The sequence below is a fragment of the Zonotrichia leucophrys genome, chromosome 1 (assembly GCF_028769735.1).
Source record: "Zonotrichia leucophrys gambelii isolate GWCS_2022_RI chromosome 1, RI_Zleu_2.0, whole genome shotgun sequence".
NCBI lineage: Eukaryota > Metazoa > Chordata > Aves > Passeriformes > Passerellidae > Zonotrichia > Zonotrichia leucophrys.
The window spans coordinates 59,759,287-59,903,465 of record NC_088169.1 but is presented as its reverse complement, the minus strand read 5'-3'; the positions used below and the strand labels follow the sequence as shown (position 1 = coordinate 59,903,465).

At 41.3% G+C, this 144,179-nt stretch overlaps 1 protein-coding gene and 1 long non-coding RNA gene across 16 annotated transcripts in view; both read left to right on the top strand.

Annotated features, from left to right (window-relative positions):
* Positions 1–41,124: 41,124 nt before the first annotated feature.
* OLFM4 (olfactomedin 4) lies at positions 41,125–91,951 on the top strand. Of its 15 annotated transcripts, none has more exons than XM_064713832.1 (10): positions 41,125–41,245; positions 52,435–52,587; positions 53,408–53,512; positions 54,146–55,586; positions 68,737–68,826; positions 71,034–71,111; positions 74,725–74,877; positions 80,864–81,076; positions 81,978–82,131; positions 89,796–91,951. In XM_064713832.1, exons 4-10 carry the CDS (start codon positions 55,314–55,316, stop codon positions 90,587–90,589), a joined length of 1,755 nt encoding a protein of 584 aa, XP_064569902.1. In that variant the 5' UTR covers positions 41,125–41,245; positions 52,435–52,587; positions 53,408–53,512; positions 54,146–55,313; the 3' UTR covers positions 90,590–91,951. The 15 variants fall into 15 exon arrangements, 14 of the variants coding, with proteins under 14 accessions (XP_064569902.1, XP_064569956.1, XP_064569893.1 ...); XM_064713823.1 differs by lacking the exon at positions 41,125–41,245 and adding an exon at positions 44,603–44,668; XM_064713851.1 differs by lacking the exon at positions 41,125–41,245 and adding an exon at positions 44,618–44,668 and having other exon boundaries at positions 52,435–52,469.
* A 49,318-nt stretch (positions 91,952–141,269) lies between these two features.
* Positions 141,270–144,179, top strand: part of LOC135453246 (uncharacterized) — a 10,918-nt gene continuing 8,008 nt past the window's right edge. Inside the window, exon 1 of the long non-coding RNA XR_010441820.1 lies at positions 141,270–141,377. This is a non-coding gene — a long non-coding RNA (uncharacterized LOC135453246). The remainder of the gene's footprint in view (positions 141,378–144,179) is intronic.

The window sequence follows — 144,179 nt, the reverse complement described above, 5'->3', positions numbered from 1 at the left end:
CCAGTGGACTGCTCTGATCCTTATGTAAATATTGGCAGTGCATCAGAGAGACTCAATACACACAACACTTTTGCAACCTAACATCAGCTACAACACCAGGCTTCCAAAGGTCCAAGTTACCTTCAGCAGATTCTGTCTATCCCCATTCCTGTTATCTCTCATTAAAAAGTACAGCTGATGGTAAGCAAGCTTGTTAAATAAATGCAAACAACCCAAGCAAATGAAAATGTGGGCAGTTGAGGCCAGCACCTTGAAATCCTCTGTGGTGTCACCAAGCTGGTAAGTGACAAAGCACAGAAGGATGAGGACAGCAAGGGGCTAAGGCAGAAAAGTGCCTGCAGTGGGAGGTGAGCTGCCCCAGCAGTGTGGGTGTGGTGATCAGCCCAGCGATACCAGCTTGTTGCCAATGTGGAACTATTTTCTTCAGGTACAGGAGCAGGGATGGAAACAATTATTTTCTGATGTGGCTGTATTCAGCTGAGATTTTCTGTTAACACAGCTCTGGACCACATGCCTCTGTGGGCACCACTGTAGCAGCACAGTGAGCATCCCCTGAGTTACTGGGCAGCTTCTGTAGCATCATCTGAGAGACAGCTCAGAGCAGCCTGGAGCATCAGCTGGTGTCTGGTGGTTTTGTCTTGTGGTAAACTGGTAAGCAAGCAGTTTAGAAGATAATATACTGGAATATCACTCTTGATTCTGGTGTTGAGAATTTTACACATGACCCATATACCACGACATTTTGTATTTCAACTACAATGAAAGACTTAAGGAAAATGAAGAGTGGTGTTTTGGCGTTAGATATTTTTTTGTCCCTTTTGAGGCTGTTTGGACAGAAGTGAGTTCTTGTTTTCAAATGACCTCCTAAGAATTTAGTGTACCTTTTGACCTTTATCAGTAAAATAGACAGAAAGATTTGCAGAGGAAGCAAACAAGACCTTAAAAGTGAGTAATGGAGTTGGAAGTCCCAATAGCAGACTGTTGAGGTGCATTAACTCCATTTGTTATAGGAAGATTCATCAGGAGAGAAGACTAAATGGGAAAACCTGGGAAAATGTATTAAAATAAATAATTAAAAAGATAACTTTTAACTTACTGTATCTACAGACTTAGTCTTTCATGAAATAGAACAAAAAAAAACCCAAAAGATTTTCCCAAAAAGTATGCTCCCAAAACAGTGCTGTGTGTGTATCTGTTATGATTTTATTTTTTTCCCCAGCCTTTGAATTAATTAGCTACCATGTTGAATTCTAAGTGCAATAATTAAGCAAATTAATGCTGCAGTGAAGTTATTAATGAGGCAAAATATGCTAATATGCTTTCGATAAAGAACTCTCTTTTTCTCTCTTACCAAGAAACTGGAAAAACTCTTTCATTTCAGGCCAAACACCTTATCTAGAGTTCTTAGAGAGAGGGTTCTCAGTCATATGCTGGTGAGCAATTACTTAAAGCAGGGGTTAATATCTGCATTTTTAGACACCTGTAAAATATTTCAGAAATGTTGCAGTGACAATGAAGTTATCAACCTGGTTTCTAGCAGCATCAATAATGAGGAAAGGAAGATGTTCTATGACCTGTACTTCCATTATGGAAGAGGATAATACCTATTGAAGGATTGCTATTTTTATGAGGATATTTTAAATATTCAATTCATATGAAGCAGTAAAGGCAATTATTACCAAGACATAATCAAAAATACGCTTCTCTATTCAGTGTGTCTGGTGCCATTATGTTTTGAGATTGCAAAAAAATATTCTGCATGGAAACATGATGGTAATTATTTAGTTGCTTAGAAATATGTGCATGCAACAAACACAATAATAACTTATAACTGGTTTCTGTAAACTTTGCCCAAGTCTTTGGAGATGGGCATGTAATCTGTAAAGCCATTTAAAATATGACAGTAAAAGGCTGTTCCTTGAAATGCTGAAAGTAACCATCTATGAAGAAAAACAGTCATGTTATAGCGTAGAGATCCCTTGTATGGCTCCTGCTTTCTCTGTCTCTGCCTAACAATCACTTCTTGTAATCCCTAGCAATCCAACAGACACTGCGTTTTCCTCCACTGAGTTCTTGTTTATAAGCAGCTTCTGTGAATTGTAGGTACAGCTTCTCTGGGAAAACCTTTCAGCCTCTTTCTTTCACTCCTTACCTCTCCCCTGCTGTACTTTATCCTTCTTGTTATTGGCATCAGTTTGGTCAGATTTCCAAGTGCTGAAGGGCTCCTAACTGGTTCAAAGAGGCCCTCGAGCCAAGCCAGGCAGCTGTGTTCATTAGTTTCTTGTTTTTGTGTTTCATCCTTTTTAAAAAAAAAATATTTTTATGTTCATTTTTATGTTCAGCAATATACATGCCTTGGAGATTTTCTTATCAATCTCATGAAAAGATGTATTCTTGCTACCTCCTAGGATTTGATTTCCTTCCTTTAAACCTTCAGGATATTTTCCTGTTCATTTGCTGACATGTTTTTTGTTTTCAAATATGCTGTTAGCAGGTCCTTTTTTGGTACCAAACTAACCCCTTGGACATGTTTTAGTTATTTTGCAGCCAGTAAAAGTGGTTCAGGTAACATTATCTACTGTGTTTTAACTCTATGCCAAGAATAATCTGTCCTCCTGACACGCTTATTTCCTGGAAATGCTAATTTTAGAGCATTAAAGTAGTGAGAAATCATTTCTCTAAATTTTCCCCCTGCAGGCAGTTTGACCGGTTTACCGGACAGTGGTTGAAGTTCTCTGTTTAAAAAAATAATGTCAGGAGTTTTCTGCTGCTTTGATCTGTAACTGCAGCATCTACTTCCCTTTAACTTGTTCCAAGGCTAGCAGTTCATCCATATATTTATATCCTTACGGGCTGGATCCGTATCCAATGGGCTCTGCTGTTTAGATCTCATCACTCAACACTTTTGCATCACTGGGGGTGCAGGTTTCATTTGATTACAGCACAACTCATCCATGTGTTTACCCTCACCAGCTTTTTTGGTGCATCCTGACTCTGTCATTATGGATTTTCACTCTTCCTCTTGCCATTTCTGCAGTGCCCTCTTCTGCAGCTCTAAAACTTCTACCCAAGAAGTCCCCATGCTAACTGGTGGGACTCCTCCTGCACGCCAGAGTTACAGACTGAGTGGCCTTGTACTCTGGAGGATCAAAAACTGGTCAGCACTGAAGGCTGGCATCAGGGAATTAAGACTGAGCACCAGTTTGTACCGCCCTATATTTGGGTGTCTAAATGTCAGTTGTTGGTCCAAAAGCCACAGTATGTGAGCAGTGGGTAATTTTAGTAAATTATCTTTCAGTGGGGTTTAAAAATATGATCAGGTAGTTGTTGAAATCTAAGTTAGAGGACAGGGGAGGATGTAAAGAAGCAGGGCGAAGTATTTGATGACATCTAGCAGGTAAATTGACAGGACACTTGTCCTTTACGGTCCGACACTGAAAATACTGCTTGTTTGTGCTTTTTTCTGGTCTTGTGCATGTGACTTGAGGTGAAGACATCCAGAAGAGAGTCTGGTGGAGGTTCTCAGCACATACAGCCACTGCAGTTACAGGGAAAGATGTAGTTCCTAAAAGCCATGTAGAAATGCAGGCACTTCCCATAGAGATTCACTTCAGGAAGAGCATCCAGCTACAGCATTTGGTGTTAGTTTCAGCATGGTCATACCCTGGTTAAATTTGGACTGTTGCTATTTGTTTGTGTTCCTGACTGCCTTGGAATCTTTGGGATGGATGTGGACCTTGCTGTGCTCACACTGCACAACAGCAAAATGAAAAGGTTACTCTGCAGTAAAGAGCTCCTGCTGCATGGAGCTGAAGTCTGCACATATCACCCTCTTCCCCCTGAAGACTGTCCTCTTGGTTAAACATGAGAGCTCCGATCTCAAAGGCTGAAGGTCTTTCAAATCAAAGGCCAGGATATTTTTCTGTAAGGTGAATAGTGGCAGTGCCTAAAGAGGGTCCAAATGACTTTGGAGGAGATATGCCAAGAATGACTGCAGCCCTATGTATATTAGTTTGAGCTTCTGTGTGATTTTCTTTGATCCAAAATGTGTTGCTGCTTCACTTATTGTGGAGGTTCTCACATGATTTCCTTAGTCAACAGCAGAACTCCATCAGGAATTCATTAGACAGTGTTTGTACAGATGTAAAGCTCCCTCTAAGTGATCATATTATTATTTATATTGGGCCTGATCCTGACCCTTAGTCACATAAACATTTCCCAAGAAGGCAGTCAACCTATGTGACAGAGAGGACTGCAGCGGTGAATTTAAATTTATGCTGCCAAGGCAGCATATGTTTTTCCCTGGTACATATGAGTTTTGGTATTAATCCTATTTTTGGTTTTTTTTTATCCTATCTTTTAAATTGATTATAATGAACTACACTTCTATATTGTGCACAGTGCACACTTCTTTAAAAATAAGGAAAGTGGGAACACCTTACTTTTCATGATCCAGGAACCATTTTAAACCTTTACTTGTACTTTGTTAGGTGTTCTATCTAGATTTCTGCAAAGTTTTTGACATGATCTCCCACAACATCCTTCTCTCCAAATTGGAGTTATATGAATTTGATGGATGCACTGGTGAGTGGACAAGGAATTGCTTGAATGTTCTCATCCATAGGATAGAGGTTACCAGTTCAGTGTCCAGATGGACATTGGTGACAAATGGTGTCCCCCAGGGTTTGTGGTGGGACCAGGGCTGTTAATATCTTTATCAGTGGCACAGGCAGTGGGATGGGGTGCACCCTCAGCAGGCTTGCAGATGACACCAAACTGAGTGGTGCAGCTAACATGCCTGAGGGATGGAATGCCATCCAGAGGGACCTGGACAGGCTGGAGAAGTGGGACCATGGAAACCTCACAAATTTTAACAAGACCAAGTGCAAGGTGCTGCACCTGGGTCAGGGCAACCCCTGGTAGGAGCACAGGCTGGGGGATGAATGGATTGAGGTCAGCCCTGCCAACAAGGACTTGGAGATGCTGATGAGGAAAAACTGGACACAACCTGGCAATGTGAGCTTGCAGCCCAGAAAGCCAAACCTGTCCTGCAGGGCTGCACCAAAAGCTCTGTAGCCAAGAGGGCAAGGGAGGGGAATCTGCTTCTCTGCTCTGCTCTGGTGAGACCCCAGCTGCAGTGCTGCATCCAGTTCTGGGATCCTCCATACAGGAAGGACAGGGACCTGCTGGAGTGGGCCTGGAGGAGGGTCACAGAAATGACCAGAGGGATGGACTACCTCTGCTGTGACGACAGGCTGGGAGAATGGAGGCTGTTCATCCCAGAGAAGAGAAAGATCTGGGGAAACTTTATTGTGGCCTTTCAGTATCTAAAGGGAGCTTATAAGGATGACAGGGACAAACTTTTTAGCAGTGACTGTTGCAATAGGACAAGGGGTAATGGCTTTAAATTATAAGAGGGTCAATTTAGATGAAATATAAGGAAGAAATTTTGTTTTGGTGAAACACTGGCACAGGCTGTCCAGAGAAATGGTAGATGTTCCATCACTGGAAACATAAAAGGTCAGGTTGGATATGGCTCTAAGCAAATGGTTCTAGTTGAAGATGTCTCTGATAATTGCAGGGGAGTTGGACTAGATGAACTTTAGAGATCCCTTCAAACCTAAACCAATCCATGACTCTCTGGTCACTGATGGACCAATACAGATGTCAACTGTCTGTGATATTGTTGAATTTTGAGTTATGAGTGTAGAACATCTCTGAGGTCATACAACCCACTTACTGGGCTGACAATGCAAAGAGAGAAAAGGTATGTCCTACAAATAGGATAAGAAAAGAAGAACAAAGAGCTTCTTTTTCTCTTCAGCGAGCATAGCTGTAAACATTTGGAGGTTTTGGAGTCAGAACATACCCTCCCAGCTGGATTTAGTGGCTTGTCATCTCAATGCCAGGGGAAACAGCCTGGTTGCAGTGGAGGTTGAAGCTGGTGATTGTTTTAAGCATTAAGCTCTGGAATGTTGGTTGGATGAGGTGACCCCAGAGGTTTCTTCCAGCTTAAGCCTATGATTCCGTGGGGATTTATTGCTAAATCAAGGTTGGAAATGGCATTAGATGTTTCTTTGGCTTGAAAAAGTACTGCCTGAGTAGTATGTCTGAATGTGTGTGTGCATGTAAATATGGGAATACTCCTCCTGCTGCAACTAGTGAATGTTTTGGCTCTCTTTACAAAAGGGACCATGACACTTGTGATGGATAAAACTTGCTCCAGGATGCATAGCAAATCTTTGCTGGAGGCAAAGGCTTTCCAGTGAGGGGGGTATGGTATCACCAATGAAGACTACTTCTTCTTCTTCAGAGCACGCAGTTCATCTTACAATATTCAGTTCGAGACAGGTGGCATAGCAGATTCACCATGCTGCTGCTTCCCTGCAGTGCTGAGTTGAAAGCTTTGTCAAGCACTGGAGAATTACCACTTTGGAGGCAGAAAGCTAATGTGCAATAGTTAGGACAGAAGAAGTCTCATCAGGGATATAGAGGGACCTGGCTTCCATATGTCTTCATAAAACCACTTGGAAATGGTCCTCTTGATTCTGAGCTCCTGCTAAACCATATTCCTCACATGAATGTAATGAAAATAAATCATCCGTCAATCTGGGGACACTGAGCAGCTCAGAGAAGAAATAAAGCATTAGATCTTAGAAGTGCACATCTTTCTTAAGCACCCCTGGGAAGCTTAGTCCGTGTATCAATGTTGAGTACAGTTGGCATATGATGGCAGAGCAGTGATTTTCCTTCCCCAACACCACACATCTTTAGCCCATCTGGAGCCCAGCATGGTTAGACTTATGGTGACTGAAGGCTCTATGAATGAATCTAAATTAATGTACTGAAGGTTCCTCCATAGCCAGCTGTTTGCACTCCCTGTCAGGACCCCTCATGTTAGTGACTGATGGCGTGCTGGAGATGACAAACCCTTGCACTGATGAAGCTGAACTGTGTACCTGGGCTCTGTCTGGCTCTGTCCTCTTTAATCAAATGATTTTATACAGCACAGATACTTCCAGGCTGGTGCTTTTATTTCAGCACAAGCTGGTCTGCACTGGGCCAGCATCTTGTTGCCTGTCTCCAGCCCAGTTCAGGGCACCTTAGAAGGAATATCTGTTTGCTTTCCAACTGGCTGAGACATAGACTTCAATTTTGTGTGCTCCTTTGCATCCAGGCAATAAATCTTGTAATAGCTTAACTTTTTATATGAATGCTGCCTCAGGCAAGGACTGTGTGGCCTAGAAAACAGGAGGTTTAATATTTTATAAAATCTCCAAATGCTGTTTTGCTGCTACCTCTCCTTGAGTGAATGGAGGCCACAGTGGTTTGATAGACCTCCAGACTCAGAACAGCATCAGAGAACAGAAGTAATCATGGACCATCTTGGTTAACTGACATTACACAGAAATCAAACACTGGGGAAAAATGGTTTGAGTGAAAACACTTGAGGAAATCGCAATCCATTTGGGGAATAAGCAAAATCTAAAAAAAAACCAACCTGTGCCCCGCAGGTAAGTAATTTGAGGGAAATTGGTCACTTGTCTCTAATAGTAGCTGGGCTGGGTTGTGTTTTGAGCTAGGCAAACAGTTCACATGAAGGTAGACATGAGACTAAACAGTGAAGCCAACAGCCTGGCTCTGTTCTTCAGTAGTGCTAGAACTTTGAATTGTTGAGGGCACATTACTGTGGCCACTTTTTACATCTATTGGGCACAACTTGCAGCAAGAAACTGGGGACAGTTGGATTTGTTATGCTTGGAGGAGTACCTTGAGTCCCCCAAAACAGAAATAGTTCCCTTCTTGTGTGTGGGTTAGGACTGATCAGTGTGACAGTGGCACTTACAGATTCATCCATGAGATTCTTCAATACTGACTTAGGGCTACCTTTAGATTTTGATGCAGCTGGGGCCCTTTTGTCTTCTTCAACTGTCTCTCTGGTCTCAGGACAGAACTTTGAAAAGCCAAGTGAAAAACAAACCATGCAGAATGAACAGAAGTCAAGAGACTCCACGATGAAGCTTAAGATTGTAGCAACTTGCATTTTTCCAGGCATAAGATACACTTTATAAAAGTAAAAAAAAATGTTTCCTGTAGCTCTTGGTATCTTATGCAACCTCTTCTCAACAGTGCAACACAAAACGTAGCAACTTGTGATGTAGTCCAATTATAACACCTTGGCTATGGGCTTATTATTGGTAGGAATTGGATCAGGAGAGCACTTACAAATGTTTCTCCATGGAATTCCATAGAGTTCAATGAAAGAGAGGGAAGAGGTAGGGCATTGTGCCTTCCTCCTTCTCTTTTTTTGATGTAATGGACTATGACATGTCACACGCTGTGGCTGTATCCACTCCTCAATTTTCCCCCTCAAAGTGACTGAAGCCAGACAGGAAAGGCAATAGGTTTCACTTAAATACTTGGAATGAAACATGGGATTAAATGGTTAGCAGAACTGTATTTGTACAGTCCCTCTGGAGACTGGAATGAATTGGTTTGAGTCAGGAGCTCACACTGCCATTTGCAAGCCCTGCTCAGGATCTCTAATTTTAAGCATAAGCTTAAAATGGCTGGGGAGGAATCCAGTGTTGCAGAACCTGAATGCATTTCAGTATTAGCTTCTTTTATTCCCCCCCCCCCTTTTTTTTAAAAAACAGTTGCTGTTCTGACCACATTTTCAATGAGAGAACCAGAGCCATCTGATGGTGAGTAAAAATGAACACATTCACTTGGTATTTGTCATCCCCAGGTGGTATTACTACCAGTCAAGAAAGATATCAGATGGGACAATTCATACTAGTTTGTCTCAAAAAGAGATGAGGAAGAGATAAATGAGGTCTCTTGAACATGGTTTACTTATCCATCCATAACAACAGAATGGGTTAAAACTTAAAATATGTTGAGAAAGGGTAACTGGCACTAAGATCTTCTACAAAGGTTGTGACAAATTACCTTTGGAAAGCCCCTTTGCCCTTCACATGGGTGGCAGATGAGGAGTCACTGGGAAGCTGAGCTGGCAGTTCAGGGTGCTAGGGCTTCAGGCTGCTTTTTTTCTGTACTTCCTTCCAACCCTCTGTTCCCATTTTGTATTTTCATACCGGTGCAGCTGCTCAGCTTGGTTCAGCATTGCCTCTGCTTTTTGCATTCCTGCCTTTCATTCCTGCACAGATCCCTCACTCCCATCTGTTTCTCTTCCCTCTGACATCAACCCCTTGCAACATGCACCTTGGGATACCCATCCTGCATGACATCCTCCATGGAGCTTGTTGCCTCTGAGCAGAGAGCAGTGGTGGGGGGATGCAAACAGCACCAGAGAGAAAACCCAGACAATTAACAATGCAAAAAACAGGCAACCTGGGCTCTGTCTAGTCTCTCTCTCTTCCCTTCCCCCTCCTTCTCCCTCCCTGTTTCTTTCTTGGGGACTTTGTCCTTTTTTCTGGAGCTGTGCTTGGCATGTTGATGCAGGTCCAGTGTGTGAAAAAACAGGCTGGGTCTGGTTCTGCATTTAAGGGGGATTTCTTTAGAGCCATCTGCCATCTCGAAAATTAAAGCAGGGAAAGGTCATTGGGATAAACCGATTTGCTAAACAAAACGGTTAACAACTCATGAATAAAACTTAAAAAAAAAAGAATATCCTGAGGGGAGGGGCAAACTTTATAACAAGAAAGAAACAAACCCCAAAAACCCACAGTCTGCCCATGCTGATCTCCACTCACCCCTTTCCAGTTCATTTCCATCCTTTTGGGAAAGGGACTGGTCCCCTTCTTTCCTTCCTGAGTCCCCTCCCTCCTCCAACTGAGCTTCCATGCCTTGTGTCTGCCTTGGGAGAGGAGGACTTGCAACCTGAGTGGGGGATGTGAGCCCTGAGCTTCCTAATGACTTTCCAGTGGTAATGTCCAGGGGGTTTTGTGCCTCCCTTTAGCATGTCTGCAGCAGCAGCAGCAACCAAGTCACTTTTGTCCCTTGCTTGCTTTAGCAATGCCTCCTTCTGCCTTTTGCTGGGTTTCTTGCAGGTCACACACAGGAGCAGTGAGCCTGCCCCTGTGCAGACAAGAGAGAACTCACAGCCCTGCACAGGCACAAAAAGCAGCAAAATCCTTCTCCTTCCCCTCCCCCATTTCAGCAGTAAGGAATAATAAGGATTATAGGAAAAGCTGGCTGCTGGAATATGGCTCACTGGCCATGCTGGCCACAGCTACTGCACTGCTTATCTGGGCTGAGCCTGACAAGGGAGCAAGCTACCTGAGATGGAAAAGAGGGGATGAGGGAAGCTCACAAGCCACCCATCACCTGCTTTTGTTTCTCTACCCAGCAATCAGGTCTCTATATTCCTTGATGAGACCTTAGCACAAAAACAAGTAGATAGTTTCCATGTTTCCACTCTGCAGGGCCTGCCCTAAGCACCAATTCTCAGGGCTCCCCTAAAGGAAGAAATCCTTAAAATGGTTGCTGTCTGCAAGACCTGCTAGAGGATATAGGGGTTCTTCTTGGAAACGGCTGAGGAGAGCCCCTAAAGATCTGAAAACAAAGATCTGCTCTTGCAAGGAGCACCGTGAGACTGTCCAGAGGGATGGTCTTTGAGGGTGTCACATCTACCCACACAGCAGTGCTCTGGATCCACATCCTTGCTCTGCCCTCTAAACCATCAAGGTCATGTTACAGCCTTCACTATCTTCCCTTTAGGTCTGCAGGAATGATGAGAGCTGCCCATAACCTTAAGGAGGGAAGCTGAAAACATCCAGTGCCAAAAGGATACATGTCTGCCTCTTTATGGGTGATGAGGGCGCAAAGGGGCTGTGTTTGGTTTTCTCCCCTCATGTTGTTCTTCTCACCCACAGGTTCCTGATGTGGGAAAATTTCACCCATGCTCTGGCAATTGCCCCATTTCATCCAGTCAGCAGGGTTTTGTCCATGTGCAGCCAGAAAAGCTGTGAGTGTTTTAGTGTGGGATCTCTGGAGTCAGCTTCTTTCTTAGACTCACCAAGCCACGCTGGCAAGCAGCTAGACAAACTGGTTTCTCCCCCAGCCACGTGTGGACAATGCCATTTGCCACCAAGGCTATGGGAAGAGGGTCTGAGAACTGCCAAGGTATGGAAATGAGAAGCCAAGGTGTTTGGAGAAGGGATGTAATCAAACCTGAATCCCATGTGAATCCATTTTGTCACAGATCAGAACCACTGGCTCTGCTCCCTTGGTCCACTCATGGCTTACCAAACAGCAGCTTGAGGCGGGGAGTGCTGCCTTGCCTGAGCTGCTGAAGGAAAGCTACATGGGCTATTATGTAAGCCCTTTCTAAAGCTACTTTTTGTTGGTATTTTGGGAAAAGTAAGAACATGTTAATGAAATTTAGCATTTATTTATCTGAAGTCTGATGACATCAATTGAAAGACATCCATTCAGCCAGTTCTTTTATAGTGGCTTCTAGTGTGTGCTCTTTTCTCATGCCTTTCTCCATTTTATTTAGTTTTAGAATGGCTAAAATGAACAATATTAGGGGAAAATGGAAGTACTTGAATGAAAAGAATTAATGAATATTGTTATAGCTATTGCTACAGCACAGTTCAGCTTTTCTATTGGTCTTGCAAGTGAAAGCATTAAACTGCCAGAGCAGACAAGGAAGGTCCCTCTGACCATGCAGCTTGCTTTATCATCAAACTCAAGTGGGCAGAAAGGCATTTTCCGTGCTTTTGTTTAACTTCCCAGTGTAAATGAAGTTGGCCTACATCGCTGATATGCACCTATATCAAACTCATTCTTGACTTTATAAATTGTTTATGGAATTCACACCATGAATTTTGCATAAAATAGTTGCAGAAGAATTGTGCCTGGACTATATTTGCTTTTGCATGAGTAAAGTGGTGAGTACTTAATGTTTAATTGATTAACAAGCAGGACTGTCCAATATATTTTCTTTCTAAAATGCACAGTATAAAACAAGAATCTGTAACAAGTAAGGTCAAAACACCCCCAGAAGAAAAATCTCAGGAGGCTTGAGCTGCAGCAACATTTATAAATGGGAAACTTCAAAATGGGTGATAGAATAAAAAATGTTGTCCATGGATTAATTTTTACTCTCATTATGCCTTATTTTCCCTTATCTCATTCTACATAAGAACATCTGGCTCCTGACTGCTGTTTACATATCCAGGTGATTTTTCCTTTTGTTTTGGGAAGTAGAATATGCATTTAATATGTTGCTTACCTGCTTTGATCTTTGACAGTCATTAATACAATTTTAATTTTAATTTTTGGACTTCCATGCTGATATTTAAAGTATTAACTCTGAAACATCATTCTTCTCCAGGGAAATGATTGCTCCTGACTTGATCTATTTAGAGTTAGAAAGAATCAAAGAGCCCTACAGGGTTGTGGCGAAGCACTCGAGATAAGTGTTTTTCCCCCCATGTATTACTTATTTATTAAAGCTGGTGGAGCATAACTAAAGTGGAGAAAAAAGACCAAAGAAATGCAGAATACAATGGCCTTCAGATTTTAATGGGCGATATGGCTGGAAGCAATTTCTAAATTATTAAATAAATCGATTTTATTCTTGCAGTCACCCTCCAAGGTGTATTTGTCAGACTTATTATATTCATCTTCAGAGCTATTCAAAACCACTTACAGAGAAACATGTTTTTCCTGGCCACAATTCTTCAGCCCTCCTAATTAAACATGAGATTTACATTATAGGTACAGCATTCTTTCCTTTTCTTTCTCTTTTTCAACCTTTTTTTAAATTTTCCTCAGTAAGTTCTCCCCATGAATGGTTTCTAGGCCCAAAGACAAGGAGATGTCGGGCTAACAAACCTGTAGGCAGCCCTGTTCCCATTTAAAATTCAAGATCTATTGGCTGCAAACATTTTTTAAGATAATGTGTGCAGCACAGTCCTGCTTCTGCTGTTCACCAGAGGATGACAGGGCACAAAGCGTTAAACAGCTTATTTGTGACAGCAGGGTTGTAATAAAAGGTTATTGCACAAAAGAAAATACTTTAAAAAAAAATTTTGATTTATCATTTAAGTGGTTCTGTGCTCTCTCACTCTCTCTCCATGCAGACGCACACTACATAAAATCCATTTGCTCAGCTTTTCCCATGAGTAATCCAACCACAGTGGTTTGGAGCAAAAACCTGAAGAAGCAATTGAGAAAATTCCGGTATCGAAAGTTATTATTAAATGCCCATCGATAAACCAAATGTGCTGGCGTGCTGAGAGGGGGAGAGGAAAGTAGTAAAGTATTTATTTCCCGAAGATCAACGTTACAGTCTCCAGCAATTAAAAATGGATAAAGGCAGTGGATTCCTCCCCCTTCCCCCAATTGTCAGTGGTGCTGGTACTCAGCACGCTGAAGCATGGAAGGAAATTGGGAGCAATTTTTGCTCCTCCCTTTATGGAGGAGAGGGATGATGCTCTGCTGAGAATCAACACTTGAGAGCAGTGGCGTGGGGTGTACCTTCTGTGACCATTCCCTCCACCAGCATCTTTGCTGGAATACAGATGGGGAGAGGTCTGTGAAAAGACAAGTGCATGGAACTCAGAGGTGAGGTGCTTTACAGCACATGCCTAGAGGTTGTGCTTTTAAACAGGGTTTCTTTGTACATGCAAAAACATCGCTAGTGTTCTGCTGCTTTCTGTGCGGGTTTGCCACAGAGAAACAGAGCACAATGGTACTTAAAATAGATGACTACCTCTCTAGAAAATATACGCCCGCTGTGTAGTGTTCTTCCAGCTGACTCTCTGCTCATTGTTTTTTCCAAGAGATGTAATTTTTATTATTACACATTGTACCCATAAATAATATGCAACTTGAGAAAGAATGAAAACATTCCTCAGCTCAATTAAAAATCAGGTTATCTCAAGGCTAGAGCTGTTGCCAAGTACATAATGGCTGTTTCACTTTACTGCCACAATCGCTTTATTGCCAGAGCCAGGCTCATTACTTTGGGCTACTATGCATCTCAAGGCTTTGCTCTGAGCAATGCAGAAGCTGGGTAGCTGCCTCGTCTCAGGAACTGCTCTGGGAAACGCTGTGCCTCTTGCACACCTCCCTGCCTCAGCTTTGCTGCAGGGGACAATAATTCACTGTTAATCTGTGGGCAGCATATTACATCAAGCCTTGTGCTGAGCAAGGTGTTTGGGAGCAGAGCCCATTCCCCACTTCTCTTTATTCCCTCACTGCTGCTTCCCCCTCCCTGCAGCCCCCAGCTCTGTGAGCTGACAGATGGGCCCATGCCCACCGGTTTTCATCCTTCTGGATGCATGGTGAAATGAGCCCGGGCAAGACACAACCTGGAAGTTCCTCTTTTCTTGTGCAGCTCCTCACCTTTAGTCACAGTCAAATCCTCTGAATGAGGGCATGGCTGGGATGGCCACAGAACAGACCCACATCACTCGGTGATGCACCATCTAAAACTTCATTTACTTTGCAAGGTGAGTTTAGTGGGTGGAAAGTGATGTTTCTATTCCAAGAATTCCGTTCTATAACATACAGATGTACAACACACATGAATCAGACCCCCAGCCTCACTCCAGTCTAGAGCAGCACCTCAGAACCCAGGGGGCAGATGTTTGCTCTGGCAGGGGGATGTCAGCTCCTCGCTGGCAGCTCGGCCCCTACTCGGGGTGGTTCCACCTGGGGCAATAGCTGCTTTACTGTGTCAGCTGTCTTAGTGCATACGTTCTCCTGCCCCCAGGAGACTGCTGTTTTTAACTATTTATTACTTTCTAAATTAGACTGTTGGCATAAGCTGCCAATGACTTTGCTAATTACATTGCCCCAGGCCAATCTCTCTGACTTACTAAGGCCAATTAGCAGTTGCCAGAGTGGTTTCTGTCACCCGCTGGCCTGCCGCCCCAAATGTGAATTCAGCGACAGTTATATAACAAAGTTCACCTAACTCTCGGTTTTCTGGATTATTGTTTCCATCAGATAGAGGTGGGCAGATGCAGATAAGGTCTCACAGGGGGTCTTTTGAGGAGGCTAGTGCCTACCTCATGACCCAGGACCGTCTCAATAGAGATCTCACCAATGGTTTTGAAAGAAATTTCTACCTGGTCCTCAGCCTTCCCAGGACTTCATTTGAATACTTTGAAACTAATTTGAAAGCAGGCACAGGAAAAGCTCCATCTGCCCTGTGAATGAATGCATGGGGATGCGGCCACTTTTCTGCGATGCATGAGGTCATATAACACACATTGCTTTTAGTGTTTTAAACAGGGAAACTGCTGGTTTTCCTGCCTCCATGTAAATGTGTAGGGCATGCATGAAGACAAGGCAGTGACATGGAGCAGGAGAATGTGTGTTTCCATCCTCTTCTTGCAGTCCCTTAATGATGCGGTGCCCCTGCTCAGAGGTGTAGTGGTTGGTGATGCTGACAGTGAACACAACGCTCAGTCTCACTTTTCAGTGGGGCACTCCACCAAAAACCTTGGGAGACTTTGTGGGGTTCCTGCAGAGGGAAGCAAGCCTTTTGTAACACAAACTCAGTGCAGCCCTGTTAGTAGGTGATTGGTGCTGTTTTTTTAACCTTGTTCTGTTTTTAAGCTTATTCAAATTATGCCAATGCAGGGGCCTTGGTGGGCCAATTAGTCAAACATTGCTGTTGATTTTAATCATGGAAATTACACAAGGCTGAAGCTTTTCTCCTTTGGTTTTTCTCATCTGCACTCCACTGTGGAATGTGATTGCACTGCTTATGTTTATGATATCAGTGCCAGAGATAGATATAAACCAGTCCATCTGGGTTCTGCTAGAGAGGTAGCAACAGCAGCAAAAACTTCACCCAGAGCTTGCATGACCCTCACTGTAACACTTCAGAGAGAGGATTTAGTTCCACTTTTAATTACCAGCCAGCTGGGGTGAGAAAGGAGGCATGGTCATGACCAGGGAAGAAGGCAGTTGGCAAGGATGCCCCTTTTACTCAGAATATGGGGAAAAAGGACTAAGAAGGAGCGCTTATCTAGAACAACATGGCTTTTGCCTACAAGGGTGGTGATCCTGAAATGGAGATAGCTCACTGAGGTTTTCCGGTGGAGGGGAGCTAGGCATGATTTTGACAACATGCTCAACAGAACCGGCGGGGACAGCTCCATAGCACTGGTGCCTTTGGGCTGCACTCTGCACACCAGCACACAATTAGTTCTGAGGATATACAGCCTCATGTCAGCAGACCTTTCCCAACAATGCGCAACACTGTGGCTACTTAGGACATGCAGTAAATTCCACTCCTTCAGGACTGCAGTTCTGGCAGCTCATCCCCAGAGATTCACTCCACTGAATTACTTCATGCAGTTGTTTGTGCAGGCACCAATAAAGTCTTTGCACATGCCTTTGAAAGTAATTTACAGTGAGCACTGTAGAGTTTGCTAAATATTCCCGGTGCTAAATCCTTTACAGGGAATCATTTGAACATGATGATATCCTTATCCACTTTCAAAGGCAGAATTGGAGAGGTTTTAATGATAGCCACTGTCTATGCATTTTATGCATTTTGGCTGAGTTTTTCAAAGCATGTAGGTAATGAGGACATCCAATTCCCATTAATTTTAGAGGTACCTTAAAAGGCTTTATAAATCTCAGCCTTTATGCTCTAGCCAAGAAGGGAAGATTGATTTCCATACTGAGAAAAATTTTAGCAAAGTACAGATAGCTACTATAATAATGTCCATGATAACTCACAGAAAAATTAACCTCATTATCTGCACCATGTATGAGTTTCTCTTCTTAGTGGCTTACCTTGCATATCAAGGTAGTTGAAGGCTATGATTGCTGATGTGGTTGATGCTACATTAAGGCTGAAATTGCTAAGTACTTATCTTTTTTTCTGCTATCCTCCTGGACTCATGAAGTTGCTTAGATTGCTTTACACAGCAATGTCACTTAGATTGGACTAAAATTTGTCTAGGAAACAGTTTCCTATTCCTAGAGCTTCTAGACATGTCTTGTTTGGAGCTGAGGTTTTTGGCAAGATTTTTTCAGTTCAGATCAGTTCAGCTTTGATCACTTTTGACCGCTCTTTTTATGGTATTTTCTTCTTCCCTTAGGTTTTTCTTTGCTCTCCTTTTGATTGAGTAGAATTTGTGCTTTCTTCTGTAAATCTGTGATCTTTAAGCAGACTGGAGACTTTATACAAATTTCTGTGAACTAAAAGCTTATATATAAGCTAATATATGTCAGCTCTTGGATTGCTCAGTGGCTGTTTTCCAACAAATTTTACTTTAGGTTCATAATTTTGAATTTGTGCTGCTGTGGTTGTATATAAGGGGTAAAATATCTGTATTTAAGGGGTAGCAAATCACTGTCTTTGCTAAAGACAGTGATGTGGGAGAGTGCCCCTAGTTCACATGCATGTGTTTGTGGATAATGTGGGAATTTGTTCTTAATTCAGAAATTGCATGCATGTAAATTGCAATTGATACACAGAACTATAGCTGTAGAAACACATGGATATCTGTCAGAGCAGCTCTCACCACTGCTGTCTCAGCACCTTCAGCTTCACCTTCCAAAACTCCCAGTGCTTCTCATGTGGGCAAACTGAGGCCCAGGCCGCCAGATGGAGTGAGTGACACTTTTTGCACACATCGTGTAACTCAGCAGGTGAGGGTGCAAAGACTCCTCTCTTGGTGTACAGTGCTTATATCCAAGCACTGGTGGCACCTAATTCCCCCTGGCTGCTGGTTCTGGTTACAGAGCATGGCTGTGTTCTGCCTGTTGAGGTGGTGGGATGAACACTTGATGTTGAGCAGCCCCTTCTGTGTCCCAATTTCTGTATAGTGGCAGCCTGCCCCTTCTTCCTACACCTGCCTCTTCACTGACCGCCATCTTATTGAATGGATCTTGATATAGAAAGAGCTACCATGGTACATATAATGTATTTAATACCTACATTCTCAGCTGGGTGGGGTTCAGCTGGCCCAGCTCCAGTATCACAGCAGGTTTGAGCTGTTATTCCAGATGTAGGCACAACAGCTGTCCAGACTCCACTGACCAGGGCACGACAGGGGACAATACCAGATCACAAGGCAAAACTCCAACACATAATCATAGCACATGGAATTAGTTCATACCTGTGTCATCAATACCTCATGGTGGAGAAAAACTAAACGCCCCTGGACACCTGTCTGGCTCATTGCTGTGCACACATATTGAATGACCTTTCTTACAGTTTGGGAGGCAAGTTGTATAAACTCAGGAACTCTGTATGGAGAAGTTTTACTGGGAGATGTGGGGCTGCACTGTGTACTCTTCAAAGCAGAGCTATGCATCTAGTTCCTTCTAGTGGAAGTTTGCATGGGAATGAAAATGTGAATTATTTGGCTCAGGTCAGTCCCTATTATGTGGCTTGCTGAAAAATGTATTGGTTTCTTACAGGCAAAGCTATTCCCATGAATGCACAACACTAAATTCATCCTTGTTATATGCCCAGCGAGTTACACTTGGGGTGAGTTTCATCCAGAATTTTTATGGGTATCAGAATTATAGAAAGCCAAAATTATTAAATGCTTCCTTTTTTTAGAGCTGCAATATGTAATTGTCATGTAGGTTGTGGTAGTTTATGCCTTTAGTTACATTGCCAAAGTACTTAATGTTTAATAAAATCCTTTCATAACCCTTTGTCATTAATACATAACTTGAAAGAGCTGGAACAACAGTCGTGGAATCTAAATGAAGCAGTAAGCTTGTCACTTTTTAGTCTTCCTCATTATCTATCTTTGAAAGTAGGCTAGTCCTAAAACAAACAGACTTCCTGGAAGGTATTATTAAGACATACAAGACCAGTGCTATAGGAAGGAGTCTTGTGAAACAATTGTATATAGGGTAATTTTGTTGATAATGTTTATTTCTTCAGAAGAAAACCTGAAAACAGTATCTTGTTAGAACAAAATGTTAGTTGAAGTGTTTTTCCTTTTTTTTTTTTTTAAATAAAGTTACTCTGCATTCTTAATAAAGTTCCTTTAGTAAGCAATTATGGCATTTTGTTCATTATGCATTACACCTTGTCACATGTGATGAAGGAAACAGCAAACCCTTTCTCTGCCCTTGAAAACTAAAAATGTAAATAGTGGCATTAGTCCCGAGGGAAGAGCTCTGTTAACTGTGGAGCACTGCGTTAGAAATCCTGGATATTGTGTGTCCCCATTGTTTAGTTAGTGCGGGGTGGTTACTCTGGGATTTAAACCATATGTCGCTTGAATTCCAAAATTGGCCTTTTCAGTCAGCTGTGCTTTATCATTCAGTATTGATCACAGATAATATGCTTTGCAAATTAGGGGTGGTTACAGTGCCTTTGTCCATAATAGATGTTGTCATTCATGCAGAATAGCCTGAAAGTGAAGAACATTTTAAACAGGGTTAAAGCTTCTATAGTCATCATTAATGAATTTTCTAATGCTGTCTGGATTCCATAATCGTGTGAAGATCAATAGCTATTACAGTATAATGTAAACAAACAGAGAATCCATTAGGAATGGAGGGATTGTGCAGAATCATTTTACTTCTCTCCTACAATGGTACATTACTTATTATCAGGACAAAGCTGAATAATCGAGTGTATAAAACACAGCCTGAACGAGACGGTGATTAATGAAAGTGAGGCTATGGCTGAACGAAGACAGTCTTAGTACCTTTTTTAAGTGAAATGAATTTCAACAAATTTAACTGCAGTAACAGGATCCCTTTTAGGTATTGCTGCGATACTGGAATACTTATGAGCTGGATGTTTGAAAACAGTGAAATAACAAGACAGTTTTGTTGTCTCACACCAACACTTACATTGTGGCAGTGCATAGATGCTCCGCTGGGGTGGGACCTGCATTACCACAGACACAGGAGAAATGCAGAGGAAATTGAAGCGCTTGTCCCTGAAGGGCATGGTCTGACATATAAAGCATAAGAAAAAGAAACAAACAAGGAGGTGAAGGGATGACAGGAAGAGTGGCTGGTGTTGAGCTGCTCTCAGCATATTTTAGCATAGTCTGGATAGCTGTGAATCTCTCATCCAGCTGGCGATAGCAGCCTCCCCCTAAGTCCGTGGCTGAGTTGTGGCATTGTGAGCATTTACTGTTGCAGAATGACTGAAAGTTGAACTCAGATGACAGAGCAGCCAAATCCACCACAATGGAGCCTGATAAATTGCATTTCTTTTGTACAGCCTGTGATACTGGGTCACATGTGTGGTTTCTTTAGAGCTTCATTAGCTTGATTGCAATGACAAACACGAAGGTATCTCTTGTCCTTAATAGCAACAAATGTTGTATTTCTTCTCATTGTTGTGTTCCATTAAGCTCTCCTTAGCAGATAATGGGAGAAGCTCAGACCTGGACACTTCTCTGGGCTCTGGGGGCTGAGCCTGTGGGGGCCTGCTTGTGCCCCCATACAGCACCTGGGCAAGGCTGACGGTGTATTTACATGGACAGAGGACAACTGCCCAAGACTGAAACGTGTGCCACACTCTGCCTGCCAGCCTTCAGTAGGGAATGTCACCTGCAATATCTGTCATGATGCAGAAAACTGCTCCAGTCTATTTCCCCGTCTGCTTACCTTCATTACAAAAGAAACAAGAGATGAGTGAGCCCAGGATGCAGCACAGCCCCAGTTTGTGATTTGTTCTGTACTGCTTTGTGGTTGGGTGACTTTTTAAAGGGAACTGTGGTGTGGCACCAGAGGACCCACCTGCCTTGACTGTGACAGGATTTCTCAAGGATTCCCTTGAAAACCCCAAGGGTTTTTTTCTGTTGTAGTGCAAACCTTATTGTGACTTTGTGATTAAGACATTCATAAACACACATGTCCCACATATCTAGAGTCTAATAAGAGTTTCATATGTGGTACCATTAATGTCTCTACTAGAGCCCCTATTTTCAGGAAATTTACAGGAACTTCGAGTCGGCTGTACCTCTGTGATATTTGAAACAGCTTGAAGACAGGCCATATGGAACTAACAAACAGAGGGACTGCATCTCCATAAGAAGCTGAGGAAACAGAAAAGGGACAAGAGACTTCTCTCTCAAAGACGTTTCCACACCATAACACACCACAACTGAAATACAACACAGCATGCCACTCCCACGGATATAAAGTTACTGCTTTCCACTTACCAGCACTGACACCCTCTGAGGAGCCCAATCACTTATGAACATACACTGGGGAGCCTTCTCTGTCCTGTCTGTGATGCTGAGATCCCCAGTCATGTCGCTGCTTCCATTTCTGCATCAAGGCACAGAAGAGCATTTGGCTTAATCTTTCCTGAGCTGACAGTTTGCTATTTGTGGCATTTTCTCAGATTACATACTCTGTGTATCTGACAGTAGCTTGTGATTTTCAGCAAGTGGAATGACATGCATCCCTGGAAGTCTGGTAACACATCCACAGTGGGCTATTCTCAGAACCCTGAAACAGTGAGCCTGTGTGAACAAAGGACCTGGAGAGGCGGGATCCACTGGTGCCTCCAGCCAGGCCCAGTTGTCCCCATTTTTGTTATCCAGCTTCCAAAGTATTACTAGATTTTTGTCCGAGTGCAGATTTGCAGGACTGAACCCAAAGAGTTGTTCTTATTTCAAACCTGGATTTTCTTTTTTCTTGTGCCCAAGAAATAAGCCTGCTGTAACTACCCTGGTCTGAAACTTGGATGAGAAGAAAAATTGGCAAATGCATTGAGTAATTTCCTGCTATTTCTGATTCCTGAGATCTTTTCGGAACCTTCAAATTTTGTGCAGCTATCGTGTCCCTCGGAACATTTTTCTGTCATTCTAAATTGTCTTGCATTTGTTGTAAGCCCTTGAGGCTAATTGCTGCAGAGCTGTACACTTATCCCTCAGTGCTTCACGTCTGCAGCCTGAGGACTGCTCATGTGTGGGTGCAGATCCACCATGGCTGACTCTGAGCATAACTAGTTTGGCTCGTGTGGTTTATTCTTTCAGACACAGCAGTGGCAGAGCAAGGCTATACCCTTTCCTTGCCCAACAGGGGTGGGGAAGCATTTTAGTCACTTTTTGGCACTGCAGGCAGTCCAGGCCTGTGGGAACTGTGTGCGCATGCCCTGGGAATGGTGGGAGCCTGTGTGTGGCTCTGCATGGAGCTAAGCCCCACACGAAATGGTCATCCCAGCTCTGCTATTAAATGAGACAGAACCCAAGGACAGGCTCCGAGGAGAAGTGACACAACGTGGCTTGTGTCCACGGACCTCTTCTCACCAAAACAAAGCAGCCTAGTGCAAGCTGTATATTTAGGAAAATCCAAGGTCTGTGCTAGTCTCTTGAAGGTGCCTAGGCATTGTGTGGGAGACAATAAAGGCATTGTGTGGGAGACAATAAATTGTTATGAGGCAAAACATTACCAGGGAATGTGCTAAGAATTACCTTGAATAGATAACTGTGGAGCAGGGCACAAGCCCTCACTCTGGCCCTGGTTTATTTTCCTGTACAGTCTGCTGGAACCACGGTGGCTCCTGAAAGGCTCCAGATTTGCTTGTACTCTGCAGGTGTGAGCTCACACTTGGCAGTGCTTTGCAATGAGGTGAGCTTGCTCTGCCTGCATTTTGAGTGGGCTCGGTGTCTTTCTGCCCGCACTCAGAGCTGAAAGCAAGCCCTGTGACCATGCTAGAGTGCTGCTTTGACTGCATAAACTCTGCGCAGTTCCAGGGTTTATTCCTTTTGGCTAAGGGCTGGGCAAAGGTGTTACCAAAACTTCATTTTGTCCATGAGTAACTCAGTGCTAATAACATCTGATACCTGGGGTCAAAGTGCCAAGAAAATACATCCCGTGTCACCCAGTGCGTCAGCTTGCTGGGACAGTGACACTTATCCAAGTTAACAAATTGTACAGAAATTCTGCATCTTGGGGAAGGGTGTAGGGAGATACTCCAGGAACAATGAGGCTCTGGGTCAGTGCCAGGTCCTGGTTTTCCCAGGGAATCACACAGGGTTTCTCCATGCTTTCTTCCCCAGCACGTATATTTTCCAAACTTTCTCCATGGTTTTTGATATTTTAAATTCCCATTTTTCTGAAAATAGAGAAAGAATTTTTTGTCTGATAATATGTAACAAGTAGCCAAATTGTTCATGTTCAGGATTTGAAATTCCTCAGTGTCTTGATCCTGATTTGAAAATAACTGTTTCATTTAAAAGAAAAGTTTCAGAGTAAGTGCTGCTGAACACACTTATTTTTGGTAACTTTTATATGGAATGTACTTTAGGCTTATGTCAGGTGACAATGGGAGTCCAAAATCCTGTCGGTTACTGCATTTGGCTTTAGATTTCTTTGCACTGACTTTACATTTAATTTTCTAGGTTTTCTTTTTTTATTTGTTTGGGGACTTTTACATTGTATAACAGTGGTTTTGGTTGTGATCTTAAAAAGCTAAGGAAGGGTAAGGTCTGAAACTGGTATGATACAGGTATCAAATGGTGTCTATACTGTGAGTTTGGGTTTGCCTGGAAGGGCAGCACATGGAACCAGGATTACATGAATATCTACTGAAGTGTAAACGAGCAGATTGTTCACATGACACTCTGGACTCAGACTTGCTTGGGAATGCAAATCTCTTTTGTCTAAAAAAGAACATCCTGCTTTAAGGAAAATATTTAATTGAAACAGCTGATCTACAACAAAGAAAGACAAAATTTTTCAAAAGTGGTTTTGGAAAAAAAAAGGGAAAGAAAAGGATATCCTTTAATTTCTGGGATGTGAAGATTTCAGACGTGTGAGATTGAATGAGGGAAGTTGTAGCTGCTGTGCTGCTGGGTGTAATTAGTTTCCAGATTATATCACTTTTGATAATTAGATCTACATGAAACCTCCAGTCAAAGACTTCACAAGCATTTCTTGTATGTCAGCCTGGATATGTGCTAGTTGGAGTGATAGATCTACTGGATAGATCTGGGCTAGTAGATGCTTTGGGAAACACCTTCATCTTTCTTTTAAGCTGGCAGATGGTTTGAGTCCGGGCTGGACTGCCTGCTGCTGTTTTCAATGAAGGAGTGTTACCTTTTTGGATTAATGAAAGACTCTCAATCAAAGCTAAAATGGCAGGCCAGTGCAGTGAATCAATAAAATCTCTACTTTCAGCTGGAGTGTCGGATAGTAATTCTTCTCGTGTCACTGCCTGGTTAAACAGTCATACTCCCGCTAAAAGCCCTATAAGACATAATAGATTCATGTGGCGTTAGTCTATTGTACTGCATTTACCCAGAAAAAGGGAGAGAGGTTACTGTTTCACTAAAACAAACCAGACACTGATGCATTGTGTATCAAAATGTATTCACCCATTTCGCTCTGCCTCATTAGAGCAGGGGGAGCTTGTTTTCTATACCGCTTGTGGAGCAGTGTGAAGACATCTGACATATTCATTGCAAGTCCTAGTTTAATGATGACTTAGACATCAAATCCCAAATGATTTTATATACTGGCTGTCTGATTTGCCATTACAGCACATATTGTGCGCTTTCTGTTTATTAAACGACAATAAAGATGTACAAACTGGATGTATTAGAACATTTTCCAAGAGGCTTTAGAATAAATCATTTGGCCCTGTGGAGCAATTACCCAACTGTATAATTTCTAATTGCAGGAAATTAACTTGCTGCATCTGATTTGATATATTAAATTTTCTAGTGTATCATGTTTTAGTAGAAAATGTTTATGGGACAAAGAGTTTTCATTCAAAATGAATCTGAAAGTCCTTAAATGTTAGTATCAAGGTTCAGGGCATGCAAGAAGGAATGGCTGCTTTATGCCCTGCAGCTCGAAGCTGGTGGCCCTGAACCAGCTCTATTCAGATGCAGGCAACTTTCCGAGCCCTTGGAGATTCCCCAATTGCATATATCAGCCATAGATACCCTTCCCCTATTCACTCCTAGAGAATGACCTTGTATCAGAGAACTGAATTAACAAAACATATGCAGGGATCTGAGTTAAAACTCTGCTCGGAGGCCCCTCATGTACATCACACTCTCCTGAGACAGCCAGAAGATAGATCCGAAGTTAGACCCAAAGGCAAAACAGTCAGTGCCTTAGAGGGAAAAAGTTCATGTTTCAAATTCTATCTGTCTTCCTTGTGAAAGAAAGCTGTTCAAGAGTGGAAGTTTTGCTTCCTACGACCCACATGATACTCACACATCTGCCATGTCTACTCACCTACCTACTTATCCAGCTACTTACTTATCTTCATGCATATTACAAATGGGAATCATTGATTATTTTGAAGAAAACCATTAAGGGAGTATTTTCATTCCTTATTTTGCAGAGAGTCAGATTACCCTTGCTAGTACACATAGCAGTGCAGTTTGCTAACATTGTAATTCAGAGGTGATGTGCAGGATTTTTATACTTAATGAGACTCACATACCACATTATCTCACCATCTGCGTGGATCTGGGAACTGTAGAAAGTTCCCATTAGTCATATTAACATCCATCATTCTTTCAGCTCACTGTGAGGATACAACCATGAAAATGTTTCTTTCACATTCTTCCTTTGAAAATCCACTGAACTTTTGCATCTTGGACAACTTAAAAATCTCTCTGCTGCTACGTCAGGTATGACCCTGGCTAAACAAGGGCAGACTGCAAAATATCAAGGGTCCCCTCCTCCACCTCTCTGAAGCAAACCTCAGCAGATGTAGACAAGATTTTAATAGCTACAAAAAGAGAAATGCATGACAACCTCATTAAGGGAATATAATAGGCTGTCAGAATATCTCCAAGAGGACAATATATCAATGTCTAGTTTGTTGCAGCATTGCTAACTATGGTAGTTTGCCCCTCTCATAATCTTTCATTCATCCTCTATTGGTCTGATTTCCAATAATACTTCACCACCACATGCATCCACTCTCCTTTTCAGCTACCTCACAATTGCTGACATAACTCTTTAAGTACAGAAGAATTGGGACTGGTAAGTGACAGTAATAAAAAAGCAGTTAGTGGTCCACCCCACTGATAGCCCTGATACGGTACATTAGAAGGGTTTTCATTTTCTTTCCCTTTCTACCATCCTGAGGACCATTTTGTCCCATCCCAACATCTGCAGGAGGTCAAGGTCCAAAGGGCCCAGGGATTTTACACCATCTGCCACCAAAAAAAAAAAAAAAAAAAAGAGAAAAAAGAGGGAAAGGAAGGCCCTAAACATTGCTCTAAAGAGCTACTTAAAGTTATTTATCACTGTAATGGCAAACTAATCATTATTAATTGTACACGCCCATTGTCTTTCATGTATACCGCAAGGCAGAGACATTATTAAAATAGATTTAAGCCTCTGCAGTTGGAGTTCTTCACCCCTCCCCTTTCACCTTCCTGACCCTTTGGGAAAATGGAGTCCAGTGATTTTCTTTCTATTCTTTCACAGTGATCCTGTTCTGTTGGGGATCCAGCCTTCCTCTGAGCTAGGAATGCTCTGTAAGGGTTGTGAGGCATCTCACCCTAGTTTGTGCCAACTGCTGAAACTGCTTCTGAAGCTGGGCTGGAAACACACACACCAGAGACCGCATAACATTGCATCCTCCTGTATATTTAAAGATTTTTTTCCCCACCTGTCTAGAAAACATCATTCCTAGTCAAAAGGCAAGAAGACAGCAATGGACTTGGAGGCTTTTCTGTTCATGTGTCAGTAAACAGCACTTTTGGTGAACCTGGCTTTGTATATGTTAGGCAGCTGTGGTTACAATAATGTGTCTTGAATGAAATGTGCCAATTGGAGGAAATTGTCAACTCATTATTGTGGCTAACAACTGAGATACAAATGTTTCAGTCAGAGCAGGAGGCGATTTTGTAAACAAGGAGCATTCCTGAGGGGATTTTTTTGCTAAAATTCATATGAAGTAGACCTGAAATAATTGTAGTGACAATGTAGGGTACAACTCTGCTGCAGCTGGAGTTGATGACAAACCTCCATCTGATTTCCACAGGGCCAGGATCATGCCCTTTGGCAAGCACACCTAGCACTGCTTTGTGCTCTGCAGGGTTGCTGACGTGTGCCCAGCTATAACCCGGAGTTGAGCTCAGCCAATTTAAACTAGCTGGTCAGATGGCCCAGTGCCCACATGGATGCTGCATTTCCTCTGCTGGTCCAAACACACTTCCAGCAGCAGCCTCCCACTGCTTGCTGGCTGTGACAGCTCGGGGCACAGACCTGAACTCTGCTGCCCAGTCACCGCAGTGCCCAGATGCTGCCTGACCTACTTTCAGACTCCACAGTGCTGTTTTGGAGATGCCTCTTCTCTCGGCTTCCATTATATTGGTGAGCACATGTGCATGCCTCCCCAGATATCTACTCTGACACTGGTGTCCTTGTGCAGGCACAGGAGACTGGGGTGTGTTTGCATGGGAGGGTGAGAAGGAGAACAGGAGGAATGGGACCATGAAAACTTTAAGTCACCAAGAGACTAAAGTTGCCTCTGGGGAGAAGCCAAGAAGGGCCAGGCTGGAGGAAGGAGATGTGGCAGCCCTGAGCATAGAGAAGACAAACTGAGAGTTTAATGTTGTCTGCATGCTGTTTGACACAATGAAAGAGACATTAATCCTTATTTTCTGAAGGTTTATATTCTCCTGGGTCTCTCGTACTGCTGAAAAACCTTGGTTCAAAACTGGGGCAAAGGGTGGAATGGGATTAGTCAGGCGCAGGGACTTCACCGTTGTCCTGGAAAATGGTAGAAGGACTTCTCAAAGCACAAACCAACAAAAAACTTGCTGAAGCCAGAGAGTAAGAGGGAACAAAAATGAAATTGAGGCCTGTAATCTCTTTGCAGTTCAACTGGCATAAAAAAATATTATAGAATTGTAGAATCACAGGATGGTTTGGATTGGAAGTGACCTTAAAGATAATCTAGTTTCCAAACCTCTGTCATGGACAGGGACACCTTCCACTAAACCAGGTTGCTGGCTGTTAGACCTGGCCTTGAACATTTCCAGGCATGGGGCAGCAACAGCTTCTCTAGGTAACCTGTGCAAGTGCTTCAGCAGAAAAAAAATAAAAAATAAACTCTTGTTTGTTCTCTCAGAGCCCTTCTCCCTCTGGCCTTTCTTAAGGGAGCGACTGCATGTGTAATGATGCAGTAAAGAAGATAAAAGGTACCTGGTTTATGATGAAATAATGTACCTTTTATCATTATTTAAAACAAAAAAGGCTTGAATGAGCAACCCTAAATTTCCATTAAGAACAGGTTTTCAAATAAGGCAAGTAAAAAAAATTAATTTCTAGTTGCAAATCTCCTTGTATAACATTCATTCTAGTTGCAAATCTCCATGTATAACATAGTGCTTTGCATAAATACTGTTGCTTCAGAATTCATCCATAGCCTATGAAATATTTAAAGTAATCTTGGTCAGCAACCCAGTAACTGGTCATTAGTATTCTATGAGTTGCAGAACAACCCAAATAAAAATCAGGTAAATTCCAGATACTTTGTTTTTACTTGTCCAAGGCCAAAATAGATTATTTGCACATTGGAAAGTTTGAAGTTGGTACTTATCACAAAGTGAACGCTGTTCCAGTGTTTGAACACACAGGTTCCTCCACCCAACCTGTGCTGCAGCTCAGGGAATGCACACACAGCACTGGGACTCTCAGGCACCCCTGCACTGAAGGGTCTGTTTTTCACTTCATCATAACTGGCAGATAACTTCAGCAGCAGATGCTGAAGCTCCTCAAAGGCAGGAGAAACGTCACCAGGGACAGTGCACTATCACATATGGCATCCAAGTCTCTGCTAAGAGAGAGCTGGCAGAGGCACTGAATCTTGGCAGCTGGACAAGCAGATTGCGGGATGTGCCTTGGTGGAAGGATAGTGATTGAGGGATGTGACTGTGGAAAGTTGTCTCAGTGGTCTCACAGTTCCCAGAGAACAAGGCTGATCTCCCACAAAGCAGACATTACTGTCCCACTAAGCAACAGACATGCCAGGGAGTGACTTGGCAGAGATCAATGAATCTCTTTCTGTAAGAACTCAAACTGAGACCACAAGCTCTGATAAGGACCACGTGTGCCTTTTCTAGTGAAACAGCAATTTCAAGCAGTCTGCATCAGCAGAATCTGCCCTCTGAGGCAGGAGTGAAAGCACAATATTTCCAGTGGCATGCCTAAGGGAAGACAGGTTTGGGATTACAGCCATCATATTAACAAAAAATTTATGTCCTTCCCTCCACTGCCTTTTCCTTACCAGTGCAGATGACTCTGTTCTTCTCCTCACCTGCTGCACCCCCTTCTCTTTTAGTGACACACTTGCCCCAGAATATCCTGTCCATGTGATGAGATATTTCCAGGATGTGTACAAAGAAACTGAGGCTGTGGTATCATGTAACATACAATATTCTCATGCAGCAACTTGCTGTTGCCAAATGGTGAGGTTTCTGTAGCTCCTCTGCTCTCATGCCTGGTTTTCTCGTGTCTACTCCTGTTTGCCAGACCCTTCCCATAGCCAGTCTATATCTCTGAAATTATCAAAACCTCTTATTATCAAAAATTATCAAAACCAATATTCATTTGAATTTCTTTTCTGCCATTTTTATAGGCTAGTTCAGCTTCCACAGGGACCCTTTCAGTAACAAACTGGATGAGTGAGAAGGGACTTTTTGTACAAGGCTGAACAGTCATATTGACTTTCAAGCCTTCTAAAAACTTATTTTGAAACAAAATGAATGTAAAAAACTGACTTGTCAGATGCTGAGCAATTGTCATTCTTTGCTGAAGCCACTTTGTTCTGGTGCTGGTTCTGTGGGAGACGCTTCATGCAGTGAGTTTCCAGACCTTGGCACTGAGGGCAGGCAGTTGCATGCACACCATTTACAGAGAATCACAAAATGAAAAGCATCAGCAGACCTGACTTTTCCTTTATAGAGGCATACACACACCTGGATACACAATGACTTGGTGAATGGCTCATAACAGGTGCTCTGAAATAAAATGGAGATGAGTGTTTTCAGCTCAGGCACCTGGCAAAAATAATGTGTGTGATGTGGGAAATAAACAGTAGCCCTCAAATCATGTGCAGTAGAGGTGGCTGTGAGCTCATCATTTGTTTTCATCCACAAAAGGACCAAGAGCTACATCTGGGCAGAGTGAAAAAAAATTGTGATGAAAAGCTTGACATCTAGCCAGTTGAAAAAAGCTGGTTTAACTTTTCAGGACAGGATTTATCTCTACCATGTGAATGTATACGGGCAAATACAGCGGTTCTCTTTCTGTAGTATGAACATGAAAATAGCAGAAAATGACTGCTTGTTTTGTACTTGTTTTTCCCCACCTAAATTACAACCTATCTTCTTTTGGGCAGTTTGGTGCTCGTGAATTCCTTCATGTGCACTTCTAGTTCAAAGGAAGACAAAGTCGGTGCAGCCATAAGCAGGCACATGTGTCTGGGATGGGACTGTACCTTGTTGTTCCTGGAGGGCTCAAGCAGGTGGTTCCTTACAGAGTAGCCTGAGGAGGCTGCTCTGACCAAGGTAGGGCTCTCTGCATTGTGCTGTGGCTCTCTCCAATGAAGAGCTTCAAAAAGCCACAGATGTGGCTTACAGCCCTATCCTGCTCCATATTGCTTGCCTCATTTATTTAAGACAAAGCACAAACCCTTATTTTTTAGATATGACAAAATGTTGTATTTAAAAAAAATATTTCATTCTATTTGATCTGTCATTTTAAAGATGAAACTGAATTTTTCCAGTTCAGGAGCATTTTGTTCTTCTTTAAAGCTCAGTATTACACTAAAACTATTTGAGAAGACACACCAAAGAGAGAACTGCAGACCTTGAGAGTAGATTCTTTGTGTGAAAATATTGATTTTTATCTGACACACCTGCAGTGAGCGAACAAAATTGTTCCACTTGTATAAATGTAATTCCTATTGAAATCAGTCTTCTGGACTGAACTGAACAATTACAAAATATGAAACTAAATGACTTCCATTAATTTTGATGGTTTTGCTGGTCAGCTTAGTTACTTTGTTTTTTGCAACTATCACTCTTCTATCAGGCCTCCCTTATTTGAGGCATGAAGGGTGTTAAATATTTTCAACTTAAAGACTGTCAGTATTAGAAGAGATTTTGTTTAATATGAGCATTTATTGCTCTTCACTAAAGATATAGGGTAATAAAGAAACCTATTTTCTTCAGATACTAATTACACAGGTGCATAATTAAACACCTTAAATAATGAAATAGATGCTCTGTTAAAGGCTAAAAATATGTGGCCATAAATTAGTCATTTAGACTATATTAATAAATAAATCCTGGATGTCAGCTTACAAAGATTTCCTTTCTGTAATTTGACCACTGGTACGCTCATGGCAAGCACATCAGACTCCCCATCCAGACACTGCTCAGTTGCATTTCTTTGTGTTCCTGGATCACTGTGCCTCACAGAGCTGCAGGGCTTTGTGTACATTTTGAGTCTGATGTGATTCTTGTACGGACAATGGTTTTGTGCAGCGGGCTAGGGTGGCTGTGTCTGTGGAGGATGCATATGAGGCTGTGCAGCAAACCCTTCTGAGTGCTGACCTGCCTGGTGTCAGTGAGGCTGGGGTTTCATCCCCAAAGCTGTCTGGGAAATCTCTGGGCTTGTCTGCCACAGATGCATTGCATTTTTGGGTGGTTAATTCCCTTAGCTTCTTCATTCACCTTTGCAGAGTGAAGATTATATGTAGATAAACTATCCAAATGAATTGCTCTGTGGACTCAATAAATGATACTCATATAGCACCAGGAAGAGTTCATGCTCCAAAGAAATGCTAGTGGTTATTCTTAGTTAGACTTCCTAAGGAAATGATACTCCCATGATCCCACATCTTTGGGATCTTTACCTTTACTGTTGTATTCTCTTCAACAAAGAACTGAAATGCTCATTTTAAGCAAATTCAACATAGCAGTAAAGGCTCAAGGACATTGTGGTCCTGCAACCTCTGTGAAAACAGGCAGGTAAGTGGAGGAAAGACAAGCAGATTAGTGCTGCCACCAAAGGAAAATCTGCAGTGAGAGCAGAGCCAAGCAGCAGGCGCTAGAGAATCCACTTAGAAAAGAGAGAATGGCCACTGGAAAAGCTATGGACAAGGATCACAGTTTACAAAACAAAGAAGTCACTCAAACTGTAAGCACCCTTGCACAAGAAGGTACTTGTTTAATTTGGTTAACTGAAATGATAGGGAAAGGGCAAATTGTTTTTGGAAGAAAAAACCCACCCCACTTCTCCACTGGCCTTTTGCCCTTTTCTAAAGCCTTGCTCAAATTGATTCTTTGTGATGGTTCTGAAATATTTAGTTACTGCCTATCCTTATTTTTCACATTTTTTTCTTGTGCATTTCTGGACTGTGGCCAGAATGGAAACAGATTGCTGAATACAGCAGAAAAAGCTGTTCTCAAGGTACTCCCATGCCATCTGAAAGCTAGAAGTGCCGTAAATCTTGAGCTAACCTGCACTCGAAACCTTGAAACTTGCTGACAGTGCACTTCATCTGTGCTGCCAGGTATAACCACTGACTGTTCTTGTATTAGCAGGTCTCATCTTACCAGGGCTGGCCTGCAGGTATTAAGGTAATACTGCTGTTCTGTGTGGTACCAGACAGCTGTAACATCATTCAGTGCTGCTACTTTGCAATGCTCACTCCTAGCGTCAGCCAGGCTCTCAGCTGCATTGCCTATGCTCTGCTCTTGTCTCTGTCCATTTTATCCTCTGCTGGCTTACAGCTGAAATGGCACTTGCCTACAGGCTCCTATAAAATCCACTTTGAGAACAGGAGATGAACTTTTTCTCCTACTTCTCTGTATCCCATCTCAGAGCAAATAGGTGCAGAAGAGCAGAGCTGCTCTGCATGTGAAACCAGGGCAGGACTATGCCTGTGTTCAGGACATGCTTAGAAGAGGTCTTATTAACCCTTACAGAGGCATGGAAGTTCCTGTGATGATACTCTGCATTGCAAACTAGTGTCCTGGAGACTGGTCTTTGCTTCTGTTGTCCAGCAGGATCAGATGAGCTAAGGTGGAAAGAATTGCTCTGTTTTTGATGCCTGTCCCCTCAAACTCTCCTCATCTTCCCAGTGCTAGCAATGTGTCATGGTTGTAATTGCATTACAGTACTTGGTGTATCTTTTCATTGCCTTTTCATCAGTGTTATGAAACTTCCAATCAATACTGCCTAAAGTCTTCTTTTCCTTCTTCTTGTTTGGTACAGCTTTGTCTTACTTTGATTTAAACATTCAAGATACGGGCTGTGCCTTTGCTAGGTTATCCATCCTCAGAATAACATATCCCTGATGAGTCTCAGGATCTCAAGCAACTTCTGTTAAGAGAGACAAGGAACAATGTCTTTATTAAAATTTCAGTATTTCTAGCCAGCTTTTAAGATCATGTAAATAAAAATACCTTAGATAAGTCTCAGAAAGTGCCAGTTTCATCATACCCCAAATGGGCATATTTTCCATGATTATTTGACTTGGTTTTTTTAGCAAGCTCAACCAACTCTAGTAAAGGGAAATGATGAATGTTTTTGCATATATTTACTGAAAGACAGTGAATTACTACTGAGTGCAAATGGATTCCAAACGTTTGCTATGAAAAGTTCTTAGCAAGTTCCAAGAAAGTACTTTTGTTCTGGATTTTATTCTCCAGGACAGTCAGCCTCATAAGGGATAGTTTTTACTTGCACAGATAAGCCTCTATTCACATGAGAACTCCATTACTTTCCTGGAAAACAGCGTAGGGAAGTAAGTCCTGCCACTTCTGCTGAGCACTCAGCAGATTTGTAAATGGCAATAAACATAAGTAAGGTATGCATCACTCAGGTCTGTATCATCATTCAGAATGCCACTTACCCATGTGAGTGGCAGCAGATCTCAGAGCAGAATGCGAAAACATGCCACAGAAAATTGTAAAGAGATCTTTTTCCTCTTTGATTGTGAAGGATGCGCAAACCACTTTGATGGTTGGCAGAGACAGAGAGAGAAGAAAGAGATGTTCAGACACTTTGAGAAAGCCACTCATGAAGAGTTTGGGTTTAGTTATTCTGTCTTAGGTCGATTGGTATTTGTACCTTTGCTGAGCCCAGTGTACCTTCCTTATGGCCACAGGTTCTTTGTAGGCTGACCAAGCATTTGATAATGTCATATTCTATCATCTCTGCAACTATAATTCTGAAGATTAATGCCCTGCTGATAAAGCACCCTGCACATGAACACTTTCTGTCCCAAGTAATCATCTATCTAGAGAAGCACACAAAGGATAGGTTTGGGTCACTTTATTTTTCCCTGATGTGAGGAATAAGAGGATAACTGCTTTCAAAGGTAAGAAAGGAAGTCTGTGTCCGAGCCAGGATCTGGTTTTGTGTTCCTTGAATCCCAAACTGCAGTTTTAAGTACCCCTTCCTCTTGAGTAAATGGAAACATTTATGAATTAGTCATGCTGGTGAGGTTATATATGATGGGACACAGGCCAGTGAGTGAGTGAGTGGGGATTTATAAGGAAGGGAACAAACATAAACTATACATATGACTGAATAATCTTTATCCATAAATCAAAATTGTGCTCTTCCTGCCAAGGAAAGATGTATGCCTGGTTTTTTTCTTCACAGTCTTCTAGGAAATACGGTTTGAAAGTTTGCTTCTCACCTTTAAGGTATATGTGTTAATATCGACAATCCAATCCTGTATCCTTCGGGGTGAAATCATGTTGGGAGAATTATATGAATTCAAGTGAAACCTCAAGCTCATGAGAGTAAAATTTGTTACCCCTGTTGCCTGTCCCTGAACTTTGAGAGAAGAAAGGTTCCAAAGGAGCGAGAACACAGTGGAGATGTTCTCAGTACAGAATTTTTAGAGGCTGGATGAAAAAAGAAAAAAGGAAAAGATATCACTCGTGCCAAACATACTGCAAGTTTTCACGTGATTTCTACAAATGAGTTGCATTAGAAGACTCAGCCATTTAAATTATGCAAAATCAATATGCTGTGAATATGAACATTTCTCAAGGACAATTTCATTTCCATAGAGGAGGTTGATGGTAGCTGGGAAGTGCATGTTGAGGGTTGGAATTAACCCAGAAGAGCCTCTTACCTATGAAGAGCACTGAAGTCCAGTGGGTGAAAGATTTACATAGGGCTAATCTAGGAGAACTAGAGGTTTACCTCCATATCCATGAATTTTCACATAGCCTTTTTTGTTTTAACAAAATAGCATCAAATTAATCTGAGGAGTCTCACAAAGATTTAATTATCTTCATATTTCATGGCCAATATGGTGTCAAGTGCTGTAATGCATTCCATGTGGTAAGGTCATCCTGATTTGGTGGTTGTGTTTCAAAGCTGCAAGGTATTCAGAGGAGCTGAATTCTCACAGGCATGGCATGACTGGAAATCAGGGCTGGCTCACCCTCTGTTGTAAATGTGTGTGACTGTCCCTTATTGCTCACAGGGCAATACAAGTTCTTACCAACAACAAGGCTGGAATACATGGTGCATGCTCACGGTTTGCATTTCCACCCGGTGGAAAAACACATTTTTGAATCTCAAAATCAAACCAGTCTGCATTTTAACACATCAGTATCCTCTTATTTGTACAAAGCATTTTTTCTTTCTCCTGGAAAAAAGCCCACCCAAAACCCACCCCAACAATCCTTGCTTGAAAATATCTTAAGTAACATTGGATTTACTTACTGAAGTGTTAAGTAGGAGCATAGAGATTTATTTAAATTTCATTCATTGTCATTTTTTAAAGGAAAATGAGCATCACAGAAAACATAACATTGGAGAGTATGAGGTTCTGGCAGTTTGGCATCTCTTTCATACTCTTATGGAAAGTAACTATCATGACAAACATTTTCTGCTTTTTCTGAGCCACTTCTAAAGCAGAAACAAAACCTGATATTGGATGGGGATAGTAAAGCTGAGTTATGATGGAAAGAAATTTGGTAGATTCATAAGTTTGAGTATTGTTTGAATAAAGGAACCTGGAATGTCAGGAATTTGGTAGGAAGTAGCAAAGAAAATGACAATGTTCTTGATCATCTCACCACACCCAATAACAGTGTTTTTCAAGGAAAATGAGGAGCCATCATATGCAAGTAAATCTTTGATCTCAGGGAATAATTGCCAGCTTTGTGAAAATGGGGGTGACAGCATTCTGCATGACGATGTTGCTGCTCCACATTCCCTTACTGCTGTGTATATTTTTATGGCTTCTTCATGAAAGTGAAATTGATGGGGGAAATCACCCTTGTCCCACAAAAACTGCCATGTTAAACTATGACTCTGGTAGTCAGTGGATGGACTTTTCCTTCCATTTTAAGTAAATCCTATTAGGTTGCCCCTTAATATGAAATATATTTTTTGTTTATGTAAGTTTGTCACTGTTTAGAACAGCAGTCCTGTGAGTAGCTTACAGAAGCATCACAACACTTTCAAATCAGAATACCAGGAAGAAATTTCCAACTCAAGTCAGCAGTGCAGTTATATCCACAGTCCTTTTTGGTCATTGTCTAGTTCCACCATGGTGTTCTTAGTGCTGGGAGGGTCTGCTAAACAAAATGTGCTCACAAAAATTCCTTCCTATTTGTATCCCTGTTGGTAGATTTCTAGCCTATATCATGAACAAATGGTGAGAAAATAATCAGTGATTTTTGGCCTCTTCCCTAATTCTATCTAGTGTAATTGCAGGAGTTGGTACTATTTGGACAAGTCTATGTTCTTTTAAAAATCAGCCAGCTCCTGTCTTCTGTGATATTTTTGACAGTTGCCTTATGATATGCAGTGGCTGTCTTAGTTATGGTGGACGATTAATTCACAATTTATATTTCCCTATATCCTTTGCTGTTTTATATTTTTATATGGTCATTTCTTATTAATTTCTTCTCAGAATTAAACTTCCCTCACAATTTTTACTGGGTTTATACAGCTTTTTCTCTACTTTAAACAGTCTTAGTGATATAGCAAAGCAATGACAAAGCTGTACAAGACTCCTGTGAGACCTCATCTGGAGTACCCTGTGTAACTTCTGATTGGGAACTGACAAACCTGTGCACAAGTGGTTGGGGAAAGGGAGGAGATTATCATATAAGAGAAAAATAGAAAAAAAAATAGAAAATCCTGGCTTGTTTTCCCTCAAAAACTGAATACTGAGGAAGGACATAACTGCTCTATGTGGAGCAGGGGTTAAACACCAGCAATGAAAAAATTATTTCTTATGCAAAGATTGAGGTTGGCACAAGAACCACATGGGGATAGACTTGCTATGGATGTATAAAGCCTTGGAGCTATGAGAATGTTCCTAATGGTTGACACAGTGAGGTTCTGCAGTGGTGTTTCCATCAGAGGGCGAAGGGCTAACTGCTTCCAGGATGGTTATGAAGGAATAAAGCACAATGCCTGAGGTGGTAAAGGACCAAAGTCAGTGAATTCACAGATTAGTTCCAGTTTCTCTGTCTGGGAGTCCCAGGTCCAGACTGTAGGTTTAGATTTCTAGAAGAGTCTTAAGTGTTTTGTATCCCATTTTACTCCACAGAGAACGGAGAACAATCCAGCTCTGCCAAATGTAAATATGAGCATTTTATCAGTCTTCACTTACTGTAATGAAGAGACACCTACTTTTAGACACTTCAATTTAGATGTTAGCATTGGAATCTCACTGTACTCTGAATTAATTGATTGCATAGCCCATGGGGGTTTGACTCAGATGGCTCAGAGATGTGTCTTGTCCCATCGGAGAGGCCAGAGGGAAATCTGAAGACGCGGGCAGATATGGCATAAGACCTGTTCTCTTCTGAAGGAGCAGCTGGGTTTCAGCAGACATGAGGGTAACTTAGAAAGCACAAACTGCCTATATTTTGATAACTGGATTGGGTCTCAGACAGAGGGAGCATCCAACGTAAGAGTGAATCCAAAGTCATAACCTTGATAACTTTCTCTCCTTTCCTTTCCTTATCCCTTCTTGTCTTTGATTTTCTGTTGTATTCGCTTAATTTGGTTACATTTGCAGTTACATACTTCAGAACAGACTGCAGAATCTTGAAAAGCAAAAAGAATTATGCATATTTAAACTGAAAAGAAATAAATGAAGATTGGACCTTTCCTTCCCAAGTAAAGGCTTCACTGTGCAGTGGGCATGTGGATTCCCTCTGTTTAGCCCCAAACCTTCTGCTGATTTTTCACTAATGTTTTCAGCACGGTAAACTGAGCATTTTAACATTTACTACCAGGTTTCTCAATGACACCAGTGAGTTTCTTCTTAGCCAGCAGAAGTCTTTTCATAATGTAGGGCAAGAAAGAACTTTAAGGAAGGGCAAACAGCACCAAAAGGTAAAGCAATGGTTCCCTGCAGGATCCTGGTTGCCAACCATTATTAATATGCTCATTTTTGGATTTGTCTTTGGGGCTTTCCTTGCACTGTGACATTAAAAGTCTTGGCAGATGTTAAAAGTAAACAAAATCTGCAGTGTTTTTTGCCTCTCTGAATGGAAGGTAGGTGTGACTGATCACTGCCTTGCAACCCCTTGATAAGAACAATCGGTGTTACTAAGGCACGTGGCAGGAAAGAAATCCAAGCCAGACTGTTGTGAGGGCTTCTTGAGGGAGCGAGAAGAGAAGGAGAATAAAACAGAAGATTTAAGAGGAGACAAGAGATTATGCAAATATGAGCTGTGAATAACATCCTGGCAGTACAGCCCCTCCAGAGATAACTTGCCACCTGCATTTCTCTAACAGGCACCTCCAAGTCAGTGAGAAAAACAGAGTAGCTTTTGAACAAAAAGAGAAGGGCTAGAAATCAAAATCAGACTAAGCACTCTTTAATTCTAGCCACGTTAAACTCTAAATGCTGCCAAAAAGCCAGCAATAAAATTTAATTCTTTCTGAGGACATGACGATCAGTCATCCGACCAAAAATCAAAGTCTCCTGGGAGTGTTTCTTCCATTGCAGGGCTTGAGTAGACTTGACCCTCTCAGCATTTCATATTTCATAATTGAACTCAATGTCCCTCACACTTTTAACATCTACCTAGATTAAAAAAGAGCATTAATCAGTCTTGCCTTGGAACAGCTCTGAAGAGGGAAGTAGGACGTCAGGTGCAGTTAAGAGAGGCCTGGGGGATTAAGATGATCAGTGTCTCTGTGCACGTGTTAGTGTGTGCCCATGTCTGTGTCACAAACAACAACAAACTCTCCAGTAATTGCTACAATATATATGATCTACCACCACCTCAATAGTTTCACAAAATTGAGCACCAAGCTTTTGTGGCTTATCTGTGGAGAAGTAAAAAAAAAAAAAAATTAAAAAAAAATTAACAGGCGCTTTTTAACTGGGTGCTTTGTTATGATTTATACATTTCTTTTTTGAATAGCCGGGGTTTATCTCTTTCAGCTGCAGGAACTTAGAGTAAATGATAAACGAAAACATCAAGCCAGAGCCTGCGCTAATGTCTGACACAAACATGTCATTTGATATTTAAGTATTTATTTATTCATTTATGTTTTTGTAGTCTCTTTTTAGGCGCAGAACCTTTGTATTTATTGTAATAATGGTGACAAAATGTGGGAATGGGGCGGGGGTGCGGGGGGAAAGAATGAACGTAAACGCAAGGGAAAAGAAAGCAGCGACTCCAGAGCCGGAGGACCGGTCCCCGCGTGGGGTGGGGCCGTCGCTCCCCCTCTTTGCTTTTGGTTTAAGCGAGGAAAACCCATCTGGGCAGCGGGCTGCACCCGAGGGGAGCAAGGCCGAGAGCGCCTTTGGGCCCGGGCCCCGAGGGGAGGCTGCGGCAGCGGGGCAGCCCCAGGGCCCTGCGGCAGCGGGGGCGGCCCGAGGGGCGAGACCGTGTCCCACGGCCCCGGCGGGGCCCGGGCCCCACGGCGGGGTGGTCCTGCCACCAGCACGGCTACAAATTGCCGTGGCTGCGGGCCCGGGAGAGGGACAGCGCGGGGCCCGGGGAGGGTCCCTCCCACCCGGACGGGCTGCGCGGAAGCCACGGGGCCAGGGGAGCAGCGGAGCGAGCAGGGGACAAAGGGGGAGGCTGGGGCTGGCTGCCGGAGAGCAGTGCCCGGCTGAAATCCTTCACAGCTTCGCCACACAAAACCTCCTAAATCTTCATCAGAAAGTCATTAGAAATCTGTTGGCGGGGCCGGGCGCAGATTGCCGGGGGAAGGGAGTGCAAAGCCCCTCCGGGCTCCACAATACCTGAAATGAACTGGAAGGGATGGGGTGGGGCTGGGAAGCAGATTTCCTGCCATAACTAAAGACCCCTTTCAGCCTGCTCTGCAACAGTTTTACGATGTGTTAGAATTTACATTCACGTGTTGTTAACCATTCTTTGGTGCAATGAAACGTTTTATCTGTCTGACCTCAACCTTTGCCATATGCTGGTGCAAACTGTTCAACTTAAGCCTGGACGAGTTTAAGAAAAGGAAGAGAAAAAAAAAAAAAAGAGGGGGAGAAAAAGGAGGGTCCAAAAAGCACATTGCTGGGTAGCCTCTGTTGTTGCTTGTGATAGCTGCCTTCCTCTCCGTTTTCCATGGAAACGTTTTGAAAGCCAATTCCAAAAAAGAAAAAAAAAAAGAAAAAAAGAAAAAGATCCATGCCAAATAATGAATAGGGTTTCAGAACATGCCAGCTCTTCACTAATTGTCCTCTTTACTTATGCTACTTCATGATGGGTGATTCTTTTTATATTTTGGAGAGATGGCAATGAAACTTCTTGCTGGATTAAGGAGAGGTGAATGGAATACATTTGAAAATGATCAGGTTTTTATTTATTTTATTCTAATTTCCTGATTTCTTTCTCAGCCCAGTTGAAAGAATAAGAGATATAGACTGTGGAAGGAGAGTGATAGTTGTGTGAGATAGCCTGGTAATTCTGTAATGAAGGATCCCATTTTATGCTTTTAAAGATATGCCTGTTTAACTTGTGAATTCAACCTCATTTTTCTCAGAGACTGGCATTGTGGCAATGCCTCAGGCTTGCTATTCTTTCTTTCTGAAACTGTGGTTATGGATTTGTCTCTACATCCTGCCTGCAGTATTTAGATGTAGTTAGGTATCTCTCACCTTATGTTTTGGGTGTACTTAACAACCCAGAGTGCACTTCCTAATACTGTTGTGATGGATTTTCATGGTCATTTCTGTTCTGAAACATCAGTTTTCCTTCATCTCACAGATGCCTCTGGAATCTAGCAGGAGTGGTCTTGGATAGGTCCCTCAGGAGGATGTCCACAAAGATGTTGTAATGTTGTCACGTTCAGCAGCAGGGGGACTTCGGGATCAGAAGACCTTGAGTTCAGCCATTTAGCTGTGAAGGTTTGTTTGCACACATATGGAGTTGTTTATGACAAAGCTTTGAATGCTTGAGGATACTAGGTTATTTGGGAGTTAGGCAAGTCCTTAGTGACTCAACTGGTAGCACTTGTGTTTCTGGAAGGCCTCCATTGTCTTGTGAGTCTCCCTCTGTAAAGCTGTGCTGACCCTGGGGGGCATCCAGGTGAGAGAGCTCTTGTGGTTAGATAAGGCTCATATACTCACCATCATAATGAATCCCCAAATTCATTAAATTCAACCTAATTAGATATACTAGCATTGATAGAGCCCATCAGTTATCCCTGTCCTGGCCCAATCATTGCTGCAGTCTCTTGTAGTATGTATTTTTGCATTTCTTGGTATGAGGCATGATTCTCTGGGAAATAAAAATCATTGTTGTTTTCTGTGAAACCCTGTCGCATTTTTATAAGTAATTTCCATTCTGTTATGGTCTATTACACATGATGTTTTGAAAGAGTGAGAAAGAGTTAAGCAAAATGAAGACCATTATCAATATTTCATTTGTCACAGCTGAAAAACTACATTTATAGGTCAGTCCTTTTCAATCCGTTCATTGATTTCAGTACTCAAAGCCCTTCAGGGAGTGTCTAAAATCCACTGATGTTTCAGAGTGCTAAGTTTTGTGTTTGGATGTCTGATAAAACTGAAAGATGTGTCAAAACCATGTAACAAGCTCTGGATCTGATTTACCACTGTACACTTTCAGTCTCTACTGGTGTTAACTCCAGTGATTTCATTGGAGTGGAGCTGGTATTGATTTAATTCTTGTGTTGACGTGACCCTCCAGAGACACACTTCCCTGCTCTTATTCCCACCGACTTCAGTTCAGAATATAATCAGGATCATAATTAGAAATGATGACCTGATTCAGTCAGGCATAAAAATACAAGTCAGTCTTCAAGTTTCTCAGTAATGCTACTGACTGCAGTGGCACTACTTCCTTACTTGAAGTCAAGTGTGTACTTACATCTCTTGCAGATGGTAACCTATGTATTTAGGTTCTCTCTTGAATTCTCTGAAAGTGGAGGCCTTTTTACTGGCTTTTGACAAGCTTTGGAACAAGTCTGTAAATAGAAGAAACTTGGTAAGAGGAGGGAGCAAAAAAGAGACTTGGGAGCAAAACTGCGGTTTGCTCCTCAATCCCCATCTATGCAATTCCATTTGCTTCAATTAACTTTAATGTTTGCAATTGGAATGCTTGAAATTTGATCAAAGTCCCTTTCAGAACATATTCATGGTATTGTCTACAAACTTATTATGCTAAGAAAGCAAAGTAGGATAATGCATTTCTTCCTGCAGATTGTGCTGTCTATTCGAGGTGCCATTTAAATATCTGGTGCCTCAAGAAGCATACCCAGCAGGATTCAAATGCCTTTGTTTATCTGTATTTTTCAGTCAAAAACTTGCCAAACTGCAGTTGCAGGCTTCTGGGGAGAGAACTTGGCTTGGAATTAAATACTCTGGAAATTGACTGGATCCAAAAATAAACAAAATCATAATTGAGGTGGAAACACCTAATTACAACCATTGTCCAAAAATTCAATGTAAAAATAAGGAAAATATTACTCATCATATGAAAAGGTGAATTTTTCTAGTTCCATTAGGAGATTTTAAAATCGGCCAAAATATCAAAAGCTAAATGATCTAAGTATCCATGATGAATATTTATATTCAAATGAAGGCGAGAACGACTGAGGCAATGAAATTTAGAAATGCATGCATTGTATTTGATTTGAACAGTCAACATTGGTAAAAAGCCTAACTGTTTACTAGAAGATTACTTTCTGATTCAGCATTACCACACAGAGCTACATCTGTTACTCTTCATTTGAATACTAAAATTACCTCTAATCTAATTAAAAATAGAAAGCAAGAAGGAGCTTGCTGTCCTTTAAAAGTCTTCAAACTTGTAAAAGCTAAAAGTTATTCAACAATTTTAAGGAATTTATTTGATTAATTAATCAGGGGCTAAATTCTAGTTGGTGAGCTTCAGCTGGAGAGGTAACTGTGAGGAATAAGATTTTTAATGCAACCCCAAAAATATACTTATTGCTTGTTGACATCAAATTTAGTACCTGTGATATACCTAAGTTACCTTTGAAGCAGCTAAATTGACCTATGTTGCCTTTGAAATGGCTGATTTGTGTTGGCCTAGTGGCAGCAGCACCAGGCTCAGTGTGGCTTGGTTCATCTCCTACTGCAGGAGTCCAGCTGCTGCACTTAGGCTGGCTCAGATCATCTCTCTAAGGAGTAAGAGGTTGGGTGATCAGAGCAGAATGCAAATTCAGGTAGGTTGGGTTGTGTCTTGCCTGGTGCTACTTTTCTTTTCTTGCAGATCTTTAAACTGTGACCTAAAAAGAACTTGCATCACAATTTCCCCTCTAACATTATAAAAGCATTATAAAATACATTAAGTACATTAGATTGCCTCTAAAAATTTAATATAGCATCCTAGCAATAACCATTTTTTTCTTGTAGTAATTGTTTGCGTGGAAAAGCCTCCTGTTCCTGAAAAGAACAGGAAACAAACGCAGGCATATGCAGGGAACAGAGTGAGAATTTCTGAGTATTACATCCTATGATAAGTGATTAGGTAAAATGGGCAGAAACATGGTAGTCTTAAGTATTCGTGTAACATTTTATATTCCTATTTAAGGTCTCCACTTTCTGTAATTATGAGAGGACATTGGTTTGTCTTTTTTTAATGTGGAGATGAGTGAACACACTATAATAAATGTCATATTTGTTCCTGGTATTCTAGTAAGTCTTGCTGAATTGCTTTGCAAATTTCAGATGAAATTCATTTCACCCAACTTTAGCTGTTCACAAAACCCAGTGACCTTTGGTGAGCACCGAGAAATAAATCTTCACAGTGACTCTGGAGGAGGAAGCCCAGGGAGCAACTGGCTTACATCAGATGCTTCATTCTTTGGCAGCTAGAGTTAGCTGACATAAAGCTGTCCCATTATGGTGCTGTTGTATGTCTGGGAAAGGGAAAACTACTGCAGTTGGTGGTTTTAGTAGACCAGATGTAGATTGTCAGATGTAGATTTAGTAAGGTGAATGTTTTCGCTGGCATTCCTGGAAGAAGACCTTAATTTCTTATTGTCCTTTTAGGAAATGGTCATGATGTGTAGGCGCACAGTTTGTGGTAACTGGGAGTGGGGCTATGGCCAAGCTCATCCCCAGTGGGCCACAGCTGTGCAGGGCAGGTGAGCAGCACTGGAGGCAGTGAGCCAGGGGCTGTACTGACCAATCAGGGGCGGGAACAGAGGGCACACAGGTGCAATGCATGAACCGTCAGGGGTATAAAAGGCTAAAGGCCAAGAGGGGCAGATGCTTGCAGCCTTCTGAGGGGGTGAGCTGTTACTCTGTATGGGCAGATACCAGAAGCCTTCTGATGAGGTATGGTGTTTCTCTGAGAGAGGCTTTTTGTGTAGGGCTGAGGTGGGGCTTACTGTGTAGGTGGATGTGGCTGTTCTGCAAATCTCTAATTTCGATAGAGCACCTTGACCTAATTCCTCAGGTAAATTATTTACTGTTAATATTGGCTTGTCCTTTTGGAAAGTGTCAAAACAGAGAGGTTTAATACTACAGGAGTAACTTTCAAAGAATTTAGGCCCAGTTATTTAAAAATATGGCATAGGGTTCATCTCACCTGCCTCTAGAAGTCTGCAGTTTAAATGCTGTCTATTTGTGAGCTAGCACTACTAAAGGGCATGTCTTCAACACCTGCTCCATGAGAAATGACTTGCCCAACTGCATGTGCTTAACTCTTCCCACTGGCTAGGCTAGCCTGGAGCGGTGAGCTCAGATGAGACACCTTGGGTGTAGACATTCAGTACTAAGAGGGACAAATCCTGTTCTTATTCTGTAGGTACTGCGATTTTAAAATTACAGCTAAAATTAATGGAAATGTTTCTGCTGATTTGTGTGGGGGAAAAGTGACCCTCTAGCCCCATGGGACCTAGTCATATGACTAAAATCCATATTTCAGAGGTTCTAAGCTGGGTTTACTACTGTTTAAATGAAAATATGTCTCTGTTGTCTTTAACTGGTATCATGTTACAGTCCCAGTATAGATTCTTCCTCAGTATAACCCGTTGTGTACCAGGATGAGTTTTCTAGTTTGACATTGGTACTTCCCAGAGCACTTACAGGAAGATTCCAAACTCTCCATTGCGGCCATGGACTGCAGCTGGAGACAGCAGGTAGCCTTGCAGTCCTGTGTGGCATCCTCTGGCAGGTGCTGTTTGTGCACCTGGGAGTTGCCCTGCCATGGGCTGCTGTGGCTGAATTTTGAGATCTGCTTCAGCCCACACACGTATGGGATGTGCTGCTGCTGTTCTATTCTGCCTGCTCTCCAGCAGTCCCTCTGGCTGCTGCTGCTGTGCAGGCATTAGGCCAGGATGTCAGAGGTGGCTTCAGGTGCTGAGGATTGTGGTGTGTGTATGATGAAGAAATGGTGCAGTCTGTCCCTAACAGCCTTGCCCTCATCTCTGATATTCCCCCTTGGAGTTACTTCTACTGCTGCCTGCTGTTGAGCTGCCACCAGTGGTTGCTCTGAGTGGCCAGAGGAACTGCAAGAAGCTGAACAGTGAAAAAATACAGAGAGATGGCAGTATCAGAAGGGTGGGAGTTTTGTTACCCACACATGGCATGTCTCCTGCTTACACACCTGGTCTGAATATCTCTTTCTGTCCTTCATGTGCTGCTCAGTGCAGAAGTTTATTTGCAGCAGTGGTCATACTATTCTTGTCATCTCTTTCATGAAGAGTGGCGGAATACAATTAAGATAGGGAATTGTTTTGCCATTTTGGGATTTCAGGGCATATGTCTCCCTTCATTTCACCTCCTGATGTCCTTCAGGGAGTGTAGGGAAATTAACCCCATTCACGATATGAGTGCTTGTAATTAGAATTCTCATTCACTCTTAATAGTCACTGATATCCATCAAAGGCTTGATTTCCAGGTCTGTTGCATAGTGCAGTGAAGAGGAAAAGAGCTGAAAGTACTAAGCTTGTTGTAAGAATGAGGGGAGCTGCTCTTTTGGTTCTGAGAGCAGTGCTGAGAGGACCCAGCTATGCTTGACATACCCCAGGGTGCTGTGTGGTCTGGAAAAGCCAGTCAGAGGAAGGAGAGTGGGGCTTTTAACAGCATTTTATTAGACACTAGGGGCAGGCCAGGAATGGGTTTATAATCTGTTGTCATGGTTCAGCTGACAGATGGTAGCTGGTGAGCAGGGCAGTCTTAAATGTTTCACGGGACTGATGCCTGGGCTAGCTACTCTAACATGATGGTAAACTGATGAAAGTGCCCCTGTGCTAAGAAACTGTGCTGGCTCTAGGCTGAGTCAATCTGAAAACCAGTTTTAATTGCACCAGTGCAAGTCTTGTGAGCAAGAACACAGTCACCTTGGCAGTAAGCAGGGAGATGTTGTTAGTGGGGTGTAACTCTGCTCTGTGCTGTCTAGACCATGCTAGCACATCCTGGAAAGAATATCAGGCCCAAGGTAATCACCATATTATAAAGGTTAAAGGTTCCCCTATATTATGATGGTACATGTTAATCTGTCCCTTCTTAACAGCATCTAACTATTGAAAAAGCTGTAATTCAGGAACCAGGAAATAATGTAATTCAAAACCAGGAAAAACTCACTAAATAGGGCTCTGTAAGGTATAGGAACAGTGGATTACCAGGGTACAAGGAAGCCTGCCATATTTGTGTTGTATCCTAAGCTCCCCCATCCTGTTTGGCAATTTTGTCTTTACAGCTCAACAAGTGTCACGAGCTGGCTGCGCGCTGACACATCGGATCTGTGACCTCTCTTTTCAGCCCCGTGCAGCTGAGCTGACCCCTGCAGCCAGGGATCAGATGGGAAGCCATTAGGGCTGATTCCTCACCAGCACCATGTCCAGACTCATGTCACTCCTGCTTCGAGTCATCCTGGGAGCAATCATCCGTGCATTGATTTTATGGCAGTGCTGACACTTGCTTTCATTCTTTCGGAGCCGGGGAGAATTGCTCTTAACCATGCCCCCTGCTGCCTCGGGGTATAATCTCAGGAGCATAGTTTAGGGGCACAGCCAGCTTCAAGGAGCATTACTTTGCTTCAGTGCATTTTTATATGTTTTCTTTTCCCTGCAGGCCCTTTTCTGCTAAGGGGGATGTTTGAACCAGCAAATGCACTTTTTTTCTTCTTCTCCGTAGTAAAGTGACAGTCAAAAAGTCTAAGTCTGTGTGCTGTTGTCAGAAAGTACAAACATTTGCCCCATTTGCTCCTGGGTAGTGTCATGGGCTTGTGTCTTAGCATTTAGCTTGGTAAAAATACCTCCCTTAAAAAAGGACTTTGCAAGCAAATCAGTTCGTCAATACAGCAGCAATTTGAAGCCTGCATTTGCCAGATGCACATCCTGGGAATAAGTTTTCAAAGATTATGCTTCAGTAAGAGTATTTATGCAAAAACTTTTTTTTTAACATCAGGACCAAAATAAGATTTTTTTTTTTATAGGTTAGAAATCGTTTGAAGTAGGTGTTTGTTTTTTTTTACCTCTGTAATTCTCATTAGCTAAATTAATTGTTGCTCTCTTTTGAAATTAAGGAGAACAAATTTTCTTGTACTGAAAGGCACAAGCAAATAGTTTTCAACAGTCTGTTTGTACTTGATTTTTTATTATATTTCTCTTGAATGAAATCTCAGAAAAAAGGGAGGAAAACTGTTCACAGGAAGAAAACAAACCCAGTATATTGAAGAAAGAAATACATTTGTGTGATGATTTCTTATGGATGCATACGGCATTGCAGTGTTTTGATAATGGAAACAATTAGTCTTAGAAACAGTATAAAGCTTGCTAATTTCCAAATAATGGAAAATGGTCTGCCTGACAGGCTTTTCTTTTTTGTATTTATACAGCTTATATAGTAGCAGAATAGCAGGAGCCGAGGCAGAGCGGGGCAGGCTCTCCAACAGCTGCATCAGACCCCTGCTGTGTCTCTGCCAAAGCCCGTGCAGTGGAACAGCAACGAGGAGACAGGCTTTGGGGCTCTCCTTATGTGATTAGTCCTCTCCTTTTGGCCTGAAAAGGGAGAAAAATGTCAGGGTTTTTTAAGAGGAAAATGAAGGCCACACCCATGTGGGCAGATGGGGTGTTTTCCATATTTTTTCCATTGCATGAACAAATGTCTCTGGAAAACAAACATGATTTGGAAAGGTAACCTCGCTAAGGATCTTGCAGAGCTACATTTTTGCTAAACCATTTTTCATTTTCCTATTTAATTTCCTGCATCTGAAACAAGGGGAGGGAATTGTGACTCTTAGCTGTTGTATAAAACAAATGGGGTTGGAGGTCTGTGGATTAATAGAACAGGAGGCAGCTTCCTGCCTTCTGTCAGTGGAAGATAAAGGTGCCTTCTCACTTCATGGGTCTTTCTGAAAGAATCCATGAAGTTTGGTGTTAGTAAGAGTGGGTGGAGAGAGGGGCTTTCCTGGTGTAGAGTGCATACTTTACACTGACCAATGATCTCTTGAGCTTGTCATATTGCTCTGGCAGTATTTGGGATGAAGGGCTATAGTGGACTATTTAGGCAGCTAGAGGTGATTTTCGGGAAGAGCAGTTAGTTAGCCTGGCTCCTATTTAGCTGAAGAAACACCTGAGATGGGACAGCATGAGCAAAACCATTCATGCATACCCTCTTTACATGATGTGAAGGTTGAAGAAGGGCTGTTATATATACTGCCTTTTGCTGCTCATTTCTTCCCCTGTCTACATGAGAGAGTGCTCAGGGGACAAAGAAAGATTGGTTCCCCGTTGGTATTGGGAGTGAAAATATGTGGTGGCGCTGTAAGTCACTGAAAAGCATCACAGATTTTGTGAACCATCTGCTCTGTTATGTAGAGGTAAGGTCAGGTGCTCAGTCTTTTCAGTTTCCTACTGAGTTCCTTACAGTGACATCTTTTGGGAACCTTTTAGAAAGGTTAACTTTTCTTGAAGAATCCTATCAACTTCTAGACTCATAGCAATAGAAGATCTTCAAATTTACTGTGTTTTGGGATTTTATACCCCCTAAATCTTAGAAAGCTTTACATGTGACCTAAACTGCAAATATATAGCAAGTAAAGTATGGGATGCACAGGCCCAAAGAGTGTTGGTAGCAGGAAGATGCAAGGCTTCCCCTTGAGGGCTAGTTGAATACCATCTGCTCAAGAAGGGCTAGAAAGCTCCCTGGTCAAGGAAGGCTTAAAAGGATGAAAGAACAATTAAAAAGAAGTTAAAGGAGTGTTATGAAATGCCTATGAGACGAGGAGGAGAAAAGAAGAATTGTACACTTATGGGTCTTTAAGGCTCTGTGGAGCAAGGGCCAGTCATCTTGCACACTGTTCAGGAGGCACAATATACAGCCTTGTACATGGAAATGCACATAACAAATCTTAAAATTTCTGATATAATTACTTTGATTATTCAGTGTATCATGGATGAGGAGGAGCAATTAAAATAAAATCTAAATGTAGATTTTATTTGCACAGATACTGAAAAGTATCTCTTTAGCAAAGCCTTTTGCTATTGCTCTTTGCACCCTAGGGAGTCTTCAGATGCCTGATCATTTCCCTTGGCTCCTTGTCTCTGGGGAAATCATATCTTTTTGTTGGTTCCCTTGGCTTCCCAGGCAATGTGAGGAGCTGGCTCAATGTGGGACATGAATGACAATTCATTGCCAGAAGGGAAGTAATTTTCAGGCCTCCTCCCCTTCTTTTCTTGCAGTGAATGTAATAATACATTTTGGAAACGTTACTGTGGTAATCTGAAAACAGCAATGCTGTCAGAATTCAGAAAATGCCTGATAGAACTGATCATTCACATAGCTTAGCTATGATGTTTAGAACTGCTGTACATCATATTTCATTCTTCACTAACATCCTGATGGATTTTTCCCCAGTGAGTTTTCTTTGCACTAAAGCAGTGTAAGAGCACTATAGGTTGGATGTTATTTTTCTTCTCCTTCCTTCCTGTCTACCTCTTCTTTTTTTTTTTTTTCCCTTTTTTCTCTTTTCCAAAAAGCTACTTCATGTTGCAAAGATCATCAGATGAAATGAATGCAGCCCAGCTGGGATTTGCTGGAAATGTGTTCAGCTTGGCAACACCTCTCACAGAGTAGCTGGGTCCCTAAAAGCTTTGTTTAAAACGATGAAATGAAAACAAAGGAGACATAATTAGCTGCTGTGTAATAATAGAAAAGGCTTGTATCCAGTTACTGTAAAAGTCATTTAATGAAGGGTAATCTGGACATAAGCCTGCACACTAGAGGTGTAAAATATTTAAGCTTTTTAATGAGAGGGAAAATGGAGAGAAGGGTTTGCTAACGTGATTAGGAAAAATGCCTTTCATAACCGTTTTTACAGGGGCTTGCAATTTCTAAACTGAGGTTTGAAGCTTTCTTCAAGCCAAAGCAGCAATAAAACTTTTATGCTGCACCAACACTTAAAAGCTACATACATCACATTGGTTTTATATGTCTGAGTGGGAACATCAGTGTACTGCTTTTTATGTCTGCAAAGGGCTACACTAGCTATTGAGTAGCAGCTCCAGTTTCTTCCACTTACTTCAGACTGTAGAGTGCCTGTGGATGAGCAGTCATTAATCTTAAACTGCAGTAAAAGTTGCTTTCAGTGATGCTCTTTCTCATTTCCCCCTCCTTGTTCTGTTTTTGCTCTGTTCCCTGTCTGTCCCTTCTTGCTCCTTCCTGCAAAGCTCCCTTTTCTCATACTCTCTCCACTACTGAAACCAAAACAGATGCTCCTTGGTCTGAGGTGGACCAGCTGCTCTGATGTGATTAATACATAGCATTATTTTTAGTCCATTGGCAGGTTACTAGGCAAAATGCAGGAATCAGCTAGGGGTTTTCTGTGATGTGACAATCATAAATGATGTAATAAAACATTATTGCATCCCTGTGTAGTATTTAGAGGTGGGATTTGCTATTACAATGGTATTTACCTAACCTAAATACAAATATGCCTATGTTTTTGCTACTTGTACCTGGGAGGAAGGGATAATCTTGTCCCCTTGCAGGGGACACCTTCTCTTTAATCAATGGAGAAAAGTGGGCACATCTGCAAATCCCCTGGATTACAGATCTTCCTCTTAGTTCAAGAAAATGGAGTCTCATGGTGGTACACCAGATCTCCCAGTCTTTTTTAAGATACAGGAATGGCTGGGAAGGGCCACATGATATTGAGACAGTGTGAAGAGTTATCCATGGCTATCTGACATCTAGGAGGGAGATAATGGAGACAGGATGGTTTCCACCCTGAACCTTTCCATGGAAAGTCTGATGGTTGTTGAAAGCAGGATGGACAGTGGTAGAGCTTTCCCTGTGGTCCTCAGGGCAGTGACTGGCAAGGGGAAGGGAGGGCTTGGCAATGAGGAGGAGCTGCTGGGCAGTGGTTGGAAGTTTTGCCACTGAAAATTTGAAGGATGAAAAGGAGAAAGGATTGGGAGTTCATGTGCCCTCACTGTGCCAAAATATTGTCTGGCTTATGTGCACTCAGCTGCCTTCAGCTGTGCTCTTCCTCTGGTTTCTAGCTGCCTATTTTCAAGGGCTCCATGAATTCTACTCATTGTCAGTACAGCCAATTAGAGTAATTGTTGCCATTATTTCAGTGATATCTCACAGAAATAACATGCTCACAGACACAGCTTTTTCACTCTTCAAAGTCATTACTGTACCATCAGAATTTTAGCTCAAAGGTTTTGCTTCAACATAGAAATAATATTTGTAGGTCTGCCCCTCATATTCTTGCAAATTCTTCATTTAATCTTCCATGTAGAAATGGAGATAATAAATATTCATGCATTTCTTCCTACCTTGATATGCTAATTCTGGTATGAATGGTAATCTAGAAGCAGCTGAAAAAGATGGCTTGATTCTGGTATTATTTATGAATCCTGCACTGAAGTATTTGGCTGGGAGTGTGACAATGCTAGTTAGGAGTGATTTAACAAGAATTCTTCTCTGGAGATACTGTCTTTGCTTTATCCATTGCATAAAATCACTAAATATTATTGAATTCTCTATTTAAAAGATTATTGAATTCTCTATTTATTACCTTATTACATCAGTGAATTGTCTCAAATTAAGTGAAATTGATTATTTTTTCCTCATCTCTTTCACAGCCTTCAAATAAGGTGCTGAACCCAAGTGCTTTGAGGTGTGCACCTAATAGCCCCTTTGACTTCAATGAGGTAGATAATGAAATCCAAGTATTTATAGGAGATGGATCTTCTATAGTGACCAGCTATGTAGTATAAAATGAAGAGTTTTTCTGGGTAAGATGAATGGATGTTCAGATTGGCTCATTTAGTGTTAGAAACAGTCACAAAAATATTTTCATATTATTGGAGATTTAAGGATATGTCTCAAATGAATCTCAAGCACTAAGATTCTCAGACTTTGTTTCAAAAGCTTTGTATTCAAAAAATCTGACTGAAACCTGGGGTTTTTTTCACTCCTATTGAGCAAAGATCCAAGCGGTTGCACTATACTTGATATTGGTGGATATTAGGATGAAAATATAGAATCATGACTGTCTCTCAGCCAATTATTTGTAGTACAGAACTCTGCTATTGCCTTCAGTGGCAGCAGAGACCTACTTTCATCTGTGCCAGCACGTAATGGAGTTAGAAAAGCAGAGTGGCTCAAACCAAACCAGCCATTCCAAGCTAACCTCTATGATAGATGCTTGAAAGAAAGACAAAAGATCACTGGAGCTACTTCTAAATTGGTAACTCTGATCAGTGTGTGAACTCTCATGCACCATTGCATGTTTGCTAGAAGGGGTGTTGTGCAAATGGACAGAACTTTTAATTTTATTTTTAGCATTTCAGTGTAATTGCAAATAACAGGAAGAATCAGAAAAACATATAACCCTGTGATAGTCAATTTTGTATGTCACTAACTTATCTCCATTTTTAATAAACATGAAATGTTTGTTGTATCAGCAAAACTTAACTGGTAAAAGATCAAATGACCTTTGAATGTATGGGGTTAAAAAGACCAGATGCTTGGAATTGAGCTAATTGTAGATTCAGAGTGCATAAAAATAAAAGCTGAAAGACTGAGCTTATGTTTTCTCATTTAATGTTGCAGGTCACTGGGGTTACATCTCTTGCTCTTAACTATCTGAAGGCCTTGCAAGTATGAAGACTGCTTCCTTTCCATCCTAGAGGCTTGGCAGCAGAATTACTCATTATGGTTAGAAATTACCATTTCCTTTTAAATGTCTGGAAAGACAAGAAGGACAAAATTTAAAACCCTGATTCAAATATGCCCAGTTTCAAGCTCTTTAGCATGGGAACTATGAGGATTGTATTTAACTGGTGGTAGACGACACTCAATTAAATAATATCAATTTGGCTCATGAGCTGCAGCATTCCCAGATGTAGCCATTAACTACAAACATCCTCTTTATTTTGTTTTCCCATCAACACTGAGCGGGTTAAAGAAGAATATTTGCCTTTGTAAGTGGTCAAAAATTTACATAAAATTACAAAAGTTAGTAAAAAAATTGTTTAAAACATAGAATAATTAAACTTTACTTCTCTATGTTCTTTGTAATAGAGTTACTGTAAAGTATCACTACAATTTTCAAGCAATGCTATCTGTTTCTAAGATGAATTTTTATTATATTGATTTTAGAGCATGGTTTGCCTAGTTAGACACAAAATACTTGTCCTGGGCCTAGATTAGCTGGACCCAAAAAATATTTATGGAGACTACTGATGAAAAGCTATTTTTTGTGTTTTCTCTGGACCAGTCCTAAGAAAAGTGATATTCACTGCATCAGATTTATTCAGTCTCACTATTGCTATTTCCCTCTGCTGCAAGGAGGGCCTGAGTGGGAAGGGCTCTGAGGATGTCAGAGTTTAATAATTGTCATCAAAGATGTGCAAGACAATGGAGGGAAGAGTGGGACCTCTGCCAGAGGTGTCAGTCAGAGAAGGTGGGTCATTGATGCCTTCTATCAAAATGACAACTCCCAGTAGGCGTTCCTCATCAGAGGCTGCTTGGGAGCACTGGAAAAGTAGTCAGTTTTGTTCTGATGGTGTGATCAGGAGCTGGCATTGTATCCATGGCACCCTCCCTACTATACTGCTGTATGGCCTGCTGGTGGGAAATGCACTGTGCAAAGACAGGCTCTGCTGGCATGGGAGGAGTCCTGCAGAAGTTGGGAGCTGTCAGGAAAGTTCTGACAGCTTGTGCTTTTCTGATTTGGTAACCAGCTGCTCCCTGGCTTGTTTAGCTGTGCTGTGAGGGTAGCAGGCCTTTACATGCTGTTTTGTGGTGATGTGAGACGTGTGTGCTTCTCATATATTGGTTTGCTTGTATTTTCATTACTTTCCTTGTTTCAGAAAGCAGATTACAAGAATTACTTTTGTTTCAGCAAAACACACCCTTAATCTACCCTAATTTAAAGTTGCTATAGGGTATTTCCTGCATTAGTCTTACCTAAATATTACTGTCTAAAAATTAGGTGTCTAGCCTATAAGTAGATAGCTTGCCTCTAGACTCCACTGCCAGTGGGGGGAGAGAGAGAGTTAATCCAGCTAGCCTGTTTTATACAGACTTGATCGTCTCTGAACTAGCTCATGCTTCCCCCATTTATGAAAGGATTTGGTGGCCTCATCATTGATAGTTAACAGATTCCTGAGCCTTACCATGCCACACCTTTGCCATGTGTACTGACTGAGAATGTCTTCTGTCCAACACTGCAACACTCCACAAGAAATCAAGTGTCCCTGCTAAAGGTAGACTTAAGAGGTCATTTGCTGCCTGTGTCATCTCAGGGAGCGGTAGCAAGGAGGGATTTGAATCTGTAAGCATTTCTTCTTGTCTGTAATCCAGGTGTGTGCACATTTAAAGTGTTTTCCAGGTTCTGGGCTCATTACTGTCTTCATGGGGAAATTTTACACCGCAACTGTTTTGTCCCTAGACACAAAAGGAACGAGTTCTCTGTAACATACAGTGACACATTTTGCTAGAGGGATAGAAGTGAATGTTTTACGGACAAAAAGACCCCGTTAAACAACATCCATCTTCCTCTTTGCAAAATGGGCAGTTTTTATTAAGTTATTTCTGTGAATGCCCCTGCTATAATGCATTTTCTTTTGCATTTAGACTTGTTCAGTACCTCTTCATTAGTGCTGTTAGATCCTTAGGAAGAGCAATCCATTGTACTAACTGGCTGGGATGCCAGACACAGAAGCTGTCACGGAGTGAAACTCAATTGGTCACTGCCTGCCTTCTAGGAGTGGGATTCACCAGGAATGTGAGTTGTTTAACACATCTTTAAAAAGAAGCACATCTTTTCTTGGTGCTCATGTCTTCTCCCCTCTGTTCAAGTGAACACTTGCTTTTTGCTTTGTCAAGAGTGTGACTGCTCCCATTGAAAAGTTTGTTGACACTTATAAAGTCTCTACTAAAATACTTTATTCTTGGCCTTGAGACATCATGAATTTTTATGCAAAACCATGGTATTTTTGTGTACTGAATATTCCTGAATTTTAGCATCTAGAAATGCTGGAGTTTTTGTGTGCTTCAATCCAAAATCAATAAATCTTTGTGAAAGAATACCAGCTTTGGTGTAGGCACCAATAAAAGGATTTATTTCACCTCTGAAAGTCAGAAGTCCAGTTGAAACTAGCTATCTGTTTTCCTCTCTGATTAACAGAGAGTCATAGCATAAATCTTTCCAAGGCCCTTGCCTTAGAACACTAATGTATGTAATTCCTTGGAATTACTTTGCTGTTTACTTATTTTAGAGATGAATCCCATCCCTGTTTCCGGTTGTTTATCCCTTGATACCAAGGTGAAGTTGGATGTTGACATAAAAATTGAACATCTAAATATCTTTATGGATATAGGTCAAAGCTGGAAAACTTTGTTTTATGATGTTTAGGTTCACAAGTATTATTTTACCTTTTCAAAGGGCAGAGGAGAAAAATCTGTTATTTAAATCCTTTCCTTTGAAAAATACTACAATCAGCTAAACACCAGTAATTGTGTTCTAAATCTTTATAGCCTTAGTTCTAGCCTTTAAAGTATATTTAGAATAACATATTTAGCTGTATTTCTTCTCTTGCCTTTAGAATGCCAGGCACACCAATAGAACTATATGAATAATAAATTATAATACTGTTTATCATCTAAATTGTTATCGTTTAGAATTTTTCTCTCAAGTGTTTCTTCTAGAAATCTATTCAACCCTCCCTGATGACACATTTGGATGAACATTTTTCAACTGTGAATGCCTAAAGTTAATCATCTAGATCTAAATTTAGGCACAAAAATGAATGACCTGATTTCAGAGTTGCTGATTACTTATTTTGATGCATTAATATGAATTTAATAGCTTTGCTGTAGGTGCCAAAGTCTTAAGAATGTTGGTTTTTTTCCCATGCACAACTTGTCTATCAAACTGTAGAACACATGCAGAATTAAATTACTAATGAACGATGACAATATGCCATATAAAAACAATGTTACATTGATTCATTTATTTATTTACGTGGTTGGGCAGGCTAACATTATGCGGAAAGTTCATGATGAAAGCTGATTTATGGTGATTTGAACATAAAAGCAGGCATTTCTCCCACTTGGAGAGAGACAATGGTGAATTCTGTGTGAAGAAAGCGCATCCTCCATTTGTTCTTTGTTGTATGCCAAAATGAAATCTAATCTGAACACATCTCGTTCATTCTATTGAAAAGCAAACTTAGTTTTTCCTGATGACTTTCATTGTGCTAAAAATTGTGGAAAACTGGATGCTGCACAATAAATTGATGCATATTGTGAAACAAAAGCCTTTCAGAAAACATTAAGAGCCATATGGTCATTTTAGAGATATGTGGTGCTGCTTTAAAATGTGGCTTCCTTGCTGTTTGAAGACCTGAGCTGTCAAAGCTCTTGGCTACTTACATTAAGGGGCCATAAGGATTTGCTTAAAGACATAGCTGAATTGGGGCCTCATAATCTGCTTTGATATACCTTGTCTGGCTTAGTTTGAGAAGGTCCCTAAACTACTTTGAGTGCCCAGAGCTCCAAGCAGAGTCTACTGCACTGTTGAAGTGTAGTGTGAGTGGCAGGATCTAGATTTCAAAGATAAGGGCAATAAATACCCTTTGCTCAGTGTGTTGTCTGTTTTCTCATTGAGTTATTTTTGATGCACGCGAGGGTGTTTTGCAAAGAAAGTGAAAGTGGACCAAATGCTCATTTTCCTCATCTTTAAGAGTTGGTCTTTGGGCCCTGATCAAACCAGTGGGGAGATTGTTATGAGCCACAGGGAAACTGGGTGCAGGATCCCACCTACTGCACTTAATTTGCTTGAGAAAGCTTTTTGGAATGTTGAATAGAAGTAAGCTTCGTGAGAGTGGCACAGCTCCTCCTCACATTGTATTGACAGCAGGTGGCAAATGTGGATGGAAGTGCCTGACTGTCACTGAATTAAGCATGCAATCCCTTCAGCATCAGCAGCTGTATGATCACTGGGGAGCTGTTTGGTTACATGTGTTCTTTTCACATCTGTCAATTTAACTAAATTGGTGGTCTAAATGAATAGTGCCATGCACAGGAGCATTGCATGGATTTATGACAGTTGAAATGTATAGCACCTAGAGGATTTGGGGTTCATGAAGCAGTGAATGGATTTCAGAAAAAGCATGATTTTCATCTGTGGTAGACATAAACTTGATCCATTATTCAACGTGTTATGCAAAATAGAATTGCACATTGGGTTCACAGGGCAGTCTTCTGGCATTTCAAAGAGAAGAAAAAGGAATTTGAGAGAAAGATTTATATGTTTATGTTGCCTCTTTTTATGATGCTAGCAAAGGAAGTCCAATTTCCTCCTAATTAGATTATAACAGGTGCAAGCAAATCCAACGGAAGGGAGCTGCTTGTATAATATCTATAGCGCATTTGGAGTGAGTGTAGCAGGGAAACAGGAAGCATCTCTCAGCCATGGTTTTCCTATGGTACGGTCTGAGACCTGTCACACACACTGCCATCAGACAGCCCCGTTACTGGGCTTGCAGAGATGACCTCACCCTCAGGCTGGGTGCCTGAACCAACTGGGGAAGCGAATCCCCTTCTGAGACTCATTTCACGCTATGCTTTGTTCCTCTGAGAGCTGTGTTGCCTCAGGTTCTCCCATTCCATCTTGCACACCCTGTTTCTTAGAAGCTTGGGGCTGCTGCTTTCAGCCGTGTGGGAGGCGCTGCAGTCCTTGCCGGTTCTTCACTCCTGATCCTGCCTGAGGCTCTCCTTTCCCCATCCAAACCAAAGAGACAGCAAGAAAAGGGTAACCCATCCTGCGTGCAGACTTTGCCTCCTCCAGCCATTTAAGCTGAGGTATGAGCAGAGAAGACTTGGAGAGGGTCACATTTTCTGCTGTGTTGCCATGTTGGTACTGCCAGCAGAGTGATGCAGGGGACAATTGGAGGCAGAACCTGTAGAAATATCATGCCAAGAATGGCCACGACTTGCCTCTCAGATTTCAGGTTGTCTTGGTGTATAAAGATGGTAGTGTTTTCCTCCTTTCTCCTCAGACTAGCACTGAGCAAGCTCTGTTGACATGCCTCTGATAATGAGAACAGAGTCCAGATGGGCAGAAACTGAACAAGTGGTGTAAGAAGATGGATGGATGTTTCACTCCCGTTTTTAAACAACCCAGGGAGCAATGTTACTTCAATTAAAATGAAAACTAATGAGTTGAGAAACTTTAATTGCATTTTAAAGGAGGGGCAGACTTTCTACTTTCATTTTGAGTCTATAACTTAATATATAAGAAGGGTGAAGATCTACTTTTTAATTAAACAACTGAAGAGATCAGAACTGAGATCCTAGTTGACTAGGATGCTAATACTGTTCTTTAAAAACTGCTGATAAAAAATATAGAGGATTAATTTATGATTATTATAAAGGAATGCACAGAATCATTCATGATGGAAGATAAAATAATTTTCTTGTGGACTAATTGAACTATTCTGATATAATGTGTATTTTTGAGGTAACTAGGTAAAGTCTGTTTCTGTGTAAATACATTTTACTATTGTTTCAGACTCCTGGTGATATCATAATGATAGAGCTGCATAAATACTGTCACAAACTGGCAGGAAATTTCAAACCCAATGGCAAACTTCCACACGCTATGGGAAATTAGCTGCTATACTGCTAAAACAGCCGTTGTGAGTCTAATGGGAAGAGGACTGAGTTTTTAATACATAGACATGCAGATGGGTCCTTGTCAAGTTTGTGGTGTGACAGTCATTTACCTTCAGGGAGAAGCTGAAATCGAGACTGTAAAGAAAAAATAGATTCCAGAGGTTGGATCTGTGGGTAAAAATAATTTTTTTTTTTCAGATTTGTTTTGACTATTCAGAATGGTACACAAAGTGTGATTCTAGAAATTAATGCTTAAATAACTGAACATCATTATAATTCCTTTTTTTAAAATCAACTTTGATTTTTTTTTTCCCTACTTTTTTTCTTTTTTGGCCATAATTTCATCTGATGCTCTAGTCTTACCTGTTTTTGATATATGTTTTTAGGCTTCTTTAGGCTTGTCTATATCTGTTAACAGCAATGCATTCTCTTGGCAGGTGCACTACTTCCACTGATTGTCTTGTTTTTAAGTTAGCTTAACTCCAGTAGGTATGGATTTAAACTATTTCAGACTAAACCTATTTTGAAATAAGAGAGCCTATTCAAATTTGGAGGCAAAACTAGTTTTCTTCAAAGCTGACACTATCTCAGTTTAAACACACTTTGTGGTGTAAACAAGCCCAGGAGAGCATACCATATGTTTTGAATTACATTTGCAAGCTCTTGTGAGCACTCCAACTCACATTCACGTGCAATTCAACCTATAGCAATTCAAGATGTTATCACTTCCCAACTTCTCTGCTGTTTATCACAGTTGGTCCATCAGAAGTTCCTGCCAGGGTGGCAGATATCAGCACCAGCTGATTCAAGTTCCAGTGAGAAGTGTACTCTCTCAGCACAAACCTGGATTCACTCACGAGTTACACTGGAATATGAAGTGGAATGTGATTGAGGATGCAGTTCTGGTTTTTTGACTCTTGTTTTGGGGTTGCTAAGCTGTTGCGGGGCAGCAGATGGATGCAACATAAGCACTGCTGGAGTGACATTAATGAGGTGCAGCACTTTGTCAAGGTGCCTGAGAGGTGGTGTGGCTCAGTGCCTCACCTGGGATCTGAGAACTATAGACTCATTCTTTTTTCTTCCTTGTAGAGGTGATCTTTCATGGTGTCTTTGGTATTTTTCTATAGAGAAATCAGATTTTTCTTGGGGTCAACAAGCAGGGTTTTTAGCCCCTGCTCTAGGTTCATTTGAATATCAGATTCCTCTGGATGCCAGTGAGGCTGTTCAGAATTCTGCTAAAAAATAGCATTCAGAAGAACTGCCTGTTCTCCTTTAACCTTTTTCTCAAAGCAACAGCAACAAAAAAATTGTTCTGGTCCCCCGGAGTCTTAAAAAATCATTAAGGCAGGCACTGAGCTCAGACACTTGAAATTTGGCTGTATTACAAAGGACTGAAAATGAGACATTTGCCCTAGTAAATGTTTTAATAGAGGGGTCATTACCTGTGCTCTCTCTGTGACTGGATTAAACCCACTGCAGCTGAGGATGGATTGGACTAATAAACTCTGGAGCCCACAGAAAGTCTGCAGTAGTCAACAGTGGAGAAAGCAATCAGGGTGTGTGTTATAGTGTGAGCATTATTGGAGGAAAGCTTTGCTCCAGGGTCCCCAGGGCTGTTTGGGCAACTGTATTTCCTTCAGTTGTCTGAACAGTTGAGAGCTGGTATGTTAATTTGTTCTGAGAAGTAGTCTGAGTTGTATAAGAGCAGCTGCAGGTGACACAGTGCCTATGCCATCCTGAGGTTTGCAGAAATCTAGCATGCCACTATATTTACAGTTCAGGTCAATCAGCTGCAGAGAATATCTCTGAGCATAACTCCCCTTTGTGCTGCCCAAGAAGCACATTCTTGTGTGGTCCATCTATTTATTTCTGGGAAACCAGGGCTGTTTTGGCATTGCTTACAGTTTGCATTATGTAAATTATGTATCTAGTCAGAATGGATCATTGTGTCCGTTGCAAAGCCCAGAGCACACATGTCCATGTCTACAGGTACTGCAAAACAGAACATTTGAATAGCTTATAAACCAAATGATGACTTGCTTTTCCAGCGTCAAGTGTTATTAGGATGTTAGCTTTCTTTGCCCTGAATGGTGAATGTGGCTGAAATGAAGGTACTGGTCAAGAGAATAGCTGCTGGTCTGGTCTATTTGTGTAACCAAGCCCATCTGACATGAATAGATCAGGTCTGTGCTGCAGTGTGTTGGGCAGTTGGAGGATAAAATGGTCACACCTTGATCCTGGTTGTAATAATGCCATGATGATGCAGTGCTCCGAGGAGGGTGAGTGAGTAGGTGTAGGATTGGTTTAACTTTTGTGTGCATGCCACAGGAAAGGGATGAGAATGTTCTCCTTGCCTGGGATCAGAGGCCTTTGAAATGCATGCTACAGGCCTCCTTAGGGATATCTAATATTAATGTGAAAATATTCACTATGCTAAAGGCTAAACAAAGCTGCAGCTGTATCCAGCTGATGGTCTATAGGTTTCCTCATCTCTTATTTCAGCTCAGATATTTTCCTTGTTGTCCTCGTTGTGATATCTGGCTGAAGATGAAAAGCTGAAGGAGGACTTTTTTTGCAACCATGCCAAGCCCAGAAGGTTTTGTCAATTGAAGAGAAAGTGTTCATTAATGTTTTTGGTGTGACTGAATACTTTACATTGTTTGGCTTATAGAGGGGGAAGAGAGTCTTTTTGTATCTGTTAAAAGGAAACTATTTATAGAACTATCATGAAAACACATTTGTCTCATTACCTCCTTAGGCTGGTCAAGACAACCCTGATCTGAGATTCCAAATGAGTAGGAGGAGTAAAAAGGAGAGTGCCACAGCTTTCAGACATGAGGTTGTTGTGGGGGAGAAGATTTTCTTTCTTGTCCCTTAGCTCTGCATATTGAGGTGCAGAGGGGTTGCTAACACTTGCTACCTCAAGGCTGGGCTGGAGCCTCATTCCTTGGTCACAGAACAGCCAGGGCTGCTGGTGCTGCTCTGCAACTTGACAGAGGCAGCAGTTTGCCTGCCGTGTGCAAAGCTGTGAAAAGCATCTGGGAACCTTTTCCCTCTGGCCAAGTGGCTGCATTTATATTCACCAGCCACAGGCATATACAGGCATTAGAGGAATGGCTTTTTATTTTTTGAATAAAGATCTTAATTTTGTTGGGGCTTGTGATACGGTGGTGTGTGGAGCAGATGTTTCAAGGACCTTTCTGTATTAAGTCTTTATTACATAGATGCCAGTAAGTGTTTGGGCTCATATTAGTGACTCAGATTACATCCAGGCCATGTTCCTGTGTTCCTTGGGACTGGGACATATGTATGAAGGATAAACTTTTTTTGAGAGAGTAAGAATTCTCTTCACTGGATACATTTTCAGGGGGAAGGGACAGAAATGAGTGTAAGACTCTGGGAGTTTGAAGTGCAGTGTACCGAAGTGCTGAACAAATAGCTGCTCAGATGAGAAGAAAACCATTATTAGTTTGAGGTCTTTTCTAATTGTGTGTCAACTTTTATTTTTGAAAATTATTTATCCCCAGCATAATAGCAAAGTAAATAATTTCTTTCAATGTCATGCTGGGTCTGTTTCTAAGATGCCTTTTGAAGGAGCAGTTTTCTGTTGTCAGCAGTAACATGTCCCCTGCCTTGTCATTGCCCCAGGTTGTTGTTAAGCAGTTATTCCTTCTTCTTTAAAAAAATTTGCATGCAGGTTTCTCCTGCCTTTATACATGTGGCTAGCTGTCCATGAAGATCTAACATAATCTCAAGGCAGCTGTATACTTCTTTTGTAATCAAAATGTCCTCTAACACTCCTTCTCCTGGATGTTTTCTTCTGCCTTCCTTTGCCATCCTGTATGAATATACACTGTTCTCTGGGTTTGCTCTCATTTCTTCTGAGGAATTAATTATTTCTTCTTAAGCATCCTTGAATGGGAATTGATTCTCACTCACCACCCCAGCATATTTTGATACTGCTGTCAGTGTTTCATATATACACACTTATACTCCTCTTCTAGATTTTGCTTTTCATGCATTTTGATGTTCTCTAACAAAATATGCCAGTTTTCATGTATGCTCTTACCATTTTGCATCCACTCTCCCTTCTGCCTGTTGTCTTCCTGTTCTTCCAGACCAGGACTATACTTTCTTGGTGCATTTGGGCTTTGAACTCAGGCAGGTTGTCCAGATTCTCTGGATTGCCTTGTTTCAGATACAAAAGCTCTTTTGCCAAGCCACAGAATCTGTGGATAATAATCTCTCATTGTTCTGACTGGTGGCATCTCAGCTGCTGTTGTCGTGGTCTTATGTCTCTCTTACTGATGGTCTTTCTTTTTTGACATTATGGTTAATTCTTTCTTTCTTTCTTTTTTGGTGGTTGAATCAGCCCAGTTGGTGTCTGTGGCCATTTTAAGATTGATTTGACACAAACCAAATTTCACCCTTTCTGCAAATTCTATTCTGTTTCTCATTCTGCTCCAGAAAGATGCCCCTTTCCTACAGTCTCAGAAAACTGAGGTTCGCCCTTACCAACATATTTTTTAAACTAGGTGTTAATATTTTCCCATACGCTTTCTTATTTTGAACATGGCCCAGAGGGATGTTTTTTAAAACACTAACCTGACATTCTACTGATAAAGGGATTAAATGAAAGTATTTGCATAATGTCTTCCAAATAGATGAGCTTTATGATAGATGACACCAAAATATATTGCATAAAAATGTGAATCACTTGGAGAGGGAAAAAGTGCAAGCAATTTGTAAAGGGATTAGCAGACTAAAACAGGTCTATGTTGCACACTGGTATCATGAAATAGGTGGATTTCATGATGACAAATTTTCCACAAAACCTTAGTGAAGAAAGCTGACCCCCCTAACCTCCTTATTTCACTGCAGGATGATCCTACAGTCAAAGGCGGCCAGACTCATTATTTCCAGAAAGAAACACCTTCAGAAAATAAAAAGGAATATTAGCTGCTATGTTCTTGTATCATAGGGCGAATTTGAATTAACATTTTCTCCATATTTTTGGCTTTACTTCAGGAATACGTGGTTTGGTGGGAGGAGGGATTTAACAAGCTTTAGGCAAGCTTTGCTAAATCCACAGTACAGAGGGTACTGGACGACATACACTGAAATGCTGATTCCACGAGGCTCGGAGTCTTATCGCGTCTGCAGGCAAACAGGAGAAATTCTTTTACATTAGACTTGCAAAATGTAATGTGCAGTGCAGTACTTGCTGTCTGAACCATTCTGGCAAGTTAGCACAGTGAGGTATTATATCCCACTTCGGAGCCACTGGTTTTTATTTTCTTGTTTTAAGAAAGTGCAGGCCATACACCCGTCCTGGGAATGTAGTAAACAATTCAGAAAGAATTTGACATTGTGACATCAGCTAGGATAAACATATATGTGGGTGCTGACTTGATAGATAGAACCACCAAGATACATAACCTACATTCAATTCATCCTGCTTTTGGCCTAATAAACTGAGACAAGTATCTTTTTTTTGGCCTGCATTTTTGCATGCTTAATGTGGTCCCTGTTCTCTAATAGTTGAATGCCTCTCAGTCTTATTAATGCATATGATTGCAAAACATGGCTCTAAGGCAGGGAAATAGTATCTTTTCCAAATGTTGATGGGAAACTGTTCATACCACCAAGCATGATCAAGTAATACTTGACTCCCTGACCTTGGATTGAGCTTTAGAGAGCAAATGATATAAATCACCTATCTCTCTGTTAATCATTATTATTAATCATTATTATTATTTATCTGAGCTGTAATAAAAGTAGTGATAAGTTAGCCTGGTTTGAGAAGGTCTCTGCTGAACAGGTGTCTGAGAGACATAAGTGTGCTTTTTGAGAAGGCATTTTTTGTACACCTCCCACTGACATCAAAGACAAAGTCTGTTGCAAAAGAAGGGACTTTGTCCTGAATTTCCCACTAGGACAGTTGCAAACAAGGAAGTACTGGTGAGGGTGCAGCTCTACCAAGAGAAAATCCTTTTATTTCCCTGTTTTCCCAAGTGGAAATTCTTAAGTGCAACTTTCCTATATGACATATAAATAAAGTTTCTGCTGGAATTCATAGTTAGTTGTTCGTGATTGTATATAGTCTTGCCGGTGTCAGAATGGATCTCCTCGTTGTGCATGGCAGTTTCTCTCCTCTAAAATGTAGAAAATTAATCTAAGTTATTTTTTCAGATTAGGAGTTCTACACAGATCCAGAGAAAGTACTTTTACTTAGTATTAATTACTCTTCAATTAGGAATAAAAATGTAGGTCCCCACTGTCTCTGCGAGGTCATGCGCAAACACAAATATTGCGGAAAATGCCAAAGCAACAGATTAACTGTCATTACTTAGCCAATATTTGCTTCCTGTCTTGGAATTGCCTTTTAAACATAAGGCTATTGAGAAACTTTCATGTTTTGTGGGTGATTTGCAGTCCCAGCCTCTGGAAAGAACAGAGACTTACTGTTCTGCTCAGAAAACAGGTTTTTATCCTGATTAGATATCGGGCTCTGAACTCTATGCTCTGTCTATGCTGACAGCACAAAGCTGCCTAGAAAATTCCACTTGCTTGCTACGCAGTGGAGCCTGTGAGTGTGGCTGTGTGTGCTGCAAAGTTGCCCTCTCTGTAGCCAGTGGGACTTGTGGTGCCTTGGCAAGGCCAGTGGGGTTGTAGATGCCGTGGGCAGCTGCCTTCAGGCAGTTTGCAAGCGGACAAGGAGCATGGAGCCTGCTACTAACCTGGAGTCTTTGTATACACAGATGTATCTGCACTGTCAGCTCGATTTACCTGTGTCTCTGTGTTGTGCTTTCCCTTGCTGCTTCATCTGTCATGCTAAATGCATTCACCCCTTGGAATAATGCCTGGGCCTCAGGAAAAGTGGCCTGTTGCTATGCTGCTCGTAGCTTGCTCCCTTGCAACAGCCCAGTGGTTTCCCTTGTATCCACACGGTGAAACATTTGTCCTCTTAGAGCTCCTCTGGTGCTAAGATGTGATCATTACTTTTCTGTGTTTGTTTGTGTAGGTCTTTTTGGTGTGGATCTTTCTTTTTGCTTGGAGCATCAGAAAGAACCTGAGGGATGGATTGAAGACTACCAGGGTGGCATCTTCATAACAAGTGGATGTGATAGAAGGGCTGATGTCAGGAGTTGAAGAGCTGGTTAGCATCAGGCAGGGGCCAATAAAGAGCAAACCTTCATCCATGACACCTTTTGGGAGTGATCTGTTTCCAGAGTTTCCTTTGGTTTTGTATGGAGATCAGTTGGTGCACTCAAAAAAACTCCCCAAACTCTGGGAAGGAAGTGGCAATTCTGCAATATCAGGCTATCACACCCTGAGAGAGGAGCTACTCCGGTGGGCAGCTTAGGCTTACCAGTTGTCTGCAACATGTGTGTGCTGGTTTGCACCTGAACTCTGCTCTGGTGTGGCCAAAGAGTTTTTTTAATATTGTGAAGGATATTTCACAGCCTTCAGCTGCTCTGACAGGCCAATCTGCTTCTCTTGGAGCTGAGGGCTTTATTCCTGACTGTACTTACAGCATCAGTCTCTCCCTTCCCTTGACAGCACTGTGATTTACACAGGAAAGCATGCTGCTGTAACCTGAGAGGAGGAAGCCTGGATTCATTTTCTTGCTCTACCAGCATGGCTCTGGTTCTTTTTGCTTACACATTATCACATGCCTTCCAGGTCTTGTCTATCTTATTTTGAATTACTAGCCATGAAATTCACCAGTAGAGATGCAGCTTCTGCTGTGAAAAAATGTCTTTGCAAGAAGTTATTATATCCTTACCCTGCAAGATGCTGCTGCCAGCCTTATGAATATGTCAGGAAGCTTATGCTTATGCAAAGCTGTGGTTAAAAAACATGTTACTTACTCCAATGGACATGGCTTCTCTCAAGAATTTTCTAGTATGGATTTGCCTTAAGCCTCAGCTTTCCCATTGCCACCTGGAGATGATAATGCTATGGTAGTTCTAGGAAGCCCTAAGAGCTCCTCACCAGGGACGTGAGTTTCATATGAGGCAGCACAGAATTACTGCTGCTCCTGCCCTGACCTCTGCCCACCAACTCTGGAAAACAGTAAGAGATTCCTAACCCCTTTCTTCACTTAGGCACAGCTGCAGCCTTTTATTGCTGACTCAGTAGAACAACTAAGTCTGACAGAATGAAGAAGGAAAAGAAAAATGATGTTTTGTCGTGGTCGTGTTTTGGTCTAGAAACTTCTTGACTTTTATAAGTGCATAGATGTAGCCATTCCCTTAGTCCCAACTAGAACCTTTCTTCCAAACCCCAAACTCATTTTCCCAGTGATCCGAAGAACTCGGCAGAGAAATTTTAGTTTGTTTTGCACAGGAGGTTTGCAGCTGACTCTATCAAGGCAGTAGCTTGTTGGAAGTGGAGAATTCCCACGGTGGGTTTGGTGCTGTGGGAACTGCAGGCAGCTTGCTGGCTCTCATAGGGTGGTGTGTCACAGCTGGGGAGTGTGGGGGCCATCCTAATTGTGTGTGACCTTTTTTCATCTCTCTGGATCAGTGCTCTGGAGACAGGACAGTGAATCATTGTGGTCAGGTGGAATGCAGCCCTGTGAAAAGAGAGCAGGGGAGTAAGCATAGATGGGTACACAGTGTTAACGCACAAGTAAGCATTAATAGGCACATAGTGTTAATATATGACTCACAAACCTGCTGGGAATGAAATGGGAGGTAATCTGTGTCCCACCTGTGCTATGTGAAAATTAAGGGAACTGAAAAGCTGTAGAGACCTCAGTGTATTTTACTTATTGGCAAAGGTCTGTTGACCTATGGGACAAGAGAAACATGATTCTGGTGTGTGAACAGTCTAGCCTGACCTGCTCTTTTCTGTACATGTAAGAGGTAATACCACAATGATGTGTATTGTCTGCACAACTTTGAAGGAATCTTCAAATAATCTACAAGGATTTTTATGACTGAGTCACTGTAAGGGGAACGTCTGTTTACCTCTCATAGCAAATAAGCACCTGATGTTCTATAGAATCAAGATTAGGATCAGATACTGTACCCCATGGAAAAGGTTTCCTGTTAGAAAATTGGATATAGTTAATTTATGATGGTAACTGGTGTTCTTTGTACGTTAGTAATTTGGTTATTATATGAGCTTATGACATCATTTATCCAAAACCTGTAAAAATATTGTACAAGTTCCTTAAGGTTTGGTGGGGAAATCCCCAGACTGTACTATAAAAGGCACCCTTTCTCCCTTTGCTGTCACATCTGCAGGCTGGGAAGATGAAGCACACACTGGTGGCTGTGCTTTTCCTCATGCAGGGCGTGAGTTCTCTGGCTGAGACGACAGCAGCAACAGGAGTGGTAAGATGGGGGTCATAACCTGAGCTACGGTGACTTCTTGTCTTCTCACCTAGTTTAGATTGATGAAAATTATTTGAAGTTTTCTGGAAAATTATTTTACAAATGTTGAGGTCTCTGAATAGAGAAAGTTTAAAGTATTCCTCCATCCTCCCCCAGCTAATGCATAGGGACTGCGTAATAAATGTAAAAGTGAGGCACAGGTTTAAAGTCAGAGTCAAATTCTGCCTTTGGTTAGATGAGTGCAACTCCCAGTGAGAATCTGAGTGGATATTAAATGCTCTGTGTAGCTTCTAATTAATTAGCAAGGGGTTATAGCAGGAACAGATCCTCATCTTTGATGTGGAAGGAACTGGAAGGTGGGAGCTTTCCCAGTTGCATGATTGCTGTCATACTCTGTGACCGGGTACATGAAAGCCATATTGGTTGGTTATTGTTGGATGCTCTCCCTCTTCCCTAAAAAACTGTATCTGGATGGGCAAGAGAGAAACTCAAAGGAGACCAAATCAATCAGAAAAAAACCCCACAATAATCCCCAACCAAAAGCTGCATCAAATTCAGGGGGGGAGGAGAAAACTTTGAAAAATGTGTTTTTAAAAGCAAAAAATTATATTAATGAAAGATAGTTTTGATTTTGTTCTGTCCTTTTTTTTTTTCCAATTTAAAATGTGGCTTCAGTTTTTCAAGAAAAGATTTTGTGAATATCTTAAGAAATTTTTCAAATGAAGCAAAGCATTTTGGTTTTGTTTGATCAAAAATGACTGCCTTTTTGGTATTTATTAGCTAAAATTTAAGAAAAAAGACATTTTGGCTCCTGGTAATTCTTCCTAATTTATCTAGTTTATTCACCAACCAGAAAAGTCCTGTGTGCCCCTAGTTACATTTTTCTTTAAGTTTGGGAGTGTTGTGGATGCAGGGAGTGAAGGTAGCACCTCCTGGGAAGGTGCTTTTATCTGCTCAAGGAATGAAAAGCTGCAAAATTCAAGATGGAGGTGTAAATATATGTTGATAAACTGAAGATAGAAAGTTAATAGGGGAAAAAGTCCTCCTTAGTCTGCTTAGCTTTAAGGTAGTCATGAGTTTGTGTAATTTGCACAATTTGGGATGCTCTCTGCCCTAACGCTGTTAATTGCTACCAGCTGCCCATCATGCTCAGTGTAATTGTATAAGCACACAAGTACCTGTTCAAGAGGGTTTATTTGACAAATTGTCCCACAAAGCTTGTTTACACTGCTTAATAGAGCTGCCCTTTGCCAGCCATTTGGATATCCCACCATCCCCTGGCTCAGGAGCAGGGTTCCAGCTGGGATTTGGGAAATGCAGAAACACCCAGCAGTGAGTGTCCTGTTGCAGGGGAAGCCCATTTGATGCTCCTTCTGTTACACCAGTTGACATTGAGGGTGTCTTGCTCCAGTTCCCATTTTGGCACAGTTTTTGGAGAGATCCCATTACGGGTGACAGTGTGCTGCATCACAGCAATGCACTGTGCTCTTCACACTGTGTGGGGCCGTGGTAACCCCCAGTATGGTGCCAGGGTGACAGCTGCTGTCCTTGCTGTGGCAGGAAGGCAGGCATTAGCCACAGATGGAAGTTAAAGGGAATGTGTATATTCTTATTGCTTATAAAGCTCCCAGGGTGGATCTGGCTGTATCCTTGGCAGAGTGGTGTCTTCTCCCGGTGCTCTCTCTCCACAGTGGGATGCTGTCAACTCCATGGTGCTAGTAGCAGAGTGGAACATGCTTCCCAGCCATCACAGCTCGCAGATTGACAGCTTGGTGTGAAAAGGGCAGTGAGTCCTCTGCTTAGAGGCTGGGGCATGAGCTGGGTGGTGAGGAGGGGACATTGCTGCTGGGAGGACAGCATTCTCTGGATTTAGGGCAGAGGGGCATGGCACTGTCCTTTTAGACTGCCATGCAATCTGCCACAGCTGCCCTTCACATCCTCAGCTCACACCTCCTGGACAGGCTGAGTGTCCCCTGCCTTGCTCTGGTCACACAGAGCCTTTCCTCAGGAAGAGGTGTCTGTGAAGTGACACTGTGCCCAGGGAAACTGTCGCCTCAGCAGCAGATCAGAAATGTTACAGTTGCTCAGGATAGCTCCCATAATAAAACCAAAGTGCTTTGGAGCTGCAGGATGGGGATATCTGGTGGGGAAGGGATGGTGCCATATGCAGAAAATCACACTAAAACAACCTTTCCTTTGCTTTTCAGACTGGTCATCTCAGTACGATGCTTCCATATCTGACTCAGCCTGGGAATACGAATGGCAAATTGCTCCCTTCCCCAAAGGTATAACCATTACTATTCTTCAATAAAGCCCAGAAAAGACAAAATTTAGGAATTTAATATAGCCCAGAAAAGACAAAATTTAGGAATTTATGTACTTTTCTTTTAATGCTACACAGTTGCTAAGTGATTTAACTCTGACACAGGCAAACCAGTTGTGCTGCCTGGAAGAAGCATTTTTGTGTTGTGTATCCAGTACGTAAGGAAGTAGTGAATCTCCAAAATTATCACTGCTGTTACCATGTCATTCAATGCCTTAAGGCAGATCCAAAATTTTGGCATTAACCTTGTAACTGCTGAACTAAACCAGAGACCTGAAACAGATGGGGCCCTGGGGATTTAATGCCAATGTGGCAAACAGTTTGGTGATTACAGTCTCCCCAAGGAAGTCTTCTCTCATAAACCAGAACAGAACCTTGAAGGTATCTTCTGAGGGGTCTGCCCACTTGTGGTTGCTGGGAGTGAGAAAATCTTGATTCTCCCTATTTTACCTAGTTAAAATATTATTAGCTATTTGACGATAGACGGACCTGAATCTTATTTCTGTGCCTTCTGGTACAGTGCTTAAGTTCATGGTCTGCAGATTTCAGAATTCAGTTTTTCTCTCATTCTGTCAGTGACTGTTCCATAACATGTTCACTATGGAGCAGATTCAGTGGGTCACAATTGCTCTCTATGGTCCTGCAGATTGTTGTCAAAAGGAGAGTTCGTCTAAAGCACACATTCAGCTTCACAGCAGATCTCTCTATGTCCAGGCAAGCCCAGTGTGGCATTTGGGGTGTGTGGAGGGACCTCTTTTGAGACAGAGTTGAGTCTCTGGCTCCAGTAGAGCACTTAGAAAGTTAAATGGAGTCAGGGCTCTCTTTCCGAGTCTGGTTAGCAGGAACCAAACTTTATCCATTTCCTTGCCCAGCTGAAGTGGCTTCTGTCCCTGCTGTGGCCCTGCTATGTTCTTTCTGTGGATCCCATTCTTTGTCTTGGGATGAGCAAATAGCTGATTTAGAGCTGCGCATATCACTAGGCTACAGTGACAGATTTCCTGATTTTCAGAAAACTTAGTAACTGCTTGCTCCTACTCCCTTTCTTAATTTGAAGGGATGTGGAGAAGGAGCATTTCTCATTGCTCCAAATGCGTATATGTAACAATTTTGCAGAGTGAAGTCTTGCTGTCAAGTCCTTGCTGTAGGCTAGGACAGTTTGCTCTCTTTTGAGCATTCTGTATAAATTATTAAACTTTAAAAACCGTACAACTCCATCAAAAGTAGCAGTCTATCTCATGTATTTTTCTACAGGATGAGGAAAGAAATTTTTGTTACATGCTTGTCATTTGGCTGGTATTATATTTTGATTGAAGCACTTATTGACCCAAGGGGCTTTTAACTAAACAATGCTTCTTGGTCATGTCAACATCATGATCCTAATGTTTGTAATGTCAGTGGAAGAAGGGAAGCAGTTCTGTCTGCCCAGGCTGTTTCCACTCTTTTGGGGAAACTGGTGGCTTCAATATAAGTGGCACTTACTGCAGTGAAGCTCTGCCTTCAACTCAAAGCTCCCTCTAGCTCAAATGTTAAAATATAATGATTGTTTTTCACAGGGAGGTTAAAAGCATGAGTTCAAGGGTTTTTTTTTTTGATATATCTGAATACATTTATGAATGATTTTTTTAGATCATGAAATAGGCAGGCTAAGTCTAGAAAACTGATTTGTATAATACAGTTGCGAGTGTAGTTTACAGCAGGGTGTATAATGCATACAAAGGTACACCACACACTATTGCTATACAATGTATAGCATACTCTCTCTTGTAGACATGTACTCATATTTGTGTTACACAATACCTTCCACACAAAAATTAGCATGCTAATATGCAACACTCTTGAAGAAGCTTCCATATGCTCACTAAGCCACATTTATTTCTTCTTTTGGTCTTTCCTATCTGTTCCTTTTTTATTGCTGAGCAACCTGCCTGCCATCCCAACCATGCCAAGGCACTGAGGAATCACTGAGGACTAAGTGACATAGGAACTAATTTTTCATAGTAATTTACATACTGGTAGCCATATCTTCAAAAATATGTGGAAACTTAGACATAATGTGTTCTCAGTGGGATTTTCAGAAGTGCTTTGTTAACCTGCCGGCAGAGAAATCAATGCAAGTTATGTGCTGGGACATTCTGGAATGCCATGAGATACTTCTCTGCTTCTTTTCATATTAAATGTTTTCAGCAGTCTGAGTGAAGTTTTAACACCCATGGTGCTTGAATAACACAGATAAAATGTCTTTCTATGCTTTCTTTCAAAATGATATGCATGCTGTTTGTTGTGGCTGCAGTAAAGAGGTTGCCAGAAGTGTGAACTGGGAGCATTCCTGCTTGCTGCTCATCTCTTTTTGGGCTCACAGATCAAGACAACTTTGGTGCTGGTCATCAGTGTGTGTTCTGGGCTGGTTTTTCAGTGAAAGCATTAGTTGAAAGCAACTGTGAAAAAGCAAGGGAAGAAGTGCTGAAATGTCATCTCTCAGGACATAGTTTTGTTGTTTGCTTTTTTATTTTTAAGAGGGAAAGAAAAAGAGAAAACACATGAATAACACTGGGATTTCTGCAAGGCAGAAGAGATTATAGAAAGAAGTGTTTTTAAAGAGCAAGTCTGTAGCTTTAAAATATGCAGCTGCATTGAAGTGTGTGCCAGAATATTTTAAAGTAACATCAAATACCTTTATTAATAAATTCGTGATAGGTTTATGAATTGGAAACATTTTGTGTACAAACAAAAAGAACTGTTCTGAACACACTCAGTATTCAGCCTGGTGTTTATGGACTACAGTGTGCCTTGGCTGTAAATTATGGCAAGATCAGGAGGTGCCAGCCCTGACCTTTCTGTCCCTCATGCACATTGCTTGGTGACGATGCTGTGAGCATGCAGACAACTGGGACAAGGCAATTCATGGGCAGGAGCTTTGGCAACTATCCACGAGGATGGATGGGCGAGCTGTGATGTGTGGGTGTTATGAGCAATATTTTGTAGCAAAATAAAAATATCTACCCTAGGCCAAACCTGCATATTTAATTCATCACCTTTCAGTGGTGTATAATTAAATGCATGCTTCTGTTTGCTGTGACTGGCTGCAAATCTTCAAATAAATGATTTTTTTTTAACATTCTCTGTTACTAGTTCTATTTCAGTGCTTTCTTCTCTATGGATGTAAATGACTAAATGATTTCTCCAATTTATATGAACAGAATAATAGCTGTATGACCTAACTTACTACATTATTATTTTCCTGCTGTTGCCTGCTTTTCTATATGCTGGAAAAGTTATTTCATTATCTGAGGAACATTGTTCATAAGACTGGGAAAGTAAGGACTATTATACGTCTCCATTTTTCCAATGGTAAAATCTTTAAAGCAATATTTAACTATTTTTAGAGAGATTTGTAAGGATGAGTAATAAAAATTGCTAGATATTTTGAGTTCCTTGGAAGAAAAAGGTGAAAGATGACTAATAAAGAAATTGTTGATCTCATGATTGACACAACTCATATTATTGCTAGACATTAATATGTACTGATTCTAGAGAAGAATATTAACACGTTTTTTCTTACCAATTTGTTTTTGCAGCTCTTTGCCAATGTGTCCGGCTCTGTGAATGATGAGGGAACTTGTCAGTGCTCTGTGTACTTGCCAGATACCACCTTTCCAGTGCAGAAGGCTGAGCAACTGGAAATTATAGCCACAACGCTCTCGGAGAAGTTTGAGGCAGAGCTTTCTAAAGTAAGGTGTTCCTTTGTCTTAAAAATAACGTTTGTATCTTTTCTTAAGAATGACTGCCTACAAAAATGTATAGCAGTGAGCATTTTTCTGTGCTGTGTCTTTAAAAGAGTGGGAAAAAGAGCTCCGTAAGAACAAGGAGAAAGGTGACTAAATCTCTAATCTTTGACATTGTAACATGTCATACATTTGAATATTCTCAGGTCGCTTTTCTAGGCCTTTTCAGCTAGAGGCATATGGTATGTTTTGGAAGAATGGTTATGTTTTTCCTCTTTTGGCTCAGTTCTATTAGTTTGTGATTGCTACACGATGCTATAGGAAGCCAAGCCTCCTGCTCTTTCATGTGTTATTATTTGTATCAAGCCAGCCAGATTGTGAGAAGGCAGTGAAGGGAAAGAGGAGAAAGGTCATCACAGTCCAGAGTGAAGAAGTAGGTGAATAATTGCCCCTTCACTGCTTCCTCTCTCACAGGAAAAAATAAAAAAAATTTTAAAAAATCATTCTTTTCAACATCTGATGCTGTGGCAGTGAGACTGCTGAATTATGCATTTCTGTTGAAGACAAACACTGCTTTGGTTGCTTGCTGCATGAATTGAGATCCATTTTTTGAGGAACTCGGGCAAACCTACACATGCTGAAGTGCACTGGGTGAAGCTGCCTATGAAGACAGGAGTCTGCTTTTGACTTTTTATGGTAGATAAATATTCAGGATTCAGATTGGGTGTCCAGCAGAAAGTGTTTTCTTTGGAAACCAAGCATCTTAAGAAACAAAGTGTCCTTGAATTAATCAGCAGAAAAGGCAAAGCATTAAATTATAAATTCTAATCATAAATATTCATAACCCTCCTCTGGTATAATCAAGAACAGATAAGAAGTTGTGCATAAAACCCACAACAACAGGCGTAGGATTCTGTGGTAAGATCTTTCAGTTCAAATAGTTTGTTTTGAAAGAGCTGGAGCTAGCAGTGAAACACATTCAGCTGTCAGCAGGCATATGAAGGACAAACTGACATAAGTCCTGCTGCCTCCAAGCGCAGGAGTTACCTGATCCCTTGGAGCATGGAAGTGCAGCTCAGGGTTCATGAGCCATGAAAACCCCTGAGATTTCAGGCCCCACTACTGTTCCCACTGTGGTCAGTGCCAGCATCTGAAAGTAATTGTGCTGGGGAATAGGATGAGGGACATGATTCCTAGCTAAAGAATCATTGGCATGATTCTTCGAGGTGGTTGTGTGTCACCTTTCCCAGTCTCTTGTGCTGGTGTAACCTATCTCTTACTGGTATTTTACTCAGAATGGTGCATGTTCCCTTTAGGCTAGTGCCAGGAAGATATGAGAGCATCTCAAGTGCTGCTTGACCTCTCTGTGTGGACAACCTCAGCTCTCCAATGAATTCAGACATCTTGCTCATATAAAAACACAAGTTACTGCTATAGATACCTAAAATAAGGTGTCCAGATTTGTACCTGGAACTCATCTCTAAATTCAGGGCAAGAACTCAGCCCCACCCTAGACTTTAATGTCTAGGTTGCCAGCTGGTGTCAGCTGCTGTGGCTGTTGTCACCCTTCCATGCCCAGCAGTGTACCACAGTGTAGACACTGACCTTGACTTGCAATTCTTGCTGCAGACAGTGAAAATTCCTGACCTAACTCAGGCTTCACTGAATTTCATCCTGTCGAGACCAATCAGCCAAGCAGTGTTACAATGCATCTAGTTGAAGTGTGACATATACTTTGGTGTGATATGGGCACAGAGACACTTTAGGTCAGAAATTGAATTTTGGTGTAAATTGATGTGTGTAAGATTTCTCAGTTATAATGTTCTATTTTTTATAGAAAGAAGAGAGTTTTTGAGCATTGCCTTATTGATATCTGAACTTAAGTATTCTGAGATCCTGTCATGCATAAATCTCCATGCTCAAAAGTTCTTTACCTTTCAAATTGTATAAAAATGCTTCTTATGCAATCCTGTATCTTAATTCAGTCATAATTATACTCATAGAGACCAGGAAATAATGAAATGGAGGAAACCCAAACTTTTAATATTGATCATTATTAGAAATGATCCTGAGCAAATTCCTAGGGAATTGCATTCAGACATAACCCAGTCTCACCACAGAAGTGGAACTTTCTACTGAATGCTTCCTTTTTTGGCTCTGAGAATCCATGCTTTTGTTGCTCTTCTAAAACGCCCTCTGAAACTCATGGGAACTTGTCCTGGATTGGAGCTGCAGGATTGGACCCTTTTAAGGATGCTTTCCATGTGCTAAAAGTCCCAGATAAACAACCTGATTGAATCATTAACCTTTTGCCTGATTGTTGGCTAATTCAAAAAGCAAGGGGGTCCTTTTATAGAATCAGCAGGCAAGGAAGCTTGCAGATAAAGAGATGCTCTCATGTGCCAAGTGAGTACAAACTGTAGGCTGAAAATACCAGACTAATTTTTCCTCTGTCGCATCAACCTTTGCCAGCATAATTATGATTACAGAAGAAAATTAACCTTTTAAAGCAAAGTGGAAATCGGCTGTTCCTCTCAATAGGAAAAGGGAGAGGACAATTCTGTAACAGGGATGGGTCAGTACATGATCACAAGGAGAGAAAGTGCCTCAGAACATGGCTCACAATGGCCACAACATTCTGACTTAACAGAAGCAGGGGCAAAACCCCCTGCTTTTCAAAACAGGTTGACCTGCAATGGAATTCTTCTCCATCTCAGAAGGCAGACTGCCAGCCTTGCTCCTTATGGATCTGTAGAAGTCAAACCTGCTCTAAGCCAGTGTCCTGGGCTGAATGATTTTAGAAAGTTGCTGGGTTTGTAATTTCTTTCTTATTTTCCCTCATTCCTCTCACATTTTTTTCTTTTACATCTTCATCTTGCACCTTTGTTCCCCCTTCTGTACTCTCCAAATGTGTGCTGGGGAAGTGTCTGCTTGCATGCTGCAAAACCTGTTTTGATAAATACCAGTTGCAGGTAAATGACACACTAAATGAGCATTGCAGATTTTTCCTGCCCTTTTCATTAAACGAAGGTGACAATGCTTGGAATGAGGAAAAACTGAAACTGAGGATTTTTCCCCTTATATGTTCCTCACATGGTTCAATTTTCTTCCCATAAGGGGCTAATCCAGGCCCTATGCACTCATTGTACCCTACTTGAGGCTTTTATGACAAATGCAGCAGCAATCAGTACCAGTTATTGATCTGTATCCCTAAAAATAGGATATGCACAGAAATTCTGTGCCAGCCTGTCAAGAGACTACAGGCAGTCTCTAGCAGGTAGGTGCAGTAGAAGAGCAGGGATTACAAGCTGCTTAAATCTATCTGCCAATCAACAGAGCAATATTGTGTTCTTTTTTCAACTGATATTTCTAAACCGCAGAAACTCCTAAACCAGATCTGAGCAGGCAGGAATCTCCGCACAGAGCATTGCAGTGTTTAACATATGCGCTGGATTTATCTGCAAAAGCAGTGTAGACCTGTTAGTGCAGCACTGCTGAGAAAATTTTATTTGTCCTATAATTCGCCAGGGGAGCTATTAGCTTAAGCTCTCTGCGACGCTGGTGTGGCTGTGCAGAGCACTGCAGAGTGATGGTGCTGGTTCAGGCTCAGCTATACTCTGCTGGATGCTGTTGACATGTCCTTAAATGACCTAGATGGTTGACTGAGTGAAAATCCTCTAATATGGGAGGAGAACTTGAGGTCTGCATTCTGCAGTCAAGGCTGAAATAACTATGTATGCCTTGTTCCAGCCCTCAGCATTTTGTCCAGGCTCTGAAAACCCTGGAGAAAACTTCTAATTCACAGGTTGCTCACTAATGAGTAGCCATCATTAATTCCAGCAGTCTGTTTATTTCAGTGGTTTGTAGATTTGGTCTGTATTGCATTATTATTACCAGTATTACTGTGAGAAAGTTCATTAATTATTTCCAGTATTACTGTGAGAAAGGTTATTAATACCTGGACAGATTTCCAGATACCTCTGTGATAGACATAGCTTCACACAGCAGTGCAATTTTGTTCAAAAATGGACTTGCTTCATACTTCTCAGGCTGTAATAATATCCTAACATTTGTTGTTGTTGTTGAACAAACTCTAGACCCACAGTTTAAACATTCACCTTTGAATAATTTTTCCAAATGATTTTTTACAGGTTGTCTTTCAACAACAAACTCATTTTGGTGATCATTAAAAGTGTGAGGTCCAAGAACTGCTGACTTTTCCAAAAGGATTGGTTCTTGCTATTCCCTACCAGATGATGGTGGCAGCTATGGCAAAGGATCCCAGCTATCACTGTTGCTAGCCAGTAACAAGGAACTAGGTCTAGGTCTTTCAGGCTGTTATTTTTTTGATTCTTAATTGTGTAACTTGAATTATATAACATTTGATTCCTAAATCAATGACTTGAAGTTATCCTGGCTTGATCTGGGAGATCTAGAGCATCCAGTGCTGTGAGCCAGGGTGCTTCTGCTACAGCTTGTGGAAACTCGACAGTTTTGAGCAGCTTGAAGCCTGGCTGCACACATTTAGAACAGAAGATCTGTTTCAAACGCAGATTTAAATACATGCAACTGAGCATCCTGGTTTTGGTGTATACTATGTATGTCCATGCAGGGCTTTTGTAGTGGCTTAAGATTGATGGTGTAGTTGTGCCATTATTGATAATTATACTTCTGAACAGAGGATTTACTCTTATGCTTCTCCTCCTTAATCCACATCCCTGTATAATTTACTAATTTCCATGCTATGAGCTCCCATGCCTCCTCTTTGGTACCCAAGGGATTCAAGCAAGATTGAAAGGAATTATTTGAGAAATGTGGTTTTTTTTCCTGGGTCCATGTCTCAAGGGCTACTGCCAGAGCAGAAAAACAGGGAGTCTGTGGTCTTCACACCATGGTAGGATTTCAGACAATGGGAAAGAAGTGTTGACTTTATTTTAATGTTAAGATAATGCAAGAATGCATGCGAAGATGTAGGGTAAGCCTTTCAGCTGAAGAAATAATAGTAATGGAAATTACAGTGCTGTAGATAGAGGCACAAATACCATCTGAGGGTATAAATATGAAGTTACTAGTGCAACAAGCTATTTACATTTATTCCTACTTATCTTTGAGATATAATGATATATGAAGCATATGGGAGAGAAATTATGCGCCTTTACCAAAGCGTTAAATTTCAAGGAACTAACATTTCTAAGGGAAGTCTCAAATCCATATAATATTCTTAACATTCTGCTTCACAATGCTTGTGCTGTGACCTTTATCTCAGCAGATATATGTGTGAAAATATATTTATCTGGACAACTATTTAATGCTTCAAAGACTGAAAAGGCTGCTATATAAATTACTCCAGCTAACGCCTGCCATAAATTTAACACTTTCATTTAAACCAGATTTGATTTTTAACACTCTGTTTAAATGTTTCCTCCCTGCCCAAAGAAAAGCATCAAATCAGTTCTGCCAATGTTTGACACAATTCAAATGTACACAGGGTGAAGTCCTATTTGGATTCAGAGTTAATAGGAAATGAAGTTGAAAAACTTGGGGATCCTTTATTGCATTTTGCAGCCTTCTCTGGTTGCTTTTGAGAGATAATACACTGTGGATTTCCTAATAAAATTTTCACCAATGTAAGTTCTTGGCACACTGAGGATAAAATTAGCTCACAGAGACAATATTGGCAATGAATTAAAAAAATGGAAGACTGTGAGTAAAATTCTGCCTTCAGTTATCCCCAGGCATTTCTGAGGGGATTTTTTGAAAGTGCTGACAATAAATATGGGTTAAATTTTATATTTTTAATGGATGTGATGATAATTAAATTTATGCATTTTGTGTGAATAATATATATGACAAGTATGTGGAAGATATGCATAGGGTACTCAGAAATATATCTATTTTATATATATATTTCTCAGAAATACAATAAGGATGTCAGCCAGCCTTGTCTTGTTTGCTAACCTGAATATGCATCTCTTTTTTTTCTTTCTTTCAGGTTAGAGAGTACTCAAAAAGAATTGAACTGTATCAACAGCAAATCCTCAATCTAACCATCAGAGTGCAGCAAGTGGAGTCAGGCAGTGTATCTTACACGGAGCTGGACTTCCAGTTACTGAAAGTGGAAATCAGTGACCTGGAGAGGCTGGTCGCTCAGCTGAAACCCAGCCTTGTTGGAAGCAATGCCATCGTTGAGCAAATATATTTGGAGGTATTGCCAAGGTTTTGATTAGCCACAGAGGGTTCAAGTACACAGATAGTCCATTCTCTCTTTAGTGTTTAGCTTGAGGAAATGCAGTCTGTCTCTACTGCAGCTAGTGGAATTATTTTAGCATTTCATCAGCATAAATTAAAAGAAAGCTTGACCTTAAATGTATTAACATCTTATTCCTTGGTATAGAGCACAGAAAAGTAAAGCAGTCCCAAAGCAAATGGAGTCCATTTTGGTTTTGCCAAATATCTGCCTGAAAATTAAAAGTTTTGCATAGTGTTAAAAACTCAAGCTGATTAAATTATTATAATAAATATTAATTTTCAGACCCCCATGCTTGAAAGCCTCTGCACTTTAATTTAGATAATTAAAAAATTAGCTTCTGGTTGCTAAGGCAGTGGCTCAATCAATAAGAAATCAAGAAGTGGTAAAGACTATCACCTTCCTAGCAGACTATAAATCACATTTTCAAAATTGTAGTTAATCACTCACCTAGAGAGAATGATTACTTAAGATGGAAAGTGAAATCTCATTTGCTCCAATGTCCTCTATATCATCAAGCAGGTGATTAAGAAAACTATTTATCTTTGCCAATAAAATTTGCAGATACTTTTGTAAGGCCGGAATAAGTACTTTTTATGTTTAACAGCTACACGCCCAAGACTCACTGGATAGTTTTCACTATGACTAAAATAACACTATTTTTGCACACTGTTACACAACTTAGTCTTAAAGCATATCTTTGTGGCTATGTGCTCTGCTGGAAATGTCAAGCTGAGGCTATGAGCATAAGGCCTATTTCTTAGAACCATTTTCTGTAGTGTCTTCTGTGGTCAGCCCTGCCTGCAAATATCTGTAAAATAACACTGGCATTAAACTTGCTGTCTTTTTTCCCCTCTAGATTACCAATCTGACTATACTGGTAAATGAACTAGAGTCACTGGACAAAAACAATGTCCTCGCAATTCGTCGACAAATTGTGTCCCTGCAGAATCGGTTGAAAGAGTGTGAAGAGAACGCAACCAGAACTACACCACCTCCTTATTTCCCACCAGGTAAGCATTTCTGTTGGGTAACACATAAGGGGTAATATAATACATGGTTAGAACTGTAAATGCAGAGACTTCCCTTTGTTAATATTAAATACAATTGTAATGATAACTGTAAATGCAGAAACTTCCCTTTGTCAATATTAAATACAATTGTAAGGATACTCCTTAGCTCTTGAAAAATTGAGCTGACAGCTCCTAATGTTTCATGAATGGTACAAAAGGAAAATGAAGGCAGGACTCAAATTCTTACAAACACAGCAGCTTTTTACAGCTAGAAGGAGTTTGTCTTCCATCTCGCCTATAGTTTGAAAAGCGAATCTCTATTCTATCCCTCTTGCCCTTTTTTTTTTTTTTTCAGAACAATTACCTGTGGCAAATGTCATCTTTTTACTAATTAGCTTTGATTTCAGTAGTTCCTATGAAAGTGACCTGTGTTTATGGCAATATTGCTCTAATGCTGCTTGAAAAATGTATGAGCAACTGTTGATGTACTAAAGCCGTAGATATGTAAGCTCCAGAGGAGAGCTTTGCATGAAGATAACTTTTGCTTGACAATCAAAAGATCCTTCTAAAACAGGTAGTCAAGGGACCTGGGGGAAAACTCTGATCTCAGGAAGATAAGGAGGAGCTGTATTACTGATTTCAATGGAACTAAGAATTTACAGTTTTCTTAACTAGGAAAGGTTTTATTCTGGGGCCTGGATTAATGGCTTTCAGAGAGCAGTTCATGTAATGGTGTTGAGTTACAGGGTGTGTGGTAATTAGTTTATAACTGAAAGAACTTCTGTCTGGACATTGTGTTCAGTTTGAAAAATCACATTGTGAGTGAATCACAGTCTGGGAGATTTTGAGAGTCAGATATGACATACTGGAGCAAAACATTTAGGGAGCACTAGATTGGATATGCCAGGTCAAGAATCCCAGTTGATAACAGACAGGAGGATCTCTAAAACTGGGTTGGTCCCCTGAGTGTTTTATACACAGGGGCATCCTTTAGCCAGAGTATTGTAAGAGCAAAAGTGCTGTGTTGTATACAATACCCAGGGGAGGGAAGATTATTGCTTTTTCCCATAAGCTGGTTAACAATCAGCTAGAGGAGCCTATAGCAAAGGAGGAGCTGTGTCCTGCTTTCAAGGAGCACAAATTTGCCCTACCAGCATTTAGCTCTCATCACCTTGAGGTCAGCTAATTCAAACATCTCATTTGAAAGGTGAGAGGCAGAAATACAAGCTTCTCTTGGGGTGAGCAGTCCCTCCTTAGGGCTTCACGGCGATGCAAGCAGTTGCTGTGTTTCTCTGACAGAATGCATGAGTAACACCTTGTCTGGGAATCAGACAGGAGAAAAATCCATAACAAAAACCAGTAAAAAAAAAAAACTCAAGGCCTTTCTCTGCTCCTTAAGGAAGGGCTTGAAATATTTCAATGAAAAAAACTGCACAATGTTTTAGAAGTACTTGAAGGGCATCTCACTGATTTATTGAGGGTGATGGTGTGTGGAAAGAAACAATCTTATTCTCTTCAAGCCTACAGCAAGCTTTTGTTTTGTTGAGAAAGTCCTGAGCTCCAGAACAAGGATACTTTTTCCTTCCAAGACTGATGGAGGAGAGGGCTGCTTTTATCACCTGGGTGGTTGTTGTGTCTGTGGGACACAGCAGCTTTCACTGTGTAGGAAAGGGGAAACCGCTTGGAGAGCAGCTCCATGCAGGGATAGGCAAGTCATGGTCTAGAGCAGGATGGTAGCTCTGGGGTGGGTAAATGTAACTGCTTGGAATTGTGACTGAAATAGACTTATTCAGCATTATTTCTCAGGGCACAGTAGGGAGATGGGTAGACTTTATCTGGTCCCAAAATGGTATTGCTTCAGCATTGCCTCATTCTGGACTGGTCAGACAGCTCAGGCACCTTTGCATAAGGCAACACTGCCCTGTAGCAGAAAAGAATGAAGGAGGTAAAAACCCTACTTGGTTAACAACTTCCAGAGAGTTACCAGCACTGACATCAACTGAGGACAACGTTTGGTGTCATCTGAGAGTTTTTCTGTCCAGAGGTAGGAACCTGGGAGGGGTTGGAGGATGTGTGTGGGTGTGTTAGCACATGGCCTCCTTTAGGGTGAGTGTGGTCTCTGAGGATGGCAGAAAGAACTGGCAGAGAAACTGTTGTATGCTGGCAAGTTTTCTTCATGCTGGGAGATGAACCTATACATGTGCTCAGGTGTTGTGCTCAGATCCCTGCTAATTCACAGAGGACTAGAATATTGTATCTTTGTGTGACTCATGGGGTACAGTTATCATCTGTGCAGAGGACTTTGTAGAGCAACTACATGTCCTGCAGACTGTATCTGAAAATACTTAAAAGCAGTAAGATATTTTTTCTTGGGAAGATGGAGTAAGTGAGAAAGATGCATCTTCTAGCTGGTCATTTTGGAGGCGCTGCATAGACTCTCACAGCTAAGCCTCTGGAGCTTTCTAGCACCCATTTGTGTGTTTGAATACAATTTCAGTATGTTTTCTCTGCAAGCTTGAGTGTCTTGAATTCCTGCCAAACCTCTTGGCCTTGCCCCGATTTTAGTTCATATTATATTTATTATGTTTGTATTAAACTCACTCTTTGTCCTGTTTTCAGATTGCTTTTTCTTCCCCCCTTCATCCTCTCTCCTGCATATTTTGGGTAGGCAGCATGAACTAGAGAGAGATTGGCTAATCCCTAAGCTGTCTAAGATCATGAGTATAAATGCAAGTTTAATTAAAGCTTCTTGCTTCACACTGCTGCAGTATGCAGCCCCTCTGACTCTGTCCCTCAAGGCTTTTGCTGCTGTATTTCTTCGAGTGAGCAGGCCTGTTCTCAAATAACATAGCAGAAAGAAATCACTGGTTTCCATTTGCCTTACCCTGACTGAAGAGGTGTGTGTCTGAGTGTCTGATATCTAGGTAGTCATCCCCATAAGTGCCACTGGCTTTCCTGTCTGCAGTGGTTCATGGCATCTCTCTCCTCACCACTCCAGTGGGAAGAAATATTTATCCATTAGTTTTCCTTTGGGCTGATCTCATGTGGCTGCATTGGGTAGGTATAGACAGAAAAGACCCCAGGATGGTCTTTTGAAGACTCTTCAGCAGATGCTGTGTTGCACCTCACTGAAATGATCTAAGAGAGGAAGCAGGGAGAAGTGAGTCAGTTGAAATTCAAAGGTAAAATGGAAAGAAAGGAAAATAATTGTTTTTTTTATTCCTGTATTTTATACACTCAGAAATTAGGGTTTCAAGCTACTGGTGAATAGGTAATAGCAAGAGGAGTACCTGGAGTAGCCTAATGCTAAAACTTAGGCAATCTTATTGGAGTCTTACAGTGGTTTCACTCTTAGCTTATGTTTTACCTCTTATGGACCTAAGCTGTCTGTGTTTTTTTGGATATTTGGGTTGTGTTTTGAAGTGAATGCGTCCATACGCAAAGAGAGAGATATGCCTAAGGGCACCTGAAAAGAGCTGTCCGGTTGTCCTCCCCAGAACTTCCTGAATACCTCTGGAGACACATGCATTTATCCATTGGCATTGGAGGGAGCTGATGCCCTCCCTCAACCCCATCCCCTATTAGATGTTGCCCACACAGGTCTTTTGTGCAGCTGCAAGCCTGCCTCTGTCCCCCATGACACTGGAGTAACACTGGAGCGTCTTTGTGGGTCTTTCTGTGTCAGTGAGACAGTAAGAGCCAGGATGAGCCTTTCCTTTAGAGCTCAGTCTTTGGTATCTCAAGCCCTAGTAAAGCTAGAAAACAGCTCCCACATCTGGATGCAGAGGTTCATCTGATGGGGGAGGGTGCACATCTGGTGGTAGGGAGCCTGTGTGAGAATGTAGCACCAGCCTGCTTCTGGTGTCTGTGCCCCTCGAGGGAGTTCCTTCCAATGTGGGTCCTGCTTGTCCTGTGACCTTTGTCTGCATAGGCCAAGGGTGGTCCCTTCTCTTCTGCAATCAGATGCAGCTGCCTGGTGGGAGGAGGCTGCTGGAATGTTTTCTTGCATTGTTGGAGTAGGAAGCTGATGTGCTCTGCCAGTGCTTCCCAGTGAAGTGGGTAAAGCGAGACCCAGCAGCGTGTGCCTCATGCTCAGTCTGCAGCCTGTTGGCCAAGCAAGTCAGGCTCCCTTCCATCCTCACAACTTTGTGTCAGCTCTTTTCTGATGAATCAGAAGGATTGGTATATCATTGAGCTGAGATACTGGTTCTTTATGTGGGGACAAGCATGTGTGTATGCACCTGTGCTAGTCCTTCTCTTCTCTGTTTGCTACATAAGCACGAGACAAAGGAAGACAGAAATATCAGGACGTCATTTTTCTGTGGCCCAAAACAATGGAGAAAGGAGTTAAAAACTTGGAAGTTTGAATAATGCATATGGATTTATTTCAAGTACCTTCTAATATTTACAAAATTACATGACACTTTGTTTCCTTTGTGCATTTTTTTCCCACAAGATCTAGACAGGGAGGCAAGTTTAGATTAAATAAACAACAATGAATTCTTCTGAACCTGTGTGAAAGACAGATCACCCCCAACTACCACAGGATTTTTGTTAAAAAAAATAATAATTATGGGAGAATTTTCAAGGAAATAAAAATCAAGCACACACTCTATAGAAACCTCAGACAATTTTTGATGTCATTAAAACGGAACACACTTCTAACTTTATTTTAATAATTCATTGTTTCATAAATAAAAACCAAACAAGTGTTCAGCAGAGAGATCTCTTTAAGGGAAGAAATAATAATTTATTATTTCTTTTGTAAAAAAAGGTCTCTCTGCTGAACACACGTTTGTTTTTTATTTATGAAACAATGTATAAATTATTGAAATAAATCTGGAATTGTGTTCTGCTTAATGACATGAAAAATTATTCGAGGTCGCATATAGATGAGCTTAGCAGTGCTTCACTACCTGCAAGCTTTGGTGCTACATTTTTTTAAACAAATGAAGAGTTTTAGAGCATTTAATAACCATTTAATTCTAAGATAAGTTTATTGTGATTTAAGCACAGTAATATATTCAATATGTTGCCAGCTTTAAAGAAGCCCTCATGCCAGAGGTAACAATACATATTAGAGATACGAGAAAAAACCAGTTCAAATTGATTTATGAAGTTGGCAGGCTGCTAGCCATTTTGCACTGGCTGCCTTAGCTTTCTTCCCTTGCATGAGCTGAGGTGCAAGCACCTCCAAATGCTGGTAGCTGTGCCAAGTGCTGAGGCCATGTTACTAGACATGCTACGTGCCATTTCCAGAGATCCAGCCTGGCCAGCCATCCAGCAGTGCCTGCCTTGTGTGCTATATTTGGAAATGAGGTTTCTGCTCCAGGGCCTCGTCCTTTGTAAAGCACTTAAGTGCATGCTTAAATGCTCATCTGCTCCAAGCCAGGAATGCTGATTCGAATGGATTCTTGGTGGCACAAAGGAAAGCAGCATCCAGCCAGGGTCATGCCATGTTTCAGCTGCAAGAAACCCGGGACACAAAAGTGTCTGGGGGAGGAGATGGGAGTGTTTACAATTTGTGCCACCTTCTCTGCCATCAGAGATGAGATGGAGACTCAGTGATGAGGACCTACTCCCATGGGCAGTACTGCCCCCAAGGAAGTTGCCAACATGGCCGGGGGACATAGGGACTTATCTCATTACAGTGATTTATATTTAATATAAAACTGCTCCCCACCTTGCTCACAGATGTTGAGAAGGCTGCAGGTGAATCACATGTCCCTCAGTTCACAGTCACTAGCATAAGACAGTACAAAACTGTGAGGACTGAAGGTGGTATGCAGCAGAAGCAGAGAAATAATACATTTTGAGCAAGGAGGAGACACACAGAGCTTCACTGCCCAAACCACCTTTACACATTGGCACAAATGTCAGTGCTTGGACACTACTAACATTCAGGACACAGGTTTTCTAGTCCCACAGGCAGAGCACCTTTCTCCTCGGCAAAGCAGATTAGAAAAAATTTCTCTTCTTTTGCAACTGTGCATTTCTTTCACTAATTATCTTGTTTCCCAGTCTTTTTCCAAGTAGAATACTTCAGATTGGTCTGCCTCTAATTTTCCTGCTTTCTGTGATGTAGACTGCAAAGCCTTTGAGAACACAGACAGGAAAAGTCTAGGAAACATTTTGGTTTCAGGAGTTTCCAATTCATCTCCATAAGTGTTGTCTGGCCATGCTTAGGGATGGTCAGCTTTGAGGGCAAAAGGAAAAAATCATTCTCTGTTATTACTCTTTATTCTTTGTGCTAAGACAGAGGTTATTTGCCAGACCTCCCTTCATATGATTGAGCTTATGAGCTACTCTTGTCATAGAAGCTGCAAGAAATCATGACATGGTTCCCACTCCAAGTATTAAAACCTCCAAATTTAGTTTTGACTTTCATCACCACCATAGCTGTCAGAGTACAGAGTTCCTGTTTTGAGGGAGGTATTATTAACACCAAAATTTCTGGCCATTAATTTATTCACTAACTTATGTGCGAGACTTGGGTCTATTCATATTGTACTCCCTCTTTAATAAGGAAGGCTATCTAGTGGCTTGAACACCCTGTTGAACTGGGACACATTGGAGTACCACTAAGCTTGTGAGCTGGTGCCAGCCACTTGATATCTCCTTCTCCATTACCTCAGGTGAAGATAACCTTACAGAGAAAAATCTGGGACACTTTTGTGGCAGTAATACAAAAAGCTAACGTTAACACTTGGAAAAGTGCATGCTGGTTTTTGCCAGTGGCAGCTTCACACTCATCAGAAGCCCAGGGACATTTCTGAGTGAAGAAGTTTTTTCCCTACAAGTGACTTACAATATTGAGAATTTATCAGGAAACAGGAATGTCACTAATTCAGCATGAGTAAAAGGAAACTGTTTTTTTGTATTTAAATTATTTTTTCCATGATGCTGAAAATGGTTTTGCAGTTGATAGTGTCTGGTTCAACTTGAAGTCATATTTTCTTTAGAGTTGCCCCACATGAAAAGTCAGAGTAATATCAGTGTACATTTCCTGGGCTGTGGTTGTTACTGTCTGCAGATTTCTTTGAGGGCCTGAGGTGGAAGGCACCATGTGGCTGTGACACACAGTTGTAAAGCTGTGATTCTGACAGCAGAATGCTAATCTGAAATGTGACTCTGGAATTACTGCTGCTTCTGCTCCTTGCTTCCCCTTCACAGTGAAATACACAGAAATCAGATGCTCCTCATTCTTTTTTTCCCCTGAATCCCATGCTTTCAGTTCCACTGAGGTAGAAAATAACCTAAAATGCTTCTGAAATTGTATTTTCCAGGGGATTTCCTAATGCATCAGGTTGGCCTGCCTCAAATGGGTAGAAACAGAAATCTGTCCCTTGTATGGAACAGCACAGCGAGCACCTACTTTCTGTGAATTAATCCCCCACCTCCCCTTTAAAATAAGTGTCATAATATGGACTCAATTTTTGTTTTTCTGAGTTTTTGAGTCAACTTGGAACACTGGGTGCCATCCTGTTGCTGACCTTAGCCCAAAAGGAGCCTTTTACACATGAAGCTGTGCATTTATGGGTGTGCTTGGTCGCAAAGCTATTCCCTTCTAAGCACAGTCTAGAGGCTACGGTGTGCAAAACCTCTCCCCTAGTAACGACATTTGGAAAACCTGTTTGTTTTGATTTTTTTCTCTTTACTTACAGGTACCTGCGTTCACCGTGGACCGATGAATGTTAGCCAGCCTTATGTTGCCAAGCTGAACTGGAGAGGATTTTCCTACAAATATGGTTCCTGGGGTAGAGATTATGATCCCTCTAACCCAGAGAATGACGTCTATTGGGTTGCACCATTGAACACTGATGGTAGATACTTAGAATACTTTAGAATTTATAATTCCTTTGATGATTTGCTGCTGTTTAAATACACGTATGAAAGGAGAATAACATATGGGGAAGGAAGTGGTGCTGCCCTTTATAAAAATTATTTGTACTATCATCGTTATGGTTCCAGATATATGGTGAAGCACAATATAAACACAAACACGGAGGTTTTGAGGAAGGAGCTTCCAAATGCTGCTATTGGTAACCGCTTCTCTTATGCAGGCGTAGCATGGCAGGACATAGATTTTGCTGTGGATGAAAGTGGGTTATGGGTAATATATTCAACTGAAAATAACGTGGGCAACATTGTGATTAGCAAGCTCAATGAGACCACACTTGATGTGCTAAATACTTGGCAGACGAGACAGTACAAGCCATCTGTTTCCAATGCTTTCATAGTATGTGGTGTTCTTTACGCCACAAGGCCGTTGAACACTAAGAAAGAGGAGATCTTCTACATGTATGACACAAGTACTGGCCGAGAAAACAGAGTGAGTATCATCATGGATAAAAAGTTAGATACAATCCAGAGTATTGATTACAGCCCCATAGATCAGAAACTGTACGTTTACAGTGATAGTTACCTTGTAAGATACGATGTGACTTTTCAGCCTTAGTACCTCAGGGACATTCGCATATGACAAAACTGGCAGCAGCCAATATGAGAGATCCAATGGACCTTTAGACAATGCTACTGTCAGTTCAGAGTTCATCTAGTCTCGTGACCTTTATGTGGGGGTGTCTTACAGGTACTTATACTCTTTAAAGGAATTGCCCACTCTGACCACTAATATTGCTGGCAGCAGTTGGCATTATGGGGTTTTTTAGGTTTTTCTTGGTGTTTATTGGTGCTCAGTGCTTTTCAATTGTCCATTTTCTGGGGGGTAGATTCAGTGCTTTTTGTTTGCAGAAATAGCTGGGTGCAGACTATCTGGTGACTGAGTAGCTAATTACCCATTGATTTGCATTTGTCAGAGTAACACAAGCAAGGCACTCAGAAACAGAATGAATTTCCACTGATCTTCATCAGAGTGAAATGAGGCCTCAGAGAAATTAATTCAAGGATTAAAATAGATTAGGAAGTAGACTTGGTTGGAAGACAGCAATCCATTTGTTAGCTGGAAGCAGTGGTATCTGGCTCGAAGCTTCAGGAGGGAGGGTAAAAATGCACTTTGCTGTGTAGGTGCTACAGCAGGAAGGGAAGGCATTGTGGAAGGGACAGGGCTCCCTGCCCTCGATAGCCCTGATGCAGTGGGACACTGGCCCCTGGCCCCCAACTCTAGCTGCCTCCAAGCAGTTCAACACTCTCCCAAGCTGCCACACTACCAGGCTGCCTTATTGGAGTGCTTGTGGAGGCAAAAATGGCAGTATGGTTTTCATCAATGTTCCCTTCTGTCCCACTCTGCTTCCCTTATTAATTCTGTGTGTCTAAACCTGGCCCTACAAATGGTCTTAATATAATCTAGCCATATACTCAATTTTCCTGCCAGTGCAGTGCAAAGAACGCTGTTTTCCTTTTCTTTATGTTCTTCTAAGTTTATGCAAATCCTCCCATTGATTTTATTGGCCACGAGTGGCGCTCAGTGTGTATAATGCACTGCCATAGAATAACAGACACGTTATTTGATGTGCCTCTTTTCAACATTTTTGCCATTCTGTAATTAGATTCCTGAGAGCCTCGTTAGTCTAGGCTACTATTTGTTCCCTGGGTAATTCTGTCTCACAGCAAGGTAAGAGGTCTTGTGGAAAACATAAGTCTTTTCAAACTAGTTAAATATATGATAGAGTTTTCATTTTCTTAAATGGGTATTGTGTGATAGTTTCTGAATATGTGCACTGTAACAATGTCTTATTTTCATCACATCAGAAAGCAAGCTAAAACACTGAAATTCAGAGCTTAGAAATGACAAAGAAAGCGGTTCATGTGATTAATTTTCTTCTGTTACATATGCAACTGTCTGTGTCCTCTGATAATCAAAATCAACATGTATGCAAATGATTGTTTTGTTTTAATAAAAAACTGTTTCAAAGAATCTCAGCTGTTCTATAAAGCCATTTAAAGTTATGTGTGACAAATAGGTAATTTCTGTGATGAAACAGGAAACCTGGGCACCAAATATTTGAAACAGGATCGCTGCACTCACTTGGGCTCTGTGTGCTTAAGTAGGAGCAATGAAAGGTGTGAATCTGTATGTCAACAAGTATGGAAGAGGAGCTTTATTTCCCTGCATGGAAATATGTTAGCTGGTTAGGGCAACACTTCTTCACCAAGCTGAGATGTTACTCAAGATATTGGAGGCAGATGAACTGATAACATGTTTTGAATCCAGGTGCTGCCACTTATCAGGTATCAGCATCTGTTTCTTGGAAACCTGTGAAATGAATTTGAAAGCCATGGAGGCGTTGGTGCAGTAATCAGATCAGGCAGTACAGGCAGGGCTGCTGTGTGAATAATCTGCAACAGACCAAATAAGGATTTAGCTGAGAAAGAAACAAGAAAATACTGAAAAAAAAATCCACTCTTCATCTGTGTGTGTGTTATGGAATGTGACTAGCTCTTCACTTATTATCAAGAAATGTCATCAGCATGGGCATTGAGGCTCCTCAGCTCACCATCTTTTAGGGAGGGAGTTGATATTAAAATGCAAGTAATAGATTCCTGTGAATTGGTTGTGGTTCTCAGGTCCTTCCTTCAATGTCTTTATTGTTTCAATGGTGTTCAGCTTTGGGTATTAGGAAGAAATTCTTTATGTGAGAGTGAGGTGAGATGCTAGAACAGGTTGCCCAGAGACGCTGTGGATGCCCCATCTCTGGAAGTGTTCAAAACCAGGCTGTGGTCAAGTGGAAGGTGTCCTTGCCTTTGGCAGAGGGGTTGGAACTAGAAGATCTTTAGGGTGTCTTCCAACCCAAACTATTTTATGATTGTATCATTCTATGATTCCTGGGGACAGCTTTCTCCCCTTTGGAAACCACATTTGGCCTTGGCTGGAGGCTTCCATGGTGATCTGGAGGTGGGGATGCTCTGGCTGCCCACCATGTTCAATTGTAGAGTGGCCCTGACCTGTGTGGCTTGGCACCAGGCTCCAACTGTGACCACTGAGAGGGGAAGATTGTGACAGCAGCCATCTATTCAGGATGCCTCTCAATGTCACTGCAGAGTAGATAAAGCACAGCCGGGTTGGCCCTTGGTAGTTCAGTACCAGAAAGAAAGCAGAAACATCCCTGCACTTTCAAAACTTCAAAATATCTTGTGTAGAAGGGCTGGGTTGGGATGTTTCAGTGCTGGTAAGCTTGTCCTTTGATTTTTGTCCTGCACTAACACTTCTCAGTGGCAGGTGCCAGGGTGCAGTGGGGACTCCCCATGGTTCTGTCAGGACAGGCCAGGCAGCCAGGGACCATCCCACTGCCCCTGCCAGGCTCAGGGCACCTGGGGGCCACCAGGGCAGCCCCAGGCCCTGGGCACTCCTCTGGGGACAATCCAAGGCTGGGCAGGACAGGGCTGTGGGGAGCTGGATGTGGCATCACCGGCTGGGGGCTTATGGCCCTGGGGGCTGACATGGGGTCCAGGGCAGGATGGGGGGACCCACGGTGGGTGGGCATGGTGGGAAGTGAGGTACATAAGTGCCCCTGGGGCACTGGCAGTGCCTCTGTTAATAAGAGGCTTTGCAGAGTTGTAAAAAGGTCACTGTCCTTTTAAAAGCAGAAAAAATAAAAGCACACAATGACTTTATTTCAGCTCTTAGCCTATTGACTTGGCATTTCCCCGTGGAGGTTTTGGGGTCTATAAACAACATTGAACATAAATAGTTCCTGCCACAGAGGTAGGTGGAGAGGACATCTGTCTGTGTGGTGACACAGGAACTGCAGTACTGGGACCTAGAGGTAATTTCGCTGATGAGTGGTTTTCACACCACCTATCTCAAGACACCTAAGGTGGGAGACTTGGCTCTGATCCATGCATTGATGGCATGTGGGGAGAGGGGATCTTCTGCAAAGGAGCACTTCAAGAAGTGGGAGTAATACATCTTTTCACTTCTTCTCTTAGACTTGTCCTTTCAGGTCTTGGCTGAAGGTGGCTCAGAAGAGCTGGCTGTTAAAATTAAAGTGTGTTCTTGAGCTGGGCATGGCACACAGCCTTGGGCAGGCCTCACTTGCGGGCCCTGTTTCCCCCTCTCCAGTTGCTGGTGCTAGCTCTGCATTGCTTGGGAAACGTTCCCTCCTTTCCTTCTTCCTTGGATGTGGAGAAGACCCTACCCCATACTTCCCAGCATGGACTCTTACTGGTTTGGTGGCTCTACACTGTTTCTTGAGGAGGCTTTTGCCTGCAATGACAGGTGTTGGAGTCTGACCCTTTTCACTCAGACCTTCCTGTACTCAGTGACCTTGTTCTGCCTGGTCTACTCAAAGTGCGATGACATCCTTTTTTTGCCTTTTGCTGTCCTCCTTGGTCCCACTATTCCTTTTATGGGTTAGATATAAACTCTCTATTCTTTGATCCAAGACTTCCATATCCTTTCCTCTCAAGAACCAAATTACCCGAGCCTCCTTGCTTTGCTGTCTAAACAATGTAACAATGCCAACGTCCTTCATCCTCCTGCTCCCTTGTTACATACCCTTCTGTTTGTCCCACCTAACAGTTTTCTCTGGGATGCCCTTGCCTGGACTCCTTCAAATTCCTCATTAATTTCTCTTTGAAGCTCCTGATAAATTGCTAACTGGCTACAGTTAACTTGTTGCCTTCAATAGACTGGTATTTATATGCATCGTGTATCCAATTAGCTGGCACATGAGCACATAAAGCTGGCGCACAGAAACTCTCTTATTATTCATTCCCGTATGTCACTCCCTCACTCTGTGTTACATGTACTTGTTATATCTTGTCTTAAACAGAGACTGCATGTTCCTCAAGTGAAATACCTGTCTTGGAGTTTGGGGTAGTACAGCACCCAGCATAATGGGCTACTACCTTCCTCCTCTTTCCTGGGTGCTTCTGAGAAACAAACAATGAAGAACAACAAGAGCTGGCCAGGGATTGTTGCATGCATCTGTGTTTTTGTCTGAATTTTCGTGCATGCTGCGATGTGTGCTGCATATAAATTGGCTTTGAAAAGTAGGCAAACAATATGCTTCCAGACAACAGTGTAAACATTCTGTTGGAAACTGTTTCAGTAGCTATAGCACACGCTGTAGCTACAATGCATCCCTAAATTTGTACCATGTGGGGTAGAATCACTTTTTCTCCTGTAAATATTTGGTTTCTTTCCCTTCTTTCTTTGCTTTTTTGTCACTGCACAACAGTTGCTCCCTGAAAACCACAAAGCAATGGCACAAATGCGAGCCATGTGCAGAGTCTGCAGCCACAACCTGTTTCATACTGCCAAACAACCTGTCGTTTTGCAGGACTAGGAGTTCTCCTAATAGGACAAAATGCTTGCTTTGTTGGTGAGCTGGGTTTGGAGAGATGAGAATTAAGGACTTACAACACGACGGTTTGTAAGAGTGAGCACATGTGAGGGTGAATGTGTGTGTCTTCCCCTCTGCTTTCTGGGCTGCTGCCAGTTTGCAAGCTGTCAGCCATGTACAGGGAAGCAAATGGAGGGAGTGAGGATGCATGGACAACCTTTCTTTCAGGCCTTCAGGGAATGGCTCCTGCCACTGGCCTACATTCTGCAGTATGTTCAGCCAGGTTGGCTGTACTTGTCCTTGGAACACATGTGAAGGCAAATCTGGCTTCAAACCATTCCTCTTCCTCAGCAATGAGGTTGGAAATTGGTGGCCCAGTCCCCAGCTCAGCAGCTCCTAAATTTCCTTAACTTGTGCCTGCTGAGTGTGATTCCTATGGAGTAACTGGACGCAGCCATATCCCACGTACATCTCTCTGCCTTGGGTCCATGTGTTATGCTGGAGAGAGAAGGTGTTGGACCACAGTGCTGTATTGCTAGTGGATCTGCTGATGGCAGGAAGTGTCCCTGGAAGAAGACATTTGAGTGTACTGCTTTTGGCTAGAGCTGTGCAAAAGGGCAGAATCCCAGACCCAGGTCCCAGGAGATATCCTCGTGTACCCCTCTGCTCGAAGGTAGGAGCATGTTATGTCTGAGCTGCCTTTGACAGCTGTTTGTGTAATCTGTTCTTTAAAACCTCTAATGATGGAGATTTCACAGTCTCCCTAGTGGCCTCTTTTGGCACTTAACTATCCTCACAAGTAGGAAATTTTTCATAAACCTTCTCTGCTGAAAATTAAGTGGATTTAAGGAGATAAGCATGACTATGTTGCTGAGACCAAAGACTCAGCTGCCCTAGCATCTCTACACAGTAACAGAGGCCTCACAGAAGTGTACAGCAACAGGACAAGGATGCAGTGATAATCCTGCCACTGGACTTCTGTAGCCTGAAGTTTGGGAATGTTTTGTTGGTCTGTCTGGAAGATGTTCAAAGCACAACTCTCTTAATTCTCTTCTGTGTAAGAACCATGTTTGTAGTGGATAATGCTTTTCATAAAGCTACAATATCTTCTGTTTTGTAGATAAAGAAAGTCCTGTTTCCTGCCTTTTCCACCTTGGTCAAGTTTTCTAAACCTTATAAAATGTGTATTGATTCTCATTTCAGTTACAACTCCTTTAATCATCTTTTAGGAGGATGGACCTGTAATCTCATAGTTTACAGCACTTTGAACTGGCACCATATTTTCTATTGCTGATGAGTTTTGGCCCAATCTGATTTAAAGGAAAGTATTAAGGAGCTGTAAAGAGAAAAAAACCCAAGAAGATAGGGCTAATACCCTAGCCCAAGCAACATCCTGAACATGGAGGGTCCAATGGCCTGCCTCCTGCGCTGGATGTTCATGGATGGTGTGCAGGAGATACACAGAAGCTGCCCTGTAGAGGAACCAGACTAGCAGTTCTTCCTCAGAGAAGTGCAGAAGAATTGGGCAGTCATTATCCCTTAGGGCCCAGGGATATTGCATTCCTGCTTGCACAGTAATACGGTTTTCAGAGGGGAAATGGAGAATTTTCACCCAAACCCCAGCACCTGTATTATTCCCTTCTGTGCTGTAATGAGAGTTGAAGGATATGTGGATTTGTATGGGGCTTGGCTCTGACTCCTAGTGTTGCAGTGCCAGCTTGCTGGGAGATTTCATTCTTTGGCATTTTCTTCTGGCTGGCTCAGTGTGATTGTTGGTTGTTCTGCATCCTCCTGTGAGAAGCTCAGGTCTCTCACAGTATTACGTGGGGAGCTGCAGACATGTCTATGCCCTGCAGTGCAAATCCTTACAGTGACACTTGAGTCACTCAGCTGTGATGATGCAAAGTTGCCAGTGCCTTTTGGACCAAGGACAGAATCCTCTTTGCTGTCTTTCATTTGGCAGTATAGGCAGATTCTTGAAGCTGAAGAACAGGATAGCTGTTCTAGCAGATGCTAACATGAGCACTTGGCTAGCAGGCTATGCTAATGTGGCTAACTGGCTTCCAGAGTGCAAGCACTCTGCCACAGGAATGACCCAGCTTGTTTAGAAATTCCTGATGAGCCCCCCTTCAGAGCAGTGTGGTGTGGGTGCATTGACAGGTGACTTCCTCAGTGCTGGACACTCTGCAGCTGGGGGTGGGAATAAATTTTGTGCCTTTACCTAGTGAGCTGCAGTTTGGCTAACCTACTGGGTTGTTGGCTCATTTCACATGCATCTGTGTGACTCAATTAATTAGCTGCTGACCTGTAATCAGGGAGGGCCAAAGAATACTCTGGAAAGACCGAGGTAATGGAAGATTGCTGCCATTGTCCGTATGATAGAATATCATTGTTGGAAAGATTGATGAAAAGAGCTCAGGTTCTTGATGTTTATGTGGGAAGCACATACACAGGCTGCTCAAATCATTATCATCTGTGTTATGAACAGATCTCAGAGCATTAACCTATTCTATTAGTTGCCTGTGCTGGAAATACTGTTTTATGTTAGCAAAACTGAGGTACAAATCCTTCTTATGCATAATGTAGGACATTTTATACATTTGACAGGAATGCAATTTGAAATATTTTGGATGGAAACATTCTCTGCTGAATTGTTTTATTGTGATGAAAAATACCCCCAAGTAACAGTGATGTTAAAGATGGCGAGTCTTTGGAACTCAGAAAAGTTTGGAGTGATAAAATGCAGCTTGATTTAAGATTTTCTGCATCTCTATTTTGGTCTATTTTAAAGATTAGGAAAAAGGAAAAGATTAGTTTGACTTTTAAAATAGGAATAATAATAATAATGGTTACCTCTTTATAAAGTGGTTTCCTCTGTGGGCCACCCAGTCTTTCAGTAGCAGTAATTTAACTTGGAAACCTCAATGTGAGGAATGGAAGATATAATAATCCTCATATTCATTCAAAATTCCATGCCTTTAAAAATGGGGAAGGAGGAAAAGTCAGCTAGAAGTTGGGAAAGATCTCTTCATCTGCAAAACATTCCTTTTATAGCTTCTCTTCCTTTGAAGAATCTGCAGCTTTCCAGAATGGGGAACAGACATGTTTCTGTAGGACAAAAGAAGTGTGTGTACCTGGGCTTTTGTCTGAGACTTTTTTCCCTTTTGACTGATAGGACTCCCTTAGAAGCCTGTGGGTGCAGTCTTTGCAGCTTCACACCATGCTGTGCCACGAAGGACAGGATCCAGGATGGGGAATGGCACTGTTCCTGGCATCACCAGCTCCTGGGATTTCTTAGTGCAAATCTTTGGCAACTGGATTATGTTTTGGAAGTGATTCTTTGATGTCTTCTTATTGAGGGCCTGGGGGCTTTAACTGGGTGTCTGTTCTCTGCTGGAGATGGGAAGTATTTTCTCTTTTCCGTAGCTCAGAATAATTCCTGCTTTTCCCTTTGTATCAGCTGTAAGTGAAGTGGCCCAGAGAGATTCAGATGTGCATCTGTAGCACAGAAAAAGGCTCAAGGAGGTTGGCAATTATTTTTCTTATTCCGATCCCTGGAGTGATGTCTGGAATCTGGGGTGATAGTCATGGCATAAGAGCCTTAAGACAAAAAAAAAATTGTCTGTTGATTTTTTTTTATCCAGTTAATTTTTTTTTATCCAGTTAATTCTTCATGTTTCTATATGGAGAAGTATGAGCAAGGAATGTCTTTCTGTTGCAAAGCAACCTTCCTAAAAGCATTTGAATGTAGTTAGATTCATAAATAAATGGCTTTGTAAGTGCACTTGTTCCTCCTGGGAATGGAGGTAGATTCATAAGCAGATCACAGAAATCCATTGCTGCAACCCTCAGGAAAAAAACTGGCACTATGTGTACCGCAAGAAGAATGGGGCTGAGTGGAAATGACACAGACTGACATACTGGTGAGAGATCCCCAGCTCTTTCATAACTAATTCTTGAAGAAATCTGCTTGGAGAGCAGAGACAGTGAGTGAAGGAACACTGTGTGGATGATCAGCAGTGCAGCATGGTTCCTCATCCCTGGTTATTTACAAGTAGAGATCTTCTGTTAGCGCATAGCTTCAGCTTCCAGCATGGGGATTTCTATGCCTCAAAGAATATCATATGGATATACTATTTTTTTTTTTGCTTTGTTTTGTTTTGTTTTCCATCTTGGGAAACAGAGTTCCATATGAAATGTGTCTGTAAAACATGTGCAAGAAGTTTTTCCATTGCTAGCCTATGGTGAGTTTTGGGCTGAGTGTCCTAAGTGCTGTGTCCAAGGTAGTCTAAAGATGGTATTTACAGGATAAAAGTGAAAGTGGCAGACACAGGTTTGTTATAAAATGGGAAGGAAGAGTTTGAATTATTTGGCTTTGAGAAGCTTTTGGGGGTTGACACATAATAAGGACAGACCACAAGGTTTCTGGTCTTTCAGTTTTCAAGACAAATAAGGCTTAACCAAAATTTCTTGGAAGTTAAGTACTTTATTAAGTAAGCTTTTACAAATTTTACCTTTAAATAGTGTGTGTTTATAGCTTGTTCACAACATTCATGGTGTACGTTTGGCCAAGAATTATTTTGTATCCATAAATCACACAAGTTTATTTCATACAGTGAAAAATACTGTTTGTTAATTGGGCAATGCACTAAACAGGATTTAGCAGTAACACCTGTGGAGCATTCCCAGGAGTTAATCCTTCACATATCTTAGTAAGGAATTATTAGCAGACTGCAAAAGGATGAAAAGCATCCTGCATCAATCCGCATTGTAAAATTCCTTCTACTTTGGGGAACGAGTTACAGTATAGGTGTTACCATAGGTACTAGTGGCTATATTGACAAGGTCTCAGTTTCACTGCTGAAATAGGGCACTCCAAAGAGCACCGCTTAGTTTTAGACATTTCAGACATGATCAGCAGAAAAGTGGTTAATGTGCTGAGAGCTGGAAAAGAGATTATGGTTAAATGGAGCAAAAATTGCCATTTTGTACCTGACTCTTCACAATCCTGCCTTCGTTTGCAGCTGCATTGTGTCATCAAACCATGAGCAATCCATGGGGTTTCAGCTGCATGACTCCCATTAATTTTAATCAGAGTCAGGAGAATAAACTGCTGAGCAAAGCACTCTGAAAATGTACCCCTCCGTTCTTAACTATTATATTACTCTGCTTTGTGAGGTGGGCAGTCTTTAGGAGGCAGAGCCTGAATGCTGAATCATTTCAATACCTGCTCTTTGTGCATAATGAAATCAGCACCATTTGCAGCCTGCTTCCTACTACAGTCGACAACTGATTTCACTACGCAAATGACCAAATGATTGACTTCAGCATTTCTCTCCATGAAACAGCTACAAATCTTTCAGGGATGCATCAGCCGTGTTTTACAGCATGGAAAGACTGTTTAGGAATATTTGGTGATGTCATCCTTTAATTAAAATAGTTGCCAGGATACTATCAAATTACAGAGAATAACCGTGACTGTGGCAGTTCTAGTGTTAGAGAGATGAACAAATAACAGCAGTCAGAACCAGTGCCATGTGTTTAAAGCTAGAGCAGAATTCCAGGTGCAAGCTGATATATCCCCACTGCCATATTTCCATGAACTATAGCAGGCATGCAGACTCTGGAATGGTCCATCCAAACAGCCCTGCAGCACTCAGAGCTTGTGAGATGCTGAAAATCCTCATCCTTCATTAGTGTCACTGACAGAGAGATGCTCAGTGCTGCTCAGAACCACAGACAGGCAGCGAGCATGTAGAGCTGGCGTCTAGCCCTCTCACTGTATATGTGTTTCCTGGCTTTTATGCCCAGGCTCAATTGTTCTGAGTAAATAACAGCCCTAGTTTACAAATCTGCATTCTGAATAATTTCTTCAGCATTCAAACATGTCCCAACCTTCTACATGACCCTCCAAGTGCAGATAAAACCGCAGAGATTTCCTGTGGGAACTTTAAAAAAACAATAACCACAAACTCCGCTGAAAGACAGATAAAAATGTGTTGAAATTTTCATTAGCAACAAACTCCAGCCCTTTTAGTGGCACTAGCAGCCATATTTTTTGTTCGGGGGAACAGTTTTTGCACAGATGTCAAGTTTTGCTTCTTGAGGAATGTGAAAATGAGAACAGAGTTTTCAATGCATTTGGATCAGTAGGCATAATCAGGTCTTAAGACTACCCTTCCTTATCCAGATAAACAGTAATTCTTTACAATGATTTCTGAAGTGTACCATGTTCCCATTTACTCAGACACGCAGCGCTTATAGTGGGAACCATTGAAAAGCGTTGTCCTGCATTATCTGAGGGATTTTGAAGGAAATGAAGCAAATCTGCTTTACAATACATTGTTCCTGCGAGGAAGGATCTCACAGAATCTAATCTTTCCTTCATTCATTTTTTTTTAGTGTAGCCTGCACAAGAGGCAGGCTCTTCAGCATCATTTGTATGATAATGGCATTGTTTTGTCCCAAATATGGTACACATCTCAAGGACCTCCATAGTTACATCATGGGGATTGTTCAGTCCAGACAAGGGGGAGGCAACTGTGGAGGGAACAAGTCTAAACACAGTGAAGTGAATTTCAAATATTACCGTTAAATCGTTACATTACCTTTCTCGTCTGCCACCAAAGAGCCTTTTCAGCAAGAGGGACGTTTGGCTTCCCATGGAATTTCTGCCAGACCAGCACACACTGAGCTTTTCCAAGAGACTTAGTGTCCTGAATGTCACCTGTCTGCCTAATCCTGGACTGCAATAGAGCTTTAGGCAGTCAATAAATACTTAGCCTCAAAACAGAGTTCCCTTTTAGTGTGCATGGGTAATTAAGGACAAACTTCTGGGAACTTTGAGGTGAAGCGGGAAGTCACTTAGACTTTAATGTAGTTTAGGTCTAGAGCTGTCAGAGGTGCTGTGCCTGGTCCCCAACAGCATTTCCAGAGGGGTCTGTGCTTCCTATCTGATAGCCATGATACCCCAGGGTGTGTTGCAAGGTCCAAAATACCCATGTGAGAGCAACCACAAACTAATTTATTAATGATTTTAATCATCTATAGGGCTAGAAGGGCTCTAGAGCCTGCAGAATGGATTGGTGTTTGAGACTGAAGTGTTCTACAGGGAGATTTGTTCCATTTGTTTTCTCCCTGTGGATTATGCAAGGAGCTCAGGGAAACTGGGGTCCTAATTTAGGCGCTTCACTGGGATGCCTGAAGCTGGCAACATGAATCCCCCAAGTGCCATTTACAACAGTGCCTGGGCTTCCACAAGTGAAACTAAGTGCTGTTATGACTCTGTAATGAGCAGTTTTCTTATAACACAGCAAATGATTTGGCATGGATGCTTTAATTATAAAACTGAACCCACATTTCCTCTTTGCAAAATATTAATGAATAGCTCATGAAGTGCTTGTTGTGAGTGGTTGTGTAACATTCATGGTCGTCTCAGTGTGATGAGTTTGCTGTGAATATTCAAAGTTCACCCTTGTTATTGTACCGCAAAGCCACATGAATCAAATGGAATGAAATTTATTTTATGTACCTTTTCAGTCTCAAACACATATTGTTCCAAGGTAGTTGAATACACACAATCCATAGAAAGAGTTAGACACTGCCCAGCTGATTCACCTTCTCCTTAAGGAAAACACGAAATAGTTAAAGTAGGTAGGCCAGATAACACTCTGGAGTGTTTTTGTATGTTAGGTGGGTTAGATTAAACAGGTAGGGTTTACTTCTGTCTCCCACCCTGATACTTTTAGGGCTGTTTGAGGTGCTCTACAAGAGGTGGTTGTGACAGGGGCCATGGGAAATGCATCTGCCTAGACCAGACAGAGGCAAGGCAATGTACCCTAGGGCACTTCAGATGCTTACATTCTGTAGATGCTTACAGTGTGTGGCAACTGAATATCTAAACAAAGGTCCCTCAGTTGTCTTGGTCACTGAAATTGGAGATTTCCTTAGTAATCAGGTGTATGTGTTTATTCTAGGTTGTGCCTACTACCTTTGTAGTTTCTGTTGATTCTATTCTCTTTTGCTCTTGGATGAAACATATCTCAGATGCAGACCCATCACCCTGGACACCTGCACATAGATATCTGAATTCCACTGTTGCATTTAGGGGGAATAAAGTTGAATGAGATTAATGTCACCCAAGGCTGAGAAAAAAAACTGTGAGAGAAAAAAAAAAAAGATAGCTCAACTCACATAAAACTGGAGCATGTCTCCTTTTTTGGGGGGAGAGGCAGGACCCCAAAACAATATGACTTGCTTCATAGTGACATGACTAAAATGTGTAGCTAACGAAAACCACCCATTCCCTATATAGTTATAGTCTTATTTTTAAATGAGGTCAATTTTGATATGAAAAAGCCATTTTGAAATAAAAAATGCAAAAGATTCCTTTTGAAAGTGTTGAAATGAAATGTGCCATTTTGAAAGTTTCACTCCTGTTTTTTTCAAATGAAATGTCAAATAAATGCAAATCAAATTTACACAGTTTCTATCATGTGAAAACAACATATTTTATCAAATCTATTATTCACCTATATTTTCAGGATAGATCCATGTGTGAGCAGGCAACTTATAAAACTAGCACAGTGTGAAATCAGTTGGAAGAGGAAGATGACAACTCATTCCCTGTGACTTCACATTGTAAAAGAACGACTGAAAATTCAGCTCCCATGGTATTTGTGTTAAAAAGGTTGGCTGTATGGTGATTTTTACTGCATAGATTATGAGCGGAAAGTAATTTTGATTTCTAAGGAAAGAATTTTGACAGTGTTTTTGCTTGAATGGAAAACCAAAACAAGGTGAACCTGGCATACAAGATGAAGATAAGGTCTAGTTCTCCTACTTTCTGTATTTAACTTTAGCTTATATTTCAAGCTGCTGTTTAAATTGATCCTTCCATAGTAATTATCTAAGCATTTATAAGGCTGACTTCTATGTAAATATTTGGGAATGATAAATGTTTTTGAAAAAAGTCTATAAAAGTTATGTAGTCCATCTATATTTGGTCACTTGATTTGGGTACATAACTTCTCTATTGAAGTCTTCACTATTCCACATTTGCTATTTAGGGACTGAAACACAATTTAGGAGATTTGCCTCATCATAACCATAGCATTCAAAGTTCAACATATGAGCCAAGATGACTGAGTGGATTCTGTTTCAATTGTTTAATGACATTGTTTCCAGACCACTGGTGAGGTTAGAGGTAGAAGGACTATAGACATCTCTAGGAGGGAAAGAAAATGAAATGAAGTTTCTGCTGATGTGCACATCACTTTCTTAAGTATGACCAAACACTTCAGCTGGCAGGGACCTGTGCAGGAATTAGGTTCTTATTTTTGGCAGAGATTTCTTTAGTTATGATGCCATAAGTCTCAGGTTTTGTGTCTCTCCTTCAAAAGCAGCCTGGCAGCCAAATAGGTCAGACTTTCTGGGCAGTGGCACCGCAAGACTGGAGACTCAGCTGGAGTGAATCCACACCTCCTGCTCAGGGAGCTTGCCTCACTGCACGTACAGAGAGTGTTTCTGATGCACATGCTCACAGTAGCCATGGCCTCCAGCGTCCTTAAGACACCATGGATTTCTGGAGTGAGTTTCCTCTATGACTTTGGACAAGTCACGCTTTAGTTTCCTCATCTGTAGGCTGGGGATTATGTTGCTGGAGTGAATGGAGGCTAAAATCACTGATGTTTGTAATTTGTGTTGATATTCTCTGAGGGGAGGCAAGCACAATAGAAGTGCAAATAAATTGTTGTGACTGGTTAGTATTTCAGTAAATGGAAAAACTCTTCAAAGCAGAGTTCAGAGCAAGTACAATAGAGTGGAAAATTACATGTGCAGAGATAAAGACAGAAAGACGTGAGCAAGTAATTTCATTTCAGTCATTCTAGTAATCAATGCGATGTGTACATTTACTTGCCAATGTGGACTATAATATTAGCAATGAGCCTTTCAAGAAAAACAGTATTGCATTTGGGCAGGCAAGGCAAATTTGAAACTGGCCCAAGCTTGGTCACAAAAGTTTCCACTTCCCTTTCCACGCCTGTTGATTATAATTAGCAAGCAGAGCTACAGATTTCTCTAGGAAGGGACAGCTGAGCAGGCTCCTGACTTTAAGATGGACTTGCACTTTCCTCATGAGTCTGGCTACAGTGGGACCAAGCATGTGACAGCTTGGAGAAATAGGGAATGGTGGTGGACCTGGTGAGCTGAGACTATCTCTATTTGTGCGGGTAGAGTGTGCACGCATCATGGAGCTTGTCATGACCATCTCAGATCTGCCCACCTTGATGAGGGTAAACACAAGCTCTGTAGGCACTGGAGGGGTGAGAGTAACTCTTGAGTGGGAAGAGGGAGCAGCTTCTGCTTGGGCCCTGATGTTGGAAGTGATTGCCATTTGGTGAGGAGGGACTGGTGACAATGCAGGAGGCAGTTTCAGGGAGTGAATTAGCAGAACCAATTCCTTATGGGCAGGTTACTAACATTGGTTGTCATCATCATGGCTCCTCTCCTTAAGAGAGTATGTAATCCTAACAGGGCTGAGCAGGGTGTCTAAAAGTGCAGTTTAAACACAAAAGTCTCTATCTACATACCACAGGCTGTGACTGTGGAAATGACCATTTGGCAGCCAGTGGGAAATGAATTATTTTTCAGTCTGGCTCTTAACAGAAAGGTTATCCCCATATCAGCATTGTCACTGTAATGCTTTGCATTGTTGGGCATATCAGCAAACACATCAGAGAAGAATGAATGTCTTTTATGGGTATGTTTCCTCAAACTCAGCATTGACACATACCATGAACTAAAGTCCTTGTCCCATTCTTACTTATCCTACATCATTTCTGTCCCTGAGCAAGTCTCCTAAATTCCCAGACTGTCATTCTTGTTCTTCTATTGAGCAGTTACAGAGCAGTTATGTCTCCCTTACAGAGAGAGATGGCACTGAACCAGACCCCAGCGAGGAGTGTAAGCTAGCACGACCTTAGAGTCTGCAATTGTTCTATATATCTGGCAAGCTTCCCTTCCTCAGTTCAAGTGCTCCTGACCTTTGATCGCAAAGAAGTATTGGTTATAAGCAATGACTGAAAACTGGAGTCTCTCCTATATGCAAGACATCAGAAAATATTCTGATCTGTGGTAGGTTATAACAGCTCTAGGGCAGAGGGAAGATGATGTTGCACAGCAGGTCACGATAAGCACTAATTTTTAACATTTATGTATCACAAAAATGACAGGAGAGAGAAACCTTGAGTGAAGAAAAGATGTGAAGAGGTAAAGAATGGAAAGAATAAAGAGAATCCTAAACCCTTACAAGGCTCATACCTGAAAGCTCTATGAAATGGCAGAGGAAGTTAGCTGTGCTGAAGAATGAAGACAGACATATAATCTGAGCTGTGATAATACCGTATTACATTATTTAAATAATCTTTTTAATTCTTTTTAATTTGTGGGATCTTTCTCTTGGAAACTGGGATCCTTTTGTCACTAAAGGAGTGTTAGCCGTCCTTAAAAAGCTGACCCTGCCACAAAAGGGACTGCTAAGAAAAATTGAAAACAGCTCCTTAACAATGGATGCTTCAGTTATAGTGTGGAAGTGTTGGAAAAGCATGTCTCAGGACTTCCAGAGAGCTGCTGCATAGAGCTGAAAAGCGATTAAGGCTGGCAAATCACTGTATAGTTTTGCACTGCCAGTCTTGAGACTGCCTCAGTAATGGTGTGACTTACTCAATTCAATATAGCCTTGAAAAGGGACCTCTTGAGCGCAGAAATGCTGTTGTGTAGACCACTCATTTGCCTTGAGGGGATTGTCACAACATTTCCATGGCAATTGCTCTTGTAAGCTGAGAAACGTTCAGGAGGCTGCCATAATATAGGAGCTGGCTAGTACATCCTGACCTGTGTGTGTGTATGTGTGTGACTGTCTAGTGGAAGATCCATCTAGCTGACCTACCAATGGAGCTGAGCTGGCTGAGGGGTTTCTCTCTGTGCTGAAAAGATCTGTTTTCAGACCACTTGCTAAGCTTTGAGTGGGTACATTTGCAGAAATCTGGATTGTTTTGTGAAATATTTGTCGGCAGAAAAAGCAATCAAAATCTATGAGATAATGTATTCATAATGCATAATTTGACTATTTTAGAAGCAATTATGTTTTTGAAGCCATCAGTGTAAGCTTAATGCAGACAAAAAGGAGCTTTTAGTGCCACCCCTAAAGCCCTCTTCATTTCATCTGCCACTGGGCATCATACTTATCTCACCTGGATCCTTTCTCCAAATCCCAATATACAGGTCATGTTACAATCTTCCTGTAAAATGATTGTGGTCCTTTCCCCTCCTCCTTGCCCTTAATTATTTCCACCCATGCCACCTCTCATTTCAGAAACCATCATTGTGTTTAGATGCCTCAGGAAGATTTCTGAAAATGTAATGTAAAATAGGCGCTGGATTGGAATTTTGGCTCATATTTTCAGCAAAACCTTGGCCATGGTTCCAGTCAGCAGCTGTGTACATTGAATAGCAGCATTTCTGGAATGTTGTAGGACTTAGTTCTGCCCACCAACTGACCTGAACAGAAATCACCAACAGTTTCTGGCTGCAGAGAGGTAAGGCAACACGGATTTTGCTACATCCTGAATATACCAGCCAGGGCCTTGGAGCAGGCTCCTGCAGCAGTACAAAAGGAGTCTGTAATCTAGTTTGTGGCTGCACTTCAGCTGCAAAGGCAGGGAAAAGAATGAAGTCTTATCTGGTGGTGCTATCTGTTTCTATGGTGCTTTTTATTGTGTGTACCATACACTTGTCACTTCATTGCTGCTATTGGCATGTGCAAAGGCTACTGTCACTCAGCTGTGGCTTGTGGCATATCACATCCCTTTCCTTTTGATCTGATGACCAGTTGTATGTGTGGCAAGTAAAAAAATAGCTGGGGTGTTTGGCTACCTTTGAGAAACTGCTTTGCTATTGTTTTCTTAGCTCTATGTTTGGTGCTTCTTTCCATGTCACCATGGAAAAGTGTTGCTTTATTGCGACCCACCTGGACAACTTCAGAATTATCTAGCTGTGCAAATATGTGAAAAGAATCCTATTCTCTCAGTGCTTTTCTTTCTGGTGGTAGATGATGCTGAGAGGAGGCAAAGGACTGTGCCAGCTGAAAAAGGAGTGAGCTGTTTTACACGTCAGCAGGACACAGCACCAGGAGTCACAGCCTTCAGTTACAGCAAGCAACCAGTATGATCAGGAGTTAGGAAGATTTTCTGACTGGAAGGACAGTCAAACACCCAAGAGAATGAGGATAAAAGCATCTTTAAGGCTGCACAAATGCCTGTGAAGAACAACACAAACTTGATTGTTTGTGGTGTGCTGCGGGTTCTAGTCCGAACAGTCTCTTGTGATGCCAGAAGTCCTGTTCTCATGTTTGTGCATCCATTTCCTGTCTGTTAGCTCAGCAATAAGGTTTTCCTTTTTCTGACTTACATCAGTTTCCAGAATTAGATTTAATAATGACCACCAACTTCATCCCTGAATTTTGATAACTGCCATTTATTTTCTTACATGCATTCACAAGACATCTTGGTTTGCTTTTTCAATCATAAAAGTTCATAGAGGATCTAAACACCAGCAGCCTGACTAGTTGTGATGCTTTTTATAGTGATCCATCATGGTGTTCTGTATTTCTAACCTTGAATCTGTCCCAACTGGCTTTATATAGTTTCCCAAGGCTTTTTAGGGTATTTCAGAATTGACCCAAGCAATCAAATGTGTCATGTAGAGCTCAAATTGTTAACAGCACACTGACAGTTGAAAGGTATTTCACCTCTCCTTGATGACTGCAAAGAAAATTCTTCAGAAAGGGAGTCCTGAAATATTTGTAAAACTCTTTAGGAAAACAGTGTGCTCCTATTATTTAACCACTCACTGTCAGATGACCTGATGTCCCACATCAGGGAGCAGCATAGAATTTCTGCTTTCTCTGTTGACATTTGCAGAAGCTCATCAAAGGCACTTCATTTCTGCTTTCTCTGCTGTGATCAGAGGAAAACCTTCTCATATTGAATATCACAGTCCAACCAATCTGAACTTACATGGTGTTTCAAGGTGTATTGACTTTTCTCTGTGACTTCCAAACCACCTTCTGAGTCAATGTCTGATTTATTTTCTCTAAGTGGCTCAGACACAGTCCTCTGGTTGCACCCTGAACCTCACTGCAACATACAGAGTATATTCATCTAAAATGTCTTTTTATCTTTCTGATTGAAGCATGCAGAACAACAATTCTGTTTCTCAAAAGTGTTGCAGGGATTTGTTGTTATCTTGTTCTTTTTATATTCTTGGTGGGGTTCTCAGTCACGGTGACCACTGCAAGAACAATTTTGTATGCTTTCTGCTTTGAAAAGCATGCCCATCTTTTGCATGCTTGTCTGTCTGTGTATAAATGCATGTGTATATTTATTTCCTACAGGAATCAAGACAGTGTAAGGAATGAAAATCTTACATGGCAAGCTCTCAGTTGCCAGTAATGAACACAGAGCACAAAATCAAATTAAAAACCCATATGCTAGAATATAGCGTTAGGAACAATTTGACATTTATTGAACAACAGACAGTGATTAAAAGAATAAAACCTTGGTTGTCTTGCTAAAAGTCAAACCTTACAGTTCTGTCTAAGGAATGTCTAACATTTCAAATAAAACACTCAAGGCATCAATGAAATCATAGGAAGATCAGTGTAAAAGGGGTTTTTATATATGTTCTTATCAGAAGTGCATTTAATATCTCCCCTTCAAAAGTATCATATTTTTATCTATGTAGTTTTCTGGAAATTAATCTTCTCCTCCAGAAGATACAGGTAGTAAACAAGAGAGACAGCACATGTGATAAACTGTATTAAATGAAGGGAGAGCTGAATACTCTCTTTCCCTTCTACTGTGTTCCTTCAGTGCTGTCCAGCTTTCCTTATAAAGGATGCAGTGTACAGTCCTGTCCCTCAGAGTGGGAACCCCATGGCAGCGGGGAGGTGCCTTTGTGACTCTCGCTGGAGTGAAGGGGGGGGACAGGGACAAACTCTCCCAAATTATCTGGTAGCCTGTTCTGTCCTCTTGCTGTTGCACCATGCAATTAAGTGCTGCTCTCCAAGGAGTGCCTGTGAGCTACATAATAAAGGTGTTTAATCAGTATCTTTGTGCCACGGAATCCCAGAGGTTCGTATCCTGCCTGTGAAGGAATACACGAAAGATGAGAAGCAGCCTATTGGCAGCAGATTTATATTCACTTTCTTGTGGAGGGTGGGTGGATGCATATTGTACCAGACAGAGGGAAAGTGCTTCCATTTTACCTCCAACCAGTGTATCTTGCCCGTCTGATGGCACTCAGAGATTGTCTGCTCTGAATGCACCTTCTGGCTGAGTCTGCCAGAGGACACAGACTGAGATATGAAGAATTTATATTTATAGGATCAGTAATGAACAGTTTTGCTTCATCTCTTTCCCTTTTGTGCTAAACAATTTATCACATCTTTGTGTGTAATCACTGTGGTGCTCTTAGGAGTGATATACTGATAATTAGCAATAATTGCTAGACATATTCAGCCTAATTTTTTCATTGTTCTGGCTGCGCATCCTTCTCTCCATGTGTAGTCATCATGTCATCTGTTGATGGATGAGTTTTGTTTTATTCTTTCTATCTAAAGCTGTTCTGCACACTTCAGACTTGTTTGCTGTCATGTCTTTGCTCAGACCATTCTGCTTCTCTGCATCAACCATGCTTCTTTTTTCACCTTCAGCATTTTCACCTTCCTTTTCTTTTCTGTTTTGGCCTTGATTCTGTCTCCTCCAAGTTTCACTGACTGAGCAGAATGAATTTTCAGTAGTCATTTCACATATATTTGCTCTGCCAAACCAGTTTCACAGATTGCATTTGCTGTGTTTAGGAACAATAGCCAACAGCATGGTCCAAGGGACTTGATGATTCAAGATATTTCTTGTTAGAAATATCCTCTCAAGATCTTTGGAAGTCAATGACTATTAAAGCACAGAGACAGACAGTAGGACCTTAAAAAGGACGGAGATGCCCATGGGTGGAGACAAGGAGAGAAAATCATATGCAGTAATAGCATCTTGGGACAAGCATTGTAAAATGGCTGGATCTCTCTCTGGAGCAATTATAGCTTTCTACTAAGGTATAATTTATTCTATTTAGCCAACCTAACTATCAAGGTTGGCTAAATAGCTGTCTCAAAGTAGATGTTTATGTAATGGGAAGTAGAGTACGGCCATGAACTGGAGCATGAGACACTGGGGTTTTAAATTCCATGTGCCAACATCACTCAGTTTCACCAAAATAATTACATTTTTCATTAACAGTATTCAGAGTTTGTTTTTTTGGCCAGAAGGTTTGGGGGTTTTGTGTTTGTTTTCTTTTATTTTTTTTCCTCTTTTTTCATAACATTTTAGGCATTTTAAGTCAACATCTAATTGCAAATGTAACTTTAAGAATAAGAAAGGCTGATATGAATATGTGGTATTTTAACATTAGAAGAAGACCCCAGTGAAAAATTTGAATACAGAATTGGAAGTATCCTGACCTTGACCTAATGGGTGTGGAAGACGTCAGAAAACCCTTACTTCCAGTTAAGGAAATTGCAATAGTACCTACTCATAAGTGATACAGAAACCAAAACACAAACAGTGACATTTGGAGGGGGATGTGATGAGAGAAAGGTGAGATGGAACATTGGTGAATGGAACATCTAAAGAGTCTGGGCACTGAATACTCTGGGTCTGCCTCAGAAGGTGCAGGATGGCTAGTGAAAGCCATCAAAGGAAGACAGAAAATACATGGAGAAAGTCAGAGAAGATTAAATTCCTGCAATGCTCCATGGGAAGCTGAGGATTCTTTGTTTTCAGAGGTTTTCAGATCTCAAGCCCTGAGGAAGTCTCAAATCCTGAGCTAGGTCAACCCTGGCTTCATCAGGGTGTCACATGAGGTTATTTCAGAGGTGCCTTCCAACTTCAACCACTCTATTATTTCATAGAAATAATGAGTTTTTCTATAAGTGAGTTTTTCCCCAACTCACTTATAGAAACATGGTATTTTTTCTTTAATTTGTCCTTCAATAAGGGGCACAAGTTCTTTTCATTGGCATTATGTGCACAAAGGCCTCCTGCTATTATCCTATAAAATATCATACTGAAGACATAAACTAATGAAATCTTCTTTACTGTAATGTTAATGTTAATGCATTAGTGGAAAATAGTAAAAGGCGACAGTAAAAAAAAGGAAAAAAATTTATTTTGCTGATGTTTGCAAAAGGTAATGACAATATCAGCAGTAAGAACCTATTAAGCTACTTCAAATTAGTATCTGATCTGCTTTAAAAAGACACTTATTATCAGTTAATTCATTAAGGGTATTTGTTGAGGTTTAAAGCATATGAAACAAAAATACCTCATTTGCAAGTAATTAATACAGAAATACTTAAGCAATACAGTTGCACAAATGAAATACTTATATTTGAATTTCTTTTAATCCACTTGAAAGAGATACTTAGATCTTTAATCATCAGCTAAATTAGATATGTTTTGTTAATTACCTATCAATCAGTATTCCAGTTCAGCATCTATGTTGCTTGAGAGAAGGGCACACAGTTAAGACAAGAGCATTTTTTTCTTCATTAAAAATACTTCTTTATTTATTTTCTTCATGCAGCTGCCATTGATGGTATTAACCAATTCAATTGTTCAATAATTCAAGGGGGAATTACTGTGTTTATTTATTTATTTCTTGCTGTGTTTTAAGTAAAAGTCTCAGAAGATTTGGTCATTTATTCCTATGCAGTGAAACCTTCAAGAGCAGTTTTATTTAGGAATGTTGTGCTTAAGACAACATTGCATTTAATCTTTGATTTCAAGCCTGAAACTGAACCGTGTGGCAATTGTGTGGACCTACAGATTCTGCAGACACAGCTCCCTGTTTTGTGAAAGCACACTCTTGAGCCCCAGTGATCCACTAGGTCCTCACTTTGTGTGAGGTGCACTCAGCACCTGCAAAGGGCAGGCTTTGCTATTCAAAAGACTTTTGGCATACTTTGGAGAACTGGGAAGAAGAGATCCTGGAAGGTTAAACCACCATTGTGGTTTAAGCTCCAGCACTTTGTAGAACTCCTGCTTTTTTTTCCCTGTTGAGAAGAAAAAATGGATCTTTGGATAAAAAGTAGGCCAGAATGTTTCTTTAAAAATTATTCCAAATGATTCTCACCTAAGTTTGAAATATCTACCAATCTAAAGCCAGGGATGAGAATTATGTTAATGTCTGACTTGAAAAGCACTGAAAAGCCAGTGTTGTTAATGAAATGCTGACACAACTTTATCTATAGCCCTTCTAGCAGAGCAGTTATAATATGAAAAAGTAAGGTTCAATAATATGCAAGGCAGAAATAGAAAATTATATTAGATGTGACATATTAGCCATAAGGCCTTTTCTAAACCACACTGAAAAAATTAGGACAAGGGTATGGTAGTATATTTCTCCCCAAAGCACGAGAAAGGCCTAACCCCCAGAGCATTCCCTCTGAACTTGTTTTCTATTTCTAGCATGTGTTTTATTAACTTTTATTTTTGTTTTGCAGGCTAGACATACAGCACCAACCTTAATGTCAAATTAGATAATGAAAAGCAATAGTCATCTTAAGAAAAATCATTCAAATAACTGTCATATTGCATTATAGTTTTTGCTGCTAGCAAAAGCCTTAATTAAGTCTGCAGAATGGTTTCTTTTCTCATCTTCTGATTTCAAATGCTCTGAGCTTCCTAGGCACTTTTTTCTGTTAGAGCTGCATCTTTACATTCTTACAGAAATCATCCCATCATCCCATGCATAGAATAGAGACAAAATTAAAAAAAAGAAAAAAGAAGTAAGGGGAGAGTTTCACACAGGGTTGTGACATTTGTCAAGCTGTAAGAAAAAAAGTCAAAACTAGAACTTTGTGTGTTGCTAGATTTAATCTGGAATGATGAACACAAGCCTAATGTCTGCTGCTGATATACAGTGATAAACAAATCAGAACAACAGCAAGTGAAATATTATTTTTGATAATCTGGAAATATGCAATCAAACTGATCCTGTCCTTCTCGAGCTGCTCTGAGGTTACCCAAGCTGGGAGTAATCCCTGGCTGGTGTAGAACCAAGCTTACCCTGAGATAAATTTCCCTAAAGGAAAGAGCACTGGTGGATCATTGTTGCTTTGAGCAATCTCTGACTGAATCAGTAATTCCCAACAGGGAATCTAATTATGCCAGGGGCTGAAATGATGAGTACAGGCACCGGAAAGTGCAAGGAAAATTATGCTGCACCCGGGTGCTGAATCAAGCAGAGCACAGCCAGATCTGGAGGAATGGGCCTAATGAATGCATGCATAACAAATTGCAATTAATACCACTGAAGGAGTCATTGGTGTGATAGGCACTACCTACTGTAAATGCATTATTGGAATTAGTAAGTCGGACGTGTTTCTACTGCTTAGGAACCTCCAACAGCTCTCCATAACCTTAAAAGCAAACTCTCCATCATGTTCTGTGCTTTGATATCTACTATGAAGTGATCTCAGCATTCATGATCAATTCATGATTATTTTGGCTTGGAACTGAATTGGAAGTGATGACTGAGGAGATCACCTATTATGCATGAGCTGTAGACAGCACTTAATCCATAGAGCCAGACAAGAACTCTTTGTAAATGAAATACTGAGAAATATGCTTATTGGGATGCCAGAACCCCTCTGCACCAAACCCTGAGGCCTGTAGAATCACTTCTAGTGGTCCAAAAGGCTGGCTAAAGCCCTTGGAGAGATCCTCTGGCCTGGACACAAACTTTGGCCATGCAGGAGCCACAGTTTCTTCTGTCTGATGTTTGCATAATGTGGGTACAAAATGTTTCTTGGTCAGGACACTCCATTGTCCCACGTTCCTATTTACACAATGTCCTGTAGAAATGACAATGATTACCTGAGGTAGCAAGTTGCAGTGAGCCCAGGCTCACTTTTATTTTCCCACTGAATCTCCAGGCTGTGTTTTCCCTGACTTTAACTCCTGATTTCAGCTGGATCTATTGCTTGCTGCACCAGTGAAACCAACAGAAGTATTGCTGTCTTAAGGCTTGACTGTGAAGCCAACTGCACATTTCTTCAGGCTATTACAACAGAGAATGATATTCTAAGATGATATTTAATATTGGCCTAAATTCCCCTTCTGCAAGACTGAAACAGTAAAATTACACTTTACCCCTCTGCCTTAGTGGTAAGTGTTCTGTAAAGTAAGAACATAAAATTATCAGGCCAGTCCATCCTTCTGGGATCACGCACAACAGGGGAAATTATGTCTTCCTGGAAATAAATCCAGATTTTGACAAGAGGCCTGATTACCTTAGTCCACCAAGAGGAAAGCAACTTTCTTCAAGGTTGGTTTTCTTCTTGTACAGAAGATTTCCACAGAAAAGGAAAATGTGGTCAAGTGGGTAAGGAAAGAAGGAAAGTAAAGCAAGCAAACAAAATACTTTAAAGAAATTTTCATGCTGTTCTTTGAACTTGGGTGCTATAAAAATTTCTATGTTTTGACAAGCTCTAAAAGATCACAGCAGAGCTAGCAGGAAGAAGAAAGGGTCAGGGCATGCCAAGCTGAAACTGGAGTATGCATCCCCTAAATGTACTCATGCTTGCTGCATCCAATAAATGGTTTGCTCATAGAGACTTGAAACTAATGCTGTCTAGTTCTTCCAAGTATTGACCTATTTGTATGGGAATAATAAGCCAAATTTAAACCCTTTGGGGACATACAGTCATATTTTCAGATTCCTTCCTTCCTTCCTTCCTTCCTTCCTTGGGAAAAACAACTCTCTCAATTGTCACTACATACATATAGTAAGTGTCTTGACCACCCCTATATTTTACAGTGCTTTTTAAAAACATTAGTATCTGGAATGAAGGCACTGATTTCTAACCTGGAAATGAGAAAGTAAGGAAAACTGTATGAGAAAGATTTATATAGTGAATTCAAGAAAAAACTTTGTTAAGTAGGGTCTTTGTAGGTTTTTTTGTTTTGATTTTTAGTTTGGTTTGTTTATATGTCCTGCAAAAATCCATCAGATTAAAATACATCAGAAAATCCCCAGGAATAGGCTGAAAGTGAACAAGAATTTAATCTTTCTTCATCACTGTCAACAGAAATTCTTTCCTCCTGATAAATATAAGTAGATGCTGTTTCTGCTTCTTTATTGATGTTGGTGATCTCAGTCCAATAGTGCAGAAGAAAGTGGAAGATTAAGATGTATTGTAAAGCAGGATTGCAAGATTATTGCAATAAAATGGAAAAACTGTCAGTCACATATTGCCTTAAAATGGAATTTTATAATGCTTTTGTGTTTAAGAAAGGTTAAAACTCTTCCAAGAAATCTTTCTTACTAAGAGACTTTCCCTGGAGAAGACCTTGTAGTCATTAAAGCTCTTAGTGACCTGACTATAAATCTGATATCAAAAGAACAAAAATAAACTGACTTGCCAAAGGCTCTTCAACTGGTGAAATTTTAAGTGCTGTGAGTTCCATGAAGGAGGAAATAGGAATCTAAGTCAAGACTATATCATGTTTTCTGGGCTAATCCCAGCATTTCAATAATATTAAATTAACGAGATGGTAGGAGTTATTGAGTAATAAGATCCATGTGTTGACCAAGGAAATCAGCTGGAGTGAGATGGAAAGTAACTTAAGCCAATATCTCAAAAACAGGACCAAGGTAATTTTGACAAATCATAATTGCTTATGAGATTACAGCAAGTCTCTAAGAGTGCTCTTTGACAATTTCAGATCTAAAAGAGCAAAACTAAAACCAGCATACAAAGACCTGGGGGTCATTTTAGCAGTAACCTGGAACAAGAGTGGGGTATGAGGGCTGCACAGAGAATTCTGTGCAGGGAAAATCCAAATTATCTGCTGAAGGCATGCACTTGCCTTTACAGGGGCACAGGGTCTGGAAATGTACTGTATGCAGAGGCAACTCATCACCACAGGAGAACTTGAGCAGAGCCGTTTCCCACCACGAGGGTGCTAACACTGAAACCTTACAATAACATCAGGCTTGTCCCTGTTTTTTCACACACTCTGTGCTTGTATGGCTTGGATGATTTGCATTGTGAAAAGGACTGGACAGAGTATCACTCCCATTCTAGTACCCTTTGACATTGAGTTGAAAATATTTAAGCCTGCAGGGAGCTTGGTGAATGACCCTTTTGATTATGTTTCCATCTAAATCATTAGGCACATGGGTAGTGAGGGGAAGAATCCCTGACAACGTTGCATGGCATATGTCTTAACATTTCTTAACTACTGAGAAAAAAGTGACCACAGAAAAAGTTGGTCTAAGGGCCCGGTATGTCAAAGCATTTCCAAAATGCTTGTGCTCCCTATTTACATCCCTCTATTTGCATGTGAATGGCCCGTATTTGCAGATGTCAAGATTTCACCAAGGGTCAGACCGAGCTCAAACCCTGAGATTCAAACATTTCAGAAGGCCTAAGAAAGCTTGTTTTCATGGCTCTGGTTTATGTCATTGTTGGACATAGGCAAGTGAGATGATTCAGTGCAGAAATAAATTCCTCCAGGGTTGGTGTGTGCTTTAGTTTTGGCCACTTCTGTCAGATGGCATTGTCTGATTGTCTTGCTTGGCTGTTAAAACCTCATACTTTTGCATTTTGCTCTCATCTGAAGTGGTGCTTGCTTGATCAAGATGCTTCAGTTTGCCAGAGAGCTATTCTACAGAACTGCTCTGGGGCACTTTTCAGCATGATCAGCCATGTCCAGGACTGGCATGGGAGCAGAAAAATCATGCCAGGAAAGTGAGGGAAAGAATGAGAAGGATTTTTTTGGTGTCATAGTGGCTACCGCACTGCTGAACTCATAGGGTGAGGTTACGCAGGCTCACCTGGGGCAGGGAAGATTTCTCCTGCTGGTGTAGTCTTTCCTGAGCAACTCAGAATGCCAAGGCTGGTGGACATCCATGTCCCCATCAGTGGCTAGCCATGGTGCTACTGCCTGCATGGTCATCTCCACCTGCCAGCTCCTCTGCAGCCTCAGCAGCTGGCTGCGGCAGGGTGGGCACGGGGCTACTGCGGCACTGCCCTTCCTTATCCACTACTGAGACTGCAGGGATTTGTCCTCATTCCTGGGACAGTAAAATTTGATTTTGTCTGTGCTGCTGTGAATCCTTGATCTTCCCCTGAGGACAGTTCTTACGGATTTCAGAATGAAACTATTATTACATTACCATTTAGGGAGGGCTTGCCAACATAATTATTCCTATTAGAAGAATCTGCATCATTGCTATTTCAGAATATTGAATTTGCATTACACAAAACTGTTGGTCAAGATCTTAGCTGATGTAACCCCCCTAAATTTGCTGAAAACATTTCTAGTAGGTATGAATTTGGCTATACATATGTACATGCCTGTATATATAAATCCAACTGTTATACAATACATGACATTGGTAGGAAAAATGCTGCTTTATATTGACTTTGATCCTTCTTTGATAGAGACCACTCTGGAGAACAAGTTTGATTTTTCTGACAAAGATTGGAAATTGGTCAGTTTTGCCTTTTAGAAGAATTAAACCTTGAATTATGTACTATAAGTCTTCAAACAAAACACTGCAATTGTCTGTACATTCACTTTTCTGTTGAGAGATTTTGTGTCAGGGAGTATGTATGCAGAATGGGAAGGAAAATAATGATCAGATTTAAATGAAACTAAAAGACATTTTCTCAGCTGGAGGTTAGAAAAAATTATTCCATAAATGCAGAATTTTGTGCGAAGTCCTTGATGATGTCTGGAATATCATTACATGCAGCATAACATAATAATGATAAGAGAAAACAAAAACCCCAACCCCTGCTTTAAACTTAGTTCATTCAATGCATGTACATTTTTCATTTTGGCATTGTTTTTGTTTTATTCAATGCGTATTTTAAAGAGGACTTAGATGTTTAACTGCATTGAGATCATGCATTATACTCTTTGTCCTTTGCAAAAGCAAGCACACCTGCCAGGAGCACATAATTTAATAAAGAAAATATCATTATAACTAGATTTTAGTGACAACATAATCAGGAAACACAGGCGAGAGGTCAGCCAGCCAAATTGTTTTTACCAGGTACTTGAGAACTGTGGGCTGCTGTTATTTTCAGCAACACCATAATTTTATTTTATTGTGGAGAATAAATCAATGTTTTAAAAGGAGGCTATTTTTTTTTCATATCTATAAGCTACAGATGTTGGCACGAGAATTGCTTGTTGCTGAAACTCACTGTAAGCATATTTAGCCCAAGAGAAAACGATCAAGTTGATAGCTTAGAGGTCAAAAAACCACCCTTATGACAATCACGCTCCCTTTGGCATCAGCACAGCGTCTCCTGCGCACTCCTGTCCTTGCTCCTTCATTCTCCTTCACATTATTTTCCTGTTATTGTGTCCTTTAGGGTACGGGCTTTGCAGGCTGCTCAGCCTCTGAATGGGCTCAGTCCCTGCCTTCCGCGGAGGCTGCTGAGAAGGGCGTCACTGGTGAAGGCTGTTCTGAGAAGAGGCAACTCGCTAATAAGACCCACACTCAGCCAGGCAGCCTGCTCGGTGCAAGCCTCCGAGCAGCTATCAGAAGCTAATTGTGATGCTTATTAAAGACAGCTTAGCAGGGACGTGAAAATGGCAGGCAGGGCTTTGCTATTATCTGCACCAGCTCTCAGTCCTCTTACTCAGCAGCTCTGCTCTCTGGGTCTATTCAGGGACAGAGATGCTGCTTTTCTAAAAGGAGGGAAGGAAAAAAAAAAAAAAAAAGATTCCAAACCCATATAACTTGGCAGCTCTGAAAAACTGAGAAGGCTGACAGAGGCTCTTTAAGCTCCATCATGTGCCCTCTTTTTTATAGAAAGCTGTTTGCAGGACCTCTAAGCAAGCTGTACTTTCTTCACAGTCAGCATGTGAGCATGACATAGGTGTTTCTGAGGATGCACAGATGTGCCTAATATCCTTTATTAGTGGAGATAATGAAGAAAATGGGGAGCCAGAAAACTACAGTTTGATTTAAGTTTAAGCTTCTAAGTGTCATTTCTTATCATTTACAACATCTCCTTCCCACCTCCTCCCACCTCCTTCAGTTTTTCCTGTGAAAACTAAGCAAGTATGGTATGGAAATCAGGGACACAATGTGTGTTAAACTCGATGTGCCATATCCTTAAACTCCCTGTCAGAGTAAAAATACAGTTTGAGGCTTTGCATCCTGTTATTCCTCATGCAAACTGCCACTGCAGACAAGCACTTTGCCTGTGGTAAATGCTCTTGTTCAGAGCAGATGTTTCCCTCAATTAGCATTTATTCAACTATTTAGCAAGTACATTCTATTAAAATATTTTAATTTATGCAGAAAGTATGTTATTAAATTTACAAATTTTTTTTATAAGACACATCCTGTAGTTTCAAGCTAATAATTTTCGATCAGTAACACCAGAGAGTATTCCTGTAAAAGAAATCTTGGCGTTATTTTCTCCAACAGTGAGATATTTGCTCCTTTCATGTATTCCTCATAGCATGATGATTGCATTTTTTATATTTTCCTCATAAAGATAATTAATGTTTAAGACATTTGACAGGTTTTTGAAAACTTGGGGATACAGATTTCTGAAAGTTCTGCACATATGTAATAACCCTTTTGTTCTTATTCTATTAACTTCCCCTCTTTCAAAGGCACGGATAGACAAGACAGACTTTTCCTTCTTGTCTTTCCATCTGCTCGGAGCATTTTCACGTGCTCTGACAACGCAGCTCTGCCCCAGTGTTCCTTTTCCCCTAAATATCGGCTGAAGTGAGCAGCGTAGCCGCGGCAGCAGCCCACATATGGGTCAGCACGATTTCTGTGCGCGTTTTGCCCTATCAGTGGAAATCAGCGGTAGCAAGGGCTGTTTGCTGCGAGGCTGAGCAGCTCTCGCGGTCGGTCCCAAAGGCAGGGTGTTTCTGCATCCTGGCTCTGGCAGGGATCCAGCTCAGGTTAGGAGTGACCGACGGCTGCTACCATCTGCTGGCTGCTCGCAGAGCTCCGAGGAACAGCGGGACCCCGGCTCCTTCCCGGGGATGGAGCTGCGGCCTGCCCTGCTGCCCCTCAGTCTCTCGGGGCCGGCAGCGCACAGGAGGGGCAGCATGGCCACAAGTCCTTTTGCTCGAGCATGATTTAATGTTTTATTCTCTCGCTATGTAACGCAGTGCTCGTTGTTTGCTTCAGGTTGCACAACGCAGTGCTCACGTGTGTGCCAGCTAATTGCTGCTGAGCCGCGGTTTGGCACAAAGCAGTCCTTGTCTGCCTGGCATATTCACATTCAGTGCCCCACCAGTTAACCTGCGTTTATCTGTGCATTTGTGATGGCCGTTCTCAATGCTGGCAAACCCCCAGGCCTTTGCAGGTAAAAAACCCTGTGTTTTTATCATACCCCTTTTATACCCCCATTTATTATACCCTTTTTATCAAGGTTAGTCCCCAAAGACAGTAAGCTAGCTCTGAAGGTCCCAAAGTGCCAAGGCAGTTAAGGCAGATAATGCCTTCTTGTAAATAATAAATATATTCATTTAATAATGAAAAAAGGGTAAAAAAGGTTTACGGACACAGCACTGTTTCAGGTTTTTCAGAACATTTAGTGGAGTTTAATTTTATTTTATTTTTAGTTCCTTTATAGTAATATGCACAGCTTAGCTACTTAAAAAAAAATTGGTCTAATCTGGATAGATGCATGTTTATTCTTCATGCTTATGATTCTGGGAATAAACATTAGGTATAAGCAATAACAACAGCAGCTACAACACAATTACTGTGCTAATTTCAACTGCTTCTTTTTTGCTTTCCTTCATTTCCTGGCTCTCTCAATACCAGAGTTTAACACAATTTGGCTTTTCCTTTCACATCTCCTAGGCATAGCCTTCCTGGTCCCCAAAGGGGAATGCCTTTGACTAGTTGCCCAGTCCTTGTCAGCTACTGTTGGAAGAGAGGTTTTTAAAGTAGACCAGCAAGTGCCAGTACCCTGGCAGTTTATTTGCAGAATGTAATAGATTGCAGATCTAGCATCACCTAAAGGGAACGCACAGAGGTGACAGAATGACAGTAGAGTCTGCAGAAGCCAGAATCCCACATAGCAATGAAACATTTAATGTTCCCAAAAGCAGTGAACTCTAGCAAGATGAAAATTAACCTCAGAACTTCTTGTAAATTTAGGTCACAAGCAAGAACAACACAAAACTTATAAATAACTGGGGTGTTGCTGTTGGTTTGATGTTATGAATGGTGATGTTTCCCTATATATACCTGGCCACAGGCAGTTTGCTAGTCATGTAGGAACTCTAATGCAGCTGTAGTAGTCCTCTCTTTGCCCTACTGATATCCACTGCCACAATGGAAGCACTTCTCCTTTCTTGACAAAAACTATCAGGTGGAATTCTCTGGTTTCGCCTCTGTTAGATGTCAGCCTAAATATTTGACATATTTTTGTTTGACCTGAATCTCAATGGAATATATGAAAAGTAAGCAGATCTAATATGTTCTCTGATTAGTCTGTTCCATCTCTCCAAGATTAAATGCACACCTGCAGGTCATGGTGGGAACTATTATAGCATTGGGGCATTCATTTCCCATTTAGTGACTTCCAATTTATGCAGCTTAATAGTAAAGTGAGAAGAGGAAAGACAATTATGTTTTCCTGGTAGTTTGGTCATAAACGGAATCTTTCTTAAACAGTAGAGATCAGAAATTATAGTGAACCAGCTACTTATTATATACCTCCAGGAATCATGGAATAATTTGTTTTATTAGTTACTCTCAGCTGTGGGGTCAGCTGAGGTAAGTGATGTGGTCATCACATAAGTGGCAAAAACAGTGCAATTGCTAGGATCATTTTAATTACCAGTACAGTATTACTGTATAGTGAGTGGGACTTGAGCGTTGTTATCCACCTCACTTTGACAGATGTGGTCTGGGAAGAATTTGATCCTAGTTTTTCCCTTTTACAAGGACTATATAGCTGTCCAAGTGTGCTAAGTAGTGTATTGACCCAGGATTTCTCCTGCCACTCTGAAGCAAGACTTGAAGACTTGGTGTTAAAGGGTAGACAAACTTGATCCTGTGTCTGCCCTGACTGCATTTTTCTGATCAGTAAAATGGAATTCAGCTCCAGATAGAGATGCTTAAGTGTAGGTGTCTAAATGAAGGTGTTTACTGTAATCTAACTAAAGCCCTATTGCAGTTTTTCATCATTACCTGAGTCACTTTCTAGGCCCTGCATAATGTTCTGACTGGCAACTGAATTCAGATGCTCACACATGGACTCTGTGATGTTTTAGATTCCCTGAGATACCCTCTCTGGTTTTCACTTACTGCTATGGAAAGTTACTGCTTCTTGTAGGCCTGCTGTCACATCCATCCTCCTCATATGAGTGTCTTCCACATTATAGAACATCTTAAATTTAATTCCAAGTGTATGTGTGTGCAACTGACTTGAGTCAGGATTTGAATTGATTATAATGGGAATTGTACAGGTCACAGGTAAACATCTGAGATAAACAATAGAGTCTCCTGCTGCTATGAATGGATGTAGGGGTTTAGATAAGTCCTTGCCTTTTGCCCAGGCCTCTGGCAGCAGGCAGTAGCTTTATTGAGGTGGCCAGCACCCCAAAACCCACTCTCATTCACAAGTTCTTTGATAATGACTGATTCGGTCCATTATAGAATGAATTATTTATTTAATAGACAGAGAACTAACGGACATAAGCCTTGAAACAAACTACACAGGCATAAGGACAAAAGAGAAACTATCAGTAGATATATACATTGTGAGGTTAAAGGTACCTGTTAATGTAATTTTAGAAAGAGGTACATTAACAGGTAGAAGAAATAATATCACCAATAATATAACCTTGGATTCAATGTATCTTGCCATCCCATTGTTGGTGCAGCACACATCCAGATCTTTTCCCTCAGCCCCCGAGAAATAACCATGGAAGCTGTGTCCTGGTCTCTCACACTTGAAGGGTGTGTGTGTAGAAGGCTTCTGCCACTGTGATAACTCGTGTGTCTTTTATACTTTGTCAGTGTCACTTAGTAAAGAATATTCCTTTTCACTCTTCCCACATCAGCTCTCCAGACTAAGATGTTGATTCTTAGCTGAGCTCTGAGCCCTTTTGGCACCAGAGATGAGCTCTTGCTGAGCCTTTCAGCCTGGTTTGTCTCTGTATGTGCCAATTATCTGTGGTAGAGAGGAGGGGGGTAGATATCCTGCCACATCTGCCACTAGAGATGCCTTGGGAGGCTCCACCTGACTGTCCTACATACCGAAGACTGCCTGATATGGCACTGCATGGTTTGGTTTAGTCAGCTGAATACTGCTTCTAAATTTAGAGTTCTCAGTCTCAGACTGTGTATTTCCCCAAGGGAACAATATAACTGACTGAAACAGGTTTTTGTTTTTGTTTTTTCTGTATTAGATACATGAATGCACCTCTAACATCTGCAGAGGTATGAGATATGCTGCTGGACTTATAGACTTGAGTGGTGTTGGAGTGGCAGCTGGAGAGGTACCCTCAATGTCTCGTGGAGAGCAAGGACAGTGCTGCACTGCTGGGTACAGCCACAACAGCTTCCACACGGGCTGGGTAAGATGCTCACCCTGCACACAACCCAGGGAGGCTGCAGCACCCACCCTCTGCCAATGCAGACTGTGTAGGTACATGTGCCTGTGTGTGTACAGGTGTTTTACCTGCTCTTCTTCAAAGGGAATATTCTGCTCCTTAGATTCTGCAAGGTCAGATGTGTTTCATTCCCTTCAGAGGCTTAGTTGGTCCACCATGCTAGGCTGTGAGCCATTAGAGATGTCAGTACTGCTAATGGAAATGCTGCTTTGGTTTTTATTTTGTTAAAGAATTTCATGTGTCCTGACCCCAGCTGAACAGGATGAACAGATTAGGCAAGATAGAAATGGTTATGTAAGTATCAGGAAAATTGGATAATGTTGGTGTCTAAATTGTCTGTTGGAGTAATTTTCTTCCTATTTACTATGTGGTCATCAGTTAAAAGCCATACTTGACCTGTCACTCTGTGTCCACTTCCAGACAAAACTTGGGTCTCATTGTGTCTTTTGAAATCTACTTGGACAGAGGACTGAAACACTTTTTTTCTTTGACAAGGAGCTTGTCACACTTACTCATGTCTTTGTCGTTCCAAGCAAGATTTCTGCAACATGTTCTGCTTTAAAAGGATTTATAAATATCTGCTAGAAATAGAAGTGGGCTGGCCACTAAATACCATTGCAATATTGCTCTCCCTGCATTCTACTATCTCTTCCAGTTTGCTGCCAGGTGAAACTCAGTCAGCTATGACCTTGAAAGCCCCTTGGATACAACAGCTTGAGAGACAAGTCTTTTTGTTGTGGAAAATCCTGATGGAATGGAAGGTTGTAACTGAGAACATGCTTATTTGTGAGGAGGAAGATTAAGGGTTTTGGTTTTGTTCTCCTGATGGAAACTGTGGGTGTGTAAGACAGATGTTTTCCAATAGAGACAGATTTTGTCCAGTGAAGACATCCTGCCTGTGTACAAAGGCTAGGTCAGACTGATAATGGGAATTTGCCATGCATACAAGTGTTTGGCTAAAAACTTCATATTGAGGATATGGTTCTGTTCTCTGTTATGTTTTTCTTCATCTAGTAGAATGAAATCCATGGTTTGTAATAGGAAAAATTCTTGCATCTAATGTATGAATTAGATATGTAGCAACCTTGAATGGCTGCCAGTAAAAGCAGAGTCTCATTGGACAAAGCAATTTTTTAAATCTGCACTTCTAGGAGGGTTAACCAAGTGATGCATTACTTGGTAGAAAGTGGTTTTAATCTGGTGAAATTTAGGGGGAAATTTCTCAACAACGTTGAAGTCAGAAGGACTGACAGACAAAAACAAAGCCTATGAATGGATAGAGGGAATGGGGAGAAATGCTTCATAGCAAAAGTGCCAAGGAAGAAGAAATTTGACTGTGGGAGTGGTGGTGATTCTGAGAAATATGAGAGAGAAGAGCAATTCTAAGCAGATGAAGTTGAATGAAGATCAGGACTGGTCAGGCAGGAAAATACATAGAGATAGGTGTTCTTCTGTTTATAACTATCTAACACACCCTTTTCCATTGGAAAATCATGCTGATGGGAAATTTTCAAGTAGCTCTGCCTGATTAACACAGAGGAACATTGACACCTCTGTGCCTGTTACTACGCCCAGTCTCCTATCACTTTAGGCAGTGATGCTAGAGATGTCTGCTCAGAAATATGTGAACTGGTTTCCTCCCTACATCTTGACTATGACTGATGCACTTGGAGTGGCTTTTCCTGGGACATCTCTGGTAGAAATCATACATGCATTATCTGCCCCATCCAGGATACTGTGCAAAAGATGTGTGCATAGAAGTATTTGTTCTTTAATGAACTGGGCTGAAAATTGTCACTCTCCATAAGGTATTTCATATGCTCCTACATTGCAGAAATATTCCATTCAGATACCATGGTGCTGAGAGTCAAATTAAAACATACAGACAAACAAATTAATTATCCTGGGTTATTAGAATAGTTAGTTCTCCACTAGGGGGAAAAAAAAAGGTTCAAGAGTTCTGTCCAGAGTAAAAAAAATGCCCATACATTTTATTAGAAAACATGTTCCATCTTCAAAACACTTGAAAAAAATCAACACTTGCATTAAACCTGGTTTAAGGTTTATGGCATATTGTAGTCTTTAAAAGAGGAATATATCTGGAGGTTTTCATGACTTCATAAAGCTACCTAAGTTACACATGCTGAAAGTGCTGCACATTAGATACTCTTGTCTTGGAATGTAATTGCCTTAAAGGTATAAAGGAGGCTGAGGCTAATAATTCCCCTAGTGTGACTATTCTCCATTTCTGTTCCACAGAGGAAGATAGAAGGATGTGGTATCATCAAAGAAGCATGTGTTGGGAGAAGGACCAGCTAATCCTTATATAGTTGTGCCCTGCATCTCAACTAAGGAATGAAAACCTTGCAAAAGGATTTCCTGAAATCCTACATTCACTATATCCCTTAACCTATTAAATGCTATAATTGTTGCACTAAGATAAGAGATTCTTCCAAAGTAATCCACGTTGGGTGGCCCTAGGTAATAAACTATTTATTAATATCCCAGAGTTGTGCCATGCAGCGATAGTGATGGAAATTTGGCAAACTAACTCTGCTTCTGTCAGATGAGTGAAAGAGCCACTTCACTCAAGGCAGGATGACAGATAAATGTAGAGATCATTTTATGAAGGAAATCTGATGAGATGGCTTATGATTAGGGTGGTGACTGAGAGAGATGACAAGAAAAAAAGAAGGCAGTGAGTACTTTCTCATCCAGACAGTTTTACAGACATAAGTCTGAAGACTTTCTCTCTTAAAATACGTATTGACAATATAAATTGGCTGCAAAATTCTGTTAATTTAGATTATTAACCTTTGACACTGCTTTTCAGCTTGTGCAACTGATTTTGGGTGGTGGAGTGGTTTAAAAGTATCTCTCATCTGTTTTACATGGACTGATATGATTTTCCATAATTTAAGTAGAACAAGTAGAAAACTTACTATCAGAGAGTGAAAAACTATTGCTTAGACAGGAGAAGCCAGATGTTATTAGACATGAAGCGTTTGGTTCTCATTATGCACTACACAGCCCCCAAGCAGACACACATACTCCCTCCTCTGTGTGTGAGGGAGGCAAAATGCCTTGGGCTAGAATCCAAACCCACCCATGGACTGACGGAGTGGGGGAACACTGAGCAAAAAGAGATGAATGAACCCCTGCCCTTCCCCATGCTCTTGCAGCAGTTCTGCAGATTTCAGGGGATTACCCTCTGCTCCCTTTGCAGTGCACTGAGCTGGAATCCCTGCAGCTGTAAAAATGTTATTCTAGTGTGGGGAGAAAAAACCCTTCAATCCCACAGTCAAAAGAGGCAATATCTCTGCCAGTTTTCTGCATAAAAATGCAGTGGTTAGAGCACTCACTTTGGAGAAAAGGTTTTTTTCAGGGTTCTCCTTAGCACAACAGAATCCTAGTCACATCTTCCATTATTCTGAAGAGTGTGACCTGAGCTACTAATTGTGATTAATTGCTTTTAATAATGTTTGTGAATTCACAGTTAGGAAATAAACACCATTTAGACACATCCTGAGTGTAAATGAAAAAGGACATAGTCCTGAGAGCCCAGAGCTCAGACTGAACCCAGGTGAGCTAAATACTAGCTGGTTTACTAAGTTCATATCTCACCTTCTTCCCTCTTCCTCTCCTCAACCTTCCATGAAGATTTAATTTCTTTCTGAATGCTGCAGGGTGAAAAGGTTCCACTCCCTGGGATGCATACCCATCATTCTGACAAGTCTGTGTTCTGAAGCTCAGACATTTTAAGGATGGCAGGAGATGTAGCCTTGACATTAACGAGTAAGTCCATGCTGAATTTTTTGCCTGTATGAAATTCCCAGAGGATGCTGCCCCCAAGCTGCTTGGAAGCAAAGCTCACTCAGGTACTAAGGATAACACCAGAGCACCATGGAGAGCACAGCTGGAACATGCTGCAGGAGTCACCTCTCTCCTTGCCCTCCATCCCATTGAGTGTGGGTCTCACTAGAGAGACAAGGTGGGTGTGAGCAGGTTGCCAGCCTTGGAGGAGGAGGGGAGACAAATCCTCATTCACAGTTGCTGCTGTTGTGGCTGCCCACTAGCAAGAGCAGGTCTTTGTCTTTCCCCACCTGCCTGCAGGCTCACCTGTGGCTCAGGGCTGGTGAGTGCACACCTGGCTGCCTCTGGGGCTGGGCAGGGCTCTCGTGTGGCTGCTGGTGACAAAATGAGACCATGGCAAGAGTGGTGCCCCCCCACCAGGAGCTGGAAGCTGTTGTTATCTAACTCCAGGCCCTTGATACATGTAATGGACAATTTTGGTTATTATTCTGATTACATTTTTTATTTACATAACCTGTATGTGCTTAAGAAATTATTTGTAACCAGCCCATAATGAAATATTTTCTGTTTTTCCAGTAAGTAGGAATGGAGCAGGGAAGGATTAATGTGAGTGACTTTGAACAAACTCAAGTTTCTTGGTACAGCCACAGATGGGGAGAAAGAAAAATCCATTAGAGCAACTATTTGCCGGGCTGCTTCTGCTGTCATCTGCCTTTTTTTTTATTTTGGTGCTGGCTCCTGCTGGCTCTCCTGTACTTCAGACATTTGGGGACCCCATGGCAACTGAGGCTTTTTAGAGAAAAACCTGTTCCAAGCTTGATATTTCCTGCAGACACCATGAGGCCTCTGGCACAGCTTGTCTCAGTACTGAAAGGGTAAGACAGGTTCCTTTTTTTAGGGCACCTAGGAAGCATAGGTCTGTCTGCTCTTTGTGGAGAAGCACACAGCACACATCCAAAGAGTCAGGCATGACTCACCTTCCCACACAACTAATTACTTCATTATATGTTGTGTCACGTGTTCTCCTCACGATCCTTTTCCCTGCTATTATAGTGTAATCTTGTTTATTCCTTTAACCCTGTGCTCAGCATGCACTCGAATGCCAATCATTACCAGCACCATGTGTTCACTTCAAATTATATCTCTTGGAGCTCTTTACTTGGTTGTTTTCTGGTCCCTATGCACTATTTACACAGTGCCACATATGTTTTGTGGAGCCCCGAGATGAAACTCAGACAAGCTGCTCATTAGGCTACTGTCTAGCTGCTAAACAGTACAAATTCTCAGATGCCCTTTGGTGACAGAGTTACAATAATTGGACTTTTAGGTCTGTATAGTCTAAGACTTCACCCTTCAATGACACTGGCCCACAGCCTGCTGAGGGAATCTGGACCAATGAATGATAAATAAGGTGGGGTGGCAATAGTGTTTAAACTGTAACCTTCAATAATGGTTTTATGAATTGACTGTAATTTCCTGAGCCCACAGTGTTCTAATGAATATAACCAAATATTTGGAGGAGACAAGTAATTAGATGTGAGTGAATAACAGAGCCTATTAAACCATCTGGACAGTCAAAGAATTGGTAATTTTCAGATAAAACATTGAGAGTTAAGGACACCAGTTAAAATCTGACCCTTGTTAATGGTGATTAGGCATTACTATCACCTGATGACCAGCTGGGATATATAGGTGACATGAGTCAGGGTTTGCTTTTGTGTTTATGACTAATTTTGGAGAAAAGATTCTTGTAATCTTTCCAATAGTTCCCCAGCAGGAAGATGAAATTTTAGATTATTTTTGTCTCCATCAATGTTCATTTAAATTTAAATTGGGATGTTAGATGTGGGAAAGCTTGTGTTTCTATGACAAATTGAATGTGTGCTCTGAGGATTAAAAGAGAAGCTGAAATTCCCAAATGGATGATTTTCAGGGAAAGGTGGAAAATTCCATGGAAAAAAGTCTGAAATCTACAAAAACGCTTTATATAGACCACAGGCAGACATGGAGGGTCGAAAAAAAGAACAGACAGCAGGCTGAAACATGCTTATACGATATATTTGTCAGCAAAAGAAAATCACTTGAAATATTTCAATCCTCCGCAATTAAGAAACCAAGCCCTCAAACGAGTAAGAAACTGTGAAGGAGGCATTTCATAAATAAGTTTTATTTGAATTAGAAAGAAGTTAAATTAAAGTGGGTGGAGGTTGACTCTCACTTTGCAAAACTGGTGTTTACCACTGTCATAGCTGAGAACAAATTTAAAAGGCAAAGACAGCTGCATTCATCTACAGCCAGTCTAACAAGCTACTAATCTCTCCCAACTAAAAAGCTGCTTATAGGACCCAGTACTATGCTTAGCAGGAAGTCACCTTAATCAAGAGACTCTAAATGCTTTGGAGTGGTGTTTTTCTCTCCTCCTTTTGATACTGCTTGATTCTTCAGCAGGGTTGTGATTAAGCATGGAAGTAAAGCACAGAGATGCTCCAGCCTACTTTGGTTCTTTGCCTAAAAAACAAATGAGTTGTGTATTTCAGCCTCAAGCTTCTGTCCAAGCTCTAAGGTATTAACCCACCAAGTGCTTGTTTGTTAAACACCTCACTGAGAAAGAGGTGAGTGCTGAGCTGCTTGGGGCAGTTGCCTTTGCGCCTTAGGCAGTGGTGTAGCACCATGTGCACTGAGTGCTAGGAAATGTGGGGCTGAGGAAGGATTGCTCTATTTTAAGGTCCTTATGGATTAGGCTAGGCTTAGGTGCTTCACTGGTACTTTAGACTTACCATTGAAGACTTATGGTCTTATACGCTGGGCACTAGTAGGGGACATGGAGGGAATTGGATGTTCAAGAAGAGTCTGAAGGAAACAGAAAGTCTGGTGAGGAGCTGCCTGAGCAGGCCATGGAGAGTTGCCTTCAGTTAGAGGAAAGCCAGCTCTCTCCTCTCCCTTCTCCTCTCCCTCTCCCTCTCCCTCTCCCTCTCCCTCTCCTGTAAGGAGGTAAGCCACCTGCTGTAGTTAAGCGTGTTACCCACAGTAGTCCTCTGTTGGAAAAGCAAGCAGCAGTCTGACATGTGATATGGAACCCTCTGAAGGCCTAGGGACAGTTTCTGCCTGATAGGGAAGGTCTCCATCCCAAGCTTCCCACCCTTCTGATGACTGCTATAAGCAGGAGTTTGCAAGTACCAGGTTAGTGTCTCGTTTTGGGGTATTCTGTTCAATACATGCTATTTAACTATTCATAGGAGCAGATACTGTGTTGGAGGTCTCTCCCAGGTGAGTCTTCCAAACATCAAACTACAGCATTCTCTCTCTCTCTGGCCTAATGAATATTTAAGATATGATAGTGATGACAGCCATAGAAAAGCCCACGAGAAAATTAATTCCATCTTCTTAGCAGTTTCAAGATTGTGCCGTAAGTAAAGCATTGGGGCCACACTGAATATGGAGGATAAAAGAAAAGGTTGAATAACTTACTTATTAAGTGAGCACCATCAAGCACGAGTACAGAACAAGGCAAGGACTATGTGGAAAAAATAGTATGTCATCAAGTAATTAAAGAGTGTGGCACAATGCACATGTATAAGGGACTGAATTAATGTTTTCAGGAAATCTTAATTTTGGCATTTACTCACATTGGAATGCTTGACTTTACAATCTGAGCAGTATTCATTTAGAGTATCTTTTTGTGTAGATAAGCCTGACATAAAGAAGTAGTGAGGGAGCCTCACAAAGCCTTAAAAACATACTCCTTTTTTCCTCCACTCCAATCACCTCTGAATACAAAATTATGGTAGCTGGTTGAGATTCGTAATCAAACAGTGAAAACTTAGTGTAGTTGATAATTATTGCCACTGCATTTCCTCTGTAGTAATCATTTTCCTATTTTAATTCCAAGCATTCTCTACCTCATCACTTTGCAGACTAACATGTAATGAATGCTATCAACAGGAGGTTTTTACAAAAGCCTCTACTGCTGCAGTAGAAGAGGGAGGGAGCAGGGGCATGATAAAGAGTGAGGTTTCGAAGAGACATTAGAATAGATGGCTAAATAATAAAAAGTAATGAAGGTAGAATATTTTGCCTGCTGTTCTGCTGATGAATTTGCCCGTGAGCAGATTGGAATATTTTAAAAACATACTCGTTTTTCAAAATCATTTGTCAAGGGTCAAATACTTTCCTGGTTACTCATATTGAAGCAAGAAAAACCTATCTGTGGAACAAGCTGCTTCTTTGTGGGAATAGACATGAGGAAATCTGTTCCCAATTAATTTATGGAAATAATTCTCCGTTTCATAAGTGACTCTTTGTGTGTGTTTGTTATTCAGAATGTGGATGGTTTTGACTGATCTTGTAAGTAATGTGGCATGTCACAACGTGTCACAACACACTGAACTCAGTTTATAGTAAAAGTATTCAGTTATCTTCTGTTGTAAGTTAAGCTCTCTGTTTTCTTATATTCATAGATGCCCTTTTCAACAGTTCCCCCCCTTCCTCTAGGAACATTTCCCTAAAACAATGGGAGAAAAGAAACACAATAGAGACTGAAGTGAATTAATTTTGCCATCTACAAGGATGTGTGTGATTTTTATTTGGGAAGAGGGCAGTATTTGCCTAGCACTAATGATTAATGACTGATGAAAGGGTTATTTTTAGTAGTACACATGAGAATAGTCAGATATGAAAATACACACATGATGTTTCTAAATTCTCTAATGCTTTTATAGTGAAAAGATAATGGACATAAAAAAAATTGTGTCTTGTGGATAGCTAAAGCAATTATGATGTTGTATAAAACACTTCTTATATTGATTTGTCAGAAGCCTTTTATGTTTCGGTCGCTTGCCAAAGAGTCATTATGGCATAATATCTCTCCTAGTCTGTAGTACACATTTGTTTCCACTTAAGCAAAAGCACTTCTAAATGTCACATTTGGGTGAATTGAGACACACAAGCAAATATAATTTAAAATTTTTGCAGTTCTGAAGATTTTCTGAGAGTCTTTGGAGTATTTTTGAAGTGGAAAAACAATAGAGGTTAAAACTGTGTATTTTTATCATCTCACTCACACTGAAATGACTACCTCTGGAAGAGCAGAGGTGTCTTCACAGCCTGCCCGAAGCATCCAAGCAAAGAACCCATAGGAGAATTCTGTTTATTAGCTGACTGCTAAGTTTCTCCTCCTTTCTTTCTAGACTGACTTTTAAATAGGGAATGCGACTCAGTCACAACTAGAAGGGAGTTATTGAAACCCAGTTTTGCAGTTCCAGATCTATCTGGGTCTAGCAGTTATGCTGGCTACGTGAGGACGGTTTCTTCATTGAAGAGTAGAATGAGTTTCTAGTTATTTTGGGATTTCAGGCCAAATTATGCTGTGTTCTTGGGTTTACCACTAATGGTAAAAGGCAGGCCTTTGCTGCCAGACTATAAGGGCAGACTTAGAAGTGTGGACTTTGGATGCTTTTGACCTGTGTATCAGGATGGTGACAGTGGCAATCCTGCCAACTGCAGCTACAGGTGGTTATTTTGGGTTCCTCAGGCCAAGCTGTACTGCACTTAGGAACCAATACACATTACTAAAACACAATGTACCCACGTTTAACCTCTCAAATGTCACATCTGGGCATCTTTCAGGGATTTATTAATGATAATTGTCTCTTTTCAATGGAAAGCTTTTTCTCTCTATATATAACAGCTGACATGTTAAGCTTGGCACAACTGAAGTGGAAGACTGATCCTCTGAAATTGGCTTTTTTGTTCAGTTTTGTTCAGTTGGATCCAACTGGTTTAATTTAGAATATGCTCTGTGTCCAAGTTGGTGACCGCTGTGTTTTAACTGGGAATACAGATGCAGCTTTCTCACCCAAGGAGTTAATTTATGACTGTGACCAAATTTCTGCTTTGCAGTAGAAAGACATTCAGGGGTCCACGGTCTAAGATTTGTGTGCCGCAATGTGGCTTGTGTTCACATGAGGGCTTGCTCCTCTCCAGCAGATTGGGTTTTGAAATAGCCCAGACTGGACCAGGCTCTCCTGAAAAGCTGGGGTCCTCCACTTACTCTTGCTTCTCAATCCTCTAGTACCAGTGGATGTGCCTGTTTTAGGGTCTAAAAGGTAAAATACAGTATTTACTGTATATTAACTCACATGGGTTCTGCTTTCAATGGATGAGCCAAGCAGTGAGTTTTGGGTGTTGCCCTGCCTCTCCTTAGCATCCCTGCTTTGCATAAAAAGGGTTCAAGAAATGAGCCTGTTGTTTTGCTGTCAATGAGGATTATAGATTAGCACTTCAGTAGGGAGCCACAGATATGCTGAATAAATTAAGGAATTGTAGTGTAAAATGAATAATTTTTTTACTGTAATGACTTGTTCCAGCAGAAACTGAAACATATCTTTATTCAGAAAGTAGGAGGAGTAAAAGCAAAATAAATTAATTTTTCTCCTACAACAATGGCAGCCCTAATAAAGGGAGAATACTTTTGATGGGAGAAGATATTGCACAGAGCAACAGAGGTTTGAAGGGACCTCTAGAGGTTTTTTGGTCTAATGCCCTGCTCAAGCAGCGTCACTTAGAGGCAGCTTCTCAGGACAATGCCCAGATGGCTTTGAATACCTCCATGGAGGGAGACTCTGTAACCTCTATGGGCAACCTGCTCCAGTTCACCTTTACAGGGAAAAAGTGTTGCCTTATGTTTAGGATGACCTCCCTCTGTTTCTATTTGTGCACATGGCCTCTTATTCTGTCACTGGGCATCACTGAGAAGAATCTGGCTGCATCTTATTTGCACCCTCCCTTCAGTTATTCATATTCCTTGATAAGATCCTCCTGAGCCTTCTCCTCTCCAGGATAAAGAGTCCCACCACTCTCTCACCCTCTCCTTGTACATGAGGTACTCTTGCCCCTTAATCATCCCCATGGCCCTTTGTTGGACTCTTCACCAGTATGCCCACATCCCTCCCATCATATGGAGGAGGCCAGAGCTGGATGGAGTGCTCCAAGTGTGGACACATCAGTGTTGCACAGGGGGTAAGGATCAGCTCTCTCCACCTGATAGCAGTCTTTTGTGTAATGCAGCCTAGGATACCATTGGCCTCCTTTGCAAACAGGGCACACTGCTGGCCCATACTCAACCTGGTGCCCACATTTGAATTTGCTTTACAGCTGAGTGGACCCCCAGGATGTGCTCCTGCCTGGGGTTTTTCCTCCCCACATACAAGATTTTGTATTTCTTGTTGAACTTCATGAGGCTCCTGCTTGTTGAAGTTCCTTGGCATGTCAGCTCGACCCTCTGGTGTATCAGCCGCTCCTCATTTTATGTTATTAGGAAATATGCTGAGAGAACACCTTGTCCTGTTAGCCTGATTATTGATGAAGATGTTGAACAAGATTGGAGCCTGCATCCCAGACTGACAGACTGGGGTGCCTTGCTAATTAATGCCTGGACTGACTGGACTTTGTGCTGCTGATTGCCACTCTCTGGGCCCAGCCATGCAACCAGTTTTCAGTGCACTTCACAGTCTGCTCATCCAGCCTGTACTTCATCTGCTTCTCTAGGAGGATCTTAAGGGAGACACTCTTCAAAGCCTTACTGAGGTCCAGTGTTATTATTACACAATATCTGCTGCTCTTCCTGCATCTACCAGTTATTTCATCATAGAAGCCCATCAGGTTGGTCAAGCATGGCTTCCTTTTGATGGATCCATGCTGACTATTCCTGATGGTTTTCTTGTCCTTATTCTGTGCCTGGATGTAGTTTCCAGGATTAGCAGCTCCATCATCTTCCCAGGGATCAGCGTGACTGACCTATAGCTCCCTGGATCATCCCTCTTGCCCTATTTGAAGACAAGACAAGATGATTTACTTTCCTTCCTTCCTCGGGTACCTGTTGCCATGATCATTTAAAGGTAATTGAAAGTACTGACATCCGCCAGATCCCTCAACACCTGTAGGCACATCCATCAGTGCTCTGGTCTAATTGATAAGATGGTGATCATTCAAAGGCTGGACTTGATGTTGGAGGTCTTTGATAACCTAAATGATTCTGTGATTCCATGATTCTGTTCCCATCCATGCAGATAAAATTATCCCCAAACTCAGGCTGTCTGTGCCCAAGTATCTGTTTTGAATGGCCTCAGAATGGTGCTAATTTTTTAATAGTGCTGTGAAAAGAAAGCTGCTCTGAGCCAGAAGTGTGCGAGAGAAACTACGTGCAAATTAATATACTTGGGCCTATGCCCTGGTCCCTTTTCTTTTATTGATATTGATGCATCCATGTAGTCTGAGCAGTTGCTTTCTCCAGGGAAGAATTTCACATGATTTTCTGCTACTTGATTTTGTCTTTTTTGCCTCTGGTTTTACCTAGAACTTACAGCATGGAATAGAAGTTCACCAGCCCAGAGAGCCATTGTTTGAAATCTTGGTGTTCCACTGCCCTCAAGTCTGTAAAAGCAGGAAGATTGTTTGGGAATGGAGATTGAGGATATTTTTTAATAGAACAACTGTATTTAATTTTTAATTTATGAAAGAATTGAGTGTTTGTACAGGAAGGTATTTGAAGCCTTTTGTGTGGTATTTTTTAAAATTTATTTTATTTTAGATAAAGGCAACCCAAGCTGTTGTTCTTAAGCACAGTAGTTTTACAAGCAAGCTCTCATAGGAGTGAAGAGTTACTCCCCAATGCTTAAGCATTATTCTGAATAATTATGGATATTTTTTCCTTCCAAAAATATTTTTTTTGAGAAGCTGACATTTCAAAGGCTTTCAATTCTGTGTGTCACTATCAAATAATCTTTTTTGTACTTGGCTGTTTATTATTGGATTGCAACAACGATAAAGCTCTAGGGGTTTTGTCTCCTTTGGTATGTTAATTAGCTATTTTCCCTTTGATCTTTTTCTCACTGAAAAGAGTGAAAAACTATCTCGGTAGGGAATCTTACTGATGTACATTCATCCCCTCATCTCCATAATCTGAGGATCAGAGGGAGACAACAAATTTCACTGCTGAGTGAGGTTGCTATAGGCCTTAGTTATAATGTACTTGGTTTCTAAATAATCCCACCACCATTTATATTTGGAATACTGAAGAGAAACCTTTGAGAAAAAGAAATGCAAAAATAATTAATTTTAAACTGTGAACTACCTTCATTAATTTAAATTTTTCTTGAAGTTTTATGCTCATGCATATGCCACAAGCTCTTTCTTGTAAGCCTCTACACATTTTTTTCCTTTTATTTCTGCTTCTATTTTACTGTTGGCTTTTGATACGTTTTCAGTTCTCACAGAAATAAAATATAGGCTAAGCCCAGAGTAACTATCTAGCCCAGAGTGAACTTTTAAAGTAATAAATGTTAGAATAGCTTTCCTATAGAAATGATGAAACTCCTGTAACTTTAAACCATTGAAAAGGATTGGGCAGAACTGTGGAGTGGTGGGGAAAAACTTATACATTTACACACACAGATTATATGTATGTATTTCTGTCTCTCAAAGTCCTTCCTCAAAAGCTGTCAGCCTCATATGGCATTTCTTGAAAAAAATGATGTAAAAGCACTTCAGTGAGAGGCAGAGGCAGATCTGCTTCATGGGGCAGTCCAGCAGTGGCCAAAGTGTAGGCAAGATTACTTACTGGAGACTTTCCAAACTGTTTCTTTGAGCCAATTTATCCATTTCCACAGGGGATGGACAAAGCATGAGGCAATATTGCTGCTGAGATTCTTGTATCCTGCAAGGGGGGATGTGACCAGATCATGGTATTCAAGTAGAGACAATTATATATGAAATGGTCATGTAGTCTGCCTTGGCAGTCAGGGAAGGGAAGCTGGCACTTGCAGAGCAGGAATGATGCTAAGCCAAAGAAAATGTCAGGAGAACTCTTCCCTAATAGCATCCATTTCTCTACAGTGTTCAGCTCATATCTGTATCAAATTAATACTGGTGTTTTCTGAAATGGGATGGGACAAATTCTCTTCCAGGCTACCTTGCATGTGGAAAGGTGAGGGGTACCTAACGTCCTCTTGTTGCTGTTTAACCATTGCTGCTGTTGCAGCTCATCATTATTGTTTCAGCTGTGTGCATGCATGGGAGGAGGTGAAGCACTGTTTTTGTAGTGCAGATGTATCACCTGCTGAGGGATGTGTTGGTATTCTCCTACTGTGAACCCTGGGCTTGCAAACCATACCATTGTTTGCAAGAAGTTCAATTCAGTCATTAAAATACAGTGTTTAATTCAATCTGAGGTGCCTGATGGAATCTCAACACCCATATGGGTCTGACTTATGAATGAGACATCACTAACAAAAGTTGCAAGTTCTCCTGGAGCAGCTGGAAGTCTTATGGCATCTTTTATGACTTAGACACCTCTATGTCACTCTAAGAGTGGATGCACATTGAGGCACTGAAATTTGTGTTTGCATGCAAGTGAAGTGTTTAAGCCTCCATCACAATGGATGGAGGCAGTCAATGTAGTAGAGTCTTGGGAGCTAATAGTCTCAGTCTAAAAGAAATATCTTCATGTGACTGGCTGATTTCAAATATCTCATGTGCTTCTACATTCTGGACTTGAATTCCATCCCTACTATGTACAAATCCAGTTCAATGTGCCTAAATTATTGTGGCACCTACTGCAGTTTAAGATACTCCCAAGTACTTGGCTACTAGCCCCTCTGCCAGGAGGACATAGGTTCTTTTTCATAGGTGACAACTCCATTGGGTACTGCAGTCCCTCTAGGACACCTGAAATGGTACTAGGTACCTATATATGTGCAATGGACTTGAGCATTAGATGTCTCTCTTTTGCAAGATCAGAAGTTTCCCAGAAAAGATCTTATTTCTCCACTGAGTACAAAAGATGCTTATTTCAGATGTTGAGACATCTGTGGTAGACCTCTAGATGTGATCAAGTGAATTCCAAATCAATTTTCTGGTTTCTGGACAGATGCAACTCAAAGACACCTGGGATTCCTACTTTTTCTAAGGTGGTAGTACATTTGTCATTTCTCTGGAGCATGATACAGTCTCTGCACAGGTGTTTCTGACACAGAATCAAAAATGAATGAAAATCATGTTGAATTTGTTCATGAGTGATTTTAATGCTTTTGCCTTCCTTTTGCCACTCAACAACCATGGGATGCAAGTTGTTGCTATGATACAAAGAGCCAGGGATATTTTTTTTTTCCATAGTGAAATCTCTGGTGTTAATTTTTAAATGTGTTGCTTGCACAACAACATCTTTCCTCAAGTTTTTTCCCACTATCTCTAAGACTTAATATGTTAGAACAGTGTCTGTCAACCAAAGGTAATGAAAAAAAGCAGACAGGAGAATTTAGTTCCTGTTATAGTCTTGTGCAATGAAAATCTTGTTCCCACAAGGATCAGCTGTTCTCAGCAAGGCTCAGGTGGGATTCCCAATGATCTGTGTAATTACAGGAGGAAGGATTCTTGCTTTCTGCTCCCAGTTAGGCAACCAAGTCTGAGCTAGAGACATGACCTTCCCTTCGCTGAAATTGAAGAGAGAAATTGAAATCTCCAGAGGAGATTTGCATTTAAGACTGCTCTAATAAATCACTCTCTGGATGTACTCATTTCTGTCTACTGACTATAAAAGGAGCCTCAAATCATGAGTTCACCCAAACTCAGACATTTATAAAGTCAATGAAATAAAAATGTCTTATATGGACCTGAGACCAGTGGAGGATATTCTTCTGGTCTTCAAGATTAAATGTTCTGTCATGAGTGCGAATAAAGGAAGTTGTATATACAAGACTATTATTTTTATGAGACATTTACTGTTATGATACTTCGTAAATATTCAAAAAGTGACTTTCAGATGAAAGTCATCAGTGTTTTCAGGAAAATGTGATAAAGTCTGCTTGGTGATCATATCTGTACTTAAGCCATGGTGACTGACGAAATATGCACTGAGTTAATGCTACTGAATCAGGTGTGGTACAAAACCCCTCAGGCATGGTAGCAGGTTTCTATTTGTTCTATCAGACTATCTCTTTCAGCACATGTTCTGCTTCTTTATTTCTGACCTCTTCACTCAAATGTTTGGCTGTTGTTCCCTCTCTTCTTTTTCCTTTTTCTGTCCTCCTTTTTTTCTGTTTTTCTTTTTTTTGCTTGTCATTTAATTGTCAGGCAGTTCCTCAATTCCCCAAGCTGTGGATCATCTAGAGAATGCTCAGAGTTCCTTGAACTGTGTGGCCTTTCTTTGTCCCACCACATCATCAGTGAGGTTTATCAGTTCTGCTCTATCCTGACCCATCTAACATGTTTATTGGGAAGTCTCAAATTGGTGAACCAAAACCACTACAATCAGTGACCTAGAGGTGATGAACTCATCAAGCTTGACTGGGAGGCACCTGTCAATACATTCAAGGGCAGAGCAGCCAGAGGCAGGCAGGTGGAGTGAGCTGACAGGAGCCTGATGAATTGAGGACCTGGCAGATAGCAGGTAAGCACTGCGGCACAGAGGGAAAAGCCTCCTCGACTGCATGACCAGGAGTGGGGACAGTAAGCTGAGGGAAGAGATCTTCTCCCCCTACTCAGCACTCATTAGATCATATCTAGGTACAGCAACCTCTTTTGGGCTCCCAGTACAGGCAATTGATCAACTGTACAAGTAATTGACCAACTGGAGCAAGTTCAGCAGGGCTGCTATGATGGTCAGATGCTGAAGCATGTGCCCTGTGAGGAGAGCCCAGGGGAGCCAGACTCGTTCAGCCTGGAGATGACGTGGATGTGGGGGGATCTCACGGAACACTCAGCACCAATGAGAAGCTTGGATAAGACAAAGCTAGGCTCTTCATAGTGGTCTGTGTGGATAGGATGAGAGAAAATAGGCTTGTGGTGAAAAAATATGGAGTCAGAATACATGTAAAGAGAATCTATAAATACAATACAGTAGAGGAAGATGTGTCCTGGGAGACTGTACAGTTTTCATGCCTGTAAATTTTCAAGATCTGACTGGATAAAGTCCCAAGCAACTTTCTCTGACACCATAGCTGGCAGTGCGTGGAGCAGGGGTTCAGACTGACAGCCTTCTGAGGTTGCTCCCAAACAGAATTATCCGGTGATCCTGTGACTTAAACTCAGTAATTATCCTATATCCTTGATTTAGCTAAACTGCAGTCTCTAATTTTGCTGATGCTGACCTTGCTTTGCTGACTCGACTTCCTGGCTTGACCTTCAATGTTATGGGCTTGATGAGAAGCAGCCCACAAACTCATGGTGCAGTTGATTACTGCAGCCAACTCACCTCTGCCTGGCAATCCCAGCTGCTGGAAACCTCAGTCTTTCTAAGTCTGCAGGGACTCACTGTCATCATAAAAATTTCTGAAATTTCAGATTTCATACCTTCATTTTACAGTTTCTCCTTGCTCTTTCACCTTTCTGGGAATAGTACCTAAATCAGCCTGTCATCGCTGTGGGCTGAAGAACAGGCGAGAGGCAATGGCATAATGGTTGCAGTAGAAGTGTGCGTTTTTATTATTAACATCCTGAAAATGACAGAGAAATTGCAGCATCACTTCTGTTTATAGTAAAGCCATCATTATATCTTCATCTGCTTTGAGGAAAAATAATTAGTCTACCTTGGGGCACTGTTGAAGAAATACAGGGAAAGAGACACTCCTGTAGAAACACATTGTGGGAAGAGAGAAGGCATATGGGATTTGCAAAGAAGATGTAGTTATAAGTGATAAGATAAATTTTTGGCTTTTGAGAAAGAAAGGGAGAAAGATCTGGTTTATTTACTCCTGTGATTTATGTAAGCAGTGATGTACAGCTATTAAATTTTAACTCCATTGTACAGTTTGAAGGCATGCTGCAGGATTATCTGTATTCTCATGTTACTGCTAGAGACAGGAGGCATATAGTCTCAGTGTTCTTCTCACCTTAGCCAGCAAGGATCTGTCTATGTAAATACTAAAATATGATTTTTTTTTCTGTGGTTCAAGGTTAGCATCTTAGTAAGAATGCTCATCATTGAGTGTGTTGTGCCAAACAAGACCATCATATCCACAGTCTGTTCATTGCAGAATCAATAGTTACAGATTGTGGGTTGTGGTGGAAAGGAATTTATGAGGGAGATGGAGGCTTTATATGTGACAAAATATTTTGGTATGGCTGTGCTGGACTTGCTCCATGTGGTATTTGGGATGCTGCTCTGAAATTATGTGGTGAAAGTTAACAGTGGATTTTGTAGTCAGAAAAACTGTCCCAAACTCTCATACATGCAGTACTCAGTGCTGACAAGCTGCAACTACTGTTCTGATTAACATTTCATTCTCTGAGCATCATGGAGAAGCTGTCCCCGTATGTTGTTCTTCAAGTTTCTGACAGCACAGACTTTGCACAAATTGCACTGCTGAAAGCTTATTTTGTTCCCTACTTTCTACCTTCTACTGTGTGCTTGTCCTTGTTAAACAGATATATCCATCCCACTTCCCTGCAGAACCATAGCTTCTCAGTTTTATGTGGGCTTGGAAGAAAAATGGGCTAGTGTTGTTTCTGACATCTCCTGAGGATTTGGAGACATTCATTAGGAACTTCTCCTCCTCACACTGACGCTGCGTAGGAGATAGATGCATTATTTTAGTGATGAGTTTGAATTGTGTGGCATTCTGTTTTCAAGTGTACTGCGAAACAAGGGGCGGGTGGTGTCACAGGTGAAACTTTCTGCTAAATTCATCAAGATCAGCTAAACAAACCTCACAGATAAGAAGATAACGAAATCTTAGAAATATTTGACTGCAAAGGTCCTCAAATATCGCTTATTGCCACTATCTGCAGCAAGGGAGGATCAGGTGTACCTAAACCTTTGGTGACAGAGTGCTGTCTTCTCAACTGTTACAAACCCTCCATTGCCCATCCATTAGGAATCCTAGCTTTCACAACTGCCCCTTGCAGCAAACTCTTTCATTTGCAATGCCTTCTTAAATGTAAAATAGTCTTTGCTACAAATGAAAGGTCTTTCTTTTTATGCTCTTCTTGGTGAAAAATGAGTGCAGTTAATTGCTATAATGAGGAGCAGAAAAACTGGACCATTGGAACAATCTGCTTCCAGAGGTTTTGATTGTGTAGGGCATGCTGGTACCTTTTGCATCTTCCTGGCCTGAAAGACAACACTGTGCAGATCAAGATCTCTGCTGCCTGTCTTCAGGGGATGACAAAAAGCACTAGCAGAGTAAACGGAAATTTCCCAGGGTTAAAGTGAGCTCAAACCAATCTTCTTTTGAGGGTCAGAAATGACAAA

Excerpts from the sequence above, each read along its gene's own strand:
- OLFM4 (XM_064713832.1), top strand. The coding sequence starts at position 55,314 with ATGTTTTACGGACAAAAAGACCCCGTTAAACAACATCCATCTTCCTCT. Across the intron at positions 71,112-74,724 it reads AATTGCTCCCTTCCCCAAAG|CTCTTTGCCAATGTGTCCGG; the intron begins GTATAACCATTA and ends TTGTTTTTGCAG. Across the intron at positions 74,878-80,863 it reads TTGAGGCAGAGCTTTCTAAA|GTTAGAGAGTACTCAAAAAG; the intron begins GTAAGGTGTTCC and ends TCTTTCTTTCAG.